The 121,896-nt window shown below is 30.5% G+C and overlaps 14 protein-coding genes and 1 pseudogene across 32 annotated transcripts in view; 7 read left to right on the top strand and 8 right to left on the bottom strand.

Annotated features, from left to right (window-relative positions):
- LOC112491086 (receptor-like protein 7) overlaps positions 1-4,890 on the top strand; it is a 5,165-nt gene extending 275 nt beyond the window's left edge. Inside the window, exons 1-3 of the mRNA XM_048470683.2 lie at positions 1-2,808; positions 3,034-3,074; positions 4,573-4,890. The exon at positions 1-2,808 is cut by the window's left edge and continues 275 nt beyond it. Coding sequence (XP_048326640.2) covers positions 1-2,782 — 2,782 coding nt within the window. The 3' untranslated portion in view covers positions 2,783-2,808; positions 3,034-3,074; positions 4,573-4,890. The remainder of the gene's footprint in view (positions 2,809-3,033; positions 3,075-4,572) is intronic.
- Positions 4,891-13,187: 8,297 nt separating this feature from the next.
- On the top strand, positions 13,188-21,416 carry LOC112490889 (receptor-like protein 34). Of its 14 annotated transcripts, XM_060820092.1 has the most exons (11): positions 13,188-14,104; positions 14,957-16,915; positions 17,414-17,548; positions 17,644-17,735; positions 18,146-18,216; positions 19,619-19,804; positions 19,951-20,081; positions 20,176-20,278; positions 20,602-20,714; positions 20,861-20,960; positions 21,064-21,416. In XM_060820092.1, exons 1-2 carry the CDS (start codon positions 13,834-13,836, stop codon positions 16,885-16,887), a joined length of 2,202 nt encoding a protein of 733 aa, XP_060676075.1. In that variant the 5' UTR covers positions 13,188-13,833; the 3' UTR covers positions 16,888-16,915; positions 17,414-17,548; positions 17,644-17,735; positions 18,146-18,216; positions 19,619-19,804; positions 19,951-20,081; positions 20,176-20,278; positions 20,602-20,714; positions 20,861-20,960; positions 21,064-21,416. The 14 variants fall into 14 exon arrangements, with proteins under 14 accessions (XP_060676075.1, XP_060676067.1, XP_060676063.1 ...); XM_060820084.1 differs by having other exon boundaries at positions 13,188-16,915; positions 19,916-20,081; XM_060820080.1 differs by having other exon boundaries at positions 13,188-16,915; positions 20,857-20,960.
- Positions 17,652-20,968, top strand: LOC132805022 (zinc finger CCCH domain-containing protein 11-like). Its single transcript, XM_060819766.1, has 7 exons — positions 17,652-17,684; positions 17,782-17,793; positions 19,619-19,804; positions 20,017-20,081; positions 20,176-20,278; positions 20,621-20,704; positions 20,819-20,968. The coding sequence occupies exons 1-7, from the start codon at positions 17,652-17,654 to the stop codon at positions 20,966-20,968; spliced, it is 633 nt and encodes a 210-aa protein (XP_060675749.1).
- A 4,556-nt stretch (positions 21,417-25,972) lies between the features above and the next one.
- On the bottom strand, positions 25,973-31,848 carry LOC107412865 (ethylene-responsive transcription factor WRI1). 3 transcript variants are annotated; one of them, XM_016020688.4, is made up of 7 exons: positions 31,307-31,848; positions 31,121-31,203; positions 30,860-30,868; positions 30,588-30,676; positions 30,367-30,491; positions 29,959-30,035; positions 25,973-27,014 (listed from the first exon to the last, which is right to left on the bottom strand). In XM_016020688.4, exons 1-7 carry the CDS (start codon positions 31,513-31,515, stop codon positions 26,395-26,397), a joined length of 1,212 nt encoding a protein of 403 aa, XP_015876174.2. In that variant the 5' UTR covers positions 31,516-31,848; the 3' UTR covers positions 25,973-26,394. The 3 variants fall into 3 exon arrangements, with proteins under 3 accessions (XP_015876174.2, XP_024927576.2, XP_024927575.2); XM_025071808.3 differs by lacking the exon at positions 30,860-30,868 and having other exon boundaries at positions 31,307-31,847; XM_025071807.3 differs by lacking the exon at positions 30,860-30,868 and having other exon boundaries at positions 30,367-30,500; positions 31,307-31,847.
- Positions 31,849-33,125: 1,277 nt separating this feature from the next.
- LOC107412901 (uncharacterized) lies at positions 33,126-39,159 on the bottom strand. Of its 3 annotated transcripts, none has more exons than XM_025071740.3 (8): positions 38,396-39,157; positions 38,088-38,294; positions 37,829-37,978; positions 37,550-37,660; positions 35,991-36,122; positions 34,891-35,028; positions 34,180-34,410; positions 33,126-33,636 (listed from the first exon to the last, which is right to left on the bottom strand). In XM_025071740.3, the coding sequence occupies exons 1-8, from the start codon at positions 38,885-38,887 to the stop codon at positions 33,244-33,246; spliced, it is 1,854 nt and encodes a 617-aa protein (XP_024927508.3). In that variant the 5' UTR covers positions 38,888-39,157; the 3' UTR covers positions 33,126-33,243. The 3 variants fall into 3 exon arrangements, with proteins under 3 accessions (XP_024927508.3, XP_015876216.3, XP_048325792.2); XM_016020730.4 differs by having other exon boundaries at positions 37,877-37,978; positions 38,396-39,155; XM_048469835.2 differs by having other exon boundaries at positions 33,484-33,659; positions 38,396-39,159.
- Positions 39,160-39,334: 175 nt separating this feature from the next.
- On the top strand, positions 39,335-44,248 carry LOC107412896 (uncharacterized). The gene is made up of 4 exons (XM_016020722.4): positions 39,335-40,797; positions 40,948-42,276; positions 43,132-43,246; positions 43,588-44,248. Exons 1-4 carry the CDS (start codon positions 40,102-40,104, stop codon positions 43,821-43,823), a joined length of 2,376 nt encoding a protein of 791 aa, XP_015876208.3. The 5' UTR covers positions 39,335-40,101; the 3' UTR covers positions 43,824-44,248.
- A 351-nt stretch (positions 44,249-44,599) lies between these two features.
- LOC107412898 (proteasome subunit alpha type-5) lies at positions 44,600-49,125 on the bottom strand. Of its 2 annotated transcripts, none has more exons than XM_016020723.3 (10): positions 48,967-49,125; positions 48,609-48,652; positions 48,401-48,482; positions 48,138-48,218; positions 46,866-46,979; positions 46,684-46,785; positions 45,825-45,883; positions 45,337-45,439; positions 45,032-45,097; positions 44,600-44,924 (listed from the first exon to the last, which is right to left on the bottom strand). In XM_016020723.3, exons 2-10 carry the CDS (start codon positions 48,620-48,622, stop codon positions 44,832-44,834), a joined length of 714 nt encoding a protein of 237 aa, XP_015876209.1. In that variant the 5' UTR covers positions 48,623-48,652; positions 48,967-49,125; the 3' UTR covers positions 44,600-44,831. The 2 variants fall into 2 exon arrangements, with proteins under 2 accessions (XP_015876209.1, XP_048325793.1); XM_048469836.2 differs by having other exon boundaries at positions 48,609-48,667; positions 48,967-49,122.
- A 1,978-nt stretch (positions 49,126-51,103) lies between these two features.
- Positions 51,104-51,968, bottom strand: LOC107412887 (secoisolariciresinol dehydrogenase-like; the record flags this gene model as incomplete). The annotated part of the gene is made up of 1 exon (XM_025071661.3): positions 51,104-51,968. A coding segment is annotated over one exon (786 nt), but the record flags the coding sequence as incomplete, so codon positions are not given.
- A 15,833-nt stretch (positions 51,969-67,801) lies between these two features.
- Positions 67,802-74,072, top strand: LOC107412886 (probable 3-hydroxyisobutyryl-CoA hydrolase 3). Its single transcript, XM_060819761.1, has 13 exons — positions 67,802-67,971; positions 68,341-68,409; positions 68,915-68,978; positions 69,206-69,285; positions 69,489-69,572; positions 69,764-69,848; positions 70,508-70,593; positions 71,014-71,135; positions 71,371-71,431; positions 71,920-72,018; positions 72,190-72,291; positions 72,406-72,444; positions 72,571-74,072. Exons 1-13 carry the CDS (start codon positions 67,867-67,869, stop codon positions 72,706-72,708), a joined length of 1,134 nt encoding a protein of 377 aa, XP_060675744.1. The 5' UTR covers positions 67,802-67,866; the 3' UTR covers positions 72,709-74,072.
- A 4,839-nt stretch (positions 74,073-78,911) lies between these two features.
- LOC107412885 (secoisolariciresinol dehydrogenase-like) lies at positions 78,912-82,722 on the bottom strand. Its single transcript, XM_048470686.2, has 2 exons — positions 82,676-82,722; positions 78,912-79,750 (listed from the first exon to the last, which is right to left on the bottom strand). The coding sequence occupies exons 1-2, from the start codon at positions 82,720-82,722 to the stop codon at positions 78,970-78,972; spliced, it is 828 nt and encodes a 275-aa protein (XP_048326643.2). The 3' UTR covers positions 78,912-78,969.
- A 7,546-nt stretch (positions 82,723-90,268) lies between these two features.
- Positions 90,269-96,185, top strand: LOC107412891 (3-hydroxyisobutyryl-CoA hydrolase 1). The gene is made up of 14 exons (XM_025071407.3): positions 90,269-90,424; positions 90,868-90,948; positions 91,319-91,387; positions 91,868-91,931; positions 92,128-92,207; positions 92,370-92,453; positions 92,684-92,768; positions 93,248-93,333; positions 93,742-93,863; positions 94,108-94,168; positions 94,561-94,659; positions 94,882-94,983; positions 95,117-95,158; positions 95,300-96,185. Exons 1-14 carry the CDS (start codon positions 90,386-90,388, stop codon positions 95,435-95,437), a joined length of 1,152 nt encoding a protein of 383 aa, XP_024927175.3. The 5' UTR covers positions 90,269-90,385; the 3' UTR covers positions 95,438-96,185.
- On the bottom strand, positions 95,944-97,742 carry LOC107405490 (protein DETOXIFICATION 13). The gene is made up of 4 exons (XM_060819762.1): positions 97,380-97,742; positions 97,210-97,266; positions 96,840-97,078; positions 95,944-96,724 (listed from the first exon to the last, which is right to left on the bottom strand). Exons 3-4 carry the CDS (start codon positions 97,009-97,011, stop codon positions 96,414-96,416), a joined length of 483 nt encoding a protein of 160 aa, XP_060675745.1. The 5' UTR covers positions 97,012-97,078; positions 97,210-97,266; positions 97,380-97,742; the 3' UTR covers positions 95,944-96,413.
- A 363-nt stretch (positions 97,743-98,105) lies between these two features.
- Positions 98,106-101,375, bottom strand: LOC132805019 (proteasome subunit alpha type-5-like; annotated as a pseudogene).
- Positions 101,376-102,932: 1,557 nt separating this feature from the next.
- On the bottom strand, positions 102,933-105,072 carry LOC107412892 (secoisolariciresinol dehydrogenase-like). Its single transcript, XM_016020718.4, has 2 exons — positions 104,911-105,072; positions 102,933-103,846 (listed from the first exon to the last, which is right to left on the bottom strand). The coding sequence occupies exons 1-2, from the start codon at positions 104,952-104,954 to the stop codon at positions 103,060-103,062; spliced, it is 831 nt and encodes a 276-aa protein (XP_015876204.2). The 5' UTR covers positions 104,955-105,072; the 3' UTR covers positions 102,933-103,059.
- Positions 105,073-110,663: 5,591 nt separating this feature from the next.
- Positions 110,664-116,688, top strand: LOC107412943 (probable 3-hydroxyisobutyryl-CoA hydrolase 3). The gene is made up of 15 exons (XM_048470687.2): positions 110,664-110,774; positions 111,210-111,290; positions 111,633-111,701; positions 112,235-112,298; positions 112,442-112,521; positions 112,633-112,716; positions 112,928-113,012; positions 114,206-114,291; positions 114,671-114,792; positions 114,962-115,022; positions 115,256-115,315; positions 115,734-115,772; positions 115,979-116,080; positions 116,191-116,232; positions 116,347-116,688. Exons 1-15 carry the CDS (start codon positions 110,736-110,738, stop codon positions 116,482-116,484), a joined length of 1,152 nt encoding a protein of 383 aa, XP_048326644.1. The 5' UTR covers positions 110,664-110,735; the 3' UTR covers positions 116,485-116,688.
- Positions 116,689-121,896: the final 5,208 nt, after the last annotated feature.

A 121,896-nucleotide genomic window follows, 5' to 3' on the forward strand; every position in this document is an offset into this window, starting at 1 on the left:
GACTCATAAGGTGATCAGTCTTGACCTCCACTGTAGTAGGCTTCAAGGTATTATTTACTCCAATAGCAGTCTTTTCTTCCTTACTCATCTGCGCAGTCTAGACCTTTCTTACAATCATCTCAATGGCTCCCAGCTTTTAGCTCAGTTTGGTAGGTTCACAAGTTTGGAACATCTAAATCTATCTAACTCCTTGTTTGAAGGCCAACTCCCTCAAGAATTCTCTTACTTATCAAAATTGCTTACACTTGATCTCTCTTTCAATCGCTTGATGATAGAAACGTCTAGCCTGCAAAGAATCGTTATGAACCTAACCAATCTCAAGGAACTAATTTTGCATGAAACTGATATGTATTATGCAAAACCTTATTCCTTGATGAATTTGTCATCCTCTTTGACATCTCTTGAACTTAGCTCTTCAGGCCTGCAAGGAGAATTCCCAGAAAACATTTTTCGCCTACCAAATCTCCTAGTTCTTGACTTGAGTGGCAACAAAAATCTCACAGGGTCATTTCCAATGTCTAATTGGAGTATTCCACTAAGATATTTGGGACTTTCTTATACCAGTTTCTTAATAGATATATCTCATCTAAGTCGAAATTTGAAGTCTTTGAATGAATTGGATCTCAGTAACTGCAAATTCATTGGATCATATCCTAGTTTGGTTTTTAACCTTTCGAAAACCATCACTTCCTTGGACCTCTCCTATAACAATTTCAGTGGTGAAATCCCATGGCTCTCCTTTGATTTAGAGAGTCTTGCTTATTTAGAACTTGCAGGCAATAATTTAATAGGCCAGCTTCCAGAAACTTATATTAACCACTCAAGCGGAATGTCATTTTTATATGATGCTTCACATCATCAAATTCTTGGTCATGTTCCCTCGAATTTAGCATATCTCAACTTATTTGATAACTTGTTGAATGGGACAATTCCTTCATGGCTATTTTCCTTACCATCTTTGCATTACTTGAGGCTGGAAAATAATCAGTTCACAGGGTCCATTAAAGAATTCCAATATAATTCTTTGGTTCATCTTAATTTACGCAACAATAAACTCCATGGCCCTATTCCAGCATCGATCTTTCAGCAAGTGAATCTTGAATATCTGCAACTTTCAAGTAATAAGTTGAGTGGTGTGATTGGATTGGACCAGTTTTCGAAGTTGAAGAATGTTTATCATCTTGGTCTTTCCTGTAATGATCTATCACTGAATTCTAACAACTTCATCAATTATACTTTGCCCTATGACCTTGATGTTTTGGAGTTGTCTTCATGCAACATAAGCGAGTTTCCATACGCTTTAAGAGTGTCAGAAAGTTTATCCTACTTAGACGTGTCCTGCAACAGAATTCAAGGCAATATTCCCAAATGGCTATGGAATGTGGGCAAAGAGAACTTATTTTATTTGAATCTTTCTCACAACCTTTTGACAGATGTAGGAAAACTTCCATGGAAGGGCCTAGAAATTCTTGATCTTCGCTCCAATTTGATTCAAAGTCGTCTTCCAATTCCACCACCTTCAACCGACATCTTTTTCATCTCAAACAATCAACTGACAGGGGAGATACCTTCTTCAATTTGCAGCCTAACTTCTCTTCGAGTCCTCGATTTGTCCTACAATAATTTGAATGGAAGCATTCCTTTGTGTATTGGAAATTTCAGTGACCTCTCAGTGATGGATCTACGGATGAATATGTTTCATGGCATGATCCCAACAACATTTGCAAAAGGCAATAATACCTTGAGGACCATTAACCTAAATGGAAACCGATTGGAAGGACCAGTGCCACGAAGCTTGCTCAATTGTAGTAACTTGGAAATTCTAGACTTGGGCAACAACATGATAAATGACACTTTCCCACAGTGGTTGGAATCTCTTCCAATGCTACAGGTTCTTGTATTGAGGTGTAACAAGTTTCACGGTACCATTGATACCCTTAGTGTTATAAGATTTCCATTTCCAAAGTTGAGAATCATGGACCTGTCCAACAATCAGTTCAATGGTGTTTTTCCAAGACAATATTTTGAGACTTTCTCAGCTATGTTGGATGGACATGCGGATAAACTTAGATACATGGGGCAACACTTGTATATGGATGCCTATTATCAAGATTCTGTTTTAGTGACAATGAAAGGCTTGGATATGGAATTGGAAAACATCCAAAACATCTTCACAACCATTGATTTTTCAAGAAATAATTTTGAAGGGAGGATTCCGAAATCAATAGGAAATCTCAAAGGTCTCAAAGGGCTGAATTTCTCTCACAACAAAATAAGTGGTCACATTCCACGGTCATTGAGAAATTTGACAAATCTGGAATGGCTAGATCTCTCCTGCAATAAGCTTTCTGGTAAGATTCCGGGGCAACTAACAGAAATGACGTCGCTAGAAGTCTTGAATCTTTCACAAAACCAACTTGCGGGAGCCATACCTCGAGGCAATCAATTTGGCACTTTCGACAATGCTTCCTATATTGGAAATCCAGGATTATGTGGATTTCCATTGTCTAAAACATGTGAAAATGACAGAGCACAACAACCACCTCCATCAAAAGGTGATCATTTGGAGGCTGCAAATGGATTTGATTGGAAGTTTGCAATATTGTTGGGATATGGATGTGGATTAGTGATTGGAATATCAGTGGGGTATATGTTGTTTTCGGACAAAAGACTAGCTTGTTTCATTAGAAAAGTTGGAGGAGAGCGATGGATTGAATTGCTAAAAGCACGAAAGAAGAAGAAGAAGAAGGCTCACTTCAACACCAGAAGAAGAAATCGCTAGCCTTCTGGCAAATTAATCTGCACAAGGTACGAATACACACACACACACACATATCCAATAAAAAACTATGACTGTTAATGAATATTTCATGATTCAAAACTCTAGGCATTTAGTTAGTTACTTGTTCAACTGTATGCTGCATGAAATAATTACTTCTTTTTTTTTTTTTTTTGCGTCTCTTACTTATTATATTTTGTGGTGCTTCATCAGTTTCTCTTCTTCACCAATATTGTTTTTTTCCTGCAACTTAGGACTGTTGAAAGAATAAGATTGTGCGGCTAGACTTCAAAAGGTAACCCATTCACCTGCTTTTTCGTCAATCTTCACTTGAATGGTTTGCTGAATTTTTTTTTTTTTTCTCATTAATTTTGTTTCTTAGTTATTTCTGAAATGATTTAATGTTTCAATTATACTTTTATTTGGATGTCTTACTTTTAGTGGTAGCCTCTTAGAGGCATTTTTTGGGTTTTGTTTGAATTGGTATTTTCAATGTGAAACTATCAGTACATTGGAAAATGGTTTCTTTATTATTAAATGAAGTGGATAACCATTATAATATATAGATCAGTTTTCTTCTGTCCTTTTTATGTTTTAAATAATTAATATCCTATTATTTTGTGGTTCCTTAGCATATGACTTAGAAAAAAAGATTGTGGGATGATATTTGTATTGTTTGTTTCTCTTATAGCTAGATATTGTTAAAAGATGTTGGGGATAGAGTGTTCTTTTCTTTTCTTTTCTTTTTTTTTTTTTTGGGGTAATTAGATGTTGAAAATGGTTAGAAAACTGAAATGTGCATGTTGATATTTCTTCCATAAAACATTCCAAGTCTCTGTTGAATGTGGACCAATAGATTATTTATTGTATTAATAAACAGATGAAAATTGACCATTTGAAAAAAATAAAATAAAAAAAAGAAGAGCAGTTTTCATCTAGTTTTGTTTCAATTATCATTGTTATTATTTTTTGTAAAACCTTTTTTACATTAATTCCATGTAATAGCACTAGTTTTTACTAGTTGAGCTATAAAACAGAGCACATAGTTTGAATTTTGAAAAGAGACAGAAAATAACTTAAACCGATAGACTTATTAAGAAGCATAAACAAATCAAGGAAAAAAAAAAAAAAAGACTAGCAACTTTTCTATTTTTGCTTCAATTAATATTGTTATATTTTTTTGTAAAACTGTTTTTATATTAATTCCTATTGGTGGCACTAGTGTTTACTACTTTTCAGTTTTTTCCTTTTTCTTTTTGATAATTAGTTTACTGGTTGGGCTATAAAACAGAGTACATAGTTTGAATTTTGAAAAGAGACAAAATAACTTGAACAAAACAAAACAAAAACAAACAAACAAAAAAAATTAATCAGAACAATTTGTTTCAAGTACAGCAATTTCTACATAAGAACCCTCCGTTACACTTATAAAACGTATAACAATATACATAAGGTAATAAGTCTGTAAACTGTCCCATTTGTGTTTGCATTTTCTATATATCCCCTGACAAAATGTATTTTCTTGAATTGAAGGGAATTCTAGACTTTTAAGTTAAGTCTTTTAATCATATGTAGAAATAATTCTAGATAGTTTCTTTTAGATCTTGTTTGCCAAATATTTTATATTATTTAATCCATATGGTTGATGCTTTATGCTAATTTCTGATATTGCCCTTTAATGATTCATTTAAGAATAACATATTAAATTTTGCAATGCGATAATATTCTTCACCAGCATTTTATCATCTAATGTTAATACTGACTTTTTTTTCTTTTTTTTTTCTTAATTAAAGGAATCTGGGAGTTTATAAGCAAAAAGAAAGCAGGACATTTTCAACATGGAAGGAAATGCGAATGTGTCAACCTATTGCATTTTGTATATTAGTGAACTTTAAGGCTATCTAAAATTCGACTGCCTGAGTTTTTGATCTATGAATGTATAAATTAAGATGAAACTAAAAACAAATAATTCAAATGTATCACTAGTATTATGTGTGCTTAGTTTTCATTTTCCTTACACTGGTTCGTACTCTTGCACTGTGTTAATTTAGGATATTAGATGATAATCATATGGATTGTGGTTGATACTCTTACAAACATGAAAATATCTCATATTGAACATGGACGGTTGAATTTTTTTATTTTTTTATTTTTTTATTTTTATTTTTATTTTTTGGTTGCTGGTTAAGCAACAAGTAAAAGACAACCAGCCTACACCCCATGAAAAATCTTTAGCCAAAGTAGACTTCAAAAATGCCGGCATTCCAACAGGATTAACTTGGCCAAAATGATCATCCATTGAATAGAAAACTCCCATTTACACAAGGCATGAGCTGCATGATTACCCTCTCTGTTCACCGACTGTACCGAACAAGTGTTGAAAAAATATTTAAAGCTTTCTTGCCTCTTCAATGTAGCCCTTCCTCTCATGACAAACCCATGAATCTCTAGAATCAATAGCAGCAATAATATGCATCATGGAAATTTGATATCCCAATTGAACGTACGTATTACATTGTATATCATATTCTTATGTAAGATTTTTGCATCGATGTTCACACACACCCTCTGGAAACCAATTCATGCTATAATAAACAGCTAATAAGTATTGCAGAAGATTATATATGGTTGTTTGTGCTCCGATTTCTCTTTATCTGATTATCTTTATGTTTTGGCAATGGCATTTGACAAAAAGTTGATAGATTGGTGGGGATAATGATCGTTAGTGTATATTAAGTGGAACTCTACCAAGGTTGTTAGTTGTTACTAACCCAGGATAGACGCCAAAGTGCCAAATTAAAGACTGTAAACGACATTGGTCAAATTGGGCAAGGGGTGGTGACTTTTTTGCAATATTTTTGAAAATGTTGTCCAATTCTACCGGATTTCACGCTGAGAGATAGTATAGATAGAAAAGTTCACTTTATATAAAATATGTTCATATATATATATATATACACACAAAACATTCAACGTGAAGGAAAAGCTAAGGTAGACTTTTTTTTTTTTTTGGGGCTAAAACTGGAGTTTCATTGAAACCAAAAAAAAGGAGGAAATAACAATTAAAGTCTAGATTCAGGGAGTTTCCTCTGGACAACTCTCCTGAACCGCTCGATCTACAAAATCAGGGTGTAAACAAGAAAAGTCAATTTGCCCATGGATCCCTTGCTTTCCCGCCCATTGTCCCACGATATGGGAAAGATTGTTGGCTCTTCTGGGAGTCCAACTAAAGGAAATATTGCCAAAAGCAGGTATAAGATTTAAAATGTCTTCCAGAATTGGTTCAGCTGCCCAGTGTAGGTAAGACTTGTCCTCCTTGAAATAGCTTGAATGATAGTCGCAGCGTCTGATTCCATCCATACATTCTGCCATCCTATCGTGACAGCCACTTGCATGGCTTTAAGGATAGCCTCCGTCTCAGCCACCTCAGGAATATGGATTCCTGATGAGAAGGCATGAACATGCAGCATGTTTCCTTTGTCATTGCGAACCACCATCGCAAGCACGCTACCCTTCTTTTCATTGCTGCGTCAGTATTAATTTTAACAACACCTGTCGGTGGTTTGAGCCATTTGTAGGTGTGCAGGCCGCTTCCCTCTCCGCTGGTCCCCGAATCTTCCTGCTTGAAAACTGCTACAATCTCCTGGTATTTGTCGCTGACAGTACCCAGCGATCGAAGGGTGTCCACGTGCTCTTCGTGATAGATAACCTGGTTGCGAAGCCACCATAGCTGCTCCATAAGAATAGCGCTGAAAATGAAGAAGCTTCCCTTATCTGCCAGGTGGACTGGTAAAGTTCCCACCGAATCAGCAAGACAAATTAAATATCTTTCAAATCATTGCACCCCGTCATTTCCCATCTTATATTCCAGGAGGATCCAAACCACAATCTCTTAGCTATTTCACACTGGAAAAAAACATGAACTTCATTTTCACAACAATTGTAACCATGAGCACAGTTACTGGTCCTCAAGTCCACTCCTCTGTGCTCCAAATTTGAGAGGGTTGGTAGACCTGGATTGGCAAGCTTCCATAAGAAAATTTTCGTTCTTTCATGGATGTTGCTCTTCCACACTTCCTTCCACCACACATCATCGCTCCCATCATGACCTGCTTCTAACTTGTAAGCAGATTTTACTGAGAAAGATCCAGATTTTGTTCCCAACCAAATAAGTTTATCCCACTGCCTACTCTTTGCCCAAAACATTCCTTAGATACTCTCCACAGATTCTTGATCAAATATTCTTGATAAGTAATCCCAATTACATTCTCCATTGTCCACCTTTAACGAGTTAACCATTTAAGAGAATGTCGGAGGAGAATTTCTTGGTCTAAGGATAAAGCCAGCAAAATTTGGCACCCATGGATCTTCCCATATGTTAATGGAATCTCCATTACCCACTCAGTAGCAGATGGCCTTAGCCAACAAAGATCTGGTTTTTAGAATGCCACTCCATTGCCAAGAGCATCCCACTTTCTTCCTGCGTTCATAAAGGAAGAGTGTGGAAAGTATTTGGCCTTCAAAGCTCTAACCCACGGCTTGGAATCTTCAGAGGCCAAACTCCACCCTAGTTTAGTTACCAGAGCCTTATTAAGGATCCAAAGATTTTTGAGCCCCAAACCTCCTTGAAGCTTCGGTTGACAAAGGGTTTGCCACGCCACAAGCATGTAACTGCTCGATGATTGTTCCATGTTTCTCCATAGAAATGCTCTCGCCACTTTTTCAATGTTATCACACCATCCTTTGGGGAGGAGGAAATTTGACATAGAGTACACTGGAATAGAAGACACCACATGCTTAATCAAAGTGGCTCTTCCTACTTGGGAAAGAAGCTTCGCCTACCACCCTTGAATTCTTGATTCCACCTTTATGCTAACTTCTTCAAAAGCAATCTTTTTACTTCTCCCAATAAACAGCGGCAGACCTAGATACTTCGCCTTACTATCCAACTCTTTCATTCCTAGCCCCTTTTGATCAGAAATTTGTTCCTTCCTTTGATATTTAGGGAAAAGAAGCATCCAGACTTATCCCTATTCACTGCTTGGCCCGTCCACTTACAATAGAGATTGATACATTTCCTAACATTCCTCACTTCTTCACAGTCATCTTTGCAGAAAATTAATAGGTCATCTGCGAATATGAGGTGCGATATAGATGGGGCAGTAGGACCTAATTTCAGCCCATTAATCTTCCCATCTTGCTCCCATTTATACAGTATCCTTGATAGAAGTTCTGAAAGGATGATAACTGAAAATGGAGACAAAGGATCACCTTTTCGGAGTCCTCGCTCTATTGGGATTCTACCAGATATTTCTCCATTAAGCAGCAACTCCAAAGAAACTGAAGAAATACTATTTAAAACCAATTTAAGAAATCTGTCTGAGAAACCAAAAAGAGTTAAGATCCTGGTGAGAACCACCCAATCAACTCTATCGTACGCTTTGAGCATATCCACTTTAATTCCCATAAAGCCTTTGAAGCCTTTTTTACGTTTCATTGAATGAACAATTTCATTGGCCATGATAGCATTCTCCCCTATCCAGCGACCAGGCACAAAGGCCGATTGATTCAGAGATATTATCTTTGACAGGAGGGGTTTGATACGGACAGCTAGAATCTTCGAGAGAATTTTATACGTCGTGTTGCATAGGCTGATTGGTCGCAATTGTTTAAACTCATTTGCACCTGGTAATTTGGAAATCAACACAACAAAAGATCCATTTATATCTCTTGGGAGAAGGCCCGATTGAAAAATATTCTATATCATCCATGTAACATTGTGCCCCACTATGCTCTAGTATTTTTGGAAGAATAGTGCAGGCATACCATCTGGACTAGGCGCTTTAATCGGATGCATTGACTTCATAATATTCCGCACCTCTGATTCCATTGGAATAGCCTCTAGAACCTCATTGTCTTCTCTGGTCACACAGCTGGTTATGTAATCTCTCAATCTTTCACTTCTGCCAATATTTTCAGCTTTATACAGCTTCGAGAACTTGCTAATTAAGAGTTCCCCCACCTCATCCCTTAAAACCTTCCATACTCCCTTATCATCTTTCAGGACAGTTATAAAGATCCGTCTCCTGTTGGCTACCGTCGTAGCATGAAAGAACTTAGGATTTTTATCCCCTACCTTCAGCCAAATTTGATTAGACTTCTGTCGCCATAACATCTCCTGCCTCTTTCTCCACACATCGAGCTCCAGTTGGGTTTTCCTTTCCTCAAACAGTAAGTCGTCTAAAGGGCCTTGCCCCTGCAACCACTAGATTTTTGCTTCGAGTTCACACACTCAATCCTGGTAAAATTCAAAAACGTGCTTATTCCAATATTTTAGAACCAAAGCTGTACTGTGAATCTTGTATCTAACTGGGGCTATGCGACTATGAGAATCGGCTTCTAGCTAAGCTGCACGAATCACGTCCATGCACTGAGGGTCTCGGTCCAGATTTCCATAAATCGGAAAGGTTTAGACTTGGGGTGATGATCCAGCTGAAAAATTAATTGGATAGGGATGTGATCCAACAGTGCATTAGATAAGCAAACCACTCTAGCTCGCTCGAAAATAGTTCTCCATTCAGGGCTCGATATTGCTCTATCAAGCTTCTCCCTTATATTCGCCTTTCCTCCTCTTCTATCGCACCATGTAAAGGTATTACCATAGAAGCCGAGATTGATAGCGCTTGCTGAAACATGAAGTCACACAGATAAAAATTCGAGACCAGTGTGCCCCCAATTTTCTCCTCTTGATGTAACACATCATTAAAATCTCCCAGACAAATCCAAGCTTTGGGCCCATTCCCCACTTTCCTATTTAAATCTTCCCAAAATTCTTTTCGCCTCGATCTCTCAACCGGCCAATGACAAAACCAGCAAATCCAACTCACTCTAAAGTCAGACTCTACTAAGATTCTTATAATCCAGCTCGAATAAGACACAATTGACCATTTCCAGCAACTCTTCCAAAAAACCGCCAGACCCCTTTTACTATATTCAGCATTGACAGCAAACACATTGTCAAAATTTAAACTGTTACCAAGCTTTATCAACTTCTCCTTATGAGATTTTGTTTCACACAGGAACAACCCGTTAGGGGAGTAATTCCGTACAAAGCCGCGGAGGCCTCGAACTGTCGAGGATCTCCCCAATCCCTGACAGTTCCAGGCTATGAGGCTCATGGATGAGGGTGGGGCATGTTTTGGCCCGCCTCCTCAGCCATTGGATGAAAATTATTCTTGCTTCCTAAGTCTTCCCCAGTAGTCGCCTCGTCTTGGTTTCCCCCTATCCTTTGACCCCGAGCACGGCGTTTCCAACTCCCACTCGGTGAGCTAGTTTGGGTTTGAGAGGGATGTTCAGAGGACCTGGCACTTGAAATGGATACCCTGTCCACTACTTCGGGATTGAAATGAGAGTCCCTAATCTCTTCTGTGGGTTTAGAATTGCTCTCTGTGGGTTTGATGCAAGCCTGTCTTAGCCCCTGAAATCTTTTGTTTGCCCGTATAAGAAAGAGGAGTTTTTTCGATAAATAGCCACCTTACAACTCCATTTTAGAAAAATAGCAAAAATTTTTTTTTTTTAAAAAAACTAGCCACCTTGGAACAAAAATATCCTTGATAAAATTGAAAATTACGCAAAAGGTTTTTTTTTTTTTTCCCTTTCCTTTCTTCCTATACACAGCCGTTCGTGGGGTTTCTACACAGCCGTTCGTGGGATTTCTCTAAGGTCACTCTTTGCATCTCATCGCCTCTCACTCTCATTTTTTTGTATTTTCTCATATCTCAAACTAAAATCAGATAAAAATTTTATCTTTTTTCTTATTAGATGAAAGTAAGGAAATATGTGTTTTTTTTGTTTTTTCTCTTTCTCTTTTTTCTTGTAAGTTTTATTAGTTTAGGGTTTTTTAAGCTTTTTATTTGATATGGGTATGCAAGAAATTAATTTATGAGATGTTATATGTGATTTTAAAGATACTTAGGTGGCATATGGTTTGAAAATGGGAGAAATTTTGTATAAAACTAAAAAATCGCGAAAAACAGTAAAAACGGAGGAAATTTGGCGAAAAAGATGAACTTCCGCCAATTTCCTCCTGTTTGTCAGTTTTCGCAAAATTTCCGCTAATTTTCCGCCAGTTTTCCGCCATTTTTCTGCCAATTCATGGAAAATGGCGCTACTGGTGTGCTTCTAAAGGGAAAGGGAAAATGGCGCTGCTTCTAAAGGGAAAGGGAAAATGGCGCTGCTGGTGTGCTTCTAAAGGGAAAGGGAAAATGGCACTGCTGGTGTGTTTTTTGCTTGAAGTGAAAATGGCGCTGCTGGTGTGTTTCTAAAGGGAAAGGGAAAGCTTTGTTTTTATGCCCTAGTTCTGTTTCGAAAGGAAAAGGGAACGGAGGAAAAAAAAAATCAAAAACAACAAACTAAAACAAAGTTGCATTTCGGTAGAGAAAATAGACCCAAAAAAAAGTACAAAAGGGTATTTGGTCCTGATGTACTAAAAGGTGGTTATTTTTTTAAAAAAAAAAAAATTTTGCTATTTTTCTAAAATGAAGTTGTAAAATGGCTATTTTTCGAAAAAAAATCCAAGAAAGAGTGTCCCTGTCCAGACTTCCAGATTGGGCCATTTTCCAGCTTGATTCATCATATCTTCTCTTTGGGTCCTTTAAGGGGATTTGGGCCCATCCGCTGTAAACTTCCTTTTCAAGCCCATGGAACTCCCCCTCTGCCCAGTATCATTACCATTCGGGTTTTTTCGATAAATAGCCACCTTACAATTCCATTTTAGAAAAATAGCAAAAATTTTTTAAAAAAAAAAACTAGCCACTTTGGAACAAAAATACCCTTGATAAAATTGAAAATTACGCAAAAGGTTTTTTTTTTTACCCTTTCCTTTCTTCCTCTACACAGCCGTTCGTGGGGTTTCTACACAGCCGTTCGTGGGGTTTCTTTAAGATCACTCTTTGCATCTCATCGCCTCTCACTCTCATTTTTTTGTATTTTCTCATATCTCAAACTAAAATCAGGTAAAAATTTTATCTTTTTTCTTATTAGATGAAAGTAAGGAAATATGTGTTTTTTTTGTTTTTTCTCTTTCTCTTTTTTCTTGTAAGTTTTATTAGTTTAGGATTTTTTAAGCTTTTTATTTGATATGGGTATGCAAGAAATTAATTTATGAGATGTTATATGTGATTTTAAAGATACTTAGGTGGCATATGGTTTGAAAATGGGAGAAATTTTGTGTAAAACTAAAAAATCACGAAAAACAGTAAAAACGGAGGAAATTTGGCAAAAAAGATGAACTTCCGCCAATTTCCTCCAGTTTGTCAGTTTTCGCAAAATTTCCGCCAATTTTCCGCCAGTTTTCCTCCAGTTTTCTGCCAATTTTCCTCCATTTTCTGCCAGTTCGTGGAAAATGGCGCTGCTTCTAAAGGAAAAGGGAAAATGGCGCTACTGGTGTGCTTCTAAAGGGAAAGGGAAAATGGCGCTGCTTCTAAAGGGAAAGGGAAAATGGCGCTGCTGGTGTGCTTCTAAAGGGAAAGGGAAAATGGCGCTACTGGTGTGTTTTTTGCTTGAAGTGAAAATGGCGCTGCTGGTGTGTTTCTAAAGGGAAAGGGAAAGCTTTGTTTTTATGCCCTAGTTCTGTTTCGAAAGGAAAAGGGAATGGAGGAAAAAAAAAACCAAAAACAACAAACTAAAATAAAGTTGCATTTCGGTAGAGAAAATAGATCCAAAAAAAAAGTACAAAAGGATATTTTGGTCCTAATGTACTAAAAGGTGGTTATTTTTTAAAAAAAAAATTTTTTTTACTATTTTTCTAAAATGAAGTTGTAAAATGACTATTTTTCGAAAAAATTCTTACCATTCCCTACTTCTATGGGATTCTTGTTTTGCAAACCACATTGGTTGTTGTGCTCCGAATTCATGGTAGAGCTTGTATTACCCGCAACCTTATCGCTTCCAACATTCAAAAAATCTGCAGGTAGCTCATCTGTAGATATACTAATCACAGTTTTGGAAACATCATCACCAGCCTGCTCCCTAGAGGTATAGGGAGGAGGTAGACTTTTTCCTTTATCAGAAGTATCTGACACAGAAACATCCATACTCCTAATGATAAGGTTAACGTTAGGGTCCACTCCTGCTCTTGAACCAATTGCCTTGTCTTGGAAGTCGTGCTCTTGGCTAGAGCCGTTGTCGGACTCCTTGAGCGGTCCCTCTCCCGTCGAATCGCCTTCTCCGACTCTCTCGTCGTTCTGTTCTGGGACATTCTTTCTTATACAGGCAAACAAAAGATTTCAAAGACTGAGATAGGCTTGCATCAAACCCACATAGACAACAATTCTAAACCCCCATAAGAGATTAAGACTCTCATTTCAATCCCGAAGTAGTTGACAGGATATCCATTTCAAGGTAAGGTAGATTTTTGTTGCATGGTTCATTGTTATTTTATGGACACCTATTAGCTTGTACATAAAAAGGATTTTATTATTATTATTATTTTTTTATCATTCTTGGCATGGGATGATGTTATAATTTATTAATTTCTTTTCACTTCTATTTTGGTCAAATCAGTAATTTATTTTACATCGTGAATAAGGATCAGACTTTTGTTTCAAGCCTTTGGCCCCCACACGTATATTTGAATAAAAAAAATGCCCTCAAATCCTACTAGTGTAAAGGTACATTGTTCAAGACTATAAGCAACTCAGTGGGAGTTATACGTCTAACGTTTTTGAGGGGGTGGACTATTGTGGCAAGGTTAACTTGGATACCTAACCCATAGACTATATGCATTATTAACTTTAGTAAGCTGCAAAAATGTTGAATATTAAGTGGAAAAAACTTTCCAAATAATTGAAAATGATATCATATTTGTTGTTTTTTTTTTTTTTTTTTTTTTTTTTTTTTTTTTTTTTTTTTTGTAAAGACTATTTTGACTTGGTATAAATAAATACTTCATCATATATGACTATTAGTTGCATTCATATATCACACTACTAATTCTCTGCACTTTGGGGGAAAGAAAAAAAGGAAAAGGGAAAAAGAGTTGTTTGGCATTACAGATGGGGTGGTCATCACCATGGTTGTGTCTTCTCTGGTTTCTCTTCCTTTCATTGGCTTTATCCTATCCATCTTCTAATTCTTCATTGTGCCATCTTCATGAGAGCTCCGCTTTGCTACAATTCAAAAACTCATTTTCCATTGACAACTTTCCTGGTTATGCTTATTGTGGTTTTGATGAACCTGAAGCAGAAGCAAGCAACAGTAAGACACTTTCTTGGAAGAATGGTACAGATTGTTGCACATGGAGTGGAGTCACTTGTGATAAAACAGGTAATGTGATTGAGCTTGATCTTCATTGTAGTAGACTTTTAGGAATTATTGACTCCAACAGCAGCCTTTTCTTGCTTACACACCTCCAAAGTCTCAAGCTCTCTAACAATGATTTTCAAGGCTCCCAGATTTCATCTCAGTTTGCTAGGTTTACAAGTTTAAAGCACTTAAACCTATCATATTCCAATTTTTCTGGCCAAGTCCCTGTAGAAGTCTCTTATCTATCAAAGTTGCTTACACTTGATCTCTCCATAAATTATGGGGTGAGTTTAGACACATCTACCATGCGAAAGATCAGTACAAACCTAACCAGTCTTAGGGTTCTGAAAATCTGTCTTGTCGATATGATTTCCGTAAAACCTCACTCTTTGATGAATTTGTCGTCTTCCTTGACATATCTTAAACTTAGATCTTCTTATCTTCAAGGGGACTTCCCAGAAAACATTTTCCGTCTACCAAACCTCCAAGTGCTTGACTTAGGTTGGAATGAAATTCTCAATGGTTCTATTCCAAACTCTAACTGGAGTAGTCCACTCAGAAAGTTAAGACTTTCTGTGACCAAATTCTCAATCAATTTTTCACATCTTGCTGGAACTTTGAAGTCTTTGAATGAATTATATCTTCGTAATTGTAAATTTATAGGATCATTTCCTTCCATGTTCGTGAACATTACAAAAATCTCTGTTTTGGACCTTTCCTATAACAATTTAAATGGCCAAGTCCCCTGGTTCTATCTAAATTTAGAGAAACTGACTTATTTAGATCTTTCCGGCAATAATTTTAGTGGTCAGCTTCCAGAAACTGTTGCTAATCACTCAAATCAAAATTCTTTCTTATATGATTCTTCAACAGAGCAATTACTGGGTCATGTTCCCCTGAATTTAGCGATACTAGACTTATGTGACAACTTGCTGAGTGGAAGAATACCATCTTGGTTATATTCCATTCCAACTTTGGAGTACTTGAACGTGCAAGGCAACCAGTTTAGTGGATCTATTGAAGAATTCCAATATGGTTCTTTGGTTCATCTTAATTTAGGTTATAACAAACTCCATGGCCCTTTTCCAGCATCAATATTTCAACAAGTGAATCTCAGATATCTACGACTTCCAGGAAATAAGTTGAGTGGTGTTGTGGATTTACACCAGTTTTCAAAGTTGAAGAACCTGCGTAGATTGGACCTTTCATATAATGAAATTTCAGTAAGTTCTAACAACCCCATGGATTATACTTTGTCCAACATCCTTTACATATTGGAATTGTCTTCATGCAACATGAGTGAGTTCCCATACTCTTTAAGAGCTTCAGAAACTTTAGGATATCTAGATCTTTCCTACAATAGAATTCAAGGCAATATTCCCAAATGGCTATGGAATGTGGGCAAGAAAAACTTATATCATTTGAATCTTTCTCACAACTTTTTGACAAATGTAGAACAACTTCCATGGAAGTACCTAGGTCTTCTTGATCTTCGTTTCAATTTGATTCAAGGACACCTTCCAATTCCACCTCCTTCTACAAGTTATTTTTTTATTTCAAACAACCAATTGATAGGAGAGTTGCCTTCTTTGATTTGTAGCCTCACTTTTATTCAAGTCCTCGATTTGTCTAATAACAATTTGAATGGTAGCATTCCTATGTGCCTTGGAAATCTTAATCACCTCTCAGTTCTGGATTTAAAGATGAATATGTTTGATGGCGTGATTCCAACAACATTAGCAAAAGGAAATTCCTTGAGGAACATCAACCTAAATGGTAATCGATTGGAAGGACCATTGCCCCAAGCTTTGCTCAATTGTAGAAACTTGGAAATTCTTGACCTAGGTAGCAACTTGATAAATGATACTTTCCCTCATTGGTTGGAATCACTTCCAATGTTGCAAGTTCTCATATTGAGATCTAACAACTTTCATGGTTCTATAGATGGTCCCAATGTTAGACTTCCATTCCAAAAGTTGAGAATCATGGACTTGTCTTATAATCAATTCAATGGTCGTTTGCCAACAAAATATTTTGAGAATCTCTTGGCTATGGTGGATGAACATGTGGATAAATTGAGATACATGGGTGAAAATATCTCTTATTCTGACAATGGTTACTATCAAGATTCTGTGATAGTGACAATCAAAGGCTTTGACATGGAATTGGAAAAAATCCAGAACATCTTCACAACCATTGATTTTTCAATGAATAATTTTGAGGGAGAGATTCCAGAGCTGATTGGAAATCTCAAAGGTCTGAAAGGTCTCAACTTGTCTCACAACAACATAAGTGGTCATATTCCACAATCATTGAGAAATTTAACTAATCTGGAATGGTTAGATCTCTCCTCGAATGAGCTTTCAGGTTCAATTCCCATGCAACTAATAGAAATGGTGTGGCTTGAAGTCTTGAACCTTTCACAGAACCGGCTAGTGGGAGCCATACCTCGAGGAAACCAATTCGATAGTTTTGGAAAGGATGCTTTCATTTGGAATCTGGGATTATGTGGATTTCAGTTGTCTATAGAATGCGATGATAGAGATCAACAACCATCTCCATCAGAAGGTGATCCATTGGAGGCTGCAAATGAATTTGATTGGAAGTTTGCAATGTTGATGGGATATGGTTGTGGATTAGTGATTGGAATATCAGTGGGAAGTATGTTGTTTTCAGACAAAAGACTTGCTTGTTTCATAAGAAAGGTTGGAGGAGAGCAATGGATTGAATTGCTAAGAAGACAGAAGAAGAATAAGAAGAAAAAGAAGAAGGATCTCTTCACTAACAAGATACGAAATCAGTAGCCTTTTGGAAAACTTAATCTGCAAAAAGGTATCGAATAAGAACTCTGCTTCTTAGAACATAATAATATAAATGTATTTTTGAACATTTCTTGTAACATAATATTGTCTGTTGTAGTAATGAATATTTCATGATTCAAACTCTTAGTTTTATATTCATTAATTAATTATTTTGTTGGGCGTTAGGTACCATGTACGATCTTTCTTTTGTCAATATTTCTTTAATAGTTTGCTGCAGTTTTTCTCTTTAATTTTGGTTTGTTAGTTATTTCTGAAATTATTTTTGTATTGATTGAATTTTACTTTTCTTTGGTGTCTTTTGCCAGTTATAATCTGGTAAAGGCTCTCTTGGCGTTTTGTTTGAATTTGGATTTTAGCAATATGAAACTACTAGTGTTTGTGCTATGCACTCTTACTCTTGCTCCTTGTGTTTGTGTTGGTGTTTTCACTTTCTGTACTAGTTGTTTGTGGTCTTGGGTTTTTTTGTATTTTAGTTTTTATGTAAATTGAAATTTGTTGATTTGGATAGGTTTCGATCCGAAATCTACACTGTGTGAGTTTTTCAAAGTGGGACAGTGTACCAAGGGTTTCAAATGCAAGTTTTCACATGACTTGAATGTCCAGAGGAAGGGTGAACAGATTGGTATTTATAAACATAACAGAGGTACGTGAAATAAACATGTCTGAATATTGATTTCAGTTTGTGTTTTTTGCAATTCCTTAAGTGCTTAACCTGATGGTGTCTGTTGTTATTATTAGAAGAAACCATGGAGGATTGGGATCAAGACACATTGGAGAAGGTCGTGGAGTCAAAGAAGACATAGTATAACCAGAATAAGCTGACTGAAATTGTATGTTTATTCTCAAATCTTTCATCTTTTTGGCCATATTACTCAGATGGTAGATCTGGTATTAAGGGATTTACATTTGCAGATTTTGGGGTGTTCTCCCTATTTCTCTCCAGATATTTATCCTTTGCACCTGCTTATTGGGGTTTTCATTTTTCATTTTAAGTAAATGTTTGTGATATGATTGTTGTAAGTTGTAATTAAACCCCTTTCATTACAGCTCAGTGTAACCAGAGCAATTTTGTGTCTCAAATTTGAGGCTTGTAGAGAAGTTTTGTGATCTAGAGCAGGAACATTCATCACTTCAGTCAAAATGTCTTTAATTACTATTGTGTTACATTTGAGCTTATATTGAAAGAAATATATGGTGTCTAGATGTAAGTTTTGAGTCATGTTCTTCTTGAACTTGGCAGCAAAGTTTAGATACATAGAGAAGAGATGAGGTTTAGTTCCATATCAAATTGAGCCAGGCTCCAAATTTCAGGTAATGAGGACAGACTTCAATTTTCTTGCAAAAAAGTTGTGGCCTTTTAGATGATTTGATTCGTATGTTTTCTGTGTAAATCAATACCCCTATTCATTGATGGAGTAATTAAATATTAATTGATTAAAGCTCTACTCTCAACTTTGTGAAAAAAATCTTTGAAATGGTAACGGTAATTTTCTATATATATATGAAATTGATTAAGTGTTTGTCATGAGCATCTAATTTAAAAACCCTTTACAATAAATTCTAGCCGCTAAAACCTTTAGTCTCCTGTAAATCCTAACCATTAATTGAAACTACTTTTAAAAGATAAGGAACCAAAAAGATCTATGAAACACCCATTCTTAATGATAAGCCGCTACGGAGACATGGACAACTTATTGCTATGGTCGTATGATATTTCTTTGTTCATAGAAGCAACCATACGCATATATTAGCATCGAATTGCAAGCTTGGTGGTGTTAGTTGAGTACCAGCTCGAGGTTGTTGGTACTGCTGGTGTTTAGCTCATAAGATACAACTTATCCCTCAATATTTTCTGCTCATAACAGTTGTACCTTTATCAGCAGCTTCAAGTGTCATGCATAAATCATAGAGTGTTCTTCATTTATGTGACAACCTGATGTCTGAAACATGTCTACAGGAATAGGTTGTTAGAAAAAGTGACAGATCTATATCATTAGCATTTTGGAGACTTGGTGCCTTGATGTGTACCATTTATGAGTGATTTCATATGCCATATGGTATGCAAATCTGATTTTTTATGGTGGCCGATATGGATGTTCGTGAAATTAGCTTTTACACTGAATCACTGATATTTGAATTTTTCTATTTGCTTGATTTGTATCTAGCATGGATTTTGAACCATTTATGAATGAAATAAGGTTTCTTTTTTTTTGAGTTATTGAAATATGAATGAAATAAGATTTCATTCTTCTGGAAATTTTGTCACTTTGGCAGATAGTATTTAGCTTTATCAGACTGGTCATAAAGGTTGGGTAATTGTTAATTACAAGTCTATGTTTGTTTGATATATGCAACATATTTAGGGAGACTAATATCTTCTTGTGTCCCTGGGATTGCTGATCTTTCTAGTTTGGAAGTGCTTCATTGTACGGAGAGAAACTGGCAAAACTCTCTGATTCCATCTAGAGTGACACACTCTTATTTGATCCAAACTTTAACTTTTTTGTCTGCATTTTGAGTCGAGTGGAGCATCTTGGAATTTTTACTAATCTTTCTTGGATCACTGAGGCGGCACATATTCATTTCATGTGCTGTCTGACTTTGTTCATTATTAATATGCTTTACATATTTCATATGACATGATTTATTACTTGGGTTGAACATTCTGTACTACAGGATATCTGTTATTAACATACTTGCACACTATTTGCAGGTTTGCAAATACTTTCTTGAAGCAATTGAAAAGAAACAGTATGGTTGGTGTTGGTTCTGGGATTGCCCAAATGGTGGCAAAGATTGTCACTACAGACATGCTCTTCCTTCAGGCCATGTTTTGAAATCTCACTTCTCGAGGAAGAGGCCAAAAAGATTCCCAATTGAGGAGGAAATTGAGAATCAGGTGAATATTTGTTATGTGGTACTTTGCCTTTTACTCTCCTTTATTGAGACAGAACAACTTTGTTTGCTTGATTTGAGTATTCCTTTTCATATTGTCTTTGCCTTCACTCAGTTTTGTGTTTCCAATCTAATTTTGGTTCAACGAAGGATTACTTTAGCGTGCAAAAGTAAACCCCTCCTATGACTACTGAGCTGTTCTTTCAATGGAAGAAGAAAAAGATGGAAGAAACTGGTCTTGCTGCACAACAAGAAAAAAGAGCTAAGAATGACCACATGAGGTCTTTTTTTATATTATATATCTATACGGTACATTCCATTCAGTTAAAGAAATGTACTTAAAAGTGGTACTGATATATATTTCCATGTTTTCAGTGATCAAGCGCTGTTCCTTTCTGATTCTTGCTTGTTTGTGGATGACACTAAGGCCTATGAAAAATACCAGAGAGAAGTAGAATCTGAGGTTGCTGAGCAAAAGGTAAATCTTCTTGTTCTTCCTTCAAAACCATATATGATGTTAGTAATGGTTAAAAGTGTCGTTTTGAGGTCAAGGGAATCTTATATTATGCCATTTCCATTCTTTCTTCATGTTCCAACACTGTATGGCTCATTAAGTCTGACAGTTTATAACTGCTTATTCTAAGGAATATATTTGCATGCTTAGTTGCCGTTATTATCTTAAGATAGCACAATATTATTATAATGAAATTTTCCTATTGTACACAAATTTTTTTTGCAATTGTCATGTGTTAATTGTCATAAAAATTACAGTAAAGCTCCCTTTTTTTGCATGATTTGCAGAATGCATATGTACTTGCAGAAAGTAGAGAAGCACCCCCTTACTTTTTATTCTTTTGTGCAAAATGCATATGATCTGTTTAAGGTTGCTGTTAGTCAGCCAAAAGTACCATTGGGTATGTACTATGCACTCTTGCTGTTGTGTTTGTATTGGTGTTTCCACCTTCTGTACTGGTTGTTTGTGGTCTTGGCTTTTTTTGTAATTTGTTGATTTGGATAGGTGTTGATCCGAAATCTAAACTATTTGAGTTTTTCAAGGCAGGACGGTGTAGCAAGGGTTTCAAATGCAGAGTTCTCATATGACTTGAATGTCCAGAGGAAGGGAGAGAAGATTGATACTTACAGTGATAAGCGTGACAAAGGTGAATGAATAAACACGTCTGGATATTGCTTTCAGTTTGGTGTGTTGAATAATTCTTCAATGTAAGTACTTTAACTCATTGGTGTGTTTGTTATTATTATTAGAAGAAACCATGGAGAATTGGGATCAAGAGACATTGGAGAAGATCGTGGAGTTGAAGAAGACAGAGAGTATAACCAGAACAAACCAACAGAGTACAACTGTTATTAGTTGGTCTAGGTGTTTTTTTTGGTAGTCTAGTTGTTGTTAAACCTTTTATGGAAAATTATCAAATATGTGAATATATGACTAGCTGACCACAGGAAGTAAATAACTCCCTATTATTTTCTTTTTGTGATACATCGATGATAGAACTTTGGTATCTTAGAAATGTATTTTCATCATTCATGGTTTTCCCTCATAGATAATGACTAACGGTTTTTATATATATATGTATGATTCAATCTTTCTTTCTTCCCCCCCCCCCCCCCCCCCAAAAAAAAAAAAAAACTGTTTGTACATTAATTCCTACTCCAGCACTAATAGTTAGTATGTGAAATAATATAAAACAGAGTAGTTAGAAAAAGAGCATTACATAGGCTTAAGGTAACATAAATGACAGAAAGTAGAGAGTAATTATGATGGATTAACCAAGAAAACAAAGGAATAACAAGACAACAAGGGATTGTTGCCGGCGATTTGTTTGAAATGTAGTAATTGCTTCTTAAGGCCGTAAAATTCTCTATTAAGTTTATGGTATGCATATGACTTATACCAATATAAAATAAGTCAATATTTTTGTAAATGTGCCAACTTGTTTGTGCATATTCCTCTTTTGAAATAAACATACATACATATATATATATATATATATATATATATATATATATATATTTATATATATTAGTTTGACATTTTATTGTCTTTTTTCGAATCAAAATCCTAAATTCATTTAGAGAATTTCTGATTCATTAAAGGATGATATGCTATATATTTTCCAATGATATTCTCGACAATCGAGTGCTAATAAAGTTGACTTTCCTCTAAAAGTGTGGGAGCTTATAGGCAAAAGAAAACAGGATACCTCCAACATGGAGAACTTTACTGGTGTGACAACCTATGCATTTGGAGTATTTAGATTTCAATGTATAAAATTGAGATTGAAAAAAATAAATAAATTTATATGAATTCGAAACACTATGTATGGTTAGCTTCATTTATCTATATTGTTGTTTGGGCTTGTTTTGAATAATTTAATTTGGGTATTCAAGGATATCATATATATGAAAGCGTTTAGTTTTCCTTAATAAATACAAAAATATCTAATTTCTTTTCTAAGGTTTTCCAATTATGTTTTATCTTATGTATATATGGAAAAAAATATTACAAAAATATGTGAGCAATGGTTAAATATTTTATATCCTCCAGTTGCATGCTAATTAATTCATGTACTAACAAATTATGGATTAAGTTGATAGTTCATAGAACTATTCTAAAATTCTGTGACACATATTTTTGGTTGGCTGTTATGCTAAGAAAATAAAAGTAATTAAATAGTACTGCAAGGCAACCAAATGTATTATAGTGGTCCATAAAAATCCATTACAACATATTCAGTCTCTTGCAAAAGTTATTGCTATTTACAACATATTTTGTCTCTTGTAAAAGTTATTGCTGTGCTATTTACAACACATTATGTGTGTTGTTGTAAATAAAGTTTTACAACCTCTTTTACATTTATTTATAATACACACTGTACAATGCATTCATTCATATGGTATATATGCATCTCATCCAAATGCACCTTATTGAACATATACTTCATTCAGTTCTAATTACCCCAATATTTATACATACTTTATTCATTATCTGAATATCACATTCCAATCCCATATGAACACAATCATCATGACAATGGATCATCAATGAAATTCAATAATGAAATAGCAAATCAAAAAGAAGAACAAGATCCTTGATTAAGAATAAAGCATCAAGCAGGGTTTCAACCTCCTGAGTTTAGATTTACAATTGCTAAAAGGCATTTAGTAAATTTATGGTCCATTCCTAGGTAAAGACCCTTTTTTGGCATCAAATCAGTGGCTTGATTAGCTTCCAATGGCACAAAATTTAACCTCTCTCGATGCATCCTTTACAAGTAAACTTGTATATCAGCAGTAACTAATCATAGGATCCAAGATAATTCATTTGATTCTAATCAAGTGTCCCCAATGTTCAACAATTTAGCAATTTTGCGCAATTACTAGACCATGAAATAGATTTATATCTAGCTTTCTCATGTAGAAATAGTGGCAACTAGCTTTTTGTATCGGTAGCTCAACTGTGGTAACATGCATGACCCAAATTTTCCACCAATTTGGACCAACAGCTATCCCATCACAGTTTCTGTCGGGTCGGTGGAATCAATATTACCAATACCAACAACTTCTTCCGAACCAGACACACAATGTAAAGTCTCACCAACAACAACAACAACAAAACATGGCAAAGATTCTATAAGTTTATCAATTTTGATCAATCTGATACTTAGGAATTAATTAATTATATTAAAGATTAAGTATTTAGTTATGAATATTTTCATGCTAGATATGAGAGGAGAGAAAGTTGATAATTCAAATGTAGAGTTAAAGAGATTGGTTGGGATTTTTAGCGTACTCTTTCACGTGTTTGTGGTATTATTAAGATTTTTAGCGTACTCTTTCACGTGTTTGTGGTATTATTAAATTTGATATATTGGGGAAAAATCATAATAGTGCAAATACGAAGTGAAAAATCATACCGTACTTCGCACCACTTTAATTTGCAGACTGAAAAAGATCTCAGTGACATCCTCTGTGCTTGATTTTTTTTTTTTTTCTTTTTTCTTTCTTTTCTTGTCTGTTTCAAGAAGAAAAAAAAAAAATTGCAGTATAGAAACGACGAATATAAATGTCACACACACACACACACACACACACACACATATATATATATATATATGTCAACGCACACGTCAAAGATCAAACATTTGATGGAGTTTGAGGGCATACATAAAAAGATAAGTCTTGGAAGTATGGGAAAAAAAAAAAAAAAAAAAGGTTTAGAAAAACCTATCAGAGAAAAAAAAAATTAAAAAATAAAAAGCAGTAAATATTGGATCCATGTTCCCGGATGTATACTTCAAAATTTTGTCAAATTGTAAAATGTGAATTGCCTAGCTTTTTGAATCTAATTATATATCGTTGACTATTATCTAAAGGGTATAATGTTATTAATTTTTAAAATTATATAATATATTATAATTTGATATGATATAATATATTTATATACATAATATAATATAAGATAATACTTTGTTGAAATTGAAATTGAAAGAAAAAGGTTTTGAGAACTATAAAGTGCTAAACCCATCATAGTTTAAGGGATCATATAGCCGCTGCCAATAATATCCCTATATTTATTTTTAATTGACAAACAATTCTACCTCCAAAGACATTAAATTAAAAACCGACGAAGCAAAGGTTCTGCATAACGATATATATTCCATAAAACATCTAAGAGATGGAAAATTGAACATTTGTTGACTAGTAGAAAACGATCTTTCTTATTTTCCCCCAAGAAGAACTCTTTATGCACTAATTCCTTTTAATCGAGCACTAATATTTTGTAGTTATAAAAGAGCTGTTAACAGGCTTGAGGTGACTTGAATGACAGAAAATATAAAGTCATTATGATGGATTAACAAAAGTAAAAAATAAAAAAATAAAAAAGCAAAGAAATGACAAAACGACAAGGGATCGTCGCTGACAATTTGTTTGAAATATAACGTGTCAAACTTTTTTGTTTTTTTTTTTTTCTTTTTTTTTACAAAATGGAAACATGCACAAACAACTTGGCACATTTACAGCCATGAATTCTTGTAATTGTAGCTATAGAAATCACTGTAGAGAATTTATGATTCATTAAAGGATGATATGCTATATATTTTTCAATATTGTTGTGGACCATCTAGCGCTAATAATAAATTCACCAAAAAAGGAAGGAAAAAAAAAAAAAAATCTAGTGCTAATAAAGTTGATTTTCATCTAGGAGTTCGGGAACTTGTGGGCAACAGAAACCAGGACATTTCCAACATGGAGGACTTGCTAGCTTGCCGACTTATGCATTTGGAATATTTAGATTTCAATATATAAAATTGAGACTAAAAAATAAATAAATAAAAAAAGGAGGGAAAATTTATTAGAGACATAATGTGTGGTTAATTTCATTTCCTATATTTTTGTTTGAGCTTCTTTTGAATAATTCAATTTGGGTATTATGTTTTATAAGCATATATAGAAAAATAGTTACAAAAAAATGTGAGCAATGCAACGTTAAATATTTATATCATCCAGTTGCATGCTTATTAATTTATGTATTGAAGAAATATGGACAAAAATTCTGTAGCAAATTTTACGAAACATGCTCTCATGGAAAATATTTTTGATTGGTTGTTAGGATAAGAAATGAAAATTAAAGATTACTACAAGGCAAGCAAATTTATAGTGGTTATAGAAAATGAGCCTAATAATATTTTGCTACAAATCCCAGCATTAATGATAACTAATATTCTATTATAAAAATGTATATATTTGTGTAGTTTGTGACAATAACAGTAGTATAGGCATTGCCAATTGTGAATTTTTTATTTTTTATTTTTTATTTTTTTTGACTCGAATGTACTACACCATATATAGATCTATCTTCTTTCCTCAGTCAACTTTGTATGTAGACCTTAAAATAAATAATTAATTTGACAAAAATAAAAAATTATCTATGAAAACCTATAGATATATAAAAAGATGATACATAGCTTGAAGAAGGATTTCTTACTAACTAAAACTCTTTTGAAATAACTTGATACATCACTGGATTCACATTCTCTTTCTTTTTTGGTAATAACTTGATCCACGCTTTTTATTTATTTATTTATTTATATCGACATTCTCACACTCTTCTCTTTTCACTTTGTTTATTTTCAGTTGTTGGGGTAGATAATAATATAATACATCTTATGCTTAAAGATATAATAAGTTTATAACTGAAAAACTCATCTCTTCACTCTTACACCTCAGGATTGCCTTCTCCTACCCAAATCAACCTGAGATTTTGATTTTGACTCTTAAATCAGCTTGAGTCAGCAACCCCATTAAACAAAAACTAACCCCAATTGATTGAACTGTAAAATGAAAAAGAGGAAAAACCTCATCTAGATTCCCACTTCCTTGTCTCCATTTTTTTTTTTCTCTGACTGTGGTTAAAATAAACCAAAAAGGAAAATTCCCAAAGTAAAAGCCAACAACATTCTAAATTATATTTTCCAAACCCCCATAAAACATCCAAACAACAAAACCCTAAACCCCTAACCCAATTGAAAAAAGAAAAAAAAGAAAAAGAAAAAAAAAAGGACTAAAATGTTTTTAACCAGAATAATTACAAGAAACAGAGGTTGTAGTTGAAGAAGAAGAAGGAGACGAGGAAGACAAGAGCCTCTCTTGTACATTAATGTCCTCCATGTTCCCCGAAACACCGACCTCGTCACTGCCATTCCCCAATAAGACGTTGTCGCCATTGGAGTCGGAAACAACTCCAAATATTAAATCAATATTATCCTCAAACCCTGTATCCTCAAACAAATCCGGTAACTGGGGAGTTCTCTCAAAGGGAAGATCAGGCATCGGAAGATGCGCAAACCCAGTATCCAAGAAGCTCCAATTGAGTCCTTCATGTTCCATCATCCCAATTGCTGAAGAATCCATGCACGAAAGCATCTGTGTGCATGGACCTTGAGGAGTAGTAGCAGTGATACCCAATGGCTGCTGCATCATCAATGGCTGCTGTTGCCGATCAACTTCAGCTTCCACTTCTCCTTCACCATTGGTGGAGCTTGGAAATTGTTCCTGGGTTTGATTCAAAGGAACAATCTTCTTCTTCTTCAATCGGTCAATATAGTTGCTGATATCGAAATTGGTCACTGCATTAGCTCCTCTGTATTCAATTGCTGCCAGATCATATGCTGCTGCTGCTTCTTCTTGTGTATCTTCAAACAACAACAACAAAACATGGCAAAGATTCATGAGATTAGTTAATTAATTTAATTAATCAATCTGAATAATTAGGAATTAATTAATTAAGATATTGAGATTAACATGTGAATATTTTTTATGCAAGATAGGAGAAAGGAAAAAGTTGATGAATTTAAATATATAGTACAGTTAAGAGATTGGTTAAGATTTTAGACTATTCTCTCTCTCTCTCACGTGCGTGTGGTATTATTAAATTTGACAAATTCGGGGAAAATCATAATAGTACAAATTTGAAACTGTACTTTGCACCACTTTTGTAGACCGAAAAAGATCTCAGTGATATCCCCTGTGATTTAACTCTTTTTTACTTTTCTTTCTTTTCTTGTTTGTTCCAAGAGAGATAGAAAAAAAAAAAGTAGGGAAAATACATATAAACGAGGAATATAAATCTCTCATATATAGACACACATCAAAGATCAAACATTGATTGACAGTCTTGCAGTAGGAAAAATTGGTTTAGAAAAACAAAGCAGAGGAAAAAAAAAAAAAAAAAAGCTGTAAACATTGGATCTGTGTTCCCGGACATATGCTTCAAAATTTTGTCAAATTGTAAAATGTCAAATGCCTAGCTTTTGAAACCAATTATCTAGATTTGACTATTATTTGTCATTAGTGACTAAGTTATTATATATATATATATATATTTTTTTTTTTTTTCAGCAAAAAAGTAATTATATATCTATATATATATATATATATATATAATTTTTTTTCCTCCTAGGCTACCAAGCCATGCTATAATGGGCTCCAACAATTTTTTTTTTTTTTTAGTTTTAAAATTCTTTTAATTTTTAATTTACATGAAGTTACGATAAATGGTAAGAAAAATATAGTTATAAAGTACTGATATAGAAAAATTCCAACAAGAATTATAGGTTCCAGAGCTTAGGAGAAAATCACAAACACAAAAATTATAAACATTAGAAACTAAAATCCAATACTCTACCAAATACAAAAGACACATTATACGAGCTAGTGTTCTTAAATATTTGTGTTTAGGTTATTGTTTTGAACTATATACGAAATTAGGAAAAACAATTTAAAGAAAAGAATATATAAAGGAGTTCAACTTTTATAGTTTTATTAAAATATGGTTATATAAAAAGAGAATCAAATATATTTTTGGAAAGTTAAATCACAACTGTAAGGGAAAGGCCAAAAGAATAACAAAGAAAACCCAAAAAGCAAAAAGTAAAAAAATAAAAATAAAAATAAAGAAAGACAAATCAAGCTATTCTTGATCAGTTTAAAAATTTTGAATATAGTGTGAAAATCTAAAAAATTGGATCTGAAGCAAAGAAAACAAACTTTGTCCTACTGCTTGGCATATATAATATATACTAAATTTAATTAATTAACATTTATTTTTCAGAAAAAGGATAAAAGCCACATAAGAGGAGGAGGTTAGTGTCAGCAGTGAGTTGGCTAAAGAAGAGAGCAAAAGGCAGAGTAAGGAGAACACGTGACCCCCCGTGCCTGTCACTATTTGAAAAGAAAAAAAAAATAAAAACCAAAAAATAAAAAATAAAAAGGGATTGGATCAGTGACTCAGCAACAATCTGATTTTGTTTTATGGTTAGAATTACTGACAATCACCCAACCTTTTTCCATAATTCCTTCCTGGCCCATCACGTGCCTTGCGCCTGGAATTTTTTATTTTATTTTTTTTTCAGATCCGGGTCAAACTAATTGTTGGCTGATTGCCACTCTTGTGCAAGTGGTGTAAGTACACACGATGAGTAATTGATAAACTAAACGCATATCATGCTTTTTCATTTTCTGCCTAGTTTGACTTAAATTAGCAGCTTAATTGGGTGGTTGTGATTAATTGATGTTTGATATGACATTCCTGATTTTGCTTTATCAACCATGGCAAAACCTCCATTACCTATGTTTAATCAATTAGTTTGAGGACTTTTGAGAATTATTCATGTGTCCTTTTATTTAGAAATTATTATATTTTTTTTATTTTTTATTTTTATATTTTTGTTTTCTTCCAATAAGATAATTATATACATGGAGACGAAATTTTTGCTTTTGGGGTAAATTATATGGAGGGGAAATTAGTGCAAGCAAAATTGAATGATCAAATCCAAAAGCTAAACCTATCTTTCATGACAAAAAAAAAATAAAATCCAAATAAGTTTGTTAAAATTGTTTACGACAAATATAGTTGTCATATATATATATATATATATGTTGTTTTTTATTCGAAAAATCTTAGATTCGAAAATATTATGCATTAAGATTCGACGTAAAATTAGTACACGATCATAAAAAGAAATTCAAGAGCATTAAAAGTTTTGTGGTTCACTAAATTCATTAGAATAGCAATGTAGCTTGAAAAGAATATTATAAGCATTTTTTTTTTTTGTTTTTTTTCATTATCGTGTTGCTTGGAATAACAAAGTCATTTTTTTCAAGCATTTTTTGGATGATAAGTTTTAGAGTTTTACAAGCTGACCAAGATGATGTATGTCCTACTCAACCCTAAATTAGTAGTTTCATATCAATTTCATTATTCTTATATTTTTTTTAATTATTATTATTGATAGTTGCATTTATTTGCATTTAATGCCACAATGAGAAACTCATTTTTTTCCTAAGGTCTAAGTAGTTCAAATAATAATTAATAAACTACATGAAACATGCATGAATCTTGTTTTTTCCTTGAAAACATTAATGCACTTTATTCAAACAAATTGCATCAAAATAATGTGGGAATACGAAAAACCGAGAATTAAGAAGATAAATTGATCGATACAAAGTAATTAATAAGTATTTTTAATTCCCTATAAATGAATGGCAATCAATTAACAAAATCAAAATGCTTAAAAACAATAATATAAAAAGAAATGCATAGAATAATATAAAAATGAAAATGAAAAGAAAACATACTATAAGTTCCCAAGTAGAGATATTTATTTCCAAAAACTCGACCAATTCTTGCTTCCCATCGTCCATTATGGTGATGCCTATTCATTGCCAAAACCATTAAATTAAACACAACTTTAACAATGTCAAATTCATAAATCAAACTCCCCTTTACAAATGAATCCATAGAAATTATATGTGTCTATATATGGAGTTCATATTCGATGAACCATTTGAATATGAATCCGAACTATCCAAGTTTATGGATTCGAGCCACTTAAAATTATGTGACATTATTATTTATTTTTTCTTTAATTTAATACAATGAATCCCAAACCCCAAAAAGAACTACATAGAGAAAATAAAATATAATTAAAAAAAAAAAAAAAAAAAGACACAGAGAATTAGAAGTAGCCAGTTAAGTAATAGTACCTTGCGACCCCACGGTACTTAGAAACACCTCTAGAAAACCCACTGCTACGACGCCGTAATGATGCCAAGTATTCTTCCTTGGACACCTTCTCCATTTGTTCCACTTCTTTGGTGTATGATTCTATCTGTGTGTGCTCCATCATCATCACCACCATTTTCAACCATCAAAACAATTTTCCAATCCCAAAAAATAAATACATAAATAATTGATAATTATGTACCGGGAAATTCAATGTCGTAGTTGGACCCCAGTATTTTAGAGCAGCAAGGTCATAGGTACGAGCTGCAGCCTCCTCAGTGTCGTATGCCCCTATTAATATTGATAAATAATTAATTATTTAATTAATTAATAAAAACTTTGAAGCACCCCCTATGACCCACATCATCAGGATTCAGGACAATATTTCTTTATATATTTTCCTCAATTGGAAAAAACAGGGAAAAAAAAAAAAAAAGGTTGAGATCGAGTTTAGGAGGAAAAAGAGAGACTTACCCAAATAAACTAAATTAAGCAGCATCAGGGAGTGCATATGAAGTTTTGCAGTGAAGAAAGAGAGAGATTATAAAGAATAAAACAGAGTCAGAGAAACACACAAATTAATTTATTAATTAACAAAAAAAAGATCAACAACAATATATTAAACAAAGATTGCGATGCAGATCTCCTGCAAATATGTTTATTATATAATAAAGTATTTTAAATTAATAAAAATGGAGAAGAGCCAAAAAAAAAAAAAGAATTCCAATTAATTACCTTGTTTGCCTTTTTTGTTCTGAACGTTGTTCCATGAACTCTTATCCCATAGATGAGCTTCAAACCTTCCAGTCCATCTATGTCTGTTTCCAATCAAACAAAAAATTTCTTACATGCAATTGAAAACCCATTTAGGAAAATCAAAAGCAAATTGAAATATATAAAAATATATAGAGGGAAAGAGACCTGGTGACTCCTCTGTAAATGGAGCTTCTTCTTCCTCCTCCTCCACTGGCATTTGGGCCTTTGGCATTATTCTGCAAACATTTGGTTTTTCTAGGACGTTTTGTTTTGGGTTTTTGAGATTGATCAATAGGGACAATTTCAGGACCAGGACAAGAAGATGAAGAAGAAGATGAAGTAGAAGAAGAAGAATTGGCAGGAGACCTCTTCATTTTCTCTCTCCCCAAAAACCCAGAAAGCAAACACCCACGGTATATGACAATGTGTATATATATATATATATATAAAGAGAAAAAAAAAAGTATGTATATATATGGAGAAAGAGAGAAAGAGACAGAGAATATGTATTAAGAGGGATATAGCAGAGAGAGACTAAATGGTTGAAGAAAAGGGTAGGTGAATGTCTGTGAGTATTCTGTGCCCCTGGTTGGATTGAGTGAGAAAGGTGTTTTGGGAGTAGAGCATTTTGGTGAACAAAAGTGGTTTACCAAAACAGAGAAGACAGAAGAAGAAAACCAAGCATCAATGGGGAATAGAGAAAATGAAGTAGTGGAGGTGGTATTAAAAATAAGAAGAAAAAATAGGTTTATTTAACCAAGTGTGGAGAGTGGGGTAGACCATGGGTTAATAATTAACCATGGGTTTATAATTAACCATGAGTTAATTAATTGCCCTACACTTGGCTTTAGCCGCAGCCATGCTGCCAATCACATTTTGCTCTCTTTGCTGGCCTTTTCTATCCTTCAAGAATCTCTATTTTCTCTCTTTTCTTTTGTTTATTTTTATTTTTATTTTCAAATTTTATTCTTTTTTCTTTTATTTGTTTATATATATATATATATATATATTATATGGCTCATGGTTATACATGATACATGTCACTTACATTCAGAGGCTTGGGTCCCTAGTTACTTAGAAAAATAATATACCCTTTGATGTCACTTAAATTATTATTTTCATAATGTAAAGCTAATGTTTTTTGGGATTTTTATTTCGTGTTTTATTTTTATACGGTGACATATAAAATTGACAAAGTATATGGTATGTATAAGGATATAGTTTTTTGTTAAGTGTCATGATTTATTGATTTTGAGATGGCTGTTATATTCAGAATTCTGATAAAGCAAATTTTTTGAAATTATATTTATCTATAATTGTATTAAAATCTAAAATACAAATTTGAATTATTTTGATGCATCATCAAAATCCAATTAGACTATACTAGCTAGACTTTCCCCGAAGGACACCAAGTTCATCTTTAATATTTAAAATATGTTCAACGAAAAAAAAAAAACACAAAAAAGATAAAAGATAAGACTGGTTTAACGTCTAGATTTCGTAATAGACTAGACACCAAGTTCTTTTTTGCATTACAACTTTCTTTTTCTTTTCTTTTTTTTCTTCAAATATATTTTTCTCTTTTTGTACTTCTTTAAAATCTTCCATTATTTCTTGTAAGAATTATTAAAAAAAAATTAATAAACCACCGACCACAAGGACGGCGCGTGGTCGGTTAGAGATTAATGGAATGGAAACTCCAGGCAGCCACCACTGATGGCCGGCAGGACTTACTGTGATATCTTTGATAGATTCTCCACAGATAGAAAAGGAAATTTTATTTGGAATACCATTTGGATTTTATACACACTTCAAATTAAAATTTCTTAAATCAAATCCAAAACCATGTTTTATGGAAAGGAGTGTGTATAAAGTTAATTTAGAAAGTGTAAAAAGAACCATCCCACAGTCTACATCTCAGAAGCCCATACCTCCAAACCACCTTCCCCAACATGGTTTTTCAACTATGCAGATTTCTACAATATGATGCAAACAGTAGTCAAACTTATATTGGCAAAAACAACGTTGTTTTAACTCTTAAACTATGTACATCTTCTTCATGATGTTTTTCCCCATAGCCATAAATACAAATTTCTGATATTTTAAATGAAAGAAGCAAAAGGAGAGAGTGAATTTGAGAAAGCACTGGTGCAGAGCAGCAAATTACCAGACTCTATTCTGTTTCTCATGAATACCCTTTCAAATACCAAGCTTTGTGCTGCAGCCTGTAACTTATACTCGTCTAAGTCGTAATTGTTTGATTTTTTAGTCTGCAAGTTGATTTCACCTTTCTCAATCCCTCTATCAGGACTTTTGATGTACTTCTGAATATCCTGTTGAAGATTAATGGTTTCCGTTGGCTTCCGACCAAATGAGAATTGAGATTTCCACTCTCGTGTTGTGTTGACACTGGTAGGACTAGAGTGATCTAGGGTGTTGGCCATTAGTACAGAAACTTCATGGCCATTTTTAAACTGATTTTCAATGCCTGATTCCTGTAAATACATGCAATAATTTTCTGAAACTATCATTTTCTTAATGTGCCCTCATGTATGATTTTGCATGAAATGCTTTACTTTTGAGACGTTTTAACATAAACAATATCCTTATGGCTTGTGATATATTTTCTACACGTCTATGTGCATGTCAATACACATTGAAAGTAATCAATCCCCACATAACACATGTACATTTGTATGAATGAAGCAAAAGGGAAATATGTAGAACAATTGGTAATATATCTTTGTGAACTTGAAGAGGTAGACAAACTTGGGAAAACAGACTGTAGTATCTTACTCTCAAATGAGCTTCTCACATTTGTTTGCAGAACAAGAAAAGAAAAAGGATATAAAAGTAATTGCACAATTTTTTCTCACTATTCCTATTTAAATAGAACTTGTTTACCATGAAACAACCCTGAAGGTACTTTTTAGTCATAATATAATAGTCAATCAGTAATGCACTTCGGTATACCATTTTATTAATGGAATGGCAAATCATATTTCAAAAAACAAAGAACTTTCAGTCTTGAGTTGTACCTGTTTCTCCTTGTAGTGACTGTTAAAGCCATTAATGGCTGAAGCACTTGAACTTGCTTGGAGTAGAGATCTGTTCACAACAGGGGTAGTAACTCCAACTAAGGTGAGTGGGGGGTCCTCTTGCGATGAGAAGTCAGAACTATCAAATGTTGATAGAGATACACACTCATCAAAATAAGCCATGGCTTCTTCTGTCAGACGTTTTGACATCTTTCTTCTTTCAATGCTAGCCTGTAATCATATTCCGGCAATTCATTGTGTAAGAATCAAAAACAAAAAGCAACTCCAAAACTCCAATCTAGACGCTCCTTTTATTGAAAACTTCTAATATCTATTGTGATTAGTAACCAAATAATGCAAGTCTAGTTTTGCGTAATGGCTAGTGGCTGTATACAATTGAAACCTAATTCATTGCAGCAAACTGTAAAAGAGCTTCTGAACAAGAAAGCATAATGACTATAAATTCCAACCCCCCTTATCCACCCATTGTCTTAAAGTACAAAAGAAAACAAGAAAAGAAATATAAAAACCAACTGTAGGTAAATAATAATAATAATAAAAAATAAATAAATAAATAAGATCCAGAAAAAATAATGCAAAACGTGCTTATAACTTTCAAAGTAAAATAAATCCAAAAGCTAAGCAAAACTACTTTAACTTCATTATGACATAGGCTAAATAACAAGAAAAGGACAAAAAAAAGGAGTTTACTTTTCGACTTGGCCTAGACTTTTGTATGTTGGAGGTCTTGGGATCTGGAAGAACTTCCTTCAGGATTCTGCTAAGCTCCTTTCCCCTTTGCTCCTCAACAGCCAAATCTGCTCGAAGTTTTCTTGCCCGTTCATGGGACTGCAAGTTCAAAAGAAGGTGCTGGTAAATGGAGCTTTCCATCTAACAATGACCAACTCATCCCACATGTTTTCCCCAGAGAGAGAGAGTATAAACTAAAACACAAGAGGACAAAATTGTCACAAAGTCCAAAAATTGGATGAATTCTCTGCGTATCTTGCCATGATAGCCTTGGTTCCTACTTGTAACAATGTTCTTTATGTAGCAACTAACAGTAGCATCACAATAATCACCCTTCTTCAGTACCATATCAAAACTGGACTAGCATTCAAGCAAAGAAGACTATACATTTAAGTCACCCTTCTTCAGTACCATATCAAGATTGGAGTAGCATTCAAGCAAAGAAGAGTATACTAGTGAGTTCTAAATGACCAGAAATAACTACTCTATCTCACTGCGAATAACTGAAAAGAAAACCACCAACAATTCTACCACAGCATAACGACTTAAACATCCAACAATTCTACCACAGCATAACGACTAAAACATCCAACAATTCTACCACAGCATAACGACTACTTCACCTTGCATGAAGTAACAACAGAAAACATTGAGAGAGAGAGAGAGGGAAAAAAAATAAATAAAAAATGCCTGCACTTGGATCCCAAGACTTCAGAGAACAAAAACAACTGTTTGTCAATTGCATAAACTAAATTAATTAACAATGATATAAATTAACAATGATATAAATTACATGCCCTATTCAACAATCATAAAGACAATCTGGATTAACCATATGGCATGGAAAGAAGTAAATTTCCTCCCAAATGAGATGATTTGCTGATATGATACAAGTGCTGATTCACAATTAGTCAAGAAAATGCTTCATCCGTTAAAACCTTAACAGTTCAAAATGGGCAACACGCACTCTCAACTCAGCAAACATCTGAACTAGTCAGTAGAAATGAAAAAATTCCTTTCAGTCATATTCACATAAATAAGCTAAATGCCTGTGAAGTTACCTGCTCAAGCTTTTTGCTATATTCCCTTCTGATGTCCAAAACTAATTCAACAGCACTTGGGTTTACCAGATCAGGAGGGATGTCTGCAATATTGGTAGTAGCAAGCGCAGTGGTATTACTCCTTCGCATTGCCTGAACTTGTAAAGGAACAATAAAGTTACGGCAAGCAAAAAGAATAAATATTTTTAGTCAAAAGAGCAATTTGATAACCTTCATATTTAATGCTTGAGCATTTAGCAATTAGCAAATGTGTAGAAACACAGACAGGACCACCAATTTTATAAATTTTATGTACTTATTTCATGTATACATTCATTCAAGTAAATTAAAAATAGATCTTAAGGTTCCAAGTTAACTAGAGAAAAGCATTTAAGTACCAATTAAACTTTCACACCTATCCCTAGAATCTGCTGATAAATTCTTAATGTACTGATCCAAAATTTATCATTTGTATCCTAAATCAACCAGTTTAATTATGCAAGGTTAGCACTGACACACTATGAATTCAAACCATCAGAGAAAAAACAGGTTCACCAAAGACAAAAAATGCACATTAAGTGGGTTGCCTCCTCATCTACATGTCCATAATTTGTGGCTAACTTAGAAGTCTCAACAGCACAACCATATGACATCAACATACCACACCACCAACACATACAACCAGGTCCAACACTGGAACTATTATATTAACCAATTGCCATAAAATCATTTTCCGCAAAAGCCAGATTGAGTTCCTTAACCGTACATGACTGGGAGCCTAACATGTTTAACTCCAGCCTTTCATCATCAAAGAAATGCGTCTCAACATTCATGCTTAACTTATATAAAGACTCATATCCTAATTTCTATATTTTATACCTATACACAAACAAATATCATTTACCTGACAGTTTTTATGGAATTATGGCCCAAATTCTAGCATTCTATACTTTGTGCATGTCCAATTTCAGAGACCTCTGATATGCTTTGATCACATGTTATATAAGTACCTTCAGTCAAATCAGGCTTACTTTAAATTAAGGATTCCAACAAATTCAGTTCTTATATAAAATGCTTTAAAATAATGATCAAGATGTTACTTTTCTCTGCATATGCAGTTGCATCCATTGCTCATCATTCAACCCTCTCGTAAATTGTATAACTTAATTCCAGACCTTTCTATTCAATAAATCAAATTCCTTTGTTATTCAATATTAATCATTCAATTACACAAACTGAAAAAAACATTTCATAGATAAAAATCTTGAAATGGTATCAAAAGATCCCTTCATGGTTATAAATGAACCTCTACTTAAATGGCAAATTTTCAATATAGATACTTCACTAATTTAGCATGTTCATGATTAACAAAAGATGTATTGCATTAAAAATATGGCTACTGGTATAGTTCAAAATTATATATTGAACAAGATAATGATGCACGATATTTCAATCAGAATTTGATTAACTACTTAATTAAGACGCCAATTAACCAATCCCCTTTGCTTGAATGTCCTAAATTACATATGCAAGAGGAAAAGGAGGAATTATAATTCTAAAATATCAACAAAAGAACATACACTTTCAAGGTCATTTTGTATTTCAGAGATAGCACGTCTAACTTCAGATCGAACAGTTTCATATATACCATTGGCAGCAGCATCATTTTCCAAACTATCCCCTCGGACTGACTGCAAATTAAGTACAAGTCAACAAACCCTATCAATTCCATCATCCATCATCACAAGTTCACAAAAAATTCTTTCTCTGAAAAGTAGCATTCAACATTATAATTCAAATTATTTCATGAACTAAATACAAAAACCATATCTTGGGCTTAAAATTTCATTAAGTCATACCCAACTAGCAACAAAATCAAGGCTACAAATTATTTTCACATCCCCCACCTTCATCTGTTCACAAACTGCTTTAATGGTGCTCTCTTCAGCTCCCGATAAAGAACTCGTGGTGGAAATTCCATCTTCCCAAGCTGTGGGATGTGAAAGAGACTGAAAAGGAAAGCAAACACAAAATGAGAAAAAAGAAAGTCATAAATATGTTATTTTCTCTTTTAAATACAATCACAAAATTTAGAAAATGGGTCAGCCCAGTTAGTACCAAAAGTGAACCAGAATCATGTGAAGGCTCCAAGGTGGAATGCTGACTGGACCATGTCCTTAGACCTTTTAATTGATCGTCCATATCTGAACTACTACTCCTACTTGTAACAAAACCACCCGTTTTCCCACCGTTGCTCACTTCCAAATCCGAATTCCCTGTATTCTTAAAACTCGTCAATGAACTACATTCTTGTTCAGCTTCACTCTGTAATAACAACAAACACATAAAATTCCTTCTTTTACCGAACAACAACAACGCTCATCCCAAAAAACAATCTAATCCCTCAAAATAACACATGAACATACCTCAGAATTCACATCTTGCCGCCGGGAAATCGGATTCCGAGAAAGGGATCGATTCCGGCGACCCGTATCCACCCTCGACAAACTCCGAGCCACAACTTCCTTCCTGGTGCCCTGAGCATCGGCGTTCCTAGCAACCGATCTCCCCCTTCTCATATCTCCAGCGCTTGAGCTTGGAGCTTTCAGATTCTTCGTCCCAGTGGAAGTGGAAGTATTGGGCTTTTGTGGGTCAATGGAATTGAGGTCCGGCGGCGACCCAGTGGTCCAAAACAGAGGATTATCTCTCTTGTTAAGGAAATCATCGGCGCATGAGGAAGAAGAAGAAGAAGGACCATCCAATTGGGTCCTTGAAAAAGCGCTGACACTTCTGGATCTTCGAAGCGGAGCTTTCTTGGGTGAATTCTCAGTAGGGTTTCGTATTGAAGACGGTGTTGTGTACGAAGTCGATGCGATGTTGCTTCTTCTGGATGAGGATTTGAAGGCCGAGACTGCCATTTTTGATAAAGATTTTTATTCACAGTTTCTTATTTGTTTTTTGTCGAATATAGTCAATGAATAAGCATAACGGATACGTGGGAAATTTACAAAAAGCAAAAGAGAAATGGGAAGAGAAAGAGATATGGAGAAAGTCGAAGCTCCAAAGCTTGTATATTTTAATGGCGGAAAATGTGAAACGCAAAATTGCAAACCAGCGTGTATAATAATACAAAAAGATAATTTCTTTTGTGGGACAAAGAATTAACGTTGTATAAAATCAGATAATCCCAATACAAAATGAAAGACAAAACCTTAGAGAAAAAATAAATTAATTAATTAAATTATTTTTAAAAAAAAAATTTCGATGTCCATTTTCGTCTTTTCGTAACCTGAAGCTCTATTTATGGGCACCTAACGTAAAAATATAAACTTTTTTTTCTTCTCTCTCTCATTTTCTTTCCTAGAATCTGTAACGCTCACCTTTTCTCTCTCTTCCTTCTCTCTCTCTCTCTCTCTCTCTCTTTCTTTTTTTTTTTTTTTTTTGGATTGAGAAAAAGCCAAAATCTTGAGCGTCAAATTAGTTGATCAAACGGTTAGAATGAGTCGGCGGTTGGTTGCTTAAAAACTCCCTTCTATACGGTAGATTTTTTATCATAAACCCTAGCCGCGCGCCATACCCACCCACACCTCACTCACTCTCTGTATCTCTCTCTCTCTCTCTCTAGAACTCGCCGATCTTTGATCTTCCACCTTAGTTTCTCTATCTATTTCATTATTATGATTCTCTTTTAGATCTTATTAGTCTCTCAAAGATTTGTATTTATTTATCACGTAGACGAAAATCTTCTTCTTTATTCTTTCTATTCTGTAAATCTCAAACTGTATCTTACTTTTTTCTGTACCCGATTTTTCTCTAGCAAATTTCACTTTTTTGATTTATTTATTTATTTATTTTCTATGGTTTAGTGGGCAATTTGTCCGAGTTTTCTTAGTCAGTGTAAATGGCGGGATTCTTGGGTGCTTTGTCGTTTTACGTTTGTGGGTTTTGAGTTTCAAGTATGTACTAGAAAGAAAATTGTCAGACCTGGTTCTGGGTTCTTCTGGGTTTTGGTTGTTCTTTGTACGGGTTTGGGTTTTGTGGGGTGTGAGTCGACTCGGAGAGACCCAGTGAGTTCAGAGAAAGAAGGCCGAGTCCCCGAGTCGTGCCGCTCGGGAATAACCTGGGTTTGGAAATGCCATCGGTTGGGATGAGAAGGACGACGAGGGTTTTTGGTGTGGTGAAGGGTGCGGATGGAGCGAGGGTGTTGAGATCGGGAAGGCGGTTATGGCCGGACTCCGGTGAGTCCAAGCTCAGGAGATCCAACGATGGCGATGACTGGTTTAAGATTATCAAGAGCGACGGTGGTGGGAAAGACGACAATGGTGGTGGTGGACTTGGTTACGAAAAGCCCAAGCCCAACTCCAAGCCCAGCGGCTGGACAAAAATCTCTGCAAATGGAGGAGTCCAGAAGTCCAGAGGTTCATTCGCTAAGGCTGATGGGTTTAATTCTGATAAGTTGTTTGGCGCTGTGTACAGTCGGAAAAGGAAGAATTCTGTCAGGAAAAGTTCAGATTCAGCGGCGGATTCGGAAGGAAAAGACCGAAATGGGTTCGAAGACAAAATGTTCGGTCTTCATTTTGTTCGTAGGCAAAGAAGGAAGGTCAATGGCGGTGAAAGCTTGGTTGTCACTGACAACTTTTTGCCACAAGATGTGGTTAGCGTCGTTGTTGACTCTTCTGTAGCAAAGAGTTCTTGGGCTGCTCCATTTTTCCAATCCATTTTGATGTACATGAAGAGGTCCGAGCTTAGACTGACCGAGCTTTCTTCATTTCTCATGTCCGAGCCTATTAACACTGTTTATAGTTCTTGTAACATACAAGTATTTTGGGTAAGCTTACGACATTGTTTTATTCGTAGTACTAGACGAATGCTCTTCTATTAAGTTATCTAATTATTTAATTGTATATTATAAAGTTTTGGTTTTGATGGTGTTAATTGATTTTTTTAATTTCATTCCCACTTTTTATTATTCTCTCAGGGTTCTCCTCCTTGTAAAAGATCTGGAATCTGCAAGTTTTTTGGGGCCATGCAGTTTATACCATTGTTTTCTGTGGACTTTTCTGCCGTTCCTCTGTTTTTCATGTACATGCACTCATGCATGCTTCTTAGATACAAGTTCCCGCCACCTCAACCTTTAAATAATTATGCCATTGATGATGACGAAGAAGAAGAAGAGGAAGAGCTCTTCTTCCCTCTTCCTTCACAGAAAGATGCTTTGGAGTGTAAAGCTGTGGATGCAGAAGCCAATAAGAGGTGTGTGTCACATCCGTCTGTTAGAACTTCAAAATTAGTTGGTAGAAACAGTCAGTATAGGAATGGTTTGACTTCTCGCTGTATTCAGAAGAGGAGGAGTTCATTGAGGAGAAGAAGGGCTAGAAATCCTTCAATAAATAGTACACACAAGTCTAATGGAGCTTTGGTTTCTGATTTGATTAGCTTTAGGAAACGTGGAGTTCCATTTTCATCTTCTGTAACATCTAATATCAAACTTAGGAGGTCGGTTCGGCGTAGCCCATCGGGAACCTTGAAAGAAGAGAGTTCGACTGCGGTGGGGTCGACCCAGGAAATGGATTTACCATCCTGTTGTGCAAATATATTGGTTATTGAATCAGACAAGTGTTACAGAGAAGAAGGGGCCAATGTCGTATTAGAAATCTCGCCTTTGGGCGAGTGGGTTCTTGTGGTTAAGAAAGATGGAATGACAAGATTCACCCACAGGGCTGAAAAGGTTATGAGGCCCTGCTGTTGCAACCGTTTTACACATGACATAATGTGGATTGGGGATAACAGTTGGAAGCTAGAGTTTCCTAATCGACAAGATTGGATGCGTTTCAAGGATCTTTACAAGGAATGTTCTGATCGAAACACGCCAATTAAGACTCCTAGTGCTAAAACTATTCCTGTTCCTGGAGTAAGTGAAGTTCCAGGTTATGGGGAAGACCTTGGTACTTTGTTTTGCAGACCAGATTCATACATATCAGTAAAGGATGACGAGGTATCTAGAGCCTTAGCGAGGAGGAATGCAAATTATGACATGGATTCTGAGGATGAAGAATGGCTGAAGAAGTTTAACGGTGAGGTGTTGGTAGAGAATGAGCTTCATGAGCATGTTTCAGAGGATACTTTTGAAATAATGGTTGATGCATTTGAGAAGGCTTTCTATTGTAGTCCAAATGATCTCTCTGATGAGAAAGTAGCTGCTAATTTTTTTCTAGATATGGGTAGGAGGGAAGTAGTAGAAGCTTTATGTGGTTATTGGATGAAAAAGAGGAAGCAGAAAAGATCATCACTGCTTAGGGTGTTTCAGGTACAATTGTCATTTAGTTTCAGGCTTAAGATATTTCATTGTATTTTAGGAATGTGTTTGTTTTTGTTCTGTGCACATGTCTTATATGATATTTTATGCGGTGGGCTTTGTTTGTGGTTTACATTATCTTTTTTGTATGGGAACAGTTTAACAATCTGCTTTAGGTTTGCTGTTTTCCTATTATCTAAAAATAATCTTTATTCAGTTTTTTGGTTTCTGCACTATTTTTCTATTTTACTGATGAATTCAATTCTTTGGTCTCTTTTGAAGCATGGATTGTAAAAGCCTTGGTAATATTTTTGTGGCTTCTTTAGAAATGCTTAAAAATAACAGGTTCTGTAAACTAAAGGAAGTATTAAATTGTTAAACGGATAATGGTAACTAAAACATCAAATGTATGTGGAAACCATTTATTTTAGAAAGGGGGGAAAAAAAATTAAAGACAGATTTTTGGATCGTGTCCACACATGGTTTTTCCTTTTGCCTGATTTTGAGAGCAGAAAAATAATTTCAAAGAGATTCCAGGTGGGCCATTAGCCATTAGTTGCGTGGTTTTAGTCAGTAAATTAGTTGCTCATCGTGGAGGATATAATTGCCTAATGGTGATCCGAAAATCCTTTTGCCCTTTGTTCAAAATGATGTGTTGGGTTTCCAACAGGATGCAGTGATCTTCTGTTAGCATAGAAATCCAAAATCAATTCTTTTTGTAGTGAATTGTTTCTCAGTAAATACGGCTATTCTATGTTTCATTTCATTGCTTTTTCCTGCTTTCATTTTAGTGTGCTGGGTTGTAAACCAATTTATATTTGTGATATGGGGCAATATATGACATCAGTGATGATCTTATACTAACAGGGGCATCAAGTGAAGAAAGCTCCATTGATTCCAAAGCCTTTTTTCCGTAAGAAAAGATCATTCAAACGGCAACCAAGCCAACTTGGAAGAGGCAAATACCCAAGTTACTTGCAAGGTAACTTTCAATATATCCAACACCTTTGGTAAATATGTATTGGTCTGTCTTTTGCATGTGTTGCATATAAATTTTTGGTAGAGGCAAAATACCCAAGTCACTTGGAACTTTTTTCATTATTGCTCATTTTATTTGTCAAGTTCAAGATTGTGTTGGCTGGCTGAAAAGATAAAACTTAGCTGTGATTCCAGACTAGTTTTGCTGGTTATTCTGGTTATGGGTGTTTGATGCTGTGTTTTGTTGTGTAACAATCCTTCAAACTATATGAAAGTATATATTTTATTTATTATTTAACCGTATAAATTGTAATACAATCTTTCTGTGAATGTGTACAATGGCAGCTGAGCAAGACGCTCTTGAAGAACAGAATGCAGTGCTTAAGGTTAAAGAAGCCAATGCCTCAGCAAGTAAATCCATGCAATTAGCAGTCTCCAAACGCCAGAGAGCTCAGATACTTATGGGGAATGCAGATCTGGCAACTTACAGAGCTGCAATGGCGCTTAAAATTGCCGAAGCAGCTCTAGTTGCCAATTCTCCAGATGACGCCACCGCATCCACTGCACATTTACTTGATTAATTTGAACGATCCCCTATTTTTCCTTATAGCAAGGATGGAAGAAGTCTCAGGTCTGATTGAAGACGCTGGAAGATGATAAACCTTAGAAGGAAAAGTATTGTAATTCTGTATAGATTTTGATTTATATGTACATTCTGTATTATCACTACAAACTCTCTCAGCGATAGTGTACAAGTGGAGTCTGTTATATTCCTTTTGTTGAAAAAAAAAAAAAAAAAAAAAAACAACAAAAAAAAAAAGGGAAAGAAAAAATGAAGAAAACATAGGGAAATTTTGGGCCCAAAGAAACTGACTGTAGCAATCAATTTATTTAGTTGATCGGGTGAAAAGTGCGTTGCTTTGTAGACTCGGTAGTTTTTATGTGAAAATTATAAAATTTCGTTCTACATGATACAGGGAAATATTGAAATTTTCATTTTAGTTTTTGTGGATGGTATTTCAACCTTAGAAGTTATACATTTGTAAATAAGCTAAACAAATTTCAATGCATTTGTGATGTTTGCTTTAAGAAAATAGAAATTCGTCTTATATTTGTTTTGTCTTTTATAATATCCTCTTTACATTTATAACAATTTTCTCCATTTTTGATTTATTGAATCAATGATCTTACCATAGATGCCTGCCTTTCTCAATTGAGAAATTTATCTTCATTGGGTCTTTAAATTAGATAATTGTTTGTTTTTTCCTCATATTCAAAAGTCAAATACTAAAAAGATTTTTGGAGGTTGAAAAGTCAAATACCAAGACCGCAAGAACTCATTTCAGAGCCAAGTTCATAAAAATATATAAATCCAAAACTTCCATTTTCCGCTCGCATGAAAGGCTATTTTCATTTTGTTCGATCAAAGACAAGCACTTCAGAAAATCCACAGCTAAGTTTTCGAAATTCAATAAACAGTATGTGGCTTTGATCACCAACTTTAGAAACATATAAAAGTTCTTCCCAGCAATAAGCAAAATCAAGTGAAGCAAGTATCAGGAACTGGATTAAATCATAATAATGTAGAGTTACAGGCGACTTATGACAGCCTCCACTTCATCAGGAGTATATAAATGATATGTTGGAGCCACCCTTGCAATATCAACATTGTTGGGAGTAACCTGAAACCCAGTATTAAAGCTCGATTAAGCAACTTTATGGATATTATAAGAAAATTGCACATAACATAGACAAACAAGAGTTGAAGCCGACTTTTTTGCAGCTTTACCTTTTCTTCCATAACTTGTTTCAGAATGGAAAGAGCAATAGTCTCAGCTTCTTTAAGAGTCAAGTCCTGCAAACAACATAAGGAATTTATCCCTCTTTTCACTTAAGCATGCAGAATAAACTTATAAAATTGCTCCCACAAATAATAGACTATGGAGTAATATGACTTGGTCTTGCTCAAAAGGATGCTTCAGTTATTTGTTACATCACTGAAGTTAACAAAAATTAAAATACTAACAAGTCACTTGGACTCGCATGAATATATATGACACATTCAGAACCATACACACAAACAAGCGAAGATACCTTGTTGTACTGCTCTTGCAGGGAGCTGTCTGCACCTTCTGAACCTGAACCAATAGCTTTTGCATTGCATTGCCAAAATGTGCCAGATGGATCAGTGTAATATCTGCATTTGGAGTTCTCTACTGGGTCAAAAAACTCAGGAAGAAATATATATGCAATAGTAACGACAAATTCAATGAGACATTCCATGGAAACCATCTTTTATTTCCAACACCAAATGCTTTTACAATGAAACCGGGAGAATTATCCTTTTCCGTATAATTTAGATTCAAAGAGCCAAAATGCTGACAGCTTCATGCAAAAGGCCTACTGATACTGTTGGCCCATATAGGAATCAATTGCCCCTCCCCTTTTTTCCCAAAAGAATAAAAAAGGAGGAAAACTCTGGTGTTTCTTTTTAGCTGGATACTTACAGAAATTTTAAATTTACATCATGTTCAAAGACAGACATCATAAGCAAGGAAAAATGAGATAGAAACAAAACTTACAAGCTCGGCCCATTCTCGTCATGACCAGCAATGAGAAGAGACACCCCAAATGGTCGAGACTGCAAAAAATATGATATAAATATTAAGAATGATAATAATAATGAGAAAACTAATATTTGAAATTGCTTCAATTAAGGAATTAAATAATAAAAATTCACAACTGGAAAACAAAGGAAATATCACTGTAAGGGCTCTTCTTCATCTTTCTGAAAAATAAATTTGGTATCACTGCAGCATATGCCTTTATCAAGTAAACTGATTATTGTCTGAACCAGCAACTTGATCATTCTGCCGTTTGCGCTTACTAAGTTACTAACCAAAATATTCCAAACCTTCCCTTAAATAAAATGACTCAGTTAACTAAATTTTCATGCACTTATTGAATCAATGGTTTTTCTCTTAATTGTTTTCATAAAAATATGATGCACTGATAAAACTGCTACATGGAATAAAAATTGGATTCACAGTGAATATAGCACAAACATGGTACAAAGACAAACATGGAAAATGTGCTTTATTATGCCATTAAATTTGTCATAAATACATCCCAATATAAAATGAGAAATCACTTGAAGCAAGCAATGCAACAAATGTATCAAGGTTAGACAACAGAAAGACATGCAAAAAAACTATACAATATATTTTTCTTGAACCAGCAAGCATAGAAGAGGAACAACCATTAAGATGAACCTTGTTAACACAGATCTAAAGGCACAAGGGAACACTGATTTCTCAGTATTACATCACAACGGAAATTAAAGATGGTCCAGTCCCCAAGAACTTTACAAAGCGGAGCACAATGACCAATAGAAAAAAAATATCACCTGAAAAAAAAGAGGATAGGTTAAATAGTAATTACCATGGATTCTTCATCACCCTCACCAAATCGTAGGGCCAGATCACAAAGAGCTTGTGTAGTGGACTCTACTGTCATCGGCTCACCATAGGAGAATCTATGATTCTGCAAATTGCATAAAGAAAACAATTAGAAGAGGCAAACCTCCACTACAAATTAAAACAACACAAGAACCAAAAAAATACCTGAGTTTCCACCCGTGCATGTTCAACAAGTGTACGGGCATCAGCAATCAAACCGCTCATGGCACATCCAATATGATCATCAATTTCCATAATCTTCTCCACGCTGCTTGGTTCCTTAAAGCCATAAAAAGTCATGTCAGACAAAATTCCTTCATTTCAAACATTAAAGAAATGAAACCATATCAAACAAGGGAAAATTCCACTTCAAGAATCCAAATTAGGTTGATAATGTGTATGAAATCTATTTATCCTAATAGAGTGTTAAATTTTCTGAACATCAATTTGATCATCAGTTTCACCATCCAGAATAGAGAATCAAGAACCATGGGTTAACACGGTACAAATTCTTAAGTTTCCTCTGGACAACCAACATATGGAAAAAGATCCACATATGAGTATATTATTTTGATCAGCAAAAGAACCAAGTAATATAATATCGGGTCCAAATATTAAACAAATCATAGTGAAAGTGTAATATACATCCACATAATAGACATTATAAACAGTTTATTATCACAATTTCTGACATAAGGATGCTAGTCTTCAACAGAATGCATATTAACAGATAAAAACTATATGCGGATGCCATCACAGATATGCATTTCTCTATTTCATTTTTCTTTATTTATAAGCATATGAATTCCTTAGTATCAACAAGAAGTATAATGGAAATTGAAGCTTGAAATTAAGAACAGGTAGAGATTTATTTATAAAGATTTTAAACTGTTTCTAGACTCTCTGCATGCAGCCACTTGACAACCCAAACTAATACTAACATTTTAGCATCTAACAGATGCCAAGTCAAATCCATTCAGATTTGTGATGCACAAATAATTGTTTAGAGGCTGTAGCACTTTATTAACCTGAAAAGCTGTCACAGAAACTGAAAATGGCTAGGCTACAGAAACCAAAATTTATTAAAAACACCATCACAGAATGACAATCCACTAAGTCTGAAGAAGAAACCTATTAGTTTGTCCAAAAAATTATAAGAAAAAACATCTAACGAAGAATGAATAGGCTCTTCAATCCTTGTAAAGTCTACTTTTTAACTGATAGAAAAGCCTCCTCAAGTTCAATGTCAATTTCCCCATAATGTTTGTGCAGTACAAGGCCAGAAACCAAAACAAAGTCTACAGCAGTCTTCCATTAGAAACAGGCTAAAACTACATTACTTTGCCATTACCGGTTTAACCTATTATATTTCACTCAAAACACGAAATACAAATCTATGATAGAAATAAAAGGCGTGAACGGATATAGCAGACAGACCAGCAGTGGTGAAGTGATTCTTTTCTCAACTGCAAGCACCACACCTTCTTTTGTCTTCAAGCCAATTGCAGTTGAACCCAGCTGTTGTCGAATCAAAGATATATTACATTTTCCATCAAATAGAAAAAGGAAAAAGAAAAAGGGTAATGAATAAGAGAGATGTACAAAAGACTAAGTAAGGATGCCGCTCTTTAAGTGATATCTACCCAAATTTTCATTTTATTTATATTTTTCTCAAACAAACAGAAAATGGGGTTGAATACCTTAATGGCCTCAATGGCATATTCAACCTGAAACAACCGGCCTTCTGGAGAAAAGGTGTTAACACCTCTGTCATACTCAGTCCTTCACATACATAACCAAAAAACCCCACCATAATGAGCAAAAATTTGGAAACTTTCTATGCAAAGGAAAAAAAAAAAAAAAACTAAACAAAAACATTTGAAAAATAAAATTAAGAACGCGATTCACCTGGTGAGAAACATCTTCGCTTGGCTTTCGTTAACCTTGAGAACCTGAGGAAGGCAAAACTTAAATAGAATTAGTATAAAAAAAGATTTATTAAAAAAAAAAAGAAAAGAAAAAAAAAGACGTTTTTATGTCTGATATGAAGCAAAAGGAAAATAGGAATCGAAAATACAAAGCGATCTACATCTGGGGTGCGTTTTATTAGACGCCCAGAACAAGAAACACTTCCCCTTTTGCGATTAATGAACAAATCAAGTCAAGGGTTTCAACCCTAACCCACCCAATAATACATACTACTAATTTTACTGCGAACCAAACAGAAAACAATGGATTTTAGAGAGACAGAGAGAGAGAGAGTTACCCAAATGGGGAGAGAGAGTGAGAGATTTTGCAGCTGGTTCGCTCTGAAGAATGCCGAGTGTGTTCCTACGGATTTTTTCTTGCTGGACTGCCCAAAGACTAGGCAAAATAGCTCCTCGAGTTTTCTTGATGGAGAAGAAGCGCTTTTTTTTTTTTTTTTTTACTTTTTTTTTAAATATAATATTTATACAAACTAATAAAATATAATATTTAATTTTTTGGGATAAAAATATAAATATAACGTTATTGTAATTTTTTTTTTTTTTTGGGGTAAATAACGTTGTTGTAAATTGGTTATTCTAAAATGAAATTTAATAAAATGTTGATTATTTTTTATTTTTTATTTTTAATTTGATAAAATAATAAAACCGGGTTAAATAATCAACTTTCTAATTCTCAACAAGTACATTTTCTTGTAATCTTTTTACCTTTAATTATCGACACAAATACTTTTTTGAAAGTTTAAGAAAAAAAAAAATAAAAACTTTTGAATATTTTACTTATTATTATGTTGAACTTTGTAGTGTTTCTTCTTAATTTTTATGAATTAAGAAAATGTTGTGTTGTAAGTTTTAGTGAAATACTCCATGAACTGAAAATCAGCAATCCTTTGTTGATCTTTCAAGCAATTAAGATTCTAATGTTTAGTAGATGAAAAGCAATCTTGAAGGAAGTCTTTATATGGTTTGGTTTGTAAAGAATTAACTGCGTTGATAGAGTCCATTACCCCATAAAAGCAATAAATAAATAAACAAAAAAGAGAATTCCAAGCTGGATTTTTTAATTTTTCCAAAATTTGAACTTATAAGAAATATGTTATACTATTATGAAAGAACCCTTATGAGCCATTTTGTAGATTGGTTGTCGATCGATGCCATGTTTGGGCTTGTGGGTTCCATTTAAACAACATCAATGGTAATGGGCCGCACGAAACAGGACCTGCCCATTGCTTTACTAATTAGCATTTTGATCAAATTTATCAGGGTTTGTTTTTTGTATTTTATTATTATTATTATTATTATTATTATTATTTTATTGAATTTAAGAGGGCTTGTTTGGGAGGTCTAAATGGGAGCTAATCTATATATAATGGGGTTTTTCTTTTCTTTTCTTTTTTTTCCTTTCTTTTTTCTTTTTTCTTTTTTCCAAAGGAAAATGAATAATGGATGAATTTTTGTTCATAAAAAGTTAACACATCTTTGGAAATTGAATATTATGGAAGCCACTGTCATATGACACAACAAAAATTGGCTAAAATAAGAGCCACCATATTTGATTTTGGAAGGGTATATAGGCATTGAAAGTTTGAAAACCTCTTATTTAAAAATTTACCGACTTCAATTATGGTATTTTATGCATCAAAGCACTCTTCATTATCATAGGCCACATTCATAACTCGAAAAGAGTCATTGACTGTTAATGTCAACCTTTGTATAGTTGAGTTCTAAAGCAAAATTCATTTCTTGTATAGTTGTATATTTAGTTAATTAAATAGAAAGAAATTAAGTCCCTCTAGTTCAAGTACGAGATTTAAGCTCTCAAACTCTCAAGCAGGCCTTACATCACTATTTACTAAAAAAAACTGTACTCATTAATTAGTGGTAAACTATATGACATAAATATCATTCATGGGACAAAGATGGAGAAACTGTTATGGTATACGATCTGCTTCCTTTCCTAGACACTTTGCACATTATAAAGTTGCATTATAGTCCTTAATGACAGCTCTTATGGCAACCATTATTAATAACCTCAGGTGTCAAGTTCAAAGCCTAATGCTAAAATCTCCCTTCTCTAATTTAATTAAAAAAAAAGATTATAAATACTATTTATATTTATATTTTCTTTATTAAAGTAACTAGAACTAAATAAATGACTATTGCAATAGATATTAATTTGTTATTAAAAAAAAAACATTGTCAAGATGAGCCTAGTTTTGTAAAGTGGTAATGCCTAAAATGTTATTGGAAGCTGTTTACATTTCACACACAGGATTGATGTAGCCTTTTTCATAATGTAAATCCAGGAACATTGTCAGAATTAACATAAACTAATTTGCATATATATATATATATATATACTCAGCAAACGTTGTCCAAAATATATATATTCAACAAATTAACACAGTCATTATTTTCATAGAAATAAATTAAGGGCACCAAATATGACATTGTAATCCAAACTACATATAATAATACTCTTAATTGATTAATATTATTACAAACGGGAAAATAAACCAAAAGCTGGATTTATGCCAGTGAAACCTCCATCCACATTGAGATTATGCCCACTAACATACCTTGATTCATCACTCCCTAAATAAACAGCAGCTTCAGCAATATCTTCTGCTTTATGAACCACACCTTCGAGGTTCGAGTACACCTTAGATTTTGATTTCTCTTTCTCTTCCAGCTTGAAGAAATCTTTTGACAACACTGTAGCTATATAATAGGGTGACAAGCAGTTCACGCGGATTTTGTACCTCCCAAGCTCCGCCGCAACATTCTTAGTGAGTCCCAAAAGTCCATGCTTTGAGCTTGTATATGCATGAGATGCAACCCCACCAACACTGCAACAAACACTCCCTATATTTATTATGCTTCCTTTCCCAGCTGGTATCATCACTCTAGCTGCATGTTTGGTTCCCAAGAAAACTCCGGTGAGGTTGACACTGATGACTTTATCGAAATCGGACTTATCGTTGTCGAGAATGCTTGTTTTGGCGTCTTCAATGAATACTGCATTGTTTACAAGTATGTCGAGCTTACCATGCTTGCTAATGGTTGCTTTTATCGCCTTTTCGATGTCGGATTCATTTGTTACGTCGCAGTGAATGTATGAGGCCTTTGCGGATCCGATATCGTTGCATACCGATCGGCCTAGCTCGTCTAGGATGTCGACGATCACCACCTTAGCACCGTGTTTGCAGAAGGTTCGTGCAATGCACTCGTCGATGCCTCTGGCTCCACCGGTTACCAATGCAACCTTGCCTTCAAGTCTGCAAGAGGATCACCAAAAAACACAACTAAATATGCAAAAAATAAAATAATTCTATATTGTGATTGGTAATACCTTTCACACAATTATAAATTCTCATGTATGTATACAGTTCACTTCTAATCAGTGCATTCTAATGGGATTTGGTACAGATTAGCATCCCGTTATGCAACATATTGCAAGGGAAAAAAAACAAAACAAAATTCAGGCTTCACACCAACCAAAATCCATAAGTATATATATTGATGAGGACTTGATGTATATGTATATTGCATATGAATATGTATATTAATCATATTCAGAACATCTTGATTTTAATTCAAATTAGTTATCTCTTTCTCGCCTATATTTTTTTTTTAAACGTGTTTAATATAGCAAAGAATTAATTAAGGTCCTATTTGATAATATTGTTGCTTTTTAATTTTTGTTTTTTTATTTTTCTATACCTAATTATGCATGCTTATGTCAAGCGTAAGTTATAGTTTGTTAACCATCTAAATTATCTATAAAGTTAATAAAACACACACAAATGAAAAAAAGAAAAAAAAAATTGAACACATTTTCAAATTGTGTTCTCCCCCCCCCCCCCCCTTCTCTCTCTCTCTCTCTTCTATTCAAGTTTTTAATTGCTTAAGATATTAAACAAATTACAACCATCATCTGCTAGCATTTGACACAAATAATTAAAACTAAAAACCAACCATATTGTCAAACAACACCTAAAATAAATGGGTTTTATTACAAAGACCAAACAAACTATATATATATATATACCCATACAGTAACCAAATATATATATATATATATATAGATACAAATGATATAATAAGATATTTATGGAAACGAATTATGAGAGATAACATCCATAATCATCATATCTGAATGATTTTTATGATTTAACAAAAATGTAGATCGTTGGTTGTTCCTTATGGTCTCCCTCCATTAAAACTTTACCATATCAACATTGTGTATATATATTTATGAATATTAACAAAAATTATATATTATATTATTGTATATTTCACCAAAAATAAATTAATATTATATATTAACAAGTTTCTCATTAGGATATCACTGTATAAAATCATACTATAATACAAATAAATCAATATGATGTGTAAATGGCTAATCTACTTTGATTGATTTGCATTATATCCTAATTTTTTAAAACTATAATATTCTAATGTGATCAACATGCCAGAATATGTATATATATATATGTGTGTGTGTGTAAATTATCAAAAATATAGTCAGTCTTTCATCAAGACATTCTAATGAATTTTTTGTTAGGACTTTATTTATCAGTTTTTGAATTTTTTTAATAGTTGCAATTTTAAAATGTATTTGGGATTTTATATAAATTTAATGAAATATTAAAATTTTAAGGGATAAAGTGAAATTTATAAGACTCATATAATCTCCAAATGTATTTTTAAATTTCAACTTTTGAAAAAATCTAAAAATTAATATATCAAATTCTACTAACACATTTTAATGAAAAAGCAAGACAAAGATATTGCAGAAGATTTTGTGGGATCAGACATGAAAAAATATAGAAATGAAAAACAATACAAGAACAATACGGAAGCAGGGTTTGATTTCTTCCTAAAAAGGTATTTGTGTTTTCAATTGAGATGGGATGGTGTTTTAAATAAAAAAATGATCGATAACATCAAAGTATATTGCCTCCTGCTTAGATTGATAAATCCAAGATAAATTTTATATCCTCTATTCAAATGGACAAATTGAGCCCAGATATTCTAATGATTCAGAAATATTTAACTCTTATAGAATTGACGAAAAAGAAAATATTGATTATTGATCCAATCCATCTGTCTATAAAAAATGAAGGACAATTTATTATATATCAAGCCGTAGGTATTTCATTGGTTCATAAGAGTAAGCATGAAATAAATTAAAAGTACTTAACAAAAAGCACTGTTGCTAACAAGAATTATGCTGAATTCATTGCAAAATGAGGTTTTCTTTGAGTAGTATGTAGTGTGTGAGGTTTGAAACATTTAAACACAGATTTCCAAAACTATGTGAGCTAGTTAGTAATTGTCATAAATATTTATAGGCCAGATTCAAATCTATAAATAACATCTTTTATATATGGTTGGCAACTTACAGACTTCACAGCTAACGCTGTAGCGCACATAGATTGATAGAAGAATTTATCAGAGAGGGAAAATATATATGTATAGATATATATATATATATATATATATGGTTTGTAGCAAATCAATATCATATTTTCATAATATTCATGGCTAGCACAGTGCACCAGTTTTGGGTACCGAAGCGACATTACAAAAACATGATAGTTGAAAATAATGCCTACAATGAACTGACAATTTATCTCGATTCATGTACGTGGGATTTTTTTTTTCCCCCCTTTTGGTAAATGATTCACTTGGTTTTTTTTTGGTAATTGATTTACGTGTTTTTTTGGGTAATAGATTCACGTGGACAGCCGAAAATTACTTTTGTAAGCACTTTAATTTCTGATGATTTTTTTTTCTTTGGTAATTAATATTCTGGTGATTTGTTAAGTCAAAATATATTCTTTTTGATCTTTGTCTATTCATAAAGATAAGAAAAAGTATGGTCGTCCCTGAAACGACCACAAAACATAAAAAGAAACCGACATGATAATATTTGTGTTTTATATTATGGGGAAAACTATAAGAGCAAATTTCAAAATATATATAATTCCTTTATTTTTGCATTTTACGTATATATATATATATATATATTATTTTTCGAAAATTATAATATGTCCTTTTATATTTTAATTTTGTTTCAAATTTAACCCAACAAGTATAAAATTGACTAACAGTGTGAAAGTTACGACAATTTAGCATCACTTGAGAAATTACTTTGCTTAGTAAAATTCTAAATAATAGACATTAAATTTCTACAATTTTTCATTGCTGATATCTAAAATATAATATTTAATTAATTATTAGTTAACTTCCGCATCTACCCTATCAAAAAAATCTAATCAGTATCTTTTTTTATTACAATTTGGGGAGTAGAAATTTGTATCTAGGTCAATATTTAAACCTTGGACCTAAAGGTATATTTTTATTATTTTACCATTGAGCCAAGTCTAGAAATATAAAAATCTAATTAATATTATTCTAACATCAAAAAAAATATATATATATATATGTATATATAGCCAAATTCGAATCAAATTCTTAATATCAGGATTAATGTTATTATTTTTTTTTCAATTTTTGGATCACATTAAAAGCTGAGATTTAAAATTATATTTATTAATAATTAGCTTCTGAGATCTTTACTTTCCCTTTTAATATGTCATCAAACTCAATTCGATCACTTTTAAATTTTAAATCTTGATTTTAATATAATTCAAAGACTACTAAAAAAATTTATGTTCAAATTATTAGATTATCTTGATATAAGCTGATAATATATATATATATATATACATATACAAACAAAATATCCAACATATTGAAGAAGCATACCTTCTAGCTGAAGCAATATTATGTTGGACTGAATTGCTACTCTCCATAGTTCGAAAGGTTTGAGACAATTTAGAGATGCACTTTAGATATTAATTCAAAACCTAGTACTAATTCTCTCTTAATTTCTCACTTAATTAGCTTCATTCTATAGGTTGTCATCTTTTTATAGACGATTGGGGCATAATATAGTCCTTATAATATTGTATAGCTTGAGAAATTTGACTTAGAGAATAATCAGTAATTTTCTATAATGTCACTTATTAACATGTGCATACAAATGGATTGGCATTAATTGTATTATATTCATGTTCCTATTCTTGCATTAATATATTCTTTAAAGTCTTATTTTATTAGTTTTTCATTAATATATTCTTTAAAGTCTTATTTTATTAGTTTTTATGTTTCGTAATATGTTGACCAATTGATAATTATGTTTAACATGAGATTTAATTACAATGTTTTCCCCTTTGTTAAAGGACAAAGTTAATGGTTCGTATATTTGAATTTTTTTTTTAATAAAAGAATGTTTAATTTTCTGGTGCATTAAAAAATTGGAGGATATAAAAAATAGAATAAAATGAAATTGAATGCTAAATCAAATGGGCTATAAATTAATAAGTATTGACTTGGTCTTATCAACGGAAGCTAATTTATTTGTTATTAGAGAGATTAATTGGATAATTAGAAAAGGACACGTGATCACATGCTTATGCATATACAGATAGCCAAACATATTTATTTGCTACAATTACACTTGTGATGTATTGGAGGTAAATATTTTATAGTTTTAAAAATTACGTGAATATCCCTTTAATATCATTTTTTTTTCAAATCTCACCTTTTTGATTTATGAGTAATGCTTAAAAGCACCAAATTATTTATCCAATTGATTTACCAATGTTTAGGCAATATGTAAATGGTTTGAAAAATTAATATAAATTGAATATGATAAGTGAACCCTTAAATACATAAATAAACCCAATAAAAAAACAATTAGCATACTAATATTATTTGGTAAATAATTTGATATCTCTTTTATAATTTAAATGTATAGAAGCATACCGTCACAATATCTACTATAAGGCTTCTAATTGGGAGGGAGATGCTGCAAGGAATAATCTCCTTTTTCCTGGTTGGGATATTTCTTTTCCTATTGATTTTCTTGCTATTTTGACGAATGATTGTATTTAATTTTTTTAGCTTTTGCTAATAAAATTTTCGTTTTGATAGAAAAAGAAAATTCAACAATAATTTAACTGATTTAAATATAAATATGAAAAAATGTAGATTGCAAACTTAATAATACATATATGCAAGGTGACATTAATTGTAGTTATAGTGGGGGGAAAAAAAAAAGTGACACTTTAATTTATGAAAATTAATTTGAAAAATGAGATTTCTTTAATTTATGGAAATAGAAATATATAAAACTTGTCACGTAGATGGAGGGATATTTGAGTATAAATTCCTTCAATTTTATTCATCTACTTGAAACATTGACAAATTTGGTCCTTAAAGGGTTATGTTTATTTACTTTTGTTTAAGAAAAAAAAGATATTATGACTATTAACCATCAAATTTGGATATGATTTAGATAATTGAAATCTAATAGTTTATAAACACGTTCATCTAAATTTTTTATTAATTCATCAATATAAATGATAATTGCAGGAAACGTGTAAAGACAGTAAGTGACTCTTAGAGAACAGTGTTAATTATTTTATTGTTGGATTTAGAGACGATATTTTCTTTTTATAATTATTTTTTCATGACTTTTGGCAACTATATATATTTTTGGGAGACAACATTTAATTTTCACATTTTTCTTTTTTATTTTTCATGATTTTTAGCCAAAACATGTCGGTTGGCGAAAGTGACTTTTGGGATCACGTTTCTATCCTCGTTTTTTATTATATTTTATTACTTCTGGCGAGCATGGATTATTTTGTTGTTTTCTCAAAAATAAATTAAAGAAAAAGATTATTTTGAAGTTCAAAGACGCTTTTATTGACCAATTTTCATTGGTTTGCGAGAATTTTGTCGCTAACATGGCAAAATATACGTAAATAACGTACAGGCCCGCTTTGGATGCCAAAGAATCTTTTCAATGGCTCATGGCCGTCGATGACTTCTACCACCCAAATATTTTCACGTTCTGAAAATTCAGTGGCCAACATTTGCACTGCGTCTTTCAAGTCTTCATTATTATAAAATTAAATTCCTCAACTACTTTTATCTTCTTCTTTTTTTCTTTTTTTTTTTTGGGTAAATTGAACTACTTGTATCAGATATGTAATTAAAATGGATATATTTACCAAAGTAATTAAAATGGATTTCTTAATTAGGCCACTTGTTGCATTTCTTAACTAGGCCATTTAGTGCACGCCTTCAATGACAACGATATATGCAAATTAATATTGTCTTCAAATACCAGTTCTTACTCTACCTCATTAAAATCAATCCTCTCTACCTCATCATATCATGTTCTCCTTTTCAAACAAAATTAAATTACTAATAATTAAACTATTTTGATACTCGTCACGTTATAATGACCATTCTATAAGATATTATAGTTTAATTTAAGACTTGCGTTTCAACTTGTCTAATCTTCTATGTTAACATAGATGTATATATATATATATATATATATAGCAATCATGACTCATCATATAAATCACTCAATAATCTCTTATTTCTTGTTCAGTTATTTTTATTTATCATCCAACAATATACTTAGATTTACACGATAATATATATATATATATATATATATATATAATAGATAAAAAGATAATAAATAAACACTTTTTTATCACTTGCAATTTGTTAAGGCATGTTTGGTAACATTTTGCAAAAATATTTCATTTGACAAATTGAAAAGAACCTAGTTTTAAAATAATAAACTTTTAAAAATAAAATTGGAAACATTTTTTAAGGCTATATTTGGGAAGTATTAAAGTTTGGAGAAAAATTGATTTCAAAAAATGAATTTTTTAAGAATCAAATTTTCTCTTATCATGTTTGGTAAGTAATAGAAAAATTAAAATTTATAAGTAATTAAATTTAATTTAGGTATTAAATTAAAAGTAAATATGTGTATCTAAAAAATATCATAAAAAAATTTCTTATGGATTTTTAAAATAACACTTTTCTAGACAAGAACAATTTTTTTATACTTTTCTATGTGAATCTAATTTCTTGAATTTATATTTTTTTATCTAAAAATAAATATTCAACATAAAAATTATCATTTTTACAAAAAATAAATAAATAAATAGATTCTTAATAACTTTACTATTTACAAAATGGGGCCTAAAATATAGATAATTTTTCTAAAAAATCCTGAAAAGGTCATACATATATAAATTTTGGAAACAAAGACATTAAATGGAATATATAATATATATTATTTTAAATTAAAAAACAAATATTTATTATATATACACCATATTTAACATAAATTACATACAAATGTAGATAATGTTTACAATTTTCAATAATAATTAAAGTTTTTATTTCCTCATAGATGTATATATATATATATATATATATATATATATATATATCATATTTAATATTTATCAAATATGAATTTATCATTTTCAATCTCATAAAATATTTTTTAAAATGTTACCATATATATTTTTAAATTTTAAAAATATAAAATCCAATTTATCATTTATAAAAATGGTTTTAGAAAACATTATCCAACCGGCCATAACAAATAATGGGACTTTGAGGTTCATATTGTGTTCGACCTGAGTGAGATTCCCACACGGACAATAAGATGTTTGCACTCTTACCATACTTTTCACATTCCAAATGAACTTTCCATGAGATATGAACACGCTCATATAGATATTTCCTTTGAATTTTTTTTAATCAATTGGTCTCACATTGTAAAATAACAACGGTCATGCACGTAGAATATTATTGATTCCAAAAGGCCTCGACATTGATACAGAGGATGTGATACGACCTTATATGATATTAATGCATCAATATAAAATTTCTACCAAAAAAGAAAAATTAAAAATAATATATATATATATATATATATATCTCATCACCAAAGATGTGCCGTCATATGTGGCATGTCTTGTTCATAACAAAAACGAAAACTCATGTCCAATTTTTTCTCTTTCTGATTTTTTTTGGTGAAAAAATTAAAAATAGAAAACAACTTTCACCATAATATATTATTTTCGGTTTCAAATGTAAGCACACCAGAAGGAATACTTACTAGGAAGTAAATAAAAACATAATATATATATATATATACTATCTCAAACTCCAAGTAGAAATAGTCCTTCTTTGAAAAAGAAATATCTATTAATGCTCTAATCTTCGAACAGAGATTAGACTCATATCCAGTTGAGTACACTCATATCCAATTGAGTACAGGATTACCCTCTCATCAAAAATCCAAAAAGGATCACAATTCATTTGTGTAAGACCGACATGATAAAAATGATGCGGTCCAAAAACATGAAAAAATGACCCGCCATTAGATTTCAACTTATCTAGTGAACAGCTCAAATATTTCCCTGTCACACGTGAGAAAATTGCAACTTCAAAAAAATTTCTTTCAACCATCCCACTTCAAAATATCATTTTCTTTTCTGCTAGCACCACTGTTTCACATAAACTTTACCATTTCAAAATTCCCAAATAAAATCCACCATCTCCATCATTCCAGTCCCAGATATTCTTCTATTGCTTCCATAGCCTGGGCTTTCTCCTCGACAATCCAAAATCCATTTAGAGCTTGGGTTAAAGGATAGTATTTGTGAGCCATTGTTTTTTTTTTTTTTTCTGAGCCTTTTTTTTTTTTTTCAAGTGTGAGCCCAAAAAAAAAATTAAAAAAAAAAATGACATTGATAACCTGCAAAATGCCACCAGCTTAGGTACAAAACAAGTGGGCATTTTCCTCTAGATTAAAGGCTGCTCTTTCTTGGTGGTCCAGAGTAGTGACATGGCCGAGAGCGAAGTCCCGGTGGTGGCTATATCGCTGCCTAGAGCAGAAAGGGAATCTATGGCCTTGATAATTGAATCTCGTTTGGTTGGATTCTTTTGAGTCTTGAGGATCCGATCTTGATCGGATATGAGGTTGAGAAATTTCTACTTGGAGAGTTTTGATTGAGCTATAAGGAATGAGCAGGTGATCATTGGGGAGTTAGAGTGATGGGGTTTCAGAAAACAAGAATTGAAATGGTAGTGTTGTGGGTTGAATTGAATATTGGAAAAAAGGAGGTTTAAGGATGTAGAGTTCTAGAAGCTTTAACACTTTTGTAAATTTTTTTTTTTTTTTTATTCCTTCTTATTTTTTTTTTTCATACTTTTACAAGTATCATTCAAACTAAACAAAAAAAATTAAGCACCAATTGAAAATTATAAAATTGAAAAGATAACCAAAAAAAAAAATAAGGGACCAAAGCCAACATTTTTACATCCCTACAACAATGGTTTTGGTCTCCTAATTTTTTAAAATTTTTTATTATTTTATTTTTTTAATTCCTTTGTAATTTTTTTTTATATTTTTACAAGTATCATTCAGAATAATAAAATTCAAACTTAACAAAAAAATTAAGGACCAATTGAAGATTAAAAAAATTAAAAAAATTGGGGGACCAAAGCCAACGCACTTCCCAGCAGCGTTGGCTTTGGTCCTCCAATTTTTAAAATTTTTTTCTTATTTTCTTATTTTATTTTTTTTTTAAATCCTTTATAATTTTTTTATATTTATGTAAGTATCGTTCAAAATGATAAAATTCATACTTAACGAAAAAAAATTGAGGACCAATTAAAAATTACAAAATTGAAAAGATAATAAAAAAAATTGGGGGACCAAAACCAACACTATTACATTTGAGCATCATTGGCTTTGGTCCGCTAATTTTTTTAAATTTTTTATTATTTTTTAATTCCTTTATAATTGTTTTTATATTTTGGCAAGTATTATTCAAAATAATAAAATTCAAACTTATCAAAAAAATTGAAGACCAATTTAAAATTTCAAAAAAAAAATTAGGGACCAAAGTCAATGCTTCTACATACCAACAGCGTTGGCTTTGGTCCCCTAGTTTTTTAAAATTTTTTATTATCTTCTTTTTTATTTTTTTTTAATTTCTTTGTAATTTCTTTTTATATTTTTAGAAGTATCATTCAAAATAATAAAATTTAAACTTAACAAAAAAAAAATTGAACACCAATTGAAAATTATAAAATTAAAAAAATAACAAAAGAAAAAAATTTGGAGATCAAAACCAACATTTCTACATCCCAACAGGGTTAGCTTTGATCCCTCAATTTTTTTAAATTTTTTATTATTTTCTTTTTTAATTACTTTGTAATTTTTTTATATTTTTAGAAGTATCATTCAAAATAATAAAATTCAAACTTAACAAAAAAAAAATTGAAAACCAATTCAAAATTACAAGTTTGAAAAAATAACAAATAAAATTGGAGGACCAAAGCTAATGCTTTTACACCCTAAAAACCTTGGCTTTGTCATTCAATTTTTTAAATTTTTTATTATTTTCTTTTTTTTAATTTCTTTGATAAAAATATGATAATGAACCAAAAAAAAAAAAATTTGTGTTTAAAATTGGACCAAAAAAAGAGGAAAAAAGCTTTAGATGAAAATATGATAATGAAAAAAAAAAAAAAAGGGAGTTTGCCTTTAAAATTGGACCAAAAAAAAAAAAAGGGGAATTTTTTTTTTTTATGAAAATATGATGATAAAAAAAAAAGGGTTTATGTTTAAAATTGGATTAGAAAAGATGAAAAAAATGGAAGAAAAAAAATGTCACAAAAGAGAGTAGAGCCGACACTACTTTCAGAACAAGTGTTGGCTTTATACAGGCTTTAGAGACACTATTTTAAAATAGCATTACTAAAAACCAAATATATAAATTTATATATATATTTTCAATTTAAACACAAACCCTCTATTTTTTTTTTGTTCATTATCATATTTTCATCAAAAAAAATTTCTTTTTTTTGGTCCAATTTTAAAGACAAATTCTCTTTTTTTTTTTGTGTTCATTATCATATTTTCATCAAAAATTTTTTTGTCTTTTTTTTGGTCCAATTTTCACCAAAGGAATTAAAAAAAAATAATAAAAAATTTTAAAAATTGGGGGACCAAGTTAAAGCTTTTAGGATGTAAAAGTGTTGATTTATTTTCTGTTATCTTTTAAATTTTGTAATTTTCAGTTGGTCCTCAATTTTTTTTTTAAGTTTGATTTTTATTTTTTTGAATGATAGTTTTAAAAATATAAAAAAAATGACATAGGAATTAAAAAAATTTAAAAATTTAAAAAATTGAAGAACCAAAGTCAATGCTTTTAATTTTGCCCCCAATATTTTTTTGTTATCTTTTCAATTTTGTAATTTTCAGTAGTCTTCAATTCTTTTTGTAAAGTTTGAATTTTATTATTTTGAATGTTACTTGTAAAAATATTAAAAAAAATTACAAAAGAATTAAAAAAGTAATAAAAAATTTTAAAAAATTGGGGGACCAAAGCCAATGCTGTTGAGATGTAATAGCATTGGCTTTGATCCCCCACTTTTTTGTATTATCTACTCAATTTTGTAATTTTTTATTGATTCTCAATTTTCTTTTGTTAAATTTGAATTTTATTATTTTGAATAATACTTGCAAAAATATAAAAAAATTACAAAGGAATTTAAAAAAATAATAATAAAAAAATTTAAAAATTGAGGGGAGCAAAGCTAACGCTGTTGGGATATAATAGCGTTGGCTTTGGTCTTCCAATTTTTTTTTTATTATCTTTTCAATTTTGGAATTTTCAATTGATCCTCAATTTTTTTTATTAAATTTCAATTTTATTATTTTGAATGATACTTGCAAAAATATAAAAAATATTACAAAAGAATTAAAAAAATAATAAAAAATTTAAAAAAATTTGAGGGAACAAAGCCAATGCTGCTGGGACATAATAATGTTGGCTTTGGTCCCCCAATTTTTTTTTTTATTATCTTTTCAATTTTGTAATTTTCAATTGATTCTCATTTTTTTTTATTAAGTTTGAATTTTATTATTTTGAATGATACTTGAAAAAATATAAAAAAATTATAAAGGAATTAACAAGATAATAAAAAAAATTTAAAATTGAGGGACAAAAGCTAACGTTGCTGGGATGTAATAGCATTAACTTTGATCCCCCAATTTTTTTTAATTATCTTTTTAATTTTATAATTTTCAATTGGTACTCAATGTTAAGTTTGAATTTTATGATTTTGAATGATACTTATAAAATTATAAAATAATTAGAGAGGAATTAAAAAAATAATAATAAAAAATTTTAAAAAATTAGGGGACCAAAGCCAACGCTACTGAGATGTAATAATGTTGGCTTTGTCCCCCAATTTTTTTTATTATCTTTTCAATTTTGTAATTTTCAATTGATCTTCAAGTCTTTTTGTTAAGTTTAAATTTTATTATTTTGAATGATACTTGTAAAAACATAAAAAAAAAATACAAAAAAATGTAAAAAAAAAATAATAACAAAATTTAAAAAATTTTGGGACCAAAGCCAATACTGTTGGGATGTAAAAGTGTTGGCTTTGGTTCCCTTTTTTTTTTTTGTTATCTTTTTAATTTTGTAATTTTCAATTGGTTCTCAATTTTTTTTTATTAAGTTTGAATTTTATTATTTTGAATGATAGTTAAAAAAATATAAAAAAAATTATAAAGGAATTAAAAAAATAATAAAAAAATTTAAAAAATTGGGAGACAAAAGCTAGTTGCCGGGATGTAATAGCATTGACTTTAATCCCCCCAATTTTTTTTTAATTATCTTTTTCATTTTATAATTTTCAATTGGTCCTCAATGTTAAGTTTGAATTTTATTATTTTGAATGATTCTTATAAAAATATAAACAAATTACAGAGAAATTAAAAAAATAATAATAAAAAATTTAAAACAATTAGGGGACCAAAACCAACGCTATGAGGATGTAATAACGTTGGCTTTGGTCTCCCAATTTTTTTTTTAATTATATTTTCAATTTTGTAATTTTCATTTGGTCTTCATTTTTTTTAATTAAGTTTAAATTTTATTATTTTGAATGATACTTGCAAAAATCTAAAAAAATTTTAAAAAAGTAAAAAAGAAAATAACCAAAAAATTTAAAAAATTGGGGGACCAAAGCCAATGCTGTTGGGATGTAAAAGTGTTGGCTTTTATATCCTAATTTTTTTTTTTATCTTTTCAATTTTGTAATTTTCAATTGGTACTTAATTTTTTTTTGTTAAGTTTGAATTTTATTATTTTGAATGATACTTGTAAAAATATAAAAAAACTATAAAAGAATTAAAAAAAAAGAAAATAACAAAAATATTTACAAAAGCGTTAAAGTTTCCAGAACTCTATGTCCTCAAATCTCCTTCTTTCCAATATTCAATTCAACCTACAACATTATCATTTCATTTCTTTCTCTCTGAAACCCCACTACTTTAAGTCCTCTATGATCGCCTGCTCGTCCCTCACAACTCAATAGAAACTCTCCAAGTAGGAACTTCTCAACCTCATATTCGATCAAGATGGGGGCCTTACGACTCAAAAGAACCCAGCCAAATGAGACTCGATTATCAAGGCCATAGACGCCCTTTCTATTCTAGACAGTGATATAGTCACCACGGGAACTTCGCTCTTGACCACATCGAAACTATTCTGGACCACTGAGAAAAAGCAGCCTTTAATCTGAAGGAATTGCCCACTTGTTTGATATATAAACCTATGACGTTTTGCAGGTTATCGATGTCATTGTTTTTTTTTTTATTTTTTATTCACACTAAAAAAAAAAAAAGGCTCACAAAAAAAAAAAAAAAAAGCCAATGGCTGACAAATACTAACCTTTAACACAAGCTCTAAATGGATTTTTGATTGTTGAGAAGAAGGCCTGGGCGGTGGAAGCAATAGAAGAATATCTAGGGTTGGAACAGTGGAGATGGTGGATTTTATTTGGAAATTTTTAAATAGTGAGAAATGGTGAATTTTATTTGGAAATTTTGAAATGGTAAAGTTTGTGTGAAACAATGATACAAGGGAAAGGAAATGACATTTTGAAGCGGAAAAGTTGAAGGAAATTTTTTTGAAGTTGCAATTTTTTCATGTGTGACAAGGAAATATCTAAGCCGTTTATTGGATAAATTAAAATTTCATGGCTGGTTATTTTTTTACGTTTTTAGACCGCATCATTTTGATAAGGTCGAACTTGACCATAGAATCTATATATATATATATATTTATATCTCAAACTCCAAGTAAAAATAGTCCTTCTTCTAAAAAAAAAAAAAAATCTACTAATGCTATAATATTCGAACAGAGATTAGATTCATATCCAATTGAGTACAGGATTACCCTCTGATCAAAAATCCAAAAAGGATCACAATTCATTGGTGTAAGAAAATACATTGTGACCAAAAGTCCCAAAAAAAAAACTCATACCCAACCCTACAATCAAAGACCCAAAAAAAATATATATAAATATATAAATATATATATATATAGGTCTTAAACGTTATAATAATAATAATAAAAAAGATCCATCCCCATTCAAGTTGAAGTAGCTTTTATTGAAAAAGGATATACATATTAATGCTTTAATAATTACCCAACCCTACAATCAAAGACCCCAAAAATATATATATATATATATATATATATCAATCAAGATCTTAAACGTTATAAATAATAAAAAAGATCCATCCCCATTCAAGTTGAAATAACTTTTATTGAAAAAGGATATACATGTTAATACTTTAATAATTCCAATTAAGTATGGGAACACTTTGTGGTCGAATATATATATATATATATATATATATATATTCAAAGAATAAGATATATATATATATATAATTTGTTTAAGATACAAGTATAAGTATATTTTTGTTATACAGATTTCAATATTAACAATAATTTTATTATACATACCAACCATCTTTTTGTCGTTTATCTAAGTATACTATTAAAACTTACATTTAATTTTTCTTATATATATTATTATATATTCTGAAAGTCTTCATGGACAGATCATTTGATATTTACATGTTGGTTGAACCCATGAGAAAAAAAAAACAGTTCAAATTAATTTAATGCATGTATTATCCTTTAAAATAAGTGTTAATAATTAATAGAACAATAATAATTATAATCAATCCTGTGCCGACATAACTTCTAGAAAGAAATGGCAATTCAAGTACTATCAAACTTTCAATCAATGAAAAAAACAAAAAAAAAAATGCAACATCAAACTTTTTTCTTTAATAAAAAAATTAGTATTAAGCTTAACCTTTTTTTTTTTTTTGGTTGAGTATAAAACTTAACTTATAAGAAGAATGGTCATTTTTTTCCCTTAAAGTGGTAGTTCAAATTTTTTTTTTTTTTTAAATTTGACAAATTCAAATTTAAAAAAAAAAATTAAAAATTAAAAAAAGATACTTCCAATTTGTGGGACCCGCATGTGGGCCCATCATGTGTCTCAGGTGCATATGGTGCATCTGTTCCACTGAAGTTGTCTCCCATGCGAACGTGCACCAGGATCAATCACTATGAAATATGAAAAAGACATTTGTGTTAAATTTAAAAACTATTTCCAACAAATTTGACGAAAAATAAAAATGGGTGTGACCGTAGGAGGAATTAAAATAATTGTGAAACTTATTTTTAAGGATGACTTATGTTGACTCTGGAATACAGCTTATCTGTTTAGAAGTACAAGGATGAATTAATTATTTGTTAACGGTGAAAAAGTTTAAAAATCAAATTGGAATACATGTGCAAAAAGAATACATGTGCAAAAAGCAACTTAATTTTATATATGGATCAATAAGACCAAAAAATAAAAAAAATAAAAAAAATTAAAGAAATTGAAAAAGTACTATAAATGCAAAGCGCTGAGCATGGGGTGGATACAGGATATAGAATCTAGCTGATAGGTCTGGTCTTTCCTTAATTGTTTCTTTTATCCATTGCAATGGCATCTTCTTCCTCATTCAGCCTGGAAATTAACCAGGTTAATCTTCACTCATATTTCCCAACCTTTCTGTGTTTGATATCTTATTGCTACATATATATTACCAAACAAATATATAACCATTAAAGCAATTTTTTTTTTTTTTTTGTTTTTTAACCGAAGTTTGTGAATTTGTGCAGTAGAGAAGCTTTGTGGCCAGATTGAAAATTGTTTATGAATTTATTCCAGGAATATAAAAAAGTAATGCAGTAATAGGTTGTGTTTTGCTTGCTTGAAGAGCAAATTTTTAATATAATATACCTAAGCAGATTTTATTAAGTTGAAACAAGTAACTATATTGAAATTTGTTATGTACACCTTTATGTTATGTTCATATTTTCCAAGTAATTGATAAGATGAAATTCCATATCGTTGAGCAGGTACTTCTTGAAGAAAACTCATGTGTGCGCAAGGTGACGCTAAATAGGCCTCAAAAGCTCAACAGCCTCAATTTTGAGATGGTATATCCATTTATATAAATATATTTTCACTTAAATAATATAATGACATTTCTATAATTACTTTTTCTAATGTAAACTATTTTCACATACTTTATACAGTTTTCGATCGATTTATTATAAAAATATTTGTTTGATTTTACTTATGTAGCAATTAATTAGTATTCGGTACTATTATATCAGTTAAATTAATGGAAGGAAAAACATAAATCAATTTATTTTTAAATGGTTACTAAATAAAACATTGAATAATATTTTTCTATGAACTTAATTATATCATACCTAATCTTTTTTATATATTACATCAATTTTTCGTTCATCAAAAAGGCATATTGGATATATAAATTAATTTGTTATCTGTTTAATATGCAGGTTTCTCAAATATTTAAAGTCTTGGAAGCATATGAAAATGATTCTACCGTTAAACTAGTGATTTTGAAGGTAAAGGAAAACAAATAGACGAGATTTAATTTAGCCCCAAAAAATAAAAATAAAAAGAGATGAAATTTACTATGTACCTTTAATACCAAAGTTAAATTTTCATTTTTTTTTTTAATTATATAGACGACTTCTAGTTAGAATTTTATTAACTTTTTTTTTTTTGGCTGATATAACATTTAGTAGAATTTTCTTTTTCTTATTTTATATATCATCAAGGACAATTTAATATCCTAAAATGAAACTATCATCCTGCCTGTCTATCGTCCAAAAAGAACCAAAAAGAAAAAAACCAAAAGAAAAGTCTAGTGTTTCACCATTCATTTATTTACTTTCTTCATCTTTGATAAAGATAGCGCTTTTGGTCGTCATATTCGAATTGATCATATGGGACCAATTTATTTGCCTCATCTTTTATATAATTGTGGGCTTTTAAAAAATGGGTCTTCATGGTTGATATTTTTTTCCAAAAGAAAAATAATTTTATTTCGGTTTGATTTTTCCGTAGGGTAAAGGAAGAGCGTTTTGCGCTGGCGGCGACGTGATGGGAGTTTTCCACTCTGCATTTGGAGGTCATATTCCCCTCCCTCTCTCTTTTTTTCCCCTTTATAATTTTTATGATAAATTTATAAATAAAACATATATATAGATATATATATATATATATATATATAGTTTTTTTTTTCCTTCAAATCTGATTAGTCACTAACTACAGCATATTTTCCGGTGATTTAATAAATCGTTTAATAAATTTTGTAATTAAAATGTTCGGCTTCTTTAATTGAATGATATGTTGTAGGACATTGGAGCTTTGGAGCAAGATTTTACAAGAAACAACTTGCTTTAGACTATTTGATTGGTACCTACAAGAAACCTTTGGTGAGGAGACTATATATATATATATATATGTGTGTGTGTGTGTGTGTGTGTGTGTGTGTGTGTGTGTGTGTGTAATTCTGATCATTGTCCTTAATTATTATATATCCCTTTTATATATATATTTGTTATTTTCAATCATATTATCTTAATTTACTGAAAGTATGATATTGATTAATTAATAAAGGTTTGATTAATTAATAAAGGTTTCACTCATAAATGGAATTGTAATGGGAGGTGGAGCTGGACTTTCAATGCGTTCAAGGTTTCGAGTTGTCACAGAGAACACTGTATATATTCTTTCTTTTTCTTTTTGTATTTTTTATGTTATATGATATTTCTGGTTCAATTGTAATATATGTATATATATATAAAACAAATATGTAGTGGGCGACAAGCGTCACCATTTATCATTATGATCGTTTATGATCGGACAATCAGCCCTAAAATTTTATATTGCTAATATTTTGTATATGTATAGGTATTTGCTATGCCAGAAGCAAGTATAGGATTATTCCCAGATGTTGGGGCAACCCATTTCCTTTCTAAGCTGCCAGGCCATTTTGGTAACAATATCTCTCTTTCCATGTTTTCCCATCCTATCCTGTACAATTGCATTATTTACCAAGTTTAGAGAGTTTTGATGTTCAAAAATAAAAAGTAATGCCAGGGTACCAACATGTTTTGGTGTTACACATGTAAAGTTGGGGCCCATTTGTTGAATTGATCAACTACACTAAGATTTTAAGTGTTATCCAATTAAATTGTCATTTTTTTTTTAAAGTTTAAAAACTAATAAAAATTGATTATCATTTTTCTTAATATTTTTCTCTAATACTCCCACCATATATATATATATATAGAGTCCAAAATCCCTTTTAGGCTTATTTTGTATACCTTTCCTCAACTTTGTGGTAAGCAAAAGTATTAACACCAGATGTTCATTACTAAATTGGTTGACTAATAATGATATTATATTATATATATATATATATATACTATCTTGACCACAGCAAAATATTTTAACTTTATAAGAGTAGGATACAGTGTAAATCAATTAGAAGGAATAGTAAGTTAAACCTCATTTTGACATTTTTATACAGTATTTTAACTTTATAAAATCGAAATATTCTAATATAATAATTACACTATATATATATATATATATTGCAATGGTTTTTTAAATTCTCTTTGCATGTCATTTATAAATTTTAGTGGCATGTAGGAGAATACATAGGACTAACCGGAGCTCGAATCAAGGGTGCTGAAATGCTCGCGTGTGGTCTAGCAACCCATTTTGTTCCTTCAAAGGTGATTAATTAAGCTCCAATTTTTTTGTGTTTTTTCTTTTTGGTAATAAAAGTTATAATTTTGTGTTTGAAAATTCCAATAAGTTCAAATTGGATCAATTTTTTTCAAAGAATAAATTTATTTTCGGTTAGTAACAATTTTGCAGCCAAAAACTATTAAAATATTTTTTTAGTTAAAACTTTCACATCATTTAAACTACAAAGTAAAACACTCGCATCCTTTAAATTTTTGTTTCCTTGTCAAATTAAAGTCTAATATTAATGAAAAACGAAACAAAAAGTTGATGAGATTAATCATGCAGATGTCATGTAACTATGTTTATTAAACTCTTTTACTCTATTTCAATTCAATTTTGTAGGGGTGTTATATTTATCAATTTTAACAAAGTTTATAATCTCATTCTAAATTTGCTCGTTATAGAATCTTCCTTTGTTGGAAAATGCTCTAGATCAGATATCTTCTTCAGAAGCATCAACAATTTCAAACCTCATAAACAAATTCTCATACAAAGTGGATGTAAAGCAAGATTGTGCTTTCAAAAGGTAATCAAAAGTCTTACTGTCTATGTTTAATTTAGGGGCTCTAAATTTACTTATTAATTATTAATATTTTTTGGGTTATCCCAATTTCCTTATCCTTCATTGTATTTTTTTATTTTATTTTGTAGTTATAAATTACATAATAGTGTCTAAAAATCTTTACACATAATTAGGTTTAATATATTCATTTAAAAAATTAAGTTTAATATATAACACTAAATATAATTTGATGAATCAGATTGGAGGTGATCAACAGATGCTTTTCAAGAGAAACAGTAGAAGAAATATTACAATCACTTGTAAGTTTGCTTTACAATGAAGACTCATAAACATCTATCATTCATATATATATATATATAATTTTTGATATTGTTGGGAGCACAGTTGCCATCTTATATTGCACATTTTAAGTTTGTTTGATAATGAAGAGTTACAAATAGGTACTATTTATACATGTATATATACAAATTTGTTTTTGTTAGGACCATAGTTCTCATCTTATATTGAATAACATGGAATGTTAAAAGTTATTATTAATTCAACTTAGATTTTAATATTAAATTATTAATTAAAATGATACTTTTAACATTGGATACATCAATACATTTTCACTTTATATTAAAAACATTGTTTCCACCAAATTATTACTCCTATATATATTGGTCAGTCTCCTGCTAAACCAATAGACTGATTACATATTTTGTATTGGATTTATATGATTTTTTTTTTTTTATAGTTGCATGTATATGATTGCTAAAGTTGGAAGTTTGAAATGTCCTCATTATAGGAAAAAGAGGCAGCAGACGGTGAAGAGAAGTGGATTAAGGAAGCAATAAGATCTATGAGGTCATCGTCCCCAACAAGTCTCAAGATAACTCTTAGATTGGTAAGAATATTCAATGATTCACTATTTTAAGCGGGAAAAGATTTTAACCAAAGAAAAGGAATTTGGATAATTCTTGAAACTCTTATTATAGTTATATTTATATCAAAATGACGTTCTTAAAATTTCTAGATATAATTAATTAACAAAAACATATTTTGAATTCTTGATCAGATGAGAGAAGGGCCTAACCAAAATCTTGAAGACACCCTGCGTCGTGATTACCTAATTTTTTGCCATATTCTAATGAGAACAGTGAACAACGATTTTTTCGAGGTGATTGATTAAGTTTTAAGATTAATGTCTCTCTTTAATTCTTTTCATAAGATATAATTATTATATATTTTTTAATCCTTCTAATTAACTGTTATAATGAAATGGAAAATCTAGGGTTCAAGAGCCCTACTTGACAAAGACAAAAACCCAAAGGTACACCTCTTTAGATAACTTACGAGAGATGCCAACAAATTTACTGGTTCTTATCACCATTATTGCTCACTTTATTGTTGTGATGTTTAATTTATTTTTATTTTTATTTTCATGTTTAAATTACAGTGGGAACCCTCAAGACTAGAGTTAGTGAGTAAAGAAAGGGTGAATCAGCATTTTGCCAAAATTGAAGATATTAATTGGGAAAAACTTGAACTTCATTATGGACGCAATACCACAAACCAAGCAATGGCAAGGCTCTAGCTATCGAAGCCTCTATAATTAATTGCACTAGGCATTCAGGCAAATGAAAAGAAACATGTGATCTCTCTGATATGTTATCTGTAATAGTTAGTGTAAGTTTAGCCAATAATAAGCAACATCAAAGGTTGCAATATCAATTCAAAAACATAAGTTTAATCATGTGGAACATCCTCAAGCCTGAAAAATATCTTACTGTTCCTTAAATAATAATTTTGAATTTGATGACAATTTTAAGTTCAAATCTCCTACATCCAACTGACAAAGAAAATACATATTAAAAATCCATCATATCATTCATCAAAGCCGAAGTGATTACAAATTTTGAGGTTGTGTTCAATTAAGTATTTATATAGACGAAGTGGTTGTATTATTTATAGAAACGTTCAATTAGATTCAAACAGAATAATGTTATGTGCCATAAAATGTAAGTTCTACCAAAAACTCACTGAAACTTTTTGAATTAATGGATAAAGAAAGATCATCATTTTAATTTCCATTAACGCTTGCAACAAAAATCAATCTTAAAATAGAAATACATGTGCATAACTAAGCCCCCTGGTTTCGATAAAAACTTATGGAAGTTCTGGCACAAGTAGGGGTATATATGTTGTTCCAGTCCATTATTGTTGGAGAGTCATTTGTACCATAGCCCAAAATCCTAAAAGGCAGGTAAGTGATTTGAAAACCTGTTTTTTCTTCCGTACAAGCACGGCCGGTTCTGTCATGACCAACAATGAGAAAAGACACCCCAAATGGTCGTGACTGCACAAAAATATGACATAAATATCACGAATGATAATCTTAATGATAAATCCTTATATTTGAAATTGCTTCAATTAAGGAATTAAATAATAAAAAATTCACAACTAGAAAACAAAGGAAATATCACTATAAGGGCTCTTCTTCATCTGTCTGAAAATAAATTGTGTACCACCGCAGCATATGCTTTTATTAAGTAAATTGATTATTGTCTGAACCAGCAACTCGACCATTCTGCTTTTTGCACCAAGTTACTAACAGAAAGACTGCAAACCTTCCCGTGAATAAAATGACTGTTAACTAAATTTTGATGCACTCATTGAATCAATGGTTTTTCCCTTAATTGAGCTTATGAAAATATGATGCACTGATTAAATTGGTATATAATGGAATCAACTTGGACACACAATGAATATAACACAAACATGGTACAATGACAAACGTAGAAAATGTGCTTTATTTTAACATTAAATTTTTCATAAATACATCCTGATATAAAATGAGAAATCATTGAAGCAAGCAAAGTACCAGATATATCAAGGTTAAACAATAGAAAGCCACGCAAAATATATATATATATATATATATATACATACAGAACATTATCCTTCAACCAGCAAGTATAGAAGAGAAACAACGATAAGATGAATCCTGCTAACTCAGATTTAGAAGGCACAAGGGAACACTGATTTCACAGTATTACATGACAATGGAAATTAAAGATGGTTCAATCCATGAGAACTTTACGAAGCAGAGCACAATGGGCAATTCCCATATATTTACCATGGATTCTTCATCTCCCTTACCGAATTGTAGGGCCAGGTCACAAACAGCTAGTGTAGTGGACTCCATCGTCATGGGCTCAACATAGGAGAATCTATGATGCTGCAAATTGCATCAAGAAAATGACTACAAGAGGCCACCTCCATTACATATCAAAACATAACAAGAGCAACAAAAATACCTGAGTTTCCACCATCAACAAGTGTATGCGCATCAGCAATCAAACCGGTCATGGCACAACCAATATGCTCATCCATTTCCACAATCTTCTCCACGCTGCTCGGTTCCTTAAAGTCGCAAAAAGTCATGTCAGACAAAATTACATTATTTCAAACATTAAAGAAATGAAATCATATCATACAAGGGAAAATCCCACTTGAAGAATCCAAATTAGGTTGATATTGCATTTCAAATCTATTTGTCCTAATAGAGTGTTAAATTTTTTGTACCTCAATCTGATCATCAGTTTACCACTTAGAACACTTAGAAAGGAGAACTTGAGCAATGATCAACATGGTAATAATTTTTCAGTCTCCTCTGGACAACGATCATATGGGAAAAGATCCACGAAAGTAGAAATTATATTATTTTTATCAGCAATAGAACAAGTAGTACGATGTAGAGTCCAAATATTAATCAAATCATAGTGACAGTGTAATATATATCCATATAATAGACACCATAATCAGTTTATTATCACAATAATTGACATAGCTATGCTATGTCTTCAATAGAATGTATATCAACAGATTAAAAACTAAATAGGGATGCAATTGCAGATATGCGTTCTTTATTTCTTTTTTGTTTATTTATAAGCATATGACTTCCTTGGTATAAACAAGTGAAATCATAATGGAAACTCAAGCTTGAAATTAAGAACAGGTTGAGATTTATTTATAAAGATTTCAATCTGTTTCTAGAGTCTCTGCGTACAGCTACTTGCCCAAACAAATACTAACATTTTAGCATCTAATAGATGCCAAGCCCAATCCATTCAGATTTGTATTACACAAGTACTTGTTTAGAGGCTGTAGCACTTTATTAACCTGAAAAAGCTGTCACAGAAAATTAAAATGCATAGACTACGGAAACAAAAACATATTTAAAACACTATCACAGAATGATAATCCACTAAGTCTGAAGCAGAAACCAATTAGTTCGACCCAGAAACTATACGAAAAAACATCTCAAGAGGTATGAACTGGTTCTTCCATCCTTGCAATGCCTACTTTTTAAATGATAGAAAAGCCACCGTAGGTGTTAGTTTCGCCATAATGTTTGCTCAGTACAAGGCCAGAAACCTGTCTTCCATTAGAAACAGGCTAAAACTAAATAACTTTGCCATTACAGGTTTAACCAATTACATCACTCTAAAGATGAATTACAAATCTATGAATGGGAGTAAAAGGAGTGAAATGAGATGGTAGACAGACCAGTTGGTGGAGTAATCCGTTTCTCAACATATCTAATTATGAACCCAAATCTTCATTTTTCATTATTTTCCTTTTTCCATTTAAAAGATATAACGAAACAAACTTAAAATGGGATAAATACCTAAATGGCCCCCATGGCATACTCTAACTTGAAACAATCGGCCTTCTGGAGAAAAGGTGTTAACCCCACAGTCATACTCAGTCCTTCACATACATAACCAAAAAGCCCCACCATTATTAGCAAAAATTTGGAAGCTTTCTTCGCAAAGGGAAAAAAACTAAACAAAAAAATTTAAAAAATAAAATTAAGAACGCGATTCACCTGATGAAAAACATCTTTGCTTGGTTTTCGTTAACCTTGAGAACCTGAGGAAGCCAAAACTTAAATAGAATTAGCATAAAAAATATTTAAAAAAAAAAAAAAAAAAAAAAAAAAACAAAAACAAAAAAGACGTTTTTATGTCTGATATGAAGCAAAAGAAAAATAGGAATCGAAAATACAAGGCAATCTACATCTGGGGTGGGTTTTATCAGAACCCAGAGCAAGAAACACTTCCCCTTTTGCGATTAATGCACAAATCAAGTCAAGGGTTTCAACCCTAACCCACCCAAGAATGCATACTAGTAATTTTACTGCGAACCAAACAGAAAACAACGGATTTTATAGAGAGAGAGAGGGAGAGAGTTACCCAACTGGGGAGAGAGTGAGAGAAATTTTGCAGCTCGTTCGCTCTGAAAAATGCCGAGTGTGTTCCCACAGATTTCTTCTTGCTGGACTGGACAAAGACTAGGCAAAATAGATCCCTCGAGTTTTCTTGATGGAGAAGAAAAGCCCTTTTTTTTGTTTTTCAGTATAATATTTATACAAATTAATAAAATATAATGTTTATTTTTTTGGGCTAAAAATATAAATATAACGTTATTGTAATTTTTTTTCTCTTTTTTGGTAAATAACGTTATCGTAAATTGGTTATTCTGTACATTTAAAATGAAATTTAATAAAATGTTTATTATTTTTTTATTTTAAAAATTTTTAATTTAATAAAACAATAAAACAGGGTTAAATAATCAATATTTGTAATTCTTTCGTTGTTATCTTTTTACCTTTAATAATCGACACAAATACTTTTTGAAAGTTTATTAAAAAATAAAATGAAAACTTTTGAATATTTTACTTATTATTATGTTAAACTTTGCAGTGCTTAAATTTTTGTTTCTTCTTAATTTTTATGAATTAAGAAAAAAGTTGTGTTGTAAGCTTTAGTGAACCAATACTCCGTGAACTAAAACTCGGCAATCCTTTTTTGATCCCTTTTCTGATCTTTCAAGCAAATAGCATTAATTCTGATGAGATACACCATATGTGTAATTATGAGATATATATATATATATATATATATAGTTTTATTACTATATATGTCGACTTATACATTATACTAAAAATTAATATTAAATTGTATATAATTTATGAAGTGATATATATATATATATTATTTTAATGTTATATATAATTTAATTAGGATTTACATTTAATGTTAATGTCAATATTCATTATGATAATTTTTTCAACATATAATATATATATTATTACCAACAATTTCTATAATATATAAAAATAGAATATATAAAAATATAATATGTATAATATATAATTTTATAATCACATTTATGGATATAAAAATATTTGAAATACATTTGATTAATGGAATCATAAATATGCAAATAATTTATATCATATATAATATTATAATAATAAAGTTGTATATTTTTTATTCTTTCATTTTATGTCCCAAATATATAATATTCAACTTATCAGCTTAAGTTATACTTATAATATTATAATAATAACTATATATAATAATAATAAATATATAGTTATTTATTATTAATAAATAAAAAATATATTTATTATTATTTTATAATAATAGATTTTATATATTTTTTGTTTCATACGTTTTCAGTCAATCAATTATATAATATTATAATTTAATAAAAAATAAAAAATTATATATTTTTAAATATCTATTCTATTTGATATTAATTAATATTTTAATAGAATTATAAATAATAATAAAATAATTATTTTTTGTTAATGATTTTGAAAAAAAATTAAAAAAATATAAGAATGACATGTAATATTGATTATTTTACTTTTATATATAGATATAAATTAAAATTTGAATTTTTAGCAGATGATAAGCAATCTTGAAGGAAGTCTTTATATGGTTTGGTTTGTAAAGAATTAACTGCACTGATAGAGTATGACAAAGAGAATTCCAATCTGGATTTTTTAAATTTTCCAAAATTTGAACTTATAAAAAATATATTATACTTTTATAAAAGAACGCTTATGGGCTTGGAATGGTGGTTGGTTCGGCCCTTTTGCGGATGGGTTTTCAATGCTTATGTCTTTTTAACAACATTAATGGAAGGGGCCGTATGACACAGGACTGGCCCATTACTTCCCAATTAGCATTTTGATCAAATTTATCAGGGTTTGTCGGGGAGGTCTTGATCTACATATAATGAAATTTTTTTTCCCTTTTTTTTTAATTTTTTTTTCCGAAGCAAAATGAATAATGAATGAATTTTTGTTGACACCACAAATTTGGCTAAATTAAGAGCCACCATATTTGATTTTGGAAGGGTATATAAATATTGAAAGTTTGAAAACCTCTTATTTAAAAATTTACCCACTTCAATTATGTTCCTTTTATGCATCAAAGCACTCTTTATTATCATGGGCGTATTGATACCTCGACTGGAGTCATTGCTTTTAGTGCCACTGCCAACCTTTGTATAGTTGAGTTCTAAAGCAAAATTCATTCCTTGTATATTGAGTTAATTAAATTGAAACAAATTAAGTCCGTCTACTTCAGCCAGATTAAGCTCTCAAACTCTCAAGCAGGCCTTACATCACCATTTACTAAAAAAAAGTTGTGCCCATAAATAAGTCTAGTGGTAAACTATATATGGCGGGAAACACAAATGACAAATGACTATTGTAGTAGATATTAATTTATTATTTAAAAAAATAGTCAAGATTGCCTAAAATGTTATTGGAAACATAATCATTATTGGAAACATAATCAGAATTAAGATTAATTAACATAAACTAATTTTCATATTTACTCAACAAATGTTGTCCAAAATATACATATATATATATATATATTCAACAAATTAACACAGTCCATTATGTTCATAAATATACATTAAGGGCACCAAATATGATCTTGTCAATCCAAACTAGATATATAATAATATTCTTAATTAATCAATATTATCACAAACGGGAAAATAAACCAAAAGCTGGGTTTATGGCAGTAAAACCTCCATCCACATTGAGATTATGCCCACTAACATACCTTGATTCATCACTCCCTAAATAAACAGCAGCTTCAGCAATATCTTCTGCTCTATGAACCACTCCTTCGAGGTTCGAATGCACCTTAGATTTTGATTTCTCTTTCTCTTCTATCTTGAAGAAATCTTTTGACGCCACCGTAGCTATATAATACGGTGACAAGCAGTTCACGCGGATTTTATACCTCCCGAGCTCGGCTGCAACATTCTTTGTGAGCCCCAGAACTCCATGCTTTGAGCTTGTATATGCATGAGATGCAACCCCACCAACACTGCAACAAACACTCCCTATATTTATTATGCTTCCTTTCCCTGCTGTTATCATCACTCTAGCTGCATGTTTGGTTCCCAAGAAAACTCCGGTGAGGTTGACACTGATGACTTTATCGAAATCCGACTTATCGTTGTCAAGAATGCTTGTTTTGGCGTCTTCAATGAATACTGCGTTGTTTACAAGTATGTCGAGCTTACCATGCTTGCTAATGGTTGCGTTTATTGCCTTTTCGATGTCGGATTCATTTGTTACGTCGCAGTGAATGTATGAGGCCATTTTGGATCCGATATCGTCGCATACCGATCGGCCTAGCTCGTCTAGGATGTCGACGATCACCACCTTAGCACCATGTTTGCAGAAGGTTCGTGCAATGCACTCGCCGATGCCTCTAGCTCCACCGGTTACCAATGCAACCTTGCCTTCAAGTCTGCAAGAGGATCACCAAAACCACAACTAAATATTCAAAGAAAATAAAAATTAAAAAATTAATTATATATTGTGATTGGTAATAGCTTTCACACAATTATATTTTCTCATATATTTATTTAATTCATTTCTAATCAGTGCATTCTAATGGGATTTGGTGCAGCAGATTAGCATCGCGTTATACACATGTTGCAAGGAAAAAAATAAAAAATAAAAAACAAAAACCAAGCTTTGATGTTAATCATTACATCCATACCAAAATCCCTAAGTGTCTTGATGAGCTATATATCTATATTATCAATATGTATATTAATCATATTCAGAATATCTTGATCTTAATTTACATTATTAGCTCTCTCTCCTATGAATTTCTGTTAAACATGTAGAATATGGCAGAGAATTAATTAAGGTGTCATTTAGTAGTATGGTTGATTTTTAATTTTGGTTTTTTTTTCTTTACTTAATTGTGTGTGCTTATATCAAGTGTTAGTTATAGTTTGTTAAGCATCTAAATTAACTATAAAGTTAATCAAAAGAAACAATAAAAAAAAAAAACACACCACACACATGCAAAAAATTGAACACAATTTCAAATTGTGTTTTTTCCCCCCTTCCATTCAAGTTTTTAGTTGTTTAATATTTTTAACAAATTACAGTTATCATTAGCTAATATTTGACACAAACAACTGAATCTAAAAACCAACCATGTTACCAAACAATACCTAAAATAAATGGGTTTTACTAGAAAGATCAAACAAGCTACACACACACACACACCCACACGTTTACCCACGTATAGTAACAAAATACATATATATATATATATATATATACAGGAATGATATAATAAATGATTTATGGGGAGAAATTATGGGGGACAACATGTTAATGGCTGTTCTTTGCCGTCCTTTTCCATAAATATCTTATCGTATTAATATCATATGCACACACATATATATATATATATATAAACTTTTATTATATATAATAATATATTTATGTATATTAACAAAGTTATATATTTTATTATTGTATATTTCAACAAAAATAATTTATATTATATATTATCCATTATCTCATTAGGATATCACAATATAAAATCATAATACAATACAAATAAATTAATATGATGTGTATATAATTAATTTACTTTGATCGATTTATATTATATCCTAACTTTATAAAATTATAATATCATAATGTGAACAACACAAATATTTATGTGTGTATGCGTGTGTATGTCTCTGTATGTAAATTATCAATATATATATATATAGTCAATTTTTAATTTAAATTTCCTGATAGATTTTTTATTAGAATTTTACTTATTAGTTTTTGAATTTTTTAATTGTTGAAATTTAAAAATATATTTAAAATTTTATATAAATTTAGTAAAATACTAAAATTTTAAAAAAATAAAGTAAATTCTATCAAAATTTATATTAATCTCAAATATATTTATAAATCATAAACATTGAAGAAATCTAAAAATTAATATGACAAATCCTATTGATGAGAACTAGCTATATATATATATATATACACACATATACACATATATATGTATATATGTCTGTAAGTAAGCATAAAAATCATACCTTTTAGGAGAAGCAATGAGTAATGAATTGCTCGTTTGCATAGTGTGAGTTTTTTTTTTTTTTTTTAGTGCGTAGTGTGTGAGGTTTGAACCATTTAAATACAGATTTCCAAAACTGTGAGCTAGTTAGTAGTTGTCATAAATATTTATAGGCCAGATTCAAATCTATAAATGACATCTTTTATATATAGTTGGCAACTTACAACTTCACAGCTATCGCAGTAGCGCACATTAGCTTGACATAAGAATTTACCAGAGAGGAAGGAAAAAAATATATTTTGTAGTCAAAGTCAGTATCATATTTTTATAATATTTATGATTATCACAGTGCATCTGTTTCGGGTACCGAAGCGACATCACAAAAACATGATGGTTAAAAATCATGTCTACAATGGACCGACATTTTATTTATTGATTCATGTACGTGGGATTATTTTCTTTTCTTCTTTTATTTTTTTTTTTTTGTTTTTTTGGGTGGCCCTTTAGGTAAATGATTCAATTGTTTTTTTTTGGGGTAATAGTTTCATGTGTTCCTTTATTTTTGCTTTTTTTTTTTTTTGTATATATATAAATATATATTATTTTTAGAAAATTATAATGTGCCCTTTTATATTTTAATTTTGTTTCAAATTTAACCCAATAAATATAAAATTGACTAACAGTGTGAAAATTACGACAATTAATTACCATCACTTTAAAAATTACTTTGTTTGGTAAAATTCTAAATAATAGTAATTAAACTTTTACAAATTTTCATATATTTTCATAGCTGGTATCTAAAATGCATGTTCTACAAGACCAATCTCCAGTTGTATATAATATTCAATTGATTATTAGTTCATTGCCAAATCGAGCCTATCAAAAAAAATTTGTATTACAATTTGGGAAGTGGAAATTTTTAGCTAGATTAATGTTTAAACCTTGGATCTCAAAGTGTATTTTTATTGTTTTTACTATTGAGCTAAATCTAGAAATACAAAAATATAATTAATATTGTACGAAAAACCAAATTATTTATATAGCCATACTCAAATAAAATCCTTAATATTAAAACTAATGTTATTATTATTATTTTCAATTCTTAGAGCTCATTAAAAATTAAAAATTAAAATTATGTTTATTAATCATTAGCTCCTGAGATCTTCACTTTCTCTTTTAGTATGTCATTAAACTCAACTGGATCACTTTTTAAATTTTAAATTTTAATTTTAATGTTATCCAAAAGTTAATAAAAATAAATTTGATATTAAAATTATTAGACTATCTTAATCTAAGCGTGACTATATATATATGCAAACAAAATATCCGACATATATTAAAGAAGCATACCTTCTAGCTGAAGCAATATTATGCTGGACTGAATTGCTGGTCTCCATAGTTTGAAAGGTTTGAGACAATTTAGAGATGCACTTTAGATATTAATTCAAAAACTAGTACTAATTGTCTCTTAATTTCTCACTTAATTAGCTTCATTCTATAGGTTATCTTTTTATAGACAATATTGGGGCATAATATAGTCTTTATAATATTGTATAGCTTAAGAAATTTGAAGACTTAGAGAATAATCAGTATAATTTTATATAATGGCAATATTTAACATGTGCATATAAAAATGGATAAGCGTTAATTGTATTACTATCATGTTCCTATACTTGCGTTAATATATTCTTTAAAGTCTTATTTTATTAGTGTTTATGTTTTGTTATATGTTGACCAATTGATAATTATGTTTGACATGATGAGATTTAATTACAATGTTTTTCCTTTGTTAAAGGAACAACTAGTAAGAAAAAGTCAATGGTTCGCATGTTTGAACCTTTTATATATATATATATATATATAGATAAGCATGTTTAATTCTTATGGTGCATTAAAAATTGGAGGAAATAAAAAAATTAAAAAAAAAATTGAATGCTAAATCAAATGGGCTATAAGTTAATAAGTATTGACTTGGTCTTATCAACGGAGCCTAATTTATTTGTTATTAGAGATATTAATTAGAAAATTAGAAAAGGAAATGTCACATGCATATGCATATACAGAGAGCCAAATACATTTTTTCACTACAATTGCATATGTGATTTATTGCAGGTAAATATTTGAATTTTTGAAAATTACGTGAATATCCCTTTAATATCATTTTTGTTCAAATCTCACCTTTTTGATTTATGAGTAATGCTTAAAAGCACCAAATTATTTATCCAATTTATTTACCAATGTTGCGGCAATATGTAAATGGTTTGAAAAATTATTATAAATTGAATATGATAAGTGAGCCCTTAAATATGTAAATAAACCCAATAAAAAACCAATTAGTAGATTGATATATTTTTTGTTAAACTTTGATACCCTTTTTCATAATTTAAATGTATAGCAACATATTCTCACAATATCAACCATAAGGCTTCTAACTGGGAGGCAGATGCTGCAAGGAATAATCTTCTTTTCCCTGATTGGGATATTTCTTTTCCTATTGATTTTCTTGCTATTTTGAAGAATGATTGTGTTTAATGTTTTTTTAGCTGTTGCCGATAAAAAAAAAATTCAACCATGATTTAACTGCTTGTAAATATAAATATGAAAAAAAATGTAGATTGCAAACTTAATAACATGTATATGCAAAGCAACATTAATTGTAATTATTGTCCCAAAAAAAGTGACACTGTAATTTATAAAAATGAAATTGAAAACGAGATTTCTTTAATTTATGAAAATAGAAATATATAAAACTTGTAACGTAGATGGAGGGATATTTTAGTATAAATTCCTTCAATTTTATTCATCTACTTGAAACATCGACAAATTTGTTCCTTAAAGGGTTATATTTATTTACATTTTTTTGAGAAAAAAAGATATCATGACTATTAATCATTATATTTGGATATGATTTAGATAATTTAAATCTAATAGTTTACAAACAAGTTCATCTAAAATTTTTATAACTTCATGAATATAAATGATAATAAAATGCAGAAAACATATATAGAAAGTAAGTGACTTTTAGAGACCACTGTTAATTATTTTATCGTTGAATTTAGAGATGATATTTTCTTTTAATAATTATTTTTTAATGATTTTTGGCAACTATATATATTTTTGGGAGACAACATTTAATTTTCACATTTTTCTTTTTTATTTTTCTTGATTGTTACCCAAAATATGTTTTGCTGGCAAAAGTGATACTTGGGAATTGGGATCAACTTTCTGTCCTCGTTTTTAATTATATTTTATTACTTCTACCAAGTTTAGATTATTTTGTCGTTTATTCAAAAAGAAATTAAAAAAATATTATTTTGTAGTTCAAAGATGCTTTTATTGACCAATTTGATTGGGTGGCGAGAATTTTGTCGCTAACATGGCGAAATGTACATAAATAACGTGTTTTACAGGGCGGGTTTGGATGCCAAAGAATCTTTTCAGTGGCTGACGGTTATCGGTTACTTCTACCACCATCCAAAATTTTCACGTTCTGAAAATTCAGTGGCTAACATTTGTACTTCGTCTTTTAAAGTCTTCATTATTATAAAATTAAATTCCTCAACTACTTTAATCTTCTTCTTTTTTTTTTTTTTTTTTTTTGGTTGGTAATTCAACTACTTGTATCAGGTGTAATTAAAATGGATTTCTTAATTAGGCCACTTAACGCATTCCTTCAATGACAACGATATATTAATATTGTCTTCAAATACTAGTTCTACTCTACCTCATTAAAATCATGCTATCCTTTTCAAACAAAATAAAATTAGTAATAATTAAACTATGTTGATACTTGTTCACATTATAATGACCATTCTCTAAGGTATTGTAGTTTAATTTAAGACTTGCTTTTGAACTTGTCTAATCTTCTAAGTTAACATATATATATATATATATAGCTATCGTGATTCGTGAGAGATACCTTTCAAGTAGTTATCGTGAGAGACATGATATGGATGCCTAAATAACTCAATAATCCCTTTCTTGTTCAATTATTTTTATCTATCATCTCTAATCTACTTGATTATTTTACATGATAACCCATTAATATATATATATATATATATATATGATAGATAAAAAGATAATAAGTAAACATTTTTTTAGCACTTGCAATTTGTTAAGGCATGTTTAGTACCATTTTGCAAAATGCTTTCATTTGGCAAATTGAAAAATAATTAAAACAATATGTATAGTACCTAGTTTTGAAATATAAAATTTTAAAAATAAAATTGGAAACATGTTTTAACGCTATATTTGAAAAGTATCAAAGTTTTAAAAAAAATTAATTTTTAAAAATAATTTTTAAAAAATTAAATTTTTTCTTCTTGTGTTTGGTAAGTAATAGAAAAGTTAGAATTTATAAATAATTAAAATTTAGTTTGAGTAATAAATTAAGGTTAAATTTTCAATTTTAAAAAATATCAGTAAAACCAAACTCTTATTGCATATTTGGATAAAGGTAAAGTTAGCTGCAATCTAATTTCCTTATAAAAATGATAACTTTATTTTGTTTGTATATTTATTGTAAGGTGGAAAAGTATGGATCCAGAAAATTAGATTCAGAAAATTAGATTTCCACCGATGTAGAAAAATATGTAGAAAAGTTGTTCCCACATATATAGGTGTTATTTTGAGAATTCCAAAAAAAATAATTTTGAAATTTTTTTAAAATACATATTTACCCTTAATTTATTATACAATACTAAATGTAAATACTTATAAATCCCAAATTTTCTAGTACTTACCAAACAAATCAAGAAAAAAATTAATTCTCAGAAAATTAAATCCCAAAAAATTAAATCCTGAGAATCATTTTTCCTCTCAACTTTGATACTTTCCAAATGAAGCCTTATGGATTCTTAACATAACACTTTTTTAAACATGAACAACTTTTTCACATACTTTTTCTATAGGAATCTAATTTCTAAACCCTTATTTTTTCACCTCAAAATATATATTCAAACCCATGAAAATTATTATTTTTGCAAAGAAATTAAATTCTTAGTAACTTTTCTATTTACCAAATAGGACAAAGAGTAGTAAAATGGAATATATAATATTTATTATATATATCATATTTAACATATAGGACATAAAAATATGGATAATGTTTACCATTTTCAATAACAAGTATTTTTTTTTTTTTCTCCTCATAGATGTATATGTATATCATATTTAATATTTATCAAATATGAATTTATCATTTTCATTCTCATAACTTATTTTTTAACATACTACCAAATACATATATTTATATATATATATATATATATTTTAAAATATAAAATCCAATTTATCATTTTTAATTTATAAAAATGGTTTTAGTAAATATTGTCCAACCGGCCATAACAAATAATGGTCCATCTGACTTTGAACTTCATATTTTGTGTTCGACCTGAGTGAGATTCCCAATCAGATTTCACTCTTCCCATACTTTTCGCATTCCAAAAGAACTTTCCATGTGATATGAATACACCCATATAGATGTGTATTCATTAAACTGAAGATCATTATGGCAATCATGCAGGAGAAAGAACCCAGACACATAAAATTTTAACTCAAGGGTATTATTAGTTGGGCATGAGGAAGGATACGAAGGAGCTGTATGCCATGAAATATGACAAATGCTAAAAATATGGATCAGCATCTTCAATATACTTTTTATTGATTTCATATTGGTTTGTAGACTCATCTACAAATTAAATAGTAAGGGAACAGATAGACAAAACGAGAGGGAGATTATAAGAAAATATGTGAAATCATAATAATTTACAAAAAATGGCAGATAAGGAAAATGTCATTTCCACTTCCTCCCCAGGTTGGATCATGGCTGTGGGTATGCTCAGTGAAGAAAATATCGAAGATATGAATTTCCAAAAATATCGATAGAAATGTCAATATCGATAAGGTTACGGAAATTATAAATTTTTAATTTAAATTACAAATTTTAACATATGAGATAATTAATATAGTAAAATAATATAAAAATATAATAATTACAATACAATAATAATAAAATATAATAAAATACTCATCTAATTAGGCATATATACTAAAATCCTATATATTATATAAAAAAAATTAACAGTGTTATTTAATTTTTTTTAAATAGATAAAATCAAATTAAACACTAAGATAAAAAAATAAAAAATATAAAAGGATTGTATTGATATGCTACAATATAAAAAGCAAGTCATGTATCATCCTTATACAATATAATATTATTATTTTATTATTTTATATTATTTTATTTCTTTTTTTTTTTCCTTTTTCCCCATGTGGGAAAAAAGATTTCTTTCTTATCCTTTCTTCTTCTTCCTCTCTTTCCTTCATCTTCTTCCTCCCTCTCTTTCTCGGCCTAAACACACAAACACACAAATACACAGAACAGATCACATTTACAAACACACAACACACAGACTATTTTTAGATTAGATCTCAAACACACACACATGCTGGCCGAGATCTCTCCAAAATTTCCACCGGCAACCGATGACAAGCCGCTGATTTCTCCACCTTTTTTCCACCATTTCCACCCAAAAAAAGAAACTCCCACCGACATCTAGCGATTCAGGCGATACACGTTGACTCTGGTTACATTTCTCTAGTAACCATGACAGAAACTTCCCCCCCTCCCTTTTGGTGTCAGTGGTGGACGACAATCAATAGTATCGGCGACTTCTCGACCGTCTCGACAACATTTGTTTACCTGGGCATGCTTACCAATAAAAAATTGAAAAAAAAATAAAAGGGCCATTCAGAACTCTCGTCTAACCCTAAATATGGACAAGTATTCAACCGTTGGCTTCCCATAAATTGTCACTTTTGATTTTCACATATATATATATATATATGCTATTTCGAAGATGACAATAAATATTTCCTTTGAATTTTTTTAATCAATTGGTATCACATTGTAAAATAACAACGGTCATGCACGTTCAATGTTATTGATTCCAAAAGGACTCGACATTGATACAGAGTATGTGATAAGACCTTATATGGTATTAATGTATCAATCATGATCCCTCACCAAAGACATTAAATTAAAATTTCTACCAAAAAGGAAAAATTAAAAAAAAAATATATATATATATATATCTCATCACCAAAGATTTACAGTCATATGTGGCATGTTTTATTCATAACAAAAATGAAAACTCATGTCCAATTTTCTCTCTTTCTGATATATATATATATATATATATATATTTTGGCAAAAAAATTTAAAAATAAAAAACAACTTTCACCATAGTATATTATTTTCGATTTCAAATGTAAGCGCACGAAAAGGAAACTTATTAGGAAGTCAATAAAAATAATATATATATATATATATATATAAAATATGTTTCAAGGTTCGAGTTAGAATAGTTCTTATTAGAAGAAGAAATATCTATTAATACTATAATTTTCGAATAGGAATTAAACTCATATCCAATTGAGTATAGAACCACTTTGTGATCAAAGATTTTAAAAGATATAAAAATACCTTGCCATAAAAAATCCCAAAAATAAAATAAAATAAACAAAAAAAAACTCATACCCAACCATATGATCAAAGACCTGAAAATTTTATATATATATATATATATATCTATAAAGGTCTTAAAATTATAAAAATAATAAAAAAGACCTATCCCCATTCAAACTTAAAGTAGCTTTTATTGAAAAGGGATATACATATTAATGCTTTAATAATTCCAATAAGGTATGGAAACACCTCGTGGTCAAATACCAAATATATATATATATATCTTCAATGAGATATATATATATATATAAAAGTCTTAAACATCATAATAACAACAATAATAATAATAAAATGAAACAAAAAAGACTTTAATATTACTTATAATTAGCTCTTGTGCCCTTACTCTCACATATCACATATTATAATGCCTAGCACATTCTTGTGGGAATTTAATATGTACTAAACTTCTTTTATATAAAAGTGATTCCGTACCTATCCAACTACCAACCATCTGTTTCATCAAGGAACAAAATATATATATATATATATATAGATAAATATATACACATACCAACCATCGTTTATCTAAATACATTATTAAAACTTACATTTAAATTTCTTATATATATTATTATTGTATATTCTGAAAGTACAGATCAATTGGTATATACCTTGTTGGTTGAACTTGAACCCATGCTAAGAAAACAGTTCAAATTAATTTAATGCGTGTATTATCCTTTAAACTAAGTATTAATAATTAATATTCACCAAAAAAAAAAGTATTAATAATTGATAGAGCTATAATGATTATAATCCATCCTGTACCGACATAACTTCTAGAAAGAATATCAATTCAAGTACTATCAAACTTTCAATCAATTAAAAAAAAAGTAATAACAAACTTTGTTCTTTAATTAAAAAAATTACTATTAAGCTTAACTTTTTTTTTTTTTTGGGTGAATATTAAACTTATAAGAAGAATGGTCATTCTTTTTTTTTTTTTTTTGGTGTGTGTACTCAAGTTTGACAAATTCAAATTAAAAAAAAATATTTAAAAAGATATTTCTAATTTGTGAGACCGGCATGTGGGCCCATCCATGTGTCTCGGGCGTATACCGTGCATCTGTTCCACTGACGTTGTCTCCCATGCGAACGTACACCAAGATCAATGACTATAAAATATGAGAAGACATTTCTTTTTAAATTTGAAAACGATTTCAAACAATTTTGAAGGAAAATAAAAAATGGGTGTGATCGTACGAGAAATTAAACTGCTTGTGAAACTTATTGTAAGAATGACTTATGTTGACGCTGGAATACAACTCATTTGTCTACAAGTACAAGAATGAATAATTAACAGTGAAAAAGTTTAAAATCAAATTGAAACACATGACAAAAGCAACTTAATTTTATATAATTATGGATCAACAAGACCAAAAACAAAATAAAATAAAAATAGAACAGAGAAATTGAAAGACTGAAAGAGAGAGGACTATAAATGCAAAGCGCTGGGCATGGGGTGGATACAGGCTAGAATATAGCTGATAGTTCTGGTCTTTCCTTTACTGTTTCGTTTATCCATTGCAATGGCATCTTCTTCCTCATTCAGCCTCGAAATTAGCCAGGTTAATCTTCACTCATAGTTCCCCACCTTTTTGTGTCTGATATCTTATTGCTATATATATATATATATATATATATTACCAAACAAATCTATAACCATATAAGCACTTAATTTTTCTTTTTCTTTTTTGGTACCGAAGTTAGTGAATTTGTGGAGTAGGGAAGCTTTGTGGCCAGATGAAAGCATATAGAGATGTATATATATATATATATATATTATAAATATATTGAAAATTGTTTATGAATTTATTCCATGAATATTTAAAAATTTATGCAGAAATAGGCTGTGTTTTGCTTGCTTGAAGAGCAAATTTTCAATATAATATATATAAGCGGATTTTATCAAGTTGAAACAAGTAACCATATTGAAATTTGTTATGTACCTTTATGTTATGTTCATATTTTCCAAGTAATTGATAAGATGAAATTCCATATTGTTGAGCAGGTAGTTCTTGAAGAAAACTCATGTGTGCGCAAGGTGATGCTAAACAGGCCTCAAAAGCTCAACAGCCTCAATTTTGAGATGGTATATCCATTTATATAAATATATTTTCACTTAAATAATATAATGACCTTTCTATAATTAATTTTTTTGATGTAAACTATTTTCGCAATTAATGTACAGTTTTCGATCGACTTATTACAAAAATATTTCGTTGATTTTACTTATATAGAAATTAATTAGTATTTGGTACTATTTTATCAGTCAAATTAATGGAAGAAAAGACATAAATCAATCATTTTTAAATAGTTACTAAATAAAACATTGAATAATATTTTTCTATGAACTTAATTATATCATACCTAATCTTTTTTATATATTACATCAACTTTTCGTTCATCAAAAAGATAAATATTGGATATATAAATTAATTTGTTATCTTTTTAATATGCAGGTTTCTCAAATATTTAAAGCATTGGAAGCATATGAAAATGATTCTGCTGTCAAACTAGTGATTTTGAAGGTAAAGGAAGACAAATAAACGAGCTACAATTTAGCAAAAAAAACTAATAATAAAAATAACAAAAAGAAGAGATTAAATTTGCAACATACCTTTAATGCCAAACGTAAATATTCCTCTCCGTTTTTTTTTTTTAATTATATACACGACTTCTAGTTAGAATTTTATAGACTTTTTTTTTTTTTGGGGCTAATATACAATTTAGTGGACTTTTCTTTTTTTTATTTAGTATATCATTAAGGAGAATTTAAATGATAAAAGGAAACCATGAAACCATCATCCCGCCGGTCTATCGTCTACTCTATCGTAACTAATAGTCATATTTTGTACCTTTTTTTGGTCGTTATGTTCCAATTAATCATATTCGACCAATTTTATTTGCCTCATCTCTTATATAATTGTGGGCTTTTAAACGTGGGTCTTAACAGTTGATTTTTTTTTCCAAAAGAAAAATAATTTTATTTAGGTTTGATATTTCCACAGGGGAAAGGAAGAGCATTTTGCGCTGGTGGGGACCTAATGGGAGTTTTCTACTCTGCATTTGGAGGTAATATTTCCTTCTCTCTGTTGTTTTTTTTTTTTTTTCCCTTTATAATTTTTATAATAAATTTACAAATAAAACATAAATATATATATTTTTTCCTGCAAATCTGATTAGTCTCTAACTGCAGCATACTTTCCGGTGATTTAATAAATTTTGTGATTAAAATGTTCGGCTTCTTTAATTGAATGATATATTGTAGGACACTGGAGCTTTGCTGCAAGATTTTACAAGACACAACTTGCTTTAGACTATTTGATTGGTACCTACAAGAAACCTTTGGTGAGGAGAATATATAGATATATATATATATATATATATATGCATGTGTATAAATCTGAACGTTGTCCTTAATTATTATATATCTCTTTTAAATATAAATTTGTTATTTTCAATCATATTCTGCTAATTTACTTAAAATATGATGTTTATTAATTAACAAAGGTTTCACTCATAAATGGAACTGTAATGGGAGGTGGAGCTGGACTTTCAATGCATTCAAGGTTTCGAGTTGTCACAGAGAACACTGTATACATTCTATCTTTTTCTTTTTGTATTTTTTTTTTAATATTTTATGTTACAAGATATTTCTGGTTCAATAATATATATATATATATATATATATATATATATATATATATATATATATATATATATGTATAAAACAAATATTTAGTGGACGACGACCGTCACTATTTGTATGTGATCGGACGATCAGCCCTAAAAGTTTATATTGCTAATATTTTGCATGTATATAGGTATTTGCTATGCCAGAAACAAGTATAGGACTATTCCCAGATGTTGGTGCAACCCATTTCCTTTCTAAGCTGCCAGGCCATTTTGGTAACAATATCTCTCTTTCCCTGTTTCCCATCTCATCCTGTACAGTTTGTATTGTTTACCAAGTTTAGAATGTTTTGATATTAGAAATAAAAGTAATGCTAGACACCAACACGTCCTGGTGTAGCACATGTTAGCTGAGGCCCATTTATTGAATTGGTCTATTAGTCTTAACTATTTTAAATGTTGTCTAATTGAATTGGAATTTCTCCCAAAAGTTTTAAAGTTTATTACTACACAGGTTGACTAGTTATGTTATATTATATATACTATCTTGATCACATCAAACTATATAATACAGTGTAAATCAATTAGAATAAAATTGTAATTTACACTCAATCTTAATATTTTTAAACTGTATTCTGACTTTATAAAGTTGGGGTATTCAAATGTTATAATCACACTGTATAAATATATACATTGCAATATTTTTTTTTTAATTATCATTTTGCATGTCATTTGTTAATTTTAATGGTATGTAGGAGAATACATAGGACTAACCGGAGCTCGAATGAAGGGTGCTGAAATGCTTGCTTGTGGTCTGGCAACCCATTTTGTTCCTTCAAAGGTGATTAGTTAAGTTCCAATTTTTGTGTTCTTTGTTTTTGGTAATAAAAGTCCAATTTTGTGTTTGAAAATTCTACCAAGTTCAAATTGGATCAATTTTTTCAAAGAATAATTTTATTTTCGGTTAGTAACAATTTCAGCCAAAAACACCATTAGACATTTTTTTAGTTAAAGCTCTCACATCATTAAACTACAAATTAAAGCACTCACATCCTTTAAATTTTTGTTTTCTTGTCAAATCAAAGTATAATGAAAAACAAAACAAAAATTTGATGAAATTAATTATGCAGATGTCACGTAACTATGTTTATTAAACTCTTTTACTCTATTTTAATTCAATTTTGTAGGGGTGTTATATTTATCAATTTTAACATAATTTACAATCTCATTCTAAATTTGCACATTATAGAATCTTTTTTTATTGGAGAGCGCTCTAAATCAGATAACTTCTTCTGAAGCATCAACAATTTCAAACCTCATAAACAAATTCTCACACAAAGTGGATGTCAAGCAGGATTGTGCTTTCAAAAGGTGATTAAAAGTCCTATTGTTCAATATATGTTTGATGCAAGGGCTCTAAATTTATTTATTAATTATTAACATCTTTTGGGTTACCCCAAATTACTTTTTCTTCATTGTATATATATATATATATATTGTAGTTGTAAATTACATGATAGTGTCTAAAATCTTTACATATGATTAAGTTTAATATATTTATTTTTTTAAAAAATTAATTTTAATATATAACACTTAATATGATTTGATGAATCAGATTAGAGGTGATCAACAGATGCTTTTCAAGAAAAACAGTAGAAGAAATATTACAATCACTTGTAAGTTTGTTTTACAATCAAGAGTTACAAACACATATTATTTATATATTTATATATACAATTTAGATTTTATTGGGAGCATAGTCCCATCTTATATTGAACATTTAATAATGCGATAAGTGTTAAAAATTATTAGTTTAGATTTTAATATTACATTATTAATTAAGATGACATTTTTAACATTAGACACGTCAATACATTCCCACCTTACATTGAAAATACTGTTTCCACCAAATCATTACTCATATATATATATATATATATATATCCCAATGAATCTCCTATCAAATCAACAGACTGATTATATATTTTGTATTGGATTTATATAAATTTTTCGATAGTAACATGTATATGATTGCTAAAGATGGAAATTTGAAATGCACTAATTATAGGAAAAAGAGGCTGCAGATGGTGATGAGAAGTGGATTAAGGAAGCAATAAGATCTATGAGGTCATCTTCGCCAACAAGTCTCAAAATAACTCTTAGATTGGTAAGAATATTTAAGAATATACAATGATTCTCTAATTTAAGGGGAAAAAAAACAGAAGAAGAAAAAGTGGATTAAATTTATCAAAAATGATTTTAACCAAAAAAATTTTGAATGTGGATAATTCTTTAAACTCTTATTATAGTTATTTTTATATCAAAACGATGCTCTTAAAATTTCTAGATATAATTAATTAACAAAAACATATCTTGAATTCTTGATCAGATGAGAGAAGAGCGCAAGCAAAATCTTGAAGACACCCTACATCGTGATTACCTAATTGCTTGCCATATGCTAATGAGAATAGTGAACAATGATTTTTTTGAGGTGATTAATTAAGTTTTAAGATTAATGTCCCTCTTTAATTCCTTTCATAAGATATAATTATTATCATAAGATATAATTATTATATATTTTTCAATCCTTCTAATTAACTGCTATAATGAAATGGAAAATCTAGGGTTCAAGGGCCCTGCTATTTGACAAAGACAAAAAACCAAAGGTACACCTCTTTAAATACAGTAAGATATATGCTGCCATATTTATTGGTTCTTATCACCAATAATGCTCACTTTATTGTTTTCATGTTTAATTCGGCCTCTTAATTGTTATTTTTATTTTTATTTTTATGTTTACATTACAGTGGGAACCCTCAAGACTAGAGTTAGTGAGTGAAGAACGGGTGAATCAGCATTTTGCCAAAATTGAAGATATTAATTGGGAAAAACTTGAACTTCCTTATGGGCGCAATACCACAAACCAAGCAATGGCAAGGCTCTAGCTATATTTGCCTAATTGATTGCACTAGATATTCAGGCAAAAGAAAAGAAACATGTAATCTCTCTGATATATTATGTGTAATGATTAGAGTAAGTTTAGCCAATAATAGGTAACATCAAAGGTTGCAATATCAATTCAAAAACATAAGTTTAATCATGTGGAACATCCTCGCACCAGAAAAATATCATACTGTTTTCTTAAATAATAATTTCGAATTTGAATCCCTCATATTTAGATAAAAAAGAAAACATAATAATTCTAAGTTCAAATCTCCTACATCCAACTGGAGGACAAAAATATACATTGAAAATATATCATATCATTCATCAAAGCATAAGTGATTACAAATTTTGAGGTTGTGTTCAATTATGTATACAAAGTGGTTGTATTATTGAGACGGTTTCAATTAGATCTACTATTTTTTTCTACCAGATCAAACAGAATAATGTTATGTGCCATAATATGAGGTTCTACCAAAAACTCACTGAACTTTTTTGATTTAATGGATAAAGAAAGATCATCATTTTAATTTCCATTAACGCTTGCAGCAAAAATCAATCTTAAAACAGAAACATGTTCATAACTAAGCCCCCTGGTTTCGATAGAATCTTAAAGAAGTTTTGGCACCAAGTTGAGGTATATATGTTATTCCAGTCCGTTATTGTTGGAGAGTCATTTGTACTATTTTGTCAAGCCCAGAATCCAAAAAGGCAGGTAAGTGATTTCAAAACCCTTTTTTTTTTTTTTTTTTTTTTTTTTTAAAACCCTTAGGGCGTGTTTGTTTCACCGGATTGGACAGGATTGTGTCCCAATCCGGTGTTTGGAAGGAACAAATGAAGGAGCGGATAAGTTAGCCGCTACAGTGAAATAATCCCCCGAGAGGGGGATTAAGCTAACCAGTCCTTCCCCCTGGGTCAAATTTCTGTCCGGAGCTCATCGAAGGCGTTGGTGGTGTCTCTCGCGTGCCTCTGCCCAGATCAAGCTCTGTGTTCTTCTTCTTGAATCTGTGAGTTTGCCTTCTTCTTTCTCTTCTCATTGTTTCTCCCAGTCTGTACTAATAGATATGGAATATATATGTAGACCTGTTTCTCCCAGTCTGTACTAATAGTTACAAGAGAAAGCAGAACAGTTTGCATAAAAGAACCAAGTTGAATTCCAATCCAGAGACCCTCTCCTCTAAGCTGAAACCAGAAACCCAAAATGGCAGCAACTGGTATCCCACAAAGATAAAACGCGCTGAGATTGATATAAGCCCCTATATGCTGCCAACCACATCCTCTAGCCACCCCTGAATTTATTAACATAAAACAGTTAATAGAACCTTGAAAACTAAAGCTTTATGTTGTTAAACAGAAATAGAAAATTCATTTTTGATTGAAAAAGTGTGTGGAGAGATTTTTAACCTGAAAGGACCCCTTGTAAGCTGTCGAAAATAGCATTGAGACAAACCAGAGGAGCCATTTTGGTCACGTAATCCACGACTTCCTTTTCGTTGCTAAAAGTGTAGCCGAAAATTCTGCGGGTGAAGAAGAGGGTTGTGCTAACTATACTTGTTTCTGCCACTGCAAGAAACATCACTGCACATGTAGCAATTCGAGCAGCTTGTGGGTTTCCAGCTCCTAATTCATTCGAAACTCTTGTGCTATAAAAAACCACAAACAAAAACACACAAATTGGCTAAAATTACTTTCTTTTTTTCTTTTTTTAACAGGATAAACGCATTATACATATATATATATATATATATATATCTGTGTTTGAGCATATGCATACCTTGCTGCAGCACCAAGCCCAAATGGAATTGTATAGAGAGTCGAAATGGTATTGAGACTGTTCAAAGACAACTAAGAACTATCACATTTGCATCTAGTTATTTGTATAGAGATCAAGTTGAAGAGGTTATGAAATCTGGATTAATTTTTAACATCATCCATTAAGCTTACCATACAGAAAGAACGGAGGTTTCAAGCTGTGGATTTGGTAAAAGGCCAGAAAGCAGAACAAAGTTACAGGAAAACAGACCAAAAACAGAGAAAAAATAGCAGTGTAAGTTTGAAGTCCAAGTTTCTTATATTCCTCTGCTCCATAAGCTTGCCCACACAGAGTTTCCAGTGCACTAGCCATTCCTACCTGTAATTTTTAAACCATTCAAGAATTATAAAATCTAGTTAGTTATTCATTGAAGATAAAGATGAATTCCATTTTTATTAATTATTGTATACTGTATATATATATATATAATCTTATGTTTTCATTCATGTTCAATCAATGTAACCTTAATAAAAAAAATAACAAACAGAGAAAATAAATTAAGCAAATTAAAAATAACAAATTTGTGGATGTATACAAATTTGTGGATGTATACAACAAATTTTGTATATTTTGCATGTATATATAAATATATAAATATATAAATGTACAACTTTAATTAGATGTAATAATTTTTTTTTTAATATAAATTTAACTTTTAAAATTTTTATTTTTTTAAATTAAAAATATAATTACAAAATAGTCCTATCTAGTCCGATTTGGCACCAAACATGGTACAATTAGTCCATCATTCAGTCTGGAACTATGCCAAACATAGTACTGCACTAATTATCCTGTCCGATCCTATCCGATCCTATCCGATCCTGTCCGATCCGGACCTATCCGGCGTACCAATTGCCCCCTTACAAGCATGGCCGGTTCTCGTCATGACAAGCAATGAGAAAAGGAACCCCAGATGGTCGAGACTGCACAAAAATATGATATAAATATTAAGAATGATAATTATAGTGATAAATCTAATATTTGAAATTGTTTCAAGTAAGGAATTAAATAATAAAAAATTCACAACTAGAAAACAAAGGAAATATCACTGTAAGGGCTCTTCTTCATCTTTCTGAAAATAAATTGGGCACCACCGCAGCATATGCTTTTTATCAAGTAAAGTGATTATTGTCTCAACCAGCAACTTTCACCATTCTGGTTTTTGCACTCACTAAGTTACCAACAAAAAGACTCCAAACCTTCCCTTAAATAAAATGACCCTGTTAACTAAATTTTGATGCACTTATTGAATCAATAGTTTTTCTCTTAATTGTTTTTATAAAAATATGACGCACTGTTTAAATTGGTATATACTGGAATCAACTTAGATACACAATGAAGATAACACAAACATGGTACAATGACAAACGTGGAAAATGTGCTTTATTATGCCATTAAGTTTTTCATAAATACATCCTGACATAAAATGAGAAATCATTTGAAGCAAGCAAAATAACAAATATATCAAGGCTAAAACAACAGAAAGACATTCAAGTATAGAAGAGAAACAACCATTAAAATGAACCCTGCTAACTCAGATTCAAAAGGCACAAGGGAACACTGATTTCGCAGTATTACATAACAATGGAAATTGAAGATGCTTCAATCCCCAAGAACTTTACGAAGCAGAGCACAATGGGCATTCTCATAAATTTAATAGAAACAAATATCATCCCAAAAAGAGAGGATAAGTTACCACAGATTCTTCATCTCCCTCAACAAATTGTAGGGCCAGGTCACAAACAGCTAGTTTAGTGGACTCCACCGTCATCGGCTCACCGTAGGAGAATCTATGATGCTGCAAATTGCATTAAGAAAATGACTACAAGAGGCCAACCTCCAGTATATATCAAAACATAACAAGAGCAACAAAAATACCTGAGTTGCCACCCCTGCATGTTCAACAAGTGTACATGCATCAGCAATCAAGCCGGTCATGGCACAACCAATATGCTCATCCATTTTCACAATCTTCTCCATGCTGCTTGGTTCCTTAAAATTCGCAAAAAGTCATGTCAGACAAAATTCCATTATTTCAAACATTAAAAAAATGAAATCATATCAAACAAGGGAAAATCCCACTTGAAGAATCCAAATTTGGTTGATATTGCGTTTCAGATGTATTTGTCCTAATACAGTGTTAAATTTTTTGTACCTCAATCTGATCATCATTTTCACCACTTAGACCACTTAGAAAGGAGAATCGTGAATAATGATCAACATGGTACAAATTTTTCAGTGTCATCTGGACAATGAACATATGGAAAACGATCCACATAAGTATATCATTTTCATCAGCAACAGAACAAGTAGTATGATGTGGAGTCCAAATATTAATCAAATCATAGTGAAAGTGCAATATATAACCATATAATACACACCGTAAACAGTTAATTATCACAAAACTGACATAGGTACGCTATGTCTTCAATAGAACGTATATCAACAGATTAAAAACTAAATAGGGTTGCAATAGCAGATATGCGTTTCTTTATTTCTTTTTTCTTTATTTATAAGCATATGAGTTCCTTGGTATAAACAAGTGAAAGTATAATGGAAACTGAAGCTTGAAATTAAGAACAGGTTGAGATTTATTATGAAGATTTCAAACTGTTTTTGGACTCTCCGCATACATCTACTTCCCAACCCAAACAAATACTAATATTTTAGCATCTAAAAGATGCCAAGTCCAATATATTCAGATTTGTTATACACAAGTACTTGTTTAGAGGCTGTAGCACTTTATTAACCTAAAAAAAATGTCACAGAAAATTAAAATGGCTAGACTACATAAAAAACAAAAAAAAAACATAAAATCTATTAAAAACACTATCACAGAATGACAATCCACTAAGTCTGAAGCAGAAACCAATTAGTTTGACCAGGAAACTATACGAAAAAACATCTAAAGAGGTGTGAATTGGTTCTTCAATCCTTGCAATGCCTACCTTTTAACTGATAGAAAAGCCAACTTAAGTGTTAATTTCCCATAATGTTTGCTCAGTACAAGGCCAGAAACCAAAACATAGTCCACAGAAGTCTTCCATTAGAAACAGGCTAAAACTAAATAACTTTGCCATTACCGGTTTAACCAATTACATCACTCTAAACATGAATTACAAATCTATGAAAAGGAATAAAAGGAGTGAAATGAGATGGTAGACAGACCAGCAGTGGTGAAGTAATCCGTTTCTCAACTGCAAGCACCACACCTTCTTTTGTCTTCAACCCAATTGCAGTTGAACCCAGCTGCAGTTGGATCAAAGTCGCATCACATTTTCAATCAAATGGAAGAATAAAATAGAGAAAGAAAAAGGAAAAGGATGATGAATAAGAAAGATATATAAACAACCAAGTAAGGATGCCCCTGTTTAAGTGATATCTAATTGTCTACTGAAATCTTCATTTTCATTTTTTTTTTTTTCCATTTAAAAGATAAAACGAAACAAACTTAAAAACGGGGATAAATACCTAAATGGCCCCCATGGCATATTCAACTTGAAACAATCGGCCTTCTGGAGAAAAGTGTTAACCACTCTGTCATACTCAGTCCTTCACATACATAACAGAAAAAACCCACCATTAACAGCAAAATTTTGGAATCTTTCTACGCAAAAATATATATGTATATATGTGTGTATATATATATATATATATCAAAAAACTTAAGAACGTGATTCACCTTCTCAGAAACATCTTTGCTTGGTTTTCGTTATCCTTGAGAACCTGAGGAAGCCAAAACTTAAATAGAATTAGCATGACAAAGAAAAAAATTAAATAAATAAATAAAAACAATAAATAAGAAAAAAGACGTTTTTTTTTGTCTGATCTGAAGCAAACGAAAAAAGGGCCTCGAAAATACAAAGGGATCTATATCTGGGGTGGGTTTTATTAGAAGCCCAGAGCAATAAAAGCTTTCCCTTTTGTGATTAATGTACAAATCAAATCAAGGGTTTCAACCCTAACCCACCGAAGAATACATACTAGTAATTTTACTGCGAACCAATCAGAAAATAAATGGATTTTTGAGAGGGAGAATTTTCTCAAAAGAAAATTTTGCAGCTGGTTCGCTCTGAAGAATGCCGACTGTGTAAATTAATCAATATTGCAATTCTTAACAAGTACGTTTATTATGCTGTACATTTTTATACTGTAATCGTTTTACCTTTAATAAAAACTTTTGAATATTTTAATTAATTATTATGTTGAACTTTGCAGTGCTTAAATTTTTATTTCTTTTTAATTTTTACAGATTAAGAAATTGCTTCATTTTAAGTTAGGCTATGTTTGGGACAGTGGAAAAATGAAATGATAGAAAGGAAGAAATTGTTGCATTATTCATGTGTTTTTTCTTTATTTTTCTATTGTCACTGGTGTGCCTTTTATTTTTCTTACATTTTATTTTATAGTTTTATATATACTCATAATTTTTTTTTTCCTTTTCATTTTCCATATTTTAAAACCAATTTCCTCCTCCCCCCTTCTTCATATCAATCATATTTTCGTCATTTTTCTTTTAATTCATTTTTCTAATTTTTTCTTTTTTTGAATATCTGGTTAATGTTAATTCCAGTATTAACCTTTCAATATCTGGATTTTTTTTTTTATAAAATTTTCCAAAATTTGAACTTGTAAAGAATATATTATGTATTTTTAAAAGAACGCTCCTGAGCTTGGAAGAGTGATCGGCCCGTTTGTAGATTGGCTGTCATTGCCATGTCTGGGCTTGTCGTTGTTATTTTTGACAACATCAATCAGATGGGCCTAAAGAAACAGGACTTGCCCATTGCTTTTAACAAATTTATTTGGTTTTTTTTTTTTTATGTAAATTATTAGAGTTTTCTTTTTAATCATTCACAATAATTTCCCTTACTTTGACATTTCAAACCCATGACTCCTAAATGTAATTTTGAATGATTTACCAACTAACTTAATCTTCATTAATTATTAAGTTTCGTTTGAAAAATGTTGAAATTTAGAGAGATATTGATTCGTATATAGTTTTTCAAAATTAGTTTCTTAGTAATCAAATTTTCTCTTGGTATGTTTGATGAGTAATAGGAAATTTAAGATTTGTAAATAATTAAATTTAATAATGTATAACAAATTAAAGATAAATTTGTATTTTAAAAAATAAATTATTTTCTATGAGATTTTTAAAATGACACTTATATATATGAGAATAAATCTTTTACACATTTTTTCATATATAATGAAAATTTAATTCTCTGAACCCATATTTTTCCACCTCAATATAAATATTCAAACAGAAAAAAGTTATGAAATTATATTATTATTAACTTTACCATTATCTAAATAGGATCTTAGGATATGTTTGGGAGGCCTAAAAAAGAGTGAATTATCATAGAATAATCTACATTGTTTTTGTTTTTGTTTTTGTTTTTTTTTTATTTTAAAAATTAACAATAAATGAAAAAGTTTTATCAACTCAATCAATCTCGTTTAACATAAATATATATTATTTTTATCAAAGTAACTACAAATAAAAAAATAACAAAATAAAAAAATTTGTCAAGATAAGCCTAATTTTATAAAGTACTGTTTGAGATGGTTATCACGTTATGCCTAAAAAGTCATAGAAGCTGTTTATATTTCACACACAAGATTTAATGTAGCTTCTATTATCAAATTGTATCTCAAGGAACATATTATCAAAATTAAAATTATCATAAAATAGTTTTCATATGTATTCAATAAACACACTCAATTATTCTCATAAATATACATTAAGACATCACTGTGATATTATTAATCCAAACTACATATAAAAATATTCTTGATTAATATTTATTACAAACGGGAAAACAAACCAAAAGCTGGGTTTATGGCAGTAAAGCCTCCATCAACATTGAGATTGTGGCCACTCACATACCTTGATTCATCACTCCCTAAATAAATAGCAGCTTCAGCAATATCTTCTGATTTATGAACCACTCCTTCGAGGTTTGAGTAAACCTTAGATTTCTCTCTCTCTTTCTCTTTCTCTTCCAACTTGAAGAAATCTTCTGCTGCCACCGTAGCTATATAATACGGTGACAAGCAATTCACGCGGATTTTATACCTCCCAAGCTCCGCTGCAACATTCTTCGTGAGTCCCAAAACTCCATGTTTTGAGCTTGTATATGCATGAGATGCAACCCCACCAACACTGCAACAAACACTCCCTATATTTATTATGCTTCCTTTCCTTGCTGGTATCATCACTCTAGCTGCATGTTTGGTTCCCAAGAAAACTCCGGTGAGGTTCACGGCGATGACTTTATCGAATTTGGACTTCTCGTTGTCAAGAATGCTTGGTTTGGAATCATCTATAATTGCCGCGTTGTTTACCATTATATCGAGCTTACCGTGCTTGCTGATGGTTGCGTTTATTGCTTTGCCGATGTGGGACTCCTGTGTTATATCGCAGTGAATATACGAGGCCATTGTGGATCCGATATCGTCGCATACTGATAGGCCTAGCTCGTCTAGGATGTCGCCGATCACCACCTTAGCGCCATGTTTGCAAAAGGTTCGTGCAATGCACTCTCCGATGCCTCTAGCTCCACCAGTTACCAGTGCAACCTTGCCTTCGAGTCTAGAAGAGGGTCACCAAAACCACAACCAAATATGTAAAGAAATTTTTTATTGTGCATGCTAAGTGCTAGATTTCACATAATCATATTTTCTCTATGTGTATATGTTATATACAAAAATGGGAGAAATCACATCCTATTTGGTGGTTCGCAACCATTTATATCTACTAAGTTATATAGATTATACAAATTTAATGTCATAAAAAGTGTCCAACTTCACCCATATTAGCAGCCCTAATATTATATATATCAATCAGAATCACACATCTAACTTTAGTTCAAATTAGTCAGCTCGCTTATTACTCAAAAAAAAAAAAAAATACATTTCAAGTCTCTCAACTATTAATTAAAAGCATCTTAAATAGTAAATGTGAATTGTGTTTATGTGGCATGAGAAATAATATATTGTCCGAGTATATATGGTATCTGTACAATTAATTTTAAAATTGTTTTCCAATCATAGTATATATAAAAATTATTTATGACTGTTAATAAATTAATTATTTTATTAATTTTTTTTGAAATAATTAATTTTTTTAAAAATTATTTTTTAAGAAATTTCAGAATATGTAGTAGATCCTTGAAAAGTAGAGGATCATATTAATATTATCTTTTTTTTTTTTTTTTTACATCAACTTGATAAAATATTTATACAAATTTATTGAAAAAAAAAATTTTAAATAACTATCTGTTTTTTTAATTTGATAAAGACAATTTAACAATAAAAAGAGTCATCGAAAATGTTCTAAAAAATTAATTAAAATAAATTAATTCACTTTTACTTAGTCAGACAATACAAGCTATATATATAGTACACCGAATACAAATATATATGTATATATATATATTCATATTATATATTAACAATTATATATAGAAAACCAAATACGAATATACATGGATATTTATATTATATATTAATAATTATCACGTTAAAATATTCTAACATAAATCAAAATGTAGTGTAAATAACAAATCTATTTTGAAAGACTATATACAAGTTGTTTTTTTTTTTTTTTAATGCTTTAGACTGTATACAAGTATTTGACCATACGAAGCAGCATACCTTTTATTCGGAGAAGCAATGAGTAGTGACTTGCTAGATTGCATAGTGTGAGAGTTGTTGTTGGTTTTTTTTTTTTTTTTTTTTTTTTGGGGTGAGCTAAGAGGTATTTGTTTGGTGCATAGTGGGACGGGGTTGAGACATTAAATATAGATTTCCAAAACTTACTTAGCTAGCTGGGAATCATCTCAGTAGTATTTATAGGCTTATAGGCCAGATTTAAAACCAAAGGCTAGCCAACAAGCCCACGTCCCTAATTTCTGTATAAAAGAGAAACGAAAGGTAAATAAACAGGACTGAATGACATGTTACATCATTGTTTACTATTCATTGACAAGCAACATGGCCAAAGAGTTTATCACCCTAGGATCCAAGAAAATATGATAGACTTAAATTTTAAAGCTAACCTACCAATATAAAAAAACGAAAAGTCATTGCATCATTTCCTTGTCCACTCAAGCTTTTAATGTCAGCTATAGCATCATTTTCACAGATTATATTCCTCTGTCGTATTTGAATAGCCATCATTAAAGCTTTGTAAATACCAAAAACTTCTGCTATACTTAGATTCTCAAAGGAGTTTTTAAAAGCTTGAATTGACAGAATTTGGCCTAAATGATCTCTAAAGACAAAACACACAAAACACGTTTCACTTTTAATTATTGTTAGATTCTCAAAGGAGTTTTTAAAAGCTTGAATTGACAGAATTTGGCCTGAATTATCTTTAACCACAATACACATAAAACACGTTTCTCTTTTAATTGCCGCATCCATATTGATTTTGATCACTGCACAAGGAGGGGATCTCCACACAACTTGTTGCATCTCTCCAACTCATATCCTGCAGTCATTGCCTTCGCCAAACAGAGCCTGCTTGAACCATCTAAAATTGCTCCTCAAAGTTGGACCTATTGCATCCAACAACATACCTCGGTGTCCATGCATTTTCTCATTTCTATATTTATGCAAAACTGTAAAATATTATAGCAAATAAAACAAAATCTCGTGCTTCACAGGGAATGGCAGAGCTTCACAAGGATTCAAAATCACACTAATAATAATGATCCAGTGAATTACCCAATTCATTTTATCATCAGTTACTTAAGAGTATAATTCAACTTATATATGGTAGTATTAATTTAAAGCATTTTTTAATTTTTATTTTTTATAATAAAAATTTAATACAAGAAAATAAACCCTTTAATTGAAGCTAATTAAATTTACATACTATATTTTCTTAAATTGAAAATTTTATGTATTTTTTTAGTTTTGTCTCATATCGATATCATGCACCATAAAATAAGTTAGGTAACCACTAGGTCAAAACTATATTTAGTTAAATATATTTGATAACCTATAATACATTTAATTAAATATTTTTGATAGATTATCACTTAGTCAAAATAAGTTTATATGATTTTTAACTAAAAAACTATCAAACAGTTTAAATAAAATAACTAAAATATATATCAACAAAATTTTCAAATTTTCAAATTAGTTTTTGCAAAATCATTAGAAAAATTTATTTTTACTAAAAGAAAAAGAGAAACAAGGCATTTAAGGTAATTTAATTTTATTAAAGTTATAAGGATAATTTAGTTTGTTACCAAAGAATGTAGATGATTTATTAGAAACTAATCTACTAGAAACTAAAAGATGTTTTTCTATTTATCCCAAATCTCAAAAACGTAATTAAAATATTTCCTTTTCAAAAAATACCAACCTCCGGTTATAAATAATATTCAATTAACTAATTAGTTAATTTCCTTATCTATCCCATCTAAAAATCTAATTAATAATGTATGAAAAGCCAAACTAATTATTTCAAACAAAATGTCCAACATCTATGCAAGAAGCATACCTTCTAACCGAAGCAATATTTTTTTTCTTTTTAATGATAAAATGGGTTTTATAAACTAAAAAGGGCAACATAACAGCCCAAAACCAGAGGCTAGCCAACAGGCCTAAGCCCCTGATTCCTGTACATAAGAGAAACAAAAGATTAGTACTGTAAAATGCAGAAATTCTTCAAGTCAAAAAGATTAGTGTTATAGAATGCGGTACATCACTGAAAACGTGTTTTTCTCTCATTTTTATTAATTTGTCAAACAAGATGTGCTCTTCTTGATGTTCATGTTCTTCTCTTCTTCTTTTCATTTTGTTACAAGACATTTTTGCTTAATACAACCATGGGTATATGACAGTGATTCCAATGTTTGAAGTTTGAAAACAAAAAATCTAACGAAGAATTTTGTGCAAATGAAAATGGTTGCAAGAGGCAAAGGAAAACGTTTTGTTTTGTTTTGTTTTTCTTGACATGAAAAGAAAAAACTTGAACGAACCACAATGTAAGAAAAATCTTGAGCATCATCTCTATGAATAGGCAGAGCTTCATAAAGGATTCCAAATCACACTCATAGTAATGATACAGTGAGCTATCTAACTTACTTTATCATTAACTATTTAAAAATATAATTGGCAAATAATATATGGTAGTATCAATTTAAAGTATTTTTTATATTAAAACCTAATATGAAAAAACGAATCCTTTAATAGTAGTTAATTCAATGTGTAAATAATATTGAATTTTTTAATAAAAAAATTGAAAATTGTATGCATTTTTTTATTTATCCTTGTTTAATTTTGTTTCATATCAATATTGTGTACCATTAACTAAGCTAGGTAACCACTAGATCAAAACTATATTTAGTTAAAAACATTTGATAACTTATAATACATTTAATTAAATATTTTGACAAATTATCACTTGGCTAAAAAAAATAATTGATCTTAACTAAAAAAAACTATCAAATAGTTTAAATGGAATTAATTAAAAATATGGATCAACAAATTTTCACATTTTTAAATTAATTTTTGCAAAATCATTAGAAAAATTTATTTTTACCAAAAAAAATAAAAAAAAAAAACACAAGCATTTAAGATAATATAATTTTATTAAAGGTATAAGGGTAATTTAGTTTGCTATCCGGAAATGTGGATGATTTATTAAAAACTAATAGATGTTTTTATATTTATTCCATATCTCGAGAACGTAATTAAAATATTCCCTTTTCAAAAAATACCAACTTTCAGTTATATATAATATTCAATTAACTAATTGGTTAATTTCCTTATCTACCCAATCTAAAAATGTAACTGATAAGGTACGAAAAACCAAATTAATTATTTCAAAACAAAATATCCAATATATATGGAAGAAGCATACGTCTAAAACCCAAAAAAGGCAACAGGCCAAACCAGAGGCTAGCCAACAAGAGCAAGCCCCTAATTCCTGAATAAAAGAGCAACAAAAGATTAGTGAACAAGACAATGACATGTTACATCATTGTTTGCTAGCCATTAACAGCCAACATGGGCCAAAGAGTTTACCTTCCTGGGGATCCAACTAAACGAGATAGAATTACACTTTAAAGCTAACCCAAGAATATAAAAAAATAAAAAGTCACTACATCGCTTCCTTGCCCATTCAAGCTTTGAATGACAACTTTAGCATCATTTTCACAAATAGTTATATCCCTCCGTCCTATTTGAATAGCCATCTTTAATGCTTTGTAAATACCAAAAACTTCTGCTATTGCTAGGTTCTCAAAGGAGTTTTTAAAAGCTTGAATTGACACAATTTGGCCCGAATGATCTCTAACCACAACACATTTCGCTTTTCTTTACCGCATCTGTATTGATTTTGATCACTCCACAAGGAGGGCATCTCCACACAATTGGTTGCACTTCTTCCACTCATGTCCTGCAGTAATTGCTTCAACCAAATAAAGCCTGCTTGAACCATCTAAACCTATTCCTCAAAGCTAGACCTATTGCATCTAGAGGTGGGCTTGTGCGGATTGATTCGGTTTTATAGATTTTTTAAAATCGAACCGACCAATTCAGTTTGGATTAGATACAAATCGAACCGAACCGAACTGCATGTGCAATCCAAAAACCGACTGAACCGACCATTCTTGGTCGGTTTGGGTTGGATTCGTGGTTTGGACCTTGTGTTGAGCCTTGGTCCAAATTGTATATATATTTCAAATTATGCATCTTTTTGGACCAAAATTGTATAAAGTTTTTTTTTAGACCTTTTTAATCATCTATCTATATTTTGAATTAGGTATCTTTTTCAAATTATTTTCTAAATTAAATAATTTTAACATATATTCATCTAAACAAAAATAACAAACAAGTTAACTATTAAGCATCAAACATATAAAATAATACAACATAAAATCATACAATTACAATACAAATCTACAAATACCAACTTTTGGGCTTATAAAATGTTAATAAAAATAACTTTTAATAATTTTATTTTATATAATATATTTATATATAAAAGTAAAATAAAATGCTAGTGTAATTGATGATCGGTTTGATTTGGATTGGGTTGTATAAAATTTCATCCAACCCGCAATCCGAATTGACCGTTTCAATTTTTTTATATATTTAACCAAATCAAACCAATTAAAAAGTTAAAATCAATCCAAACCAAATCAAATATATCGGTTTGGTTGGTTTGGTCGGTCTAGTTCGGTTTTTGCCCACCCCTAATTACGTCCAACATCTTACCTTGATCTTTGTGCACTATCTTATTTCTATATTTCGACAAAAACTATAAAATAATTGTAGCAAACGAAATAAAATTTTGAGCATCAGCTCTGTGAATAGGCCGAGCTTCACAAGAATTTAAAATCACACTCATAGAATCCTCCACTTCTCCAGAGGAAAAAGAGTCCCATCTAATGCCCCAAGACATAGAAAACCAAACCAATCTAGCAATATGGCAATAGAAAAACAAGTGTGCTTAATCTTCCACACACCGAAGACGAAATAATAACATGGGCAAAAAATGCAATAACTTTAGCTATTTTATGATCCAACTAGTTAGGATACTCACTAAAATATTTTTTTAAAGAAAAGAAAAATATAATTTAGAGGCTAACCAATCCTTTTTGCAAATGTTTGTTTGAATATTATCTTCTAAATTTAATGAAATAAATGTTTTACTTATAAGTATCTTTTCACAGCTATTCCAAATTTTACATATATTTAACTACATAAAACTAATGGCAAAAATAAATTAAAACAATGAAAAACAAGAAATAAATTTTTTAATAAAACCAAAAGTTTACACAAATTTCTTGTAGAACAAAATGTAATTAAATAGATATTATACTGTTCAAGAAGAATATTTCTAGTTTTAGTTATAAATATATTGTTCTATTAACTAGAAATTAAATAAGTATAATATAACTAAGAAATTTCTATTAATTATTACAAGTATAAAATCTAATATTATTACAAAATTTTAACAAAGTGAGAGATGAAAGATAAATTATAGATAAGTAATAAAAACAAAAAAGAAATAAACCTTGATGTAAGTACAGCATAAATCAAGTGGAATGTGGGAGGCATCAAATGGGCTTTTGTAGCTATTGGTTTAATTTGACCATGTATAATTCATCACCGTGGTTAATTATTCACTTTTGATCAGTGAAGTGTCTCACGGTTCAATTATTTTAGAAAAAGACGTGATAAAAAATAATATAATAAATGCCGAGTGAAACATCGTATTCACGGCATTAAAGTTTCAAGAAGCAATTCAAGTATATCTCATCTATTTTCTTACTGACAATAATAATGGATGAAAAAGACAAAAAATAATAATAATAATAATTATTATTATTATTATTATTATTAATAAAGAAATGGAAAGAGTACAATAAATGCAAAGCATATAGCTGGGACGGATATAGGCCAGAAAATAGCTGACAGTTCTGGTCTGTTCTTTATTGTTTCGTTTATCAATTGCAATGGCGCTTTCTTCCTCATTCCGCCTGGAAATTGACCAGGTTAACCTTCACTCTTATTTCCCACCGTTTCTGTGCATAATATCTTATTGCTATATATATATATATATATATATATATGTCACCAAACAAATTTATACCATATATACAATTAAGCATTTAAATTTTTTTCTTTTTTGGTGCTGAAGTTGATGATCATTTGTGGAGTAGGGAGGCTTTGTTACCAGATCAAAGCATTTACAGATGTGTATATATATATACTGAAAAATGTTTATGAAGTACTCCATGAACATAAAAAATTTATGCAGGAACAGGTTGTGTTCTGCGTTTTTGAAAGAGCAAATTTTTTATATTTATATATATAAGCAGATTTCATTAAGTTGAAACAAGTAACCATATTGAAATTCGTCATGTATTCCTTTATGTTAATATTTTCCAATTAATTAGTAAGCTGAAATTCCATATACCGTTGAGCAGGTAGCCTTTGAAGAAAGCTCATGTGTGCGCAAGGTGATGCTAAATAGGCCTCAAAAGCTCAACAGCCTCACTTTTGATATGGTACATCCGTTACATGTTCACTTAAAATAATATAATTACTTTTTTCTGTTTTTCTTTTTTAAAAAATATAATGACTTTTTCTAGCATAAACTTTTTTCACATTTTATACAATTTTTTGTTTATAACTTATTAACCGAGTTAATCTCATGTATTAATTAGTTTAATAAAAAAATATAAATCAATTAATATTTTGAATGGTAACTAAATATAGTATTGAATAATATTGTTCTATGAACTTCAGTATATTATACCTAAATCATTTCCATATATTATATCAATTTTTTGTTTATCAAAAAGGCATATTGGAAATATAAATTAATTTGTTATTGTTTCAATTTGCAGGTTTCTCAAATATTTAAAGCCTTGGAAGCATATGAAAATGATTCTACTGTTAAACTAGTGATTTTGAAGGTAAAGGAAGGCACATAGACAAACTAGCTATATATAGCAAAAAAAATAAAAAATAAAAACTCAAATAAAGATAGGATTAAATTTACTATTATCCCTTAATACTAAATGTAAATTTTCAATTTTTTTTTCAATATTTTACACAACTTCTCAGTAGAGTTCCATGGAGTTTTTTTTTTTTTTCTTTTTTTGGGCTAATCTATAAGAGTTGACTTTTTTTAACCTGACTTTTCTTTTACTTATTTTATATATCATATGCTAAAATTTTTCATCTTTGAGAAAAATTGTGCGTTTGGATAATTTTTTATTTAAAAAAAAAAACTTAATATGGATTTTTTTTAAAAACAAATTTGGAAATTTCGTAACAAAATAGTCATATGTTGTACTTTTTTCGGTCTTCATATTTGAACTGATCATATATGCGACCAACTTCATTTGCCTTTTGTTTTACATAATTATTGTATGCTTTTAATAAAAGTTGGTAGTTTTTGACTCCAAAAGAAAAAGAATTTTATTGAGGTTTGGTCTTTCCATAGGGAAAAGGAAGATCCTTTTGCGCTGGTGGGGACGTAACGGGAATTTTCTATTCTGGATTTGGAGGTCATATTCTCTCGCTTCTCTCCCTTTGTTTTGTTTAATAGGTTTACTAATTACAGCATACTTTCCGGTGAATTAATCAACTTGTAATAAATTTTGCACTTAAAATTATTTTGCTTTTTGAATTGAATGATATTATATTATAGGACACTGGAGCTTTGCTGCGAGATTTTACAAGAAACAGCTTGCTTTAGACTATTTGATTGGTACCTACAAGAAACCTTTGGTGAGGAGACTATATATATATATATATATATATTATTTATTATTTTTCAATCATAATTATTTTCTGTTTATTCTCTTAATTAACTTAAAATATGATGATTAATTAATAAAGGTTTCACTCATAAATGGAATTGTAATGGGAGGTGGAGCTGGACTTTCAATGCATTCAAGGTTTCGAGTTGTCACAGAGAACACTGTATATATTCTTTCTTTTCCTTTTTTGTTTTTCGTTTTTGTATGATACAACATATTTATGATTCAGTTATAATATATATATATATATACACAACAATGATGTAGACAAACGTTAGTTCATCATAATTGTGTGTGATTTGATAATGGTTGCTCCATTATGGGAAAATTATATATCTATAATTATTGATATTGCTAATATTTTGTTTTCGTAGGTATTTGCTATGCCAGAAACAAGTATAGGCCTATTCCCAGATGTTGGTGCATCCTATTTCCTTTCTAAACTCCCAGGCCATTTTGGTAACAATATCTCTGTTTCTCAACTCATCCTATAATACATATATAGGCACTAATGAAAAGTTTAGAGAGTTTTGATGTCAAAAAATAAAAAAGGTTCAGGCTAAACTGATGAGTAAAATGAAAGAAATTAATAAGTTCATCTTATACTCCTCTTGTATCATCTTTTAACAACCTCTAACTTTTCTTAAATAATTCTGTGGAATGCAAAAAGCACATTGATATTTGGATGTTTATCACTGCATAGATTAATAGTGGTGCTTTTTCAGGGGCACTATCATATATTACCATTTGATTATTTTTTAATTTATGGTGAAAAATATAAACATATACAAAATAGTAAAACATTTGTTTTACTATTTGCTGTCTTAACGAATTAGAGTATTCACCACAAAATCAAGGATTCAATCTTTTTTTATTCCTCCATTATTTTTTTTAAAGAAAAATATGATTTTAACACTTCATATTACACAAGAAATTAATTGCAAATTCATATATAAACAAAATCCTTGAGGCAAAATAAAAAATAAATAAATAAATTTTGATTACTTTAGGATTTAAAAAAAAAAAAAAACACGACTAATTAAGAAATTGAAAAGTAGGAAAAAATAATCTGAACAGAAAAAATGTGTAATTAAAACTTAAAACAAAATACAGCTCTACATTTAATACAAAATTTAAATAAGAATTATGTTATAAGTTTTTCTTTATTAAATAAATATTTGTTATCAACTAATTGTATTAAATAATTACACTTCTATTTTTTTTTTCTGAAAATAATCACACTTCTATTTTTTTTTTTTTTTGGAAAAAAAATTATTTTTTGGAAAAAAAAAAACACTTCTATTTTTATTATTTTTTGCGCCATACGCTTTTAGCATAATAAGAACCTTGATTAAATAGCTATTATATTGTTAAAATATTATAGATAAATACTATAATTACATTCAATAGTTTTCTATGAATAAAAAAAATATACAAATAAGTTAGAAAATGAATTAAAACCAAGAAAAAAAAAGTAAAGAAAATGAGAAATTCAAAACTCAAAAATACACGTGGCTTTTGGAGAGAGGAGGAAGAAGCAGTAAACGTGGGTTTACCCTGTAATCTAGCAATGATAGAGAAACTAAGCTGTATTTTTTGCCAATTATGTTTTTGCATAACATTAATTAAATAATTGTAATAATGTTATGTAGGAGACTACCTGGCACTAACCGGAGCTTCAATCAAGGGTGCTGAAATGCTTGCCTGTGGTCTAGCAACCCATTTTGTCCCTTCAAAGGTGGTTAATTAAGTTTCAATTTTTTATTTGAAAATTCCAACAGACTCAAATTATTTTGGGTTAGTAAAAATTTTGCCGCCAAACTATTACACACCTTTTAGTTTCCCCTGCAAACTTAAAAATTAAAACCCTTTTCCTTGTCAAATTTAAGTATAATCATGTAATTGAACAAAACAAATTTGATGAAATTAATCATGTACATTTCATGTAACTAACTATGTTTAATTAACGTTTTTACTCTATTTTAAGTCAATATCATCTGAGGCTTTATGACTAGTTTTGTAAAATTCACATAAAACAAAATAATTAATTTATGTTTGAGTCATATTTATCGATGTTGCTAAAGTTAATAATCTTATTCTAAATTTGTATGTCATAGAATATTGCTTTATTAGAGAACGCCCTAAATGAAGTAACTTCTTCAAATCCATCAACAATTTCAAGCCTCATAAACAAATTTTCACACACAATGGATGTAAAGCAAGGTTGTGCTTTTGAAAGGTGATTAAGTCTCATCCCTTTCACTACGTATTTAATGCATGGGGACTCTAAATCCCTTTTTTCTTCAATATCGTATCTTTTATTTTTTGTTAAATTACTTATTAGTGTCTAAAATTTTCAGACATGATTAAGTTTAGTATATAACAATATATATGATTTGATGAAACAGATTGGAAGTGATCAATAGATGTTTTTCGAGAAAAACAGTAGAAGAAATATTACAATCACTTGTAAGTTTGTTTAATAAGGAAGAGCTAGCTACAAACACATAATATATTCACATTAATCTTTTATTGGGAAATCTTGGATAAATTTTTGTGGTGAAAACATTAGTTGTCTGACATTTTTCTAGACAAAAATTTATTCATGATTCTCCGATAAGAGAAAAATTATATATATATATATATATATATAGATATTACATGTATATATATTGCTAATGATGATGAAGTTTACCTTACAGGAAAAAGAAGCTGAAAATGGTGAAGAGAAGTGGATTAAGGAAGCAATAAGATCTATGAAGTCATTGTAACAGCCCAGACCACCCGCATCAGGATATTGTCCTCTTTGGCCCAGGGTTCACACCCTCTCTCCCCCCTGGCCTCAAGGTTTTGCTCACAAAACGCGTCCTGAAGGGAGAGGTATCCACAGCCTTATAAAGACCGCTTCGTGCCCCTCTCCAACCGATGTGGGATGTTACAATCCTCCCCTCTTGGGGCCCAGCGTCCTCGCTGGCACACCGATCCGGGTACTGGCTCTGATACCACTGTAACAGCCCAGACCACCCGCATCAGGATATTGTCCTCTTTGGCCCAGGGTTCACACCCTCTCTCCCCCCTGACCTCAAGGTTTTGCTCACAAAACGCGTCCTGAAGGGAGAGGTATCCACAGCCTTATAAAGACCGCTTCGTGCCCCTCTCCAACCGATGTGGGATGTTACATCATCCTCCCCAACAAGCCTTAAAATAACTTTTAGCGTGGTAAGAATATTTAAGATTCAATGGTTCACTAATTTAAATTGAAAAAAAAAAAAGTGGATTAAATTTATTAAAAAAGATTTTTAACCAAAAAAAAAATTATATTTGGATAATTCTTTAAACGTATAACTTTTTTTATTTTTTAAATTGAAAGATGTTCTTGAAATTTCTAATTAATTAACAAGAACATATCTTGAATTCTTGATCAGATGAGAGAAGGGCGTAAGCAAAATTTTGAAGACACCCTACATCGTGACTACCTTATTGCTTGTCACATGGCAATGAGGAGAGTGAACAATGATTTTTTTGAGGTAACTAATTAAGTTTCATGATTAATGTCTCTCTTTAATTATTTTCATAGAATTTAATTTTTTATTTTTTAATCCTTCTAATTAGTTTTATAATGAAACGGAAAATCCAGGGTTTAAGAGCTCTATTATTTGACGAGGATAAAAAACCAAAGGTATGTTTATGTTGGACTCTTCTATTGATAGTTATCACTAGAGCTCAAAACAATTATTATTTTTACACATTTATTATGGCCTCTGACTATATTTTTTCCTTGTTTAAATTACAGTGGGAACCCTCAAGGCTAGAGTTAGTGAGTGAAGAAAGGGTGAATAAGCATTTTACCAAAATTGAAGATACTAATTGGGAAAAACTTGAACTTCCTTTTAGGCGCAACACCACAATCCAAAGAATGGCGAGATTATAGCTATCTAGGCAGCCTAATTACAATAGATATTCAAGGAAAAAGAAAAAAAGATTGAACATATGATCTATCTGATACTTTATATTTGCAATAAACTAATAATAATCAGTGTAAGTTTAACCAAGAATAAGCAACATGAAAAGTTGTAATGTTAGTTTAAAAACATAAGTTTAATTTATGTCAAGATATTAGTGGTTAATGCATAATAATTAGTTAATATATGTGTAATTGATTAATGTATGCATAATAGAAAAAAATTATAGTATTTTTCATTATCACCTTTCCTTCCCGTCCATGGCTGTCCTTCCCAATGTTATTTTTTATAGTTCTAAAAGGTCGGGCTTTACATTTAAGCAATGACAATATTAAGAATGCGGTTCACCTGATGAGAAACATCTTTGCTTGGTTTTCGTTAACTTTGAGAACCTGAGGAAGCAAAAACTTAAATAGAATTAGTATAGTAAAAGAAAATATAAATAAATAAAACAATTAATAATAAAAAGGACCTTTTGTTTTTTTTGTCTGATCTGAAGCAAACGAAAAATGGGCATCGAAAATACAAAGGGATCGGTTGGGTTTTGCTAGAAGCCCAGAGCAAGAAAAGCTTTCCGTTTCTTTATTAATGTTCAAATCAAATCATGGGATCTCAACCCTAACTCCCCAAGAATACGTACTAGTAATTTTACTGCTAACCAAACGGAAAATAATTGGAATTTAGAGAGAGAGAGAGAGAGAGAGAGAGAAAATTTTGCAGCTGGTTCGCTCTGACGAATGTCGAGTGTGTAAATTAATCAAATACTGTAATTCTTAACAAGAACGTTTATTCTTTACATTTTACAATGTAATCGTTTTACCTTTAATAATCAACACAAAATACTTTTTGTTTTTGAAATTTTTTTGAAAGTTGAAAAATTAAAACTTTTGGATATTTTAATTAATTATTATGTTGAACTTTTCTGTGCTTAAATTTTTATTTCTTTTGAACTTTTACAAATTAAGAAATTGTTGCATTTTAAGTTAAGCTATATTTTGGACCTTTTTTTTTTTTTTTGCTTACATTTTATTTTATAATTTTATATATAATCATAATTTTTTTTCTTTTTCATTTTCCATATTTTTAAACCAATTTTTTCCCCTTCATACCAATCATATTTTCTTCTTTTTTCTTTTAATTCATTTTTCTTATTTTCTTATTAATTATTTTAAAAATATATCTTTTAAATGTTAATTCCAATATTAACCTTTCAATATCTGGATATTTTTAAAAATTTTCCAAATTTTGAATTTGTGAAAAATATATTATGTGTTTTAAAAAGAACCATTATGAGCTTGGAATACTGATTGGCCCTTTTGTAGATTGGTCCTCAATGCCATGTCTGGGCTTGTCGCTGTTATTTATATCAACATCAATAGAATGGGCCTTGAGAAACAGAACTTGCCCGTTGCTTTTCAAATTGGAATTTCGACCAAATATATTAGTTTGTTTTTTTTTTTTTGGGTAAATTATTAGAGTTTTTTCTTACAATAATACTCCTTTATATTTATAATAATTTTCCTCACCTTGATATCTCGAATAATCTCCTAAATATAGATAAGAATGATTTATTAACTGAGTTTACCTTCTTTAACTATTAGGATTTGTTTGGAAGACTTAAATTGAAATGAATTATCATTAAATAGTCTACACGTATTAAACTGTTTTTTTTTTTTTCCAAAAAAAATGAATAATATATGAAAAAAAAATTTATCAACTAAATCAACCTTATTTAACATAAATACATATTATTTTTTTCAAAGTGACTAAAAATAAATAAATAACTATTGCATTGGACCCTTATTTATTATTAAAAAAAAAAAAAATTGTCAAGATGAGGCGAATTTTATGAACTACCATTTGAGATGGTTAAAATATCAGGTTATGCCTAAAAAGTCATAGAAGCTGTTTACATTTCACACATAGCATTTAATGTAGCTTCTATTGTCATACTGTATCTCCAGGAACATATTATCAAAATTAAAATTAACATAAACTAGTTTTCATTTATATTCAATAGACACCAGTCAATTATTTTCGTTAAGGACATCGCTATGACATTATTAATCCAAAATACATATAAAGATATTTTTAATTAATATATATTACAAACGGGAAAACAAACCAAAAGCTGGATTTATGGCAGTAAAGCCTCCATCAACATTGAGATTATGGCCACTCACATACATTTCACACACAGAATTGATGTAGCTTTTTTTCATAATGTATCTCTAGGAACATTATCAGAATTAACATTAACTGACATAAACTAATTTGCACATATATATATATATATATATATACACACACTCTCAACAAACGTTGTCCAAAATATATATATTCAACAAATTAACACAGTCCATTATTTTCATAAACATACATTAAGGGCACCAAACATGACATTGTCAATCCAAACTACATATAATAATATTCTTAATTGATCATTAACATGATTACAAACGGGAAAATAAACCAAAAGCTGGGTTTATGGCAGTAAAACCGCCATCCACATTGAGATTATGCCCACTAGCATACCTTAATTCAGCACTCCCTAAATAAACAGCAGCTTCAGCAATATCTTCTGCTCTATGAAGCACTCCTTCGAGGTTTGAGTAAACCTTAGATTTCTCTTTCTCTTTCTCTTCCACCTTGAAGAAATCTTTTTCTGCCACTGTAGCTATAAAATAAGGTGATAAGCAGTTCACGCGGATTTTATGCCTCCCAAGCTCGGCCGCAACATTCTTCGTGAGTCCCAAAACTCCATGCTTTGAGCTTGTATATGCATGAGATGCAACTCCACCAACAGTGCAACAAACACTCCCTATATTTATTATGCTTCCTTTCCCAGCTGGTATCATCACTCTAGCTGCATGTTTGGTTCCCAAGGAAACTCCGGTGAGGTTCACGGCGATGACTTTATCGAATTTGGATTTCTCGTTGTCATGAATGCTTGGTTTGGAATCATCTATAATTGCCGCGTTGTTTACCATTGTATCGAGCTTACCGTGCTTGCTGATGGTTGCGTTTATTGCGTTTTCGATGTGGGACTCTTGTGTTACATCGCAGTGAATATACGAGGCCCTTGTGGATCCAATATCGTCGCATACTGATAGGCCTAGCTCGTCTAGGATGTCGACGATCACCACCTTAGCGCCATGTTTGCAAAAGGTCCGTGCAGTGCACTCTCCGGTGCCTCTAGCTCCACCAGTTACCAGTGCCACCTTGCCTTCGAGTCTAGGAGAGGGTCACCAAAACCACAGCCAAATATGTAGAGAAATTTTTTATTGTGCTTAGTACTAGCTTTCACATAATTATATTTCCGTGTATGTGAATATATTATATACAAAAATATGTCACTACCATTTGGTGGTCAACAACCATTTATATATATTAGTTTAGATTGTGCAAATTTAATGCTTAAAATGTCCAATTTTACCGACATTAGCGGCCCTAATATTATATATATATATATATATATATATATCAATCATAATTCCAACATCCCAAAATTCAGTTCAAATTAGTCAACTCTCTTATTGCCCCCAAAAAAAAAAAAAATTATTCAAATCTCTCAACTATTAAGTTAAAGTATCTCTAATGGTAAATATGGATTGTTGTTTGTTTTTTATATGGCATAAATATTGATATTATTTAAATCTATACATCATCAATATACAATCAATTTTAAAATTGTTCTCTAAGAATAATATGTATAAAAAACTATTTATAACTATTAATTAATTAATTATTTTATTATTTTTTTGAAATAATTGATTTTTTAAAGAAAATTTTTGTTTTTTAAAAAATTTCAGAATGTCTAAAAACCTTTTCAAAAGTTAAAAATCATCTTTACATTATTTTTTTTTTCTTTACCACATTAATTTGATATGGTGTTTAGACTGATCCATTGAAGAAATTTTTTTTTTTTTTTAATGATTAGCTATTTTTCTGATATAGCAAAAATAATTTAGCAATGGAAAAAATCATTGAATGAATTAAGATGTTCTAAAAAATTAATTATAAATGGGTCCACTTTTACTTAGTAAGACCAAACAAGCTATATATAAGTACATAGTAAACCAAATACGAATATATATATATATATATATGTATATATATTCATAACATATATTAACAATTATAAGGTTAGAATATTCTAACATAAATCAAAATGTAGTGTAAATGACTAATCTATTTTGAAAGACTATATACGAGTATTTAGACATACGAAGCAGCTTACCTTTTATTTGGAGAAGCAATGAGTAGTGAATTGCTAGATTGCATATTGTGACAGGTTTTATTTATTTTTATTTTATTTTTTTTATAAATAGGCTTATAAACCAGATTCAAATCTATAAATGGCATCCTTTAAATATGGTTGGCAACGTGCAAACTTCATAGCTAGCATTTTATTAACTTACTTAGCAAGATGGGAATCACCTCAGTAGTATTTATCGGCTTATAGGCCAGATTCAAATCTATAAATGACATCCATTAAATATGGTTGGCAACGTGTAAACTTTTATAGCTAGCATTTATTAACTTAGCAAGGTGGGAATCACTTTAGTAGTATTTATAGGCTTATAAGCCAGATTCAAATCTATAAATGACATCCTTTAAATATGGTTGGCAACGTGTACACTTCATAGCTAGCATTTATTAACTTAACAAGGTGGGAATCACCTCAGTAGTATTTATAGGCTCATAGGCCAGATTCAAATCTATAAATGACATCCTTTAAATATTGTTGGCAACGTGTAAACTTCATAGCTAGCATTTATTTGAGTGGAAGAGAAGAAATATTTAGTAGTCAAAACTTAAAATCAATATAATATATTTATATATTTATTGTCAAATTACCACTTTCTTCCTTTTTATTTTATTTTATGTCGGAATTTTTATTTTTATTTTTTTTATCGTGTATATATATATATATATATATATATAGATATATATATATATATATATATATATATATATATATATATATATATATATATATGAGTAGGACTGCAATGACATGTTACATCATTGTTTGCTATCCATTGACAAGCAACATGGGCCAAGGAGGTTATCTTCGTAGGTATCCAAGTAAACGAGATAGAATTAAACTTTAAAGCTGACTTACGAATATAAAAAAACAAAAAGTCACTACATCGCTTCCTTATCCATTCAAGCTTTGAATGACAGCTTTAGCATCATTTTGACAAATGAGATCCCTCTATCCCATTTGAATAGCCATCTCTAAAGCTTTATAAATACCAAAAACTTCTGCTATTGCTTGGTTTTCAAAGGAGTTTTTAAAAGCTTAAATTGACAGAATTTGGCTCGAATGATTTCTAGCCACAACACTCACAGAACACGTTTCGTTTTTCATTGTC

The sequence above is a fragment of the Ziziphus jujuba genome, chromosome 8 (genome assembly GCF_031755915.1).
Source record: "Ziziphus jujuba cultivar Dongzao chromosome 8, ASM3175591v1".
NCBI classification, from domain to species: domain Eukaryota; kingdom Viridiplantae; phylum Streptophyta; class Magnoliopsida; order Rosales; family Rhamnaceae; genus Ziziphus; species Ziziphus jujuba.

Excerpts from the sequence above, each read along its gene's own strand:
- LOC112490889 (XM_060820084.1), top strand. The coding sequence starts at position 13,834 with ATGGGGTGGTCATCACCATGGTTGTGTCTTCTCTGGTTTCTCTTCCTT.
- LOC132805022 (XM_060819766.1), top strand. The coding sequence starts at position 17,652 with ATGGAGGATTGGGATCAAGACACATTGGAGAAG. Across the intron at positions 19,805-20,016 it reads AGGAGGAAATTGAGAATCAG|AAAAAGATGGAAGAAACTGG; the intron begins GTGAATATTTGT and ends CAATGGAAGAAG. Across the intron at positions 20,705-20,818 it reads TTGCTGTTAGTCAGCCAAAA|GTGTTGATCCGAAATCTAAA; the intron begins GTACCATTGGGT and ends TGATTTGGATAG.
- LOC107412865 (XM_016020688.4), bottom strand. The coding sequence starts at position 31,515 with ATGAAGAGGTCTCCTGCCAATTCTTCTTCTTCTACTTCATCTTCTTCT. Across the intron at positions 31,204-31,306 it reads ATTTACAGAGGAGTCACCAG|ACATAGATGGACTGGAAGGT; the intron begins GTCTCTTTCCCT and ends GATTGGAAACAG. Across the intron at positions 27,015-29,958 it reads TCTCTACTTGGGAACTTATA|ATACACAAGAAGAAGCAGCA; the intron begins GTATGTTTTCTT and ends TGTTGTTTGAAG.
- LOC107412901 (XM_025071740.3), bottom strand. The coding sequence starts at position 38,887 with ATGGCAGTCTCGGCCTTCAAATCCTCATCCAGAAGAAGCAACATCGCA. Across the intron at positions 36,123-37,549 it reads TACAAAATGACCTTGAAAGT|GCAATGCGAAGGAGTAATAC; the intron begins GTATGTTCTTTT and ends TTACAAGTTCAG. Across the intron at positions 33,637-34,179 it reads GTCACTACAAGGAGAAACAG|GAATCAGGCATTGAAAATCA; the intron begins GTACAACTCAAG and ends ATGTATTTACAG.
- LOC107412896 (XM_016020722.4), top strand. The coding sequence starts at position 40,102 with ATGCCATCGGTTGGGATGAGAAGGACGACGAGGGTTTTTGGTGTGGTG. Across the intron at positions 42,277-43,131 it reads CACTGCTTAGGGTGTTTCAG|GGGCATCAAGTGAAGAAAGC; the intron begins GTACAATTGTCA and ends TTATACTAACAG. Across the intron at positions 43,247-43,587 it reads ATACCCAAGTTACTTGCAAG|CTGAGCAAGACGCTCTTGAA; the intron begins GTAACTTTCAAT and ends GTACAATGGCAG.
- LOC107412898 (XM_016020723.3), bottom strand. Across the intron at positions 48,219-48,400 it reads ATGCCATTGAGGCCATTAAG|CTGGGTTCAACTGCAATTGG; the intron begins GTATTCAACCCC and ends ATTCGACAACAG. Across the intron at positions 45,440-45,824 it reads GACGAGAATGGGCCGAGCTT|ATATTACACTGATCCATCTG; the intron begins GTAAGTTTTGTT and ends CTCCAAATGCAG.
- LOC107412886 (XM_060819761.1), top strand. The coding sequence starts at position 67,867 with ATGAAATTCCATATCGTTGAGCAGGTACTTCTTGAAGAAAACTCATGT. Across the intron at positions 72,019-72,189 it reads TCAAGATAACTCTTAGATTG|ATGAGAGAAGGGCCTAACCA; the intron begins GTAAGAATATTC and ends ATTCTTGATCAG. Across the intron at positions 72,292-72,405 it reads TGAACAACGATTTTTTCGAG|GGTTCAAGAGCCCTACTTGA; the intron begins GTGATTGATTAA and ends TGGAAAATCTAG.
- LOC107412885 (XM_048470686.2), bottom strand. The coding sequence starts at position 82,722 with ATGGAGACCAGCAATTCAGTCCAGCATAATATTGCTTCAGCTAGAAG. Across the intron at positions 79,751-82,675 it reads AATATTGCTTCAGCTAGAAG|ACTTGAAGGCAAGGTTGCAT; the intron begins GTATGCTTCTTT and ends ATCCTCTTGCAG.
- LOC107412891 (XM_025071407.3), top strand. The coding sequence starts at position 90,386 with ATGGCATCTTCTTCCTCATTCAGCCTCGAAATTAGCCAG. Across the intron at positions 91,388-91,867 it reads TCAAACTAGTGATTTTGAAG|GGGAAAGGAAGAGCATTTTG; the intron begins GTAAAGGAAGAC and ends ATATTTCCACAG. Across the intron at positions 91,932-92,127 it reads TTTCTACTCTGCATTTGGAG|GACACTGGAGCTTTGCTGCA; the intron begins GTAATATTTCCT and ends GATATATTGTAG.
- LOC107405490 (XM_060819762.1), bottom strand. The coding sequence starts at position 97,011 with ATGTTTCTTGCAGTGGCAGAAACAAGTATAGTTAGCACAACCCTCTTC. Across the intron at positions 96,725-96,839 it reads CTTACAAGGGGTCCTTTCAG|GGGTGGCTAGAGGATGTGGT; the intron begins GTTAAAAATCTC and ends TAATAAATTCAG.
- LOC107412892 (XM_016020718.4), bottom strand. The coding sequence starts at position 104,954 with ATGCAATCTAGCAAGTCACTACTCATTGCTTCTCCGAATAAAAG. Across the intron at positions 103,847-104,910 it reads ATTGCTTCTCCGAATAAAAG|ACTCGAAGGCAAGGTTGCAC; the intron begins GTATGCTGCTTC and ends ACCCTCTTCTAG.
- LOC107412943 (XM_048470687.2), top strand. The coding sequence starts at position 110,736 with ATGGCGCTTTCTTCCTCATTCCGCCTGGAAATTGACCAG. Across the intron at positions 112,522-112,632 it reads GTACCTACAAGAAACCTTTG|GTTTCACTCATAAATGGAAT; the intron begins GTGAGGAGACTA and ends TAATTAATAAAG. Across the intron at positions 116,233-116,346 it reads ACGAGGATAAAAAACCAAAG|TGGGAACCCTCAAGGCTAGA; the intron begins GTATGTTTATGT and ends TTTAAATTACAG.